General features: G+C 38.7%; 2 protein-coding genes across 5 annotated transcripts; one reads left to right on the forward strand and one right to left on the reverse strand.

Annotated features, from left to right (window-relative positions):
• Positions 1-11,104: 11,104 nt before the first annotated feature.
• Positions 11,105-15,960, reverse strand: LOC144334484 (uncharacterized). 3 transcript variants are annotated; one of them, XR_013404367.1, is made up of 3 exons: positions 15,897-15,960; positions 15,550-15,669; positions 11,105-12,462 (listed from the first exon to the last, which is right to left on the reverse strand). XR_013404367.1 is itself a non-coding variant. In XM_077964623.1 (2 exons), the coding sequence occupies exons 1-2, from the start codon at positions 12,760-12,762 to the stop codon at positions 12,191-12,193; spliced, it is 411 nt and encodes a 136-aa protein (XP_077820749.1). In that variant the 5' UTR covers positions 12,763-12,899; the 3' UTR covers positions 11,112-12,190. The 3 variants fall into 3 exon arrangements, 1 of the variants encoding a protein (XP_077820749.1); XR_013404366.1 differs by lacking the exons at positions 15,550-15,669; positions 15,897-15,960 and adding an exon at positions 14,263-15,388; XM_077964623.1 differs by lacking the exons at positions 15,550-15,669; positions 15,897-15,960 and adding an exon at positions 12,624-12,899 and having other exon boundaries at positions 11,112-12,462.
• Positions 15,961-16,117: 157 nt separating this feature from the next.
• CCDC15 (coiled-coil domain containing 15) lies at positions 16,118-114,575 on the forward strand. 2 transcript variants are annotated; one of them, XM_077964592.1, is made up of 17 exons: positions 16,118-16,287; positions 16,618-16,803; positions 21,025-21,174; positions 21,726-21,914; positions 38,840-38,953; positions 41,227-41,349; positions 50,462-50,608; positions 50,850-51,608; positions 54,484-54,603; positions 54,846-54,968; positions 55,993-56,100; positions 56,607-56,681; positions 67,586-67,678; positions 68,827-68,930; positions 111,536-111,712; positions 112,030-112,178; positions 113,672-114,575. In XM_077964592.1, exons 2-17 carry the CDS (start codon positions 16,627-16,629, stop codon positions 113,791-113,793), a joined length of 2,730 nt encoding a protein of 909 aa, XP_077820718.1. In that variant the 5' UTR covers positions 16,118-16,287; positions 16,618-16,626; the 3' UTR covers positions 113,794-114,575. The 2 variants fall into 2 exon arrangements, with proteins under 2 accessions (XP_077820718.1, XP_001107046.4); XM_001107046.5 differs by lacking the exon at positions 54,484-54,603.
• Positions 114,576-133,232: the final 18,657 nt, after the last annotated feature.

Genomic DNA, 133,232 nt, shown 5'->3' on the forward strand with positions numbered 1-133,232 from the left:
CTTAACAGGCAGTTGCCAAATATTGAATGGATAAGCCCTTGCCTTAGTTCTTTTACAGGGGCTTCTCAAGCAGCTGGACAACTGGGGGTTGGGGAGGGGGGTGAGCAAGGGAGTGAGGCTACAGTTTATGGACACATATGAGGCACCCCTTGGGAATTCCCAGAAATAACCGGGGCTCACTTTGAGTGGGGACACTGATCCAATAGGCAATTGACTTACAGAAACATAAAGTAACAACCTCACACATGACACAGAGTGTTTATCTCAGCTGTCTTGGCTCACCTTATGTTATCCTTCCTTGTGTTCTTTGAGTTTTTTCCTCTGAGTGTGTCTGTCTCATGTAATTGTTGATGATGCTGGCTGTTTTATTTTTTTAAAGGGATATTCTGACTATTAATGTCACATTTCTTTAATGTCAAAAATATATTTATATGTGTTAGTCCACATGTCCAATTTTTGGATCAGAAAGTGTGGTTATTGTGGCCATTTCCTCATGAGCCTGCAAGCCTTTCTGGAGCAGGGAACGTAATTCTTCATTCCTCTGGGTCTCCCCATGGGGCCCAATTCTGAGTTCTGCATAACGAGGCAGCTCCAACAATGGTGTCAGCAAACTGCTTGACTGATGGCAGTCATCCCTTGCTCAGCCAAGGCCCACGGCCCTGCCTTTCCTGAGCTCTCTGACAGATTCATTTCTGAGGGCACTGTCCTCTTCTGAGCAGCGTAGCCCAGTTCTCTTGGCCCCTTCGCTGCACACAGTTGCTTCAGAATACTCCTTATTTGGAAACCCCTCTGGGGCTCTGGAATCGACTTCTCTCCCCTGCAACAGCGGCAGCCCTGGCTGCTGGTCCTCACACCTCTGCACTGAGCACCCAGACAGAGCCCCTGCAGCTCAAGATGGAGCACCTCAACACAAATTCACCACCAGCAGAAACTCAGAAGTATCTGTCTCTAGAATGGGAGGAAGGAGGAAGAAGCTAGTGATTTTAACCGAATCACCATCCGATGCAAACCTCTGTGACAGCAGGCCAAAACAATAAATAAACAAACAAACGAAAAAGGAGGCTAAGAAATTGTAAAACTGAACTCTGTCTTCCAAGAACTGAAGGTCTTGTAACAGTCACAGAGCAGCGGACTCACTGTGCAGCAAGAGACACTTACGGTAACCTTGTCTCACTTCTCCATTTTTTCCGATGAGGAAACCAAGGAGTAGCAGGGTTAAGTAATTTGCCCAAAGGTAAACGGCTATCTACTGATGGACCCTGGACTCCCAATGTTACTTAAAAACAAATGAACAAGCAAAAATCATTTAAAAATTACTTAATAGTAAAGGCAAGAAAAAATAACACACACATGAATGACATGTGAATAAGTACCATTTTAAGTAATTCTACTATTAGAAGTAAGAGTGTCCCCACCCACCTGGCCTGTTCCTCTGTCTCCAGGGAATAATGATAATACTACAAGAGAGGTTTAGAAACCACGCTTACTAATAATATCCCATCAGTGGTGGCTTTTATGTTTAGCATGCCTCCTCCTCCCCTTCATTCACTTCCTGCTATTAATTGAGTCGTATCTGTCTCCTCCACTAAATCCTGAATCATTATTGGTAGCAGAACGAGAAAAAGCCTTCCAACTAATGGCACCAAAATTCCTATGAGTGAGGAAATTTTCTTTAGCGAGAAAGTTACCTTGATATGCCATATGAAGTAGAAGGTAAGATCTTGAGCATTAAGAGTCAAGGAACACAAAGATAAATTGCTCCTCGTTAGAAATAAAGAGGAATTTGGGGGCAAGGAAAGTACAAAGAGAAGAGAGATGAAGACAGGAAGAGGGGATGGTGGGGAATTGAAGAAAATTTAAGAGCAGCTTGCATTGTTACACTGTATACCTCCCCTCCTTTGTCTTCTTCAAAACTTCAACTTGAAGAAAACTTCTTCTTCAAAACTTTACTACACTCAAATGCAGTATGTGTGTGTGCTTCTAGCCAATAAAATATGGCAAAGGTGATGGGATAGGCACCCTCTTGATTAGGTTACAACATGGAAGACATAAACCAGAGAGAGATTGTCTAGTGTACTACCATGGCATGAGAGGCCCCTGTGGCAAGGAACTGCTGGCCTCCTCTAGGAGCTGAGAGCAACTGTCAGTCAACAGCCAGCAAAGGAAAAAAAACAAAAAACAAAACAAAAAAAGGAACCTCAGCGCTACAACCACAAGGAACTGAATTCTTCCAACAACCATATGAGCTTGGAAGAGGCCCCCCGCCACCAGGCTTCAGAAAGCAACTTGGACAGCTGACACCTTAATTGAAGTCTGGTGAGAGACCCTGAGCAGCAGACCTATCTAAGCTGTGCGTGAACTCCTGACCCAAAGAAACTGTAAGAAAATAAATGTATTCTGCCAGGCATGGTGGTTCATGCCTGTAATCCCAGCACTTTGAGAGGCTGAGGCAGGTAGATGGCTGGAGCCCAGGAGTTGGAGACCAGCCTGGGTAACATGCAAAACCCTGTCTCCACAAAAAATACAAAAAATTAGCTGGGCATGATGGTGTGTGCCTGTAGTCCCAGTGACTCTGGAGGCTGAGGTGAGAGGATCCTTTGTGCCCAGGAGGTTGAGGCTCCAGTGAGCTGAGATTGTACCACTGCACTCCAACCTGGGTGACAGAGCCAGAACCTGTCTCAAATAATAATAATACATGTATGCTGTTTTAAGCGGCTAAATGTGCAGTACTTGTTATGTAGCATAGAAAATGAATACAATTAGCATGTGTGCATTTATACTGACAAAGAGGACTGAGTTCTAGGTTTGGTACAACATGGTATGGAAAAAGGACGGCATATGTAGAACTGTGAAATGAGCTCTAAACTGACTAATTCAGCTGAAGCAGGAGAACGGAGTCAGGGATGATCTTGAAAACCTAGGCCTTCAAAAATTTGAAGAAATATTGGTATCTTAATTTGGGTTTCCTCAGAGGCAAATCCTAAGTCAAGAAGTCAAATAGTTTATCCAAAAGGTAATTGCAGCAGAACCAGGTAGTATATTGGGGGAATGAAACTGGAAGGAAAGGAAGCCAGTAAAGGCTGCATATAAAGTAAATCACTATTGTGGGCAGCTACAGCTTATTCTTCCTGCGAGCCCTGGGTGGTAGTAAAGAATATGCCTCCTAGGGGATAGGGAGCTGGGGTATTTATCCACCAACTGCCATCAGATATGAGGTAAGGGGCTGCTTCTGAGGGGTAAGGAGAGGTTAATTTCTGAGGCTTCTTACCTCCCTGTTCTGTTTCTCTCTTTCTCTCTCTCTCTCTCTCTGTGTGTGTGTGTGTGTGTGTGTGTGTGTGTGAGAGAGAGAGAGAGAGACAGAGAGAGTACTACTCTGCATTTGACACTGTTAACCACTATATATATATATATATATATATATATATATATATATATTTGCTTATTTATTTCTTCCAACCCTATCTTACAAACAAGAAAACAAACTTCTGAGAGGTCAGCAGCTTGTTGAGGTCACATAGCTGTTAAATGGCAGAATTTGGATTAGATCCCAGACTGATCACCAAAAAAGCTTTTGACCAACCCCTAATGCACCAGTAGGAAGTCCTCCTCCTGGTATAAGCTTTTACTGTCCAGGACCTACTCCCTGACTAAGCTCTGGATATGAATCAGCCCTCTCTCCCCACTCCTTGGACCTGCTGGTATTGGTGAAGGTATTTTCTTTTTCTTTTCTTTTTTTTTTTTTGAGATAGAGTCTTGCTCTGTCACCCAGGCTGGAATGAATGCAGTGGCATGATCTCTGCTCACTGTAGCCTCCGCCTCCCAGGTTCGAGCACTTATCTGCCTCAGCCTCCTGAGTAGCCGGGACTACAGGTGCCCGCCATCACGCCTGGCCAATTTTTTTCGTATTTTTAGTAGAGATGAGGTTTCACCATCTTGGCCAGGCTGGTCTTGAACTCCTGACCTCATGATCCACCCACCTGGGCCTCCCAAAGTGCTGGGATTATAGGTGTGAGCCACCACGCCTGGCCTAGTGATGAAGGTATTTTCATTTTTATTTTTTGTTGTATAAATCTATATGCAAATGGTACTGGTGTTGTCTCTACCATAAGTTTGATTTCTCCTAAAGGATAGAGGACTCGGGAGGCAAACACCAGTCAGAGAATTTGTAGAGCTGCAGCACATTGCCTGGGAAACAACGAGTTTGTATGAGGCTTTGTGTTGAGAGGAGGCAGGCCCCAGCTCCTACAGCAACCTCTGAATAAGAGACAGATTAGCCAGCTCCCTTCGGAACAAAACAAGCTTTCTGTATGCCTGGACAGTGAGGAATGGCCCCCCTCCAAGAACCTTTTTTTTCTATTCGTTTTCTTTCTAAAGTTCTCCTAGGTGGTCCTACTCTGGGGGCCTCTGAAAAATATCAAATAGAAAGTAGAAATGGAGTCAAAAGGCACCTTCATCCTGAACATTGGTTTTGCTGGCTGCAGATTTCTGTAAACATGAAGAGTTACTCAGATGAAAAGGGTTCTGCAGAGATATGGTGTCTCCACAAGATGTGGAGTTTGTTGGGAGAAATACATGATCCCGGGGGTGGCATGGGGTCCTGGGTAAATTTTGGAAGGGCAGCAAGGAGGTGCTCCCATTTCTCTACTGAAAACAGGAGAACATCAAAGTCTTTTATACTGAGAGTAAATATTTGATTTTTGAATAGAATTCCGGCCCCCTCAGAAACTGAGAGGGACTCAGGCTTGTGTCCATGGTTGCTAAACGTGCTCTATTCAGCCACTCTCCAGAGGAACAAAGAGGAGAAATTAATTGGCATTAAAGGGCTGGAAAGATCCAGCTTTTGCTGACCTACTTAAGATGCAGCAAGGACATTCTGGAGAATGTCTCTGGAGATCTGTTCTTGTAAAGCTTCAGTGCTCAAATACAAACAGGTTGAAAAATCATGGGGAAGCCACAAATTACACCCCAACTCATGAAAGGCTTCATTGTTTCCCTTCTCCTAGATCCTCAGATGGTGTCGACCCACCAACCGTGTCAGGGGAAGGATTCGCCACCCTCTGCCGTTGTTCACCCTCCTACCAAAGAGGCGGGCTCAGAAATGGGAATCAGCTGGCTAGCATCTGATAATTGCCTACTGTGTGAAGAACACTCTATGTTCCAAACATTAATAAGAGTGGTGGGATGTGGAAGAGGAGGAAGGCGGCACATTCAAAAGTAATAGACGACAGGATCCCTGGATCCCTGTCTAGGAGCTGAAATATATTATAGCCGGGAAGGCTGCGCCTACATCTATAAGCAAGTATAATTGATAAAATATTTGCATTGCTCTTTACAAATTATCTTTTAGAGTATTTTTTATTTAACCTTCTAACAACACTGTGCAGTGGGATTTTTTTTTTTTCTTCATTTTTTCCAGGAGGATCGTGAAGCTTAGAGAGGTTAAATAACCTGCTCCAAGTCACACATTTTACAAGTTGGCACAGCCTAGACTTAACTGTGCTTCCTGTCTAGTGTTCATAATGCTGTACGCCTGAAAGAGGTTGCCTTTACATTTTACAAGTTGGCACAGCCTAGACTGAGCTGTGCTTCCTATCTAGTGTTCATAATGCTGTACCCCTGAAAGAGGTTGCCTTCAGTCAGGCCCAGAAGTAAAAACTAAGTAGGGAAAGGAGAGTTCTGAAACAAGATGTGAGAAAAGGGATCAGGCAGGTGACAGGACCGTCAAAAACAAAGCTTAGTCAGCAAGGGAAACAGAGCCCCCACTGGTTAGGCCAGGGACACTAAGAAGATAGATTTGTGATACACAGGATTCAACATGGGGAGGAACCACATTTCTTCAAAGAAGGCCCTAGCTAAGTTGTTAGCAGAGGTGGCTTGAAGACAGCCCCCAATTTTTCCCCTTGTTGCAGTACTTACAGGATTTGGCTTTGTCTAGTTTAAAGATTCTTGCCAAAGTCAGGCCTCCAAGATTCTGCATCTGGTTTGTTGCCCAGCAAACTAAGGAATGTGATTTGTCAAGATCATCTGGTTGTAAGTGCCTGAAGTTCAACTGGAGCTATCTGAAACAAACAGGGAAGAATTTCTTGCATTATGTAAGAAAATTTTTCAGGGAGCAGGAATAATTGGAAATAAGGCAGTATGCTGTATCTGTACTGCCAAATATAGTAGCCATTAATTAGCCCATGTGGCTAGTGGGACTGAGGAAATACATTATAAATTCCATTTAATTGTAATTAAACTTAACACACATATCTAGTGGTTAACATATTGGACAGTGCAGCTTGTCATGCAGGCAGGAGAAGAAGACTCTTGATGGAGCTAGTTAAAAAATAATCTTGGCAAAAGGCTGTGGCTTATGTCACATGCACAGCTCTGGATCAATCACTGTAGCAAGGAGACTAGAACACTATCCCAGGCTGGGCCATGTACTTAACCCCACAGTCACAGGTGGGGCCATTGCTAGAAAAAGTGGGAGAAGAGATGCTGGGAAGACAAATCAAAATCTTCTAAGGTTTTATGACTTCTATCTTGCTTCCTAAAAGATATATTAGCAAGCATTTACTGAAAGTCTATGATGTCTGATATATTTTACATGTGTAACATTACTTCTCACAAAACACAAACAAACCCTGAAGGGTCAATTAATATTACATATGTTACATATCTAGAAATAAAGACTCAGATAATGTGACTTCACCACAGACAGTGAATTGCAGAACTGGAGCATAAGCCCAAGTTGGTCTTTAAAACCCCTTTCTCCACTGTAATATGCTATCCCCAAAGATTTGGGATATAGAAAATGTGACTCTTAATAGTAGATAATTTAAACAATTACAGCAGAACACACACAAATGAATAACCTGGCTTTCTCCAAATAGTTATCTAGAGAGCCTTACTGCTTTTTTTAAAAAATAAAATTCTATTTTCATTTATTTTTATTGTGGTAAAATATACAAAATATACAGTTTATCATTTTAACTTTTTAAGGTATACATTTTAGTGGGATTTAGTACGTTCACACTGCTGTGCAGCCATCACACTATCTTCTCCAGAACTTTTTCCTCTTATTTTCTCTTTTAAGGCCTCATGTCTTACACCTTTTAGGGGTTACATTTTTAAAATTCCTTTTCAAAAATTGCTGTTAGAGCCGGCAAGCTATTTTTTTTTTTTTTTTTTTTTTGACACGGAATCTCACTCTGGAATGCAGTGGCGCAGTCTCGGCTCACTGCAAGCTCCGCCTCCGGGTTCACGCCATTCTCCTGCCTCAGCCTCCTGAGTAGCTGGGTCTACAGGCGCCCGCCACCATGCCCAAGCTAATTTTTTGTATTTTTAGTAGAGACGGGGTTTCACCATGTTAGCCAGGATGATCTCAATCTCCTGACCTTGTGACCCGCCCGCCTTGGCCTCCCAAAGTGCTGGGATTACAGGCGTGAGCCACCATGCCCAGCCCTGCAACCTATTTTTAAAGTATCTTTAATGATTAGAACTTTTATACTTCAAGAGATTTTTTTTTTTTTTAAAGTCAAGCATAGAGTGAATAATGTAAGTAACAAGGATAGATAAAATAATGTTGGCTAAAACTAGCTTCAAAGGAAAAGTCTCTCCTGACCAACATGGCGAAACCCTGACTCTACTTAACACAAAAAATTAGCTGGGCATGATGGCACACACCTGTAATCCCAGCTACTCGGGAGGCTGAGGCGGGAGAATCTCTTGAAGTTGGAGGCAGAGGTTGCAGTAAGCCAAGGTTGCATCACTGCACTTCAACCTGGGCGACAGAGAATTTGTCTCAAAAAAAAAAAGGAAAAGTCTCCTACCTTAGTCAAGCTTCTTTGGCTTTTAAGAATAGATATCCCAGTGAAGTACCATCAGACAAGAGGCATATTGCATGAATACATAAGACCTGGATCTGGAATTGGAGGGCTCAGTTTTGAGGCCACTCCAGGAACCAGTTTTTGTAGGTAGCTCTGATTCATTCTGCTTGTCTCTTTTAGTCTCCAATATTTACCAATGGACTCATCTCAGAGCTAGTTTATGGTCTACGTTACAAATCATATAAAACCTAATGCAAATTTGCATTAATAATAAATAACTTTATTGGCTCATGTATTTAGAAAGACTAGAGATGGGGTAGCATTGAGGTAATTCAGAGGCTCAACAGTGTCAACAGGGAATAGAAAGAAGGATTTATTTATTTATTTATTTATTTATTTATTTATTTATTTATTTCTGATAGAGTCTTGCTCTGTCACAGAGGGAGCAGACAGCCAACAAGCCCTTCCTTGGAAGATCTGGATAGTGCATCTCTCAACTATCCTAGATGAATATTTGGCAATATAGAGAGATGCTGAAATCCCTGTTAATTTTCTTTTAATCACACACCAAGAGTAAGGAGAAAAAGACTTCTGCATCCGTGGTAAAATTAGAGAATCTTTTGCAAAAAGTATACAGCAGATGCTGTTGAGAAAACTGGGCTTAACTGGAGCAATCTGCTATTGGTGCCATTTACAGTGAAATGCTACTGCAGAGACCTGGTCTGCACAGGCAAGCAGAAGGACTCCTCTAGTTATCCTAGTTAAAAAGGTTATTTTGAGAGGTGAATAAGGAGGAGGAAGAAAAAGGACAGTGCTATGGTCCATTTTCAGGAAATAGCCCAGAATATCAGTTAGCCCTAGAACACCCTGCTGAAACTTGGGAGAGGGGCTGAAAGTGGGCATGACTCAGCTGCCTGAGGCTTCATTCCCCAAAATCCAGTTCCCCTGAGAGTAGAGATAGGCAGGTTTCTCACTTCTATAGATGTTCTCCTTAGGCTATGCCCTGAGAACTGACATGTGACCAAGTTTTCTAATTTGTTACAGGTGTGGGTCAGCCAGCAACAAATAGGAAAGTAGTGACCAAAAATGCAAACTGCTCCCTCATGCTCATGAAACAATTGGTTCTGTATGGGGTGGACCGCTGCCAAGGACCCAATGACTCAGGGCTTTGTGCGGACATGTCCAGGGATCCCCCAGACACAGAAAAGGGATTATATCCAACTCTGATGAGGAGTGCTCTGGAGCAGGGCCTCAACACTTGGGTGCCAGCAGCATCCATTCTTTTAAGTTCCTGAGGAAGACAGACATTTCTAAGCAAACAGTTTCCTTGATGAGAAACCAACTCTGGTTATATAGAATATAAGCATTCCTGAAGAGGTCAGAAAAGGGGAACAGGGCCTTAGATGTGAATTCTCTGGACATATCAAGAATGTAGATTTTTGACTGGGTGTGGTGTCTCACAGTTGTAATCCTAGCACTTTAGGAGGCCAAGGTAGGCAGATCACCTGAGGTCAGGAGTTCAAGACCAGCCTGGCCAACATGGTGAAACCCCCGTCTCTACTAAAAATACAAAAATTAGCTGGGCATGGTGGCGGGTGCCTGTAATCCCAGCTACTGGAGAGGCTGAGGCAGGAGAATCACTTGAACTCAGAAGGTGGAGGTTGCAGTGAGCCAAGATAGTGCCACTGCACTCCAGCCTGGGTGACAGAGCAAGACTCTGTCTCAAAAAAGAAGAATGTAGATTATGAAACCACTGGCCCAGTTGCTAGTGGGAGGCACAGACCTTGAGGTGGAGAGTTGAAGAAAGCAAGGAGATACCTAACAACACTTCTTCCCAAGTGTTGGTGTGCATGTATGTATCTGTGTATGGAGGTGTGCAATTCAACCTCTCTGTTGCCTTCTCAAGTATTAGGTTGGTGCAAAAGTAAGTGGGGTTTTGGTACTAGCCACTGCAAAAACATACCAAATTGTAAAGACCATAAACACTATGAAGAAACTGCATCAACTAACGGGCAAAATAACCAGCTAGCATCATAATGACAGGATCAAATTCACACATAACAATATTAACCTTAAATGTAAATGGGCTAAATGCCCCAATTGAAAGACACAGACTGGCAAATTGGATAAAGAGTCAAGACCCATCAGTGTGCTGTACTCAGGAGACCCATCTCATGTGCAAAGACACACATAGGCTCAAAATAAAGGAACAGGAGAATATTTACCAAGCAAATGGTAAAGCAAAAAAAAAAGCAGGAGTTGCAATCCTAGTCTCTGATAAAACAGACTTTAAACCAACAAAGATAAAAAGAGACAAAGGTATTACATAATGGTAAAGGGATCAATGCACCAAAAAGAGCTAACTATCCTAAATATATATGCACCCAATACAGGAGCACCTAGATTCATAAAGCAAGTTCTTAGAGACCTACAAAGAGACTTAGACTCCCACACAATAATAGTCGGAGACTTTAACACTCCACTATCAATATTAGATCAATGAGACAGAAAATTAACAAGGATATTCAGGACTTTAACTCAGCTCTGGATCAAGCACACTTAACAGATATCTACAGAACTCTCCACCCCAAATCAACAGAATATACCTTCTTCTTAGCACCACATTGCACTTACTCTAAAATTGACCACATAATTGGTAGTAAAACACTCCTCAGCAAATGCAAAAGAACGGACATTATAACAGTCTTTCAGACCACAGTGCAATCAAATTAGAACTCAGGATTAAGAAATTCACTCAAAACCACACAACTACATGGAAACTGAACAACCTGCTCCTGAATGACTACTGGGTAAACAATGAAATTAAGACAGAAATAAGTTATTTGAAACCAATGAGAACAAAGACACAATGTACCAGAATCTCTGGGACACAGCTAAAGCAGTGTTTAGAGGGAAATTTATAGCACTTAAATGCCCACAGGAGAAAGCGGGAAAGATGTAAAATCGACACCCTAACATCACAATGAAAAGAGCTAGAGAAGCAAGAGCAAATATCAGAAGACAAGAAATAACTAAGATCAGAGCCGAACTGAAGGGGATAGAGACACGAAAAACCCTTCAAAAAATCCATGAATCCAGGATCTGGTTTTTTGAAAAGATTAACAAAATAGACTGATGATGGGTTGATGGTTGCAGCAAACCACTGTGGCATGTGTATACCTATGTAACAAACCTGCATGTTCTGCACGTGTATCCCAGAACTTAAAGTATAATAATAAAAAAAAAAAAGTAATTGCGGTTTTGGACCATGAATTTTAAGTGATTATAACTAGGCTCAAACACATTTTTATTAATCAAAATAGAACCATTACAATCAGCACCTTTTTGCCAATAGGAAATAAGTTCGTTTATTCCTGTAGTGTAAGAAGCTGTGCTTCGGGATTCGCTGAACTCTTAAAAAGCATTTTCTGCATCCTGCTGGTTGTAGAAGTGTTTTCCCTGCAAAAAGTTGTTGAGATGCTTGAAGAAGTGGTAGCTGGTTTGGCCACAGGTCAGATGAATATGGCGGATGAGGCAAAATTTCATAGACCAATTTGTTCAACTTTTGAAGGGTTGGTTGTGTGACAAGTAGTCAGGCATTGTTGTTGTTGTGGAGAAGAACTGGGTCCTTTCTGTTGACCACTGTCAGCTGCAGGTGTTGCACTTTTCAGTGCCTCATTGATTTGCTAAGCATACTTCTCAGATGTGATGGTTTCACCAGGATTCAGAAAGCCACAATGGATCAGACAGGCCGCAGACCACCAAACGGTGACCATGACTTGTTTTGGTGCTCTGGGAAGTGCTGTGGAGCTTCTTCTGGGCCCAACCATTGAGCTGGATGTTGCCAGCTTTATATAAAATCTACTTTTCATAGCACGTCTCAATCCAAGTGGAGAAATGTTTCATTGTTGTGTAGAACAAGAGAAGACAACACTTCAAAATGATAATTTTTTGATTTTCAGTTGGCTCATGAGGCACCCGCTTATCGAGCTTTTTCACCTTTCCAATTTGCTTCAAATGCCAAGTGGCCATAGAATGGTCAATATTGAGTTCTTCGGCAACTTCTCCTGTAGCTAGGAGAGGATCAGCTTCAATGATTGCTCTCAATTGGTCATTGTCAACTTCCGATGGCCAGACACTACGCTCATGATCTTCAAGACTCTCATTTCCTTTGCAAAACTTTCTTTCTTTCTTTTAAAATTGAGACAGAGTCTTGTTCTGTCACTGGAGTACAGTGGCATGATCTCTGCTCACTGCAACCTCTGCCTCCCAGGTTCAAGCGATTCTCCCACCTCAGCCTCCTGAGTAGCTGGGATTACAGGTATGTGCCACCATGCCCAACTAATTTTTGTATTTTTAGTAGAGAAGGGGTTTCATCATGTTGGCCTGGCTGGTCTCAAACTCCTGACCTCAAGTGATATGGATGCCTTGGCCTCCCAAAGTGCTGGGATTGCAGGTGTGAGCTGCCACACCTGGCCATCCTTTGCAAAACTTCTTGAACCACCACTGCACTGTATGTTCGCTAGCAGTTCCTGGGCCAAATGCATTCTTGATGTTGCAAGTTGTCTCTGCTGCTTTACAGCCCATTTTGAACTCGAATAAGAAAACTGCTTGCATTTGTTTTTTTGTCTAACATAATTTCCATAGTCTAAAATAAACATAAACAGCAAGAAATAAGTTATTAGCAAAAAAAAGTGAGAAATGCCCATTAAACTGATGTATAACATAACCACATTTATTCAAGCATGTATTCCAACACGAAATGGCAAATTCCAACAATGCAAAAACCATAATTACTTTTGCACTCACCTAATAGTAGCTGTTTTTTGTTCCTTGCCCCTCTGGGTGGAGGTGGGATGGGTTTCCTTCTTGCTATGCAGTTACTCAGTGCTATTGCTAAACCACCTCCTCCCTTTTTCTTAACCTCACCTACAACTTTGAATCTCATGTCACCAGACTATACCATGCTTGGGTTTCCAAGTTATACTTATCCACCAATCTCCAAGCCTTTTCAAGATTGTTGCTTCTGGCTCTCTCCAACATCATTCTTGTTATATTTTTTGGTGATTTCGGTATCCTCATGGATCATCCAATCAATGCTCTGGTGCTCGGTTTCTATCCCTTCTCCAGTGATCTTGTTCTTTAACCTACCTTAGCTTTCCCTTGTTTGGTCATACCATAGACTTTGACAGCACCAATAAGCACAGCCTCTCCATACACTCAGCTCCAAGCATCCTACTCTCAGACCACAAGCATCCTACTCTCAGACCACCACCTCTTATCTTAGCACATTCTTTTGAGTATCCTGTTCTAACAAACCTTAGACCACCACAGGGACCTACAACTTCTTGACTCTACCAACTTTTCACTGTCCCTTACCTTCTACTTCTCATTGTATAACAAATGACCCTCAAATTTAGCATCTTAATACAACAAACATTATCTCACAAAGTTTCTGGTTGGGCGGTCTGGCTCAGGGTCTCTTATGAGGTTGCAGTCAATTGTTGGCTGAGAGCACAGTCTCTGAAGACTTGATTAGGGCTGGAGGGTCTACTTCCAAGTTCATTCACAGGGCTGCTGTCAGAATGTTTCAGTTTCTTGCCATGTGATCCTCTTTATAGAACTGCTAATTATTTACATGACTTCTCTCAGAGCAAGAGATCTGAGAGAGAGGGAGGGAGGGAGGAAAGGAGAGAGGGAGAGCAAGCAAGTGCATGTGAGCATGTCTCTTATAACCTAACCTCTGTAGTAATACACCACGCCTTCTGCCATATTCTGTTGGTCATGCAGACCAACCTAGGTACAATGTGGGAGGGGACTACACAAAGGTGGGGATCATTAGGGGCCATCTTGGAGGTTGGCTACAATACTATTTTACAGAGAAAACAGAGTAATCAGAAGAGAATTTCCATAAGCTCCTACCACCACATTACCTAATTATCCGTTTCCTGGGTATTCTAACTTTTCTGCTATTATTATAATTAACCATACCTCCTGCTATCTAAGGCCAATCCCTCCACTTGTTCACTAGGTTCCATTTCCTCTATGAGGTTTGTACAAAGACAAATCACCTAACATTTCTCAAAATGTATCCCCATCTTTAAGTGACACATGACTGTAGATCCCCAAATTCTCTCCTATCTCTCCTGCATCATTAGTTTTCTCCTGTCTACTGGTTAATTTCCATCAATAAAAAATATATGCTATGATCTTAAATAACTCTCCAATGATCCTACCTCTACGTTCAGCCACCTCTTTCGCTGTGTCCCTTCACAACAAAACTCATGGAAAGAATTGTCTAAAATTGCTGTCTCCAATTCCTTCTCCTACTCTTTCTTGCCTAGCCCATCAGGCTTTTGCTCTCCAACTGCTCTAAAGACACTGCTCTTTTAAAAGTTATCAATGACTTCCACATGGTCAAATCCAATAGTCAATTTTCAGTCCTTACCTTATTTGATCTGTCAGCAGGATTTAACACAGATGGTCTGCCCTCAATGGAACATTTCTTTTTCACCTGGCTTTCAAGGTATCACACCCTTGTGGTTTTCTTCCTTGGTTTACTGATTAATCCTTCTCAATCTCTTAGCATTCTCCTCCTCTTTTTCTCAGCCTCTGTAATACTGAAATACCCTGGGGCTGTTTTAGGATTTATTCTTTCATCTGTCTCTATTCAACCCCTTGATGAGTCCATCCAGTCTCATGGCTTTCAATCTACAGGCTAACAACTCTTAAATTTGTACTTGCAGCCCACCACTCTTCTCTCAGCTCCCGACACTTTTTCTCATACTATCTTCTTGGATGTTGATTAGATAAATAAAACTTAATCTGCCCCAAACTGAACTCGTGATCTTCCCCTTTCCAAATCTACTCCTTCCACCATCTTCACTATTTCAGTAAATAGTAATTTCATCCTGACAGCTGCTCGGGATGAAGCCCCTAGTTTTCCTTGACATCTCTCCCTCACACAATCCATATCCAAACCTTCACAGACCCTGAAAGTTTTGCCTCCCAAATACCTACAGAATTCAACCACTTATCATCATCTCCACCACCTCCTTGATCCAAGACATTATAATCCCTTATCTGAATTATTGCAATAGCCACCTAATTGGTCTTTACAGTCTATTCTCACTACAGCATTCGGAATTTTTTTTTTTTTTTTTTAAATTTTAAGTCACATTATGGTGTTCCTTTGCTCCAAACCTTGCTCCAGTGGCTCCCCATCTCAACACCTATGGTGGCTGACGATATTCGATTGGATTGCCTGCTTGACCTACTGTCTCAGCATTCTTCCCCTTTCCCTCTGCTCCAGTCACACTATCCTCCTGACTTTTTCTCAACGAGCCAATGCTCCCACCTTGGGGCGTTTGTACTTGCTGTTGTATCTGGAACGTGTTTATAAAGCCTCCGTTGAAGAGCACAGTGGCCTCTTCTATTATCTCATTTAAGTCTTTGCTGAAAAGTATCGCAGTGCAGCTTTCTCTGGACATTCTAATATTTCATCCTTCCCATTCCCACCCTGCCCGCCACACTCCCTCTCCGCGTTCTTTGCTTTTACTCCACATCACAGACATTTACTTACTCATTGTTTATTCGTTTATTTCCCCTCACTCTATTGTGAATTCCCTGAGCAGGGATATTTGTTTCGTTCATAGCTACGTATCTCCGGTGCTTGGAACAGCACTGGTATATAAAAAGCTCGTAGTAATGTATGTTAACTGAATGAATAAATTACCCTACAGAGATAGTCGAGTGTCTCTGGATTACAGCAGAGCTTGCAGCAGAGAGGGAGACCACTCAAGAGGCCGTGATGTCCAAATACAATAACACGTACGAAACAGCGTTGTAAAATGAGCTGCACAGAGGATGCGAAAAATTTGTTAGCTTAATTTGTCTCCCCAGGAAGCCGTGCCAGGCTCGCCTCCCTCTTTCATTCTTTTCCCGTGGTTCCCTCTACTGGGACCCCTGGCCCGCCCAGTCTGCCAGATCACAGGCCCAACGCATCCCTTTCCGGAGGGATTTAGGAGGTCTCGGCGGTGGTCCAGCAACTACATTCCCACCACGCCTCAGATGGCGCATTACCTAGCTACCGCGCATACCCAGACGTTCCCGCCCCCTCAGCCGGGCAGGAAGAGGAAGTGGAGATACCACGGACGCTCAAAACCCCACCTCTCACGCCTTCCCAGCTCCGGGAGGGGACGCGGAGTCCGGAAGGGGCGGGCATAAGGCTACGGAGGGGCGGGACGGAGCAGCCCGCCCCAAAGTGGCGGTTTACTTGAGGCGGTTACCTTAGTACACCGAGTAGACTGAGTCTGTGGCGAATTGCGGGCCGATTCCCGGCCAGTGCCATCTCAGCCGGAGTGGACCTCGGGGCCTCAGAAGCAGACTTTTATCTGGCCCGAGGCTCCCAGCCGTTCAGCGCGTCTTCCCATAACCGGATACCGATTATTGGGACTCTCAGCTGCAGACACAGGTCCCCGCCCCTCCCTCTTTCTCCGGTCTGCTGCTGTCATTCCTCCCTTCCCGCCTCGCTGCGCCCACAGCGGGGCACAGTCATCGTTCTGTCATTCCCATCCTTTCTCTTCCCTCTCATCGCCATTTCTTCTAGAAGGCAACTTAAAAACCTTTCCTTGCCTCTTTATGCTCATTTCTCTTCCCTTCTTTTCTTCCTTTTTCTCTAGAATACTTGTGTTTCCACTCCGTGCCAGGCTTCTGCCTCCAGGGCCTGTGGCTCATGTGTTAGGAGGTTGAACTTTTAATGCAGTCGTTTGAAGATTTTAAGCTTTTTCTTTCTCCTAACCAGGAGTCACAGATGCTGGGAAGTATGGCCCCAAAGAAACCTCGAAATACCACAAGGTTGCCCCTGGCTTTAAACCCCCTGAAGAGCAAGGACGTGTTGGCAGTGCTGGCTGAGAGGAACCAGGCTATAGTACCAGTTGGGGCATGGGTGGAACCTGCCTCACCAGGTAGCTCGGAAATCCCAGCATATGTGAGTGTCAGTTTGATCCAAATATGGTGGGGTTCCCCACCACCGTTTTTATTAGTCTTCTCTAATCCTGGGTGCTTAAAGATGAACAGTCCGAGGATGCTGTTTCTATTCTGCCATAAATAGTTTATGTTCTTGCATCAGGATTATAGAACAAACAAGTATTTGCCAAAACTTGACTGCAGCTTTAGTTGGCATAATCAAATGCTTATTACTCACCTACTATAATATATAGAACATAATCTACATGGAACAGGTTATATAGATATATATCTGTATATCAGTTTACGTCAGACTCTTGATTGCTTGCTCTGCCCAAGACATAGGCACTATCTACATCTTCCAGACACTGCAACTTAGTATGGATGATAGTTGGCATACTTTAAGTAACATTAATTGGTTGCTTAAGGTTTATGATAAATTTTCTAATGAGGATTCAGGCAAAATGGAGTAATAGAATAAAGGAGAAAGAGATGAACTTTGGTAATCTGAAAAAGTCTAACTAGAAATTCCACGGTTTCTGATGGTCTTTCACCAGACTGTGCCCCATAGCTATTTGTTCAAATTTAACTTGGCACTTACCACATTGTGTTATAGTAGATTGTTTATATATCTTTTCCTTATGCAGTGTGAGCTCCTTGAGCATAGAGAACAAATCTCATTTATCATCACATTCCCACTTTTATCTTAAATACTGCCTAATATAGACACTCATGAAATATTTATGAAAGGCACAAAATGTCATCTGTATGTGTAGACAAGGTGCTGAACATGGATGAAAAAAGGATAAGGTATGTTCCCTCAGTGTACTTGATCTCAGAGGAGAAATGAGACATGTTTAAATGTTAAAGCAATGCAATATACTATATTCATTCATTTTATTTATGTTTGCACATATGTGTGTATATTCATTGATTTATTTCTACCCTGCCTATTTCCAAAAAGGATTTTAAGAGTCTAGGTGGTATATCTATACAAGTTCTAAGAATATAATGCTTAATCAAGAAGCTATGACATTGGGTTGATGTGACCCAGGAAAGTGTAATGAATAATTTGATCGGAGAAGGGAAGGGAAAGATTCTCCTATTAAGGAGAATGAGGAGAGTAAAAAGTAAGCAAGGTTGAGGATTCTAAGGGTAGATTAGATCGATTGGAGTGGAAAGTTTAGTAGGGGAATGGTCATTGACAGGATTATGGAAAATAGGGATGGTGGAGTACCATAGGAAATTTTGGAGAAGGAATTGACTTTTTAAAATATTTACAGGTGAATGTCATGATCAACCAGTGTTTTGATTAGATTAATTGCTTCAAAGGTTTTGAAGGATAGGGAGTGATTGGATCCTGGGGATAAATTAGAATATAATTATAACAATTTACGCATGGAGTATAGCATCAAAACTTTGTTAGGGGTAAGAAATAGAGAAGAAAAGCCTTGAAAAAGGATGGTTGAAGTGCTTGAGCCACGAGTTTTAGGCTGCAGTGAGCTATGATCATGCTACTGCACTCTAGCCTGGGAAACAGAATGAGACCCCATCTCTGGAAAAAAAAAAGTGGAATGAGAAGGGATGAATGCAAGAAACACCCCACAAGTCTCGATAAGATTTGGTATAAAGATATTTTGGTATTTAAGTTGTTGACACCTTTTTAATTGCTCAAGTTATATCTGTATAATATCAGTAGTGTATCAAACTTTTTCTATGTTAAGAAGTATTGAATATCGTATTCACACACATTAACTCAAAATATTAAGGTCTTGGAACATGGATAAACACATCTCCTTATCTCCTTTTCCTGATTTAAAAATTTCTGATCAGTTCCAGCCAAAGGGAGTTTGATCAAGCATCTGATAGAACTCCTTATTGCTTTAGCATATCTAGTGTGGGTATCCACCCTTATTAATGGATATAGCTCTCTCAGCTCAAAATAAATGCTGAATAGTTACTTCTAAAGCTTGGCCCTTAGATCATGTCTGTTCTAAAGGGGAACTTCTACTCATTTTTCTCCCCAAAATTTCAGGAGGCCATCAGGATTCCTAAAAATGTCATAGCTTTAGACTACCTCCCCCCAATAATTATTAATAAATTAGCATCAAAAGACACTGCTGTTCTATCATCATATATGGGATTGCATTGTTTTATAATTTGTTCTGGTTAGCTTTTGCTGTGTAACCAGCCACCCCAGAACTTAGTGGTATAAAGCAAATAATACTATGTATCAGGAATTTGAGCAGGGTACAGTAGTAATGGCTTGTCTCTGCTCCATAGTGTCTGGGGCCTTAGCTGGGGCTCAAATAACTGGACATGTCTGAGTCACCTTGACTATTTTCTAGCTATTGGTTGGAGCTAGAAAATAATCAAGCTGTCCCAGTCATGTGGCATCTGCTGGGCTGTAATGTCCAAGATGGCTTTCTTATTCATATAGCTGACACTTGGGCTAGGATAACTAGAATGTCTGGGTGCTGGCTAGATACATTTCTCTTTTTGCATGGGCTTCTCTATTTGACTAACTTGGGCTTCCTCACAGCATGGTAATCTCAGGGTAGTATGAATTTTTATATGGTGCTGACTTCCTTCAGAATGAGCACTCTAAGAACCCAGGTGGAAGTTTCTTTATGACCTGACTTGTAATCTTGTGGAGTAAAAGAGGAGCAGAGAAAATGGAGGTAAAAGAAAGAGGCTGAATGGCTTAAACTTGTCTGGGCCTTGAGTTAAGCTGAGTCAGTTGTTCAGGCTTCATTATGTATATATCTCTCCACTGGAATTTTTCTACCTAATTGTTCTTTGACAGTTGTACACTCTACTAGAATAGTTTATGGGATAGACACCTTGAAAATTTTAACTTAAATTGAAATTTGAATGCATTTGATTTTGAGAATTTAATGACAGCCTGTAAAATGATCAGAGGCACCCTTCAGAGTTAGAAGTCAGAATCACTGAGTTAGAAGGAATAGGTAGGAGATATGATGATGATTTTATTTAATTTGAAAATTCCTAGTGAAAGAGAGACATATGCAGTCTAGAGTAAAGCAGTGTAGAGAGGAACATAATTGTTGGAGTCAGAAACTTCTAGTTCTGCTACTAGTTAGCTATATTAAAATTACTTTATCTTCCTGAACCCCAGTTTCCTCATCTGTAACATAAGGGATAAGAATACCTACTACCAAAGGTGGTTTTGAGAATAGAGTGCTACAATGTAGTTAAAATACTTGTCACGTAATAGATCCATAATAATGATAAGTGCTGTTATGATGATGACTATGATGATTATTATTCAAAGCACTTAGAGGAGATAAATGCAGATCAAGAACTCAAGTGGGATAAAGTGTTCCAGATTATTTAGAACAAGCTTGTCCAACATGCGGCCATGGGCCACATGTGGCCCAGGATGGCTTTGAATGCGACCCAACGTAAATTAATAAATTTTCTTAAAACACTATGCATTTTTTTGTGATTTTTAAAGTTTATTTGTATGTTTTAGTTCATCAGCTACTGTTAGTGTTAATGTATTTTGTGTGACAGTTCTTCGAACATGGCCCAGGGAAGCCAAAAGATTGGACACCCCTGGTTTAGAATATGTTTTGGAATTCAGCAATTATATAAATATATATTGATTACCCTTATAGTCAAGGCTCTCTACTACATGCCGTAGGGGAAATAAAGGAGAATTGAATACATATCCTGTCCTCAAAGAGTTCATAATCTAGTAGGGAAGTCAAGAAGTACTATACTCAGTTAACATTGGTGAAATGAGAAGTGTTATAGCATAAGAGGGTTTAGAGGAAGAAAGTATTGTGGAAGGTACTGGGGAGTGGGTATTAAATGGTTGTGAAAACTGAGTAAGCCTTTACTAGGTGGAGATGAAAGGAAGGGCATGCTAGGTTAAAAATGGAGCATAATGCCGAATATGAAGACATTTTACAACATGACATACTTGCTGAGTGGTAAGTAACCTGGTGTGTCTTGACTATTTACTCCATTTTAGAAAGTGTGTAACATATGGTAGGTTTTATTTGGTTCATTAAGATTTAATGAGACATCATTAGTTCCAGTTCAATAAAAAATTTAAGATTTGATTTGAGTACTCATACATTCCAATTTTTTTGTACAGAATGGAATTACTTTTTTTCAGGATTGTATCCTTATCCTGACTGTTCTGTGTTTAAAACAGCCCTAATGGACAAAACTGCTGACATTTAAGTTCATTTTCTATCTTTCGTCTTTAAAGACATCAGCATATTTGATTGAAAAAGAACTAAAGGAACAGCTAAGAAGAAAACAAGAAGCTTTGAAACATTTTCAGAAGCAAGTTAAATACCGAGTAAATCAACAAATTAGGTTGAGAAAAAAGCAGCAGCTTCAGAAGTCTCATGAAAGAGTAAGTTCAAAAGTGAGCCTGAGTAAAGACTGAATGGAAAATATGTATGTTATGAGATAAGCTATTAGGCAGTAACAGAATTACTTTCCTTTGATTACATGCCTAATATAATCTGATGAACTAGTGAGGACAATAGACTTTTTTTGTAGAGAAATAATGTTTTATTCCTGTGTTCTGACTCCATTTTTTACTTTTACCAAGTAGTTAAAAGCAATGTCAGAAGTTTGGGTTCAGACTTGAGTTTGAATTCTGGCTTTGCCACTTAATAGCTATTGACTTTCGGGTAATTACTTTACTTCACTGATTGTAGTTTCTTCATCCATAAAATAAGGATATGATACTTCTCTCATAGGACTGCGTGAGAGTTAGATGAGATAACCTAAATTATTAGCACATGGGAGGTGCCTGGTAAATGTTCATTCCTCTGCCAGCTAAAGCCTCTCCCCTACCCCCCACCCCAATTTAAAATCTCTTGAACTGCTTTAGAGGCATTATTTGATTGCCCTGGATTGGGGTAGAATGTTACTCTCCCCTTTTCTTCCTTTGTGTAGGCAGAAAAAGAAGGCTCTGTAGCCATGCAGTCTTCAGCAGCACGCTTAACTTCCAAAAGGACAAGTGTTTTTCCAAACAATTTGAATGCTGCTATTGGAAGTTCTAGGTTACCTCCTTCCCTGATGCCTGGGGATGGAATAGAGGATGAAGAGAATCAGAACGAATTATTCCAACAACAAGCCCAGGCTGTAAGTACCTGTTCATTTTATTTTATGTCTATGATATTTTCCCCATCCCCTAAACTATAAATACGACATCTGGGGTATGAGGTAGGGATTAAGAGTTAGCACACTCAGCTTCACTTTTTATAATCACCTCTTATTTTTTTTAGCTTTGTAAAGTGGGGAATAGTGGGATAATGCTTTTTAAAAATTTTAAATATACATCTATTTGTGTTTGGTAAGACACTCTAAAATTATCTAAAGAAAGGTGCCAAAGTGTTAGAATTCAAAACTTATTAGAAAGCACTTTAGGTCAAGAACATGGATTTTCCCAGTTATATTGAAATTACATTCTAGGTAAGCTACTATTTGTAGTATACAGAGAGAAATAATTCTTAGCTTTGTTGCAAAGAAATTCAGTACACATAGGTGGCATTTCATTTATTATTTCTTTTTGTCTCATTTTTCTTATTGTTTTTTAATCTGATTATCACAATAAATGAATCTATAGTTGTAGGTTAAAGAATAATATAGTAAATTCTTAACATATCCAGAGTTTTTGGAAAAATGTAATTTTTATTTAATGACTCATTTGATATACCCAATATTTAAAAATTAACCACTGTGAGTAGATTCATCCATTCAAATTGCTTGACTCTGTCCATTTAGCCCCCACTTTAGTATACCTGAGCTTTTGTCCAGTTGATACAGTCTTCAACTCTGCTTCAGTAATTGTTCTTCATCTTATTTAAGATGTATTCCTAGAAATAATGAGAGGAAGAGAGAAAATGTGGAAAATTATGAGTATGTGAAAATAAAAGCTGTGTTACTGCTTAACATATTTTGTCATAATTTAATTGCGCTATTAATATAAATAGGAAAAGCTTTAGAAGCACACATTATCATGTTGAAATACTGTTAACATTTTTTTCTTTGTCCACAACTATTTGACTCTTTCTTGTTATTGTTCAGTTTGTAATAATCATTTTTATTTGTTAGCAAATATTTATTGAGCCAGGCACTGCATAAAGTACAAGAAATAGAACATTGACTTAAGACAGACACAGTCCTTGCTTTCGTGGTGCTTGTAGCTATTAGTCCCACTGTAGTGATGATTTAACTTCACCTGTGTAATACATAAATAGAACTCATCAGTCAGCAGTATTTGCATATGCTATTTGTTATGGATTGTAGCGATACTAAGGAAATGTGAACTAGGACACTCCATGGGTTTATATTTTCAGGTAGAAATACAAAACTAATAGACCACTCGTTATATTATATAATAATATAGAGAAATTTTCTGTGTTTTGCAATAAAGTTGTGCTATGGGAGTTCAGAAAATTTTAAGAAAACAGTAGGGGAAGAATTCATGGGAGAGATAGAATTGAACTACACATTTTGAGTTGGTAAATTCAAGATAATTTGTTTTTCTTAGAGACAGAGTCTCACTCTGTTGCCTAGGCTGGAGTGCAGTGGTGCAGTCTTGGCTTACTGCAACCTCCTCCTCCTGGGTTCAAGAGAATATCCTGATTCTCCTGCCTCAGCCTCCCGAGTAGCTGGATTAGGTGCCTGCCATGCCTGCCACCATGCCTGGCTAATTTTTATATTTTTAGTAGAGATGGGGTTTCACCATGTTGGCCAGGCTGGTCTCGAATTCCTGAGCTCAAGGGATCCGCCTGCTTTGGCCTCTCAAAGTGCTGGGATTACAGGCATGAGCCACCGCACCTGGTCAAGATAATTTTTTCTTAAAAAACAAACAAACGAAAAGCCTAGAATCTGCAGTGAGCTTGGTGTATTTGGGAATAAGTGATGGAAACTTTCTAATTGATAGTTTGTAATGGAGAATAACCAAAAATGGGGTTGGATAGGGAGGAGGAAATCAGGTTATGAAAAACCTCAAATGTCACAAGATTTTTAAAAGTTTTTATAATACCCCTGCATTTTTTTTTTTTTTCTAGAAAGGATATGAACTACTGAAGAATGTTCAGTGACTTTGAGCCTGTAAACTTTGACCATATGACTCCATGACAATAGATGCTTTTTGATCTTACCACGTCTGTTGCAGTTTTAATCCACTAGATGTCACCATAAAACTAGGCAATGAGACAGTTCGGGCACGAACTCCCTTAGTTTATCTAGAACTGGTTGGGTAAATGGTACACATAATTCACTTTCTGAATGTTTAGTACACTGCTCAGTTTTCTTGTGTTGGTGTTATAGAAACATGGGATCTTGGAGTTGGAAGAGTTTTAAAAATTGATCTGACATATTGAAATATTTATGCATGAAACTGTTTGATGTCCGGAATATACTTAAATGATAAAAGAATGAGGTAAAGAAGGGAGTTACGGATGAAACAAGATTGGCTAGGATTTGATAATGCTAAAGTGAAGTATCCATATCTCTCCATGGTGGTTCATTGTAGTGTTCTGATTACTTCTTTGTGTGTTTGAAGTTTTCCATAGGTTTGAATTTATTTACACTTTTATTAAATGTTAGAAAAGGATATTATCTGGTCCTTTCTCTCTCCAAGGAATTCTATTCTTTTTTTTTTTTTTTTTTTTTACTTTAAGTTTTAGGGTACATGTGTACAACATACATGTTTGTTACATATGTATACATGTGCCATGTTGGTGTGCTGGACCCATTAACTTGTCATTTACCTTAGGTATTTCTCCTAATGCTATCCCTCCCCTGCCGCTGCAGCCCACGACAGGCCCCAATGTGTGATGTTCCCCGCCCTGTGTCCAAGTGTTCTCATTGTTCAGTTCCCAACTATGAGTGAGAATATGTGGTGTTTGGTTTTCTGTCCTTGAGATGATTCACTCAGAATATGGTTTCTAGCTTCATCCATGTCCCTACAAAGGACATGAACTTGTCCTTTTTTATGGCTACATAGTATTTCTTGGTGTATATGTGTCACATTTTCTTAATCCAGTCTATCATTGACAAACATTTGGGTTGGTTCCAAGTCTTTGCTATTGTGAATAGTGCCGCAATAAACATACGCATGCATGTGTCTTTATAGTAGCATGATTTATAATCCTTTTGGTATATATCCAGTAATGGGATCGCTGGGTCAAATGGTATTTCTAGTTCTAGATCCTTGAGGAATTGCCACACTGTCTTCCACAATGGTTGAACTAGTTTACAGTCCCACCAACAGTGTAAAAGTGTTCCTATTTCTCCACATCCTCTCCAGTACCTGTTGTTTCCTGACTTTTTAATGATCGCCATTCTAACTGGTGTGCGATGGTATCTCATTGTGGTTTTGATTTACATTTCTCTGATGGCGAGTGATGATGAGCATTTTTTCATGTGTCGGCTGCATAAATGTCTTCTTTTGAGAAGTGTCTGTTCATATCCTTTGCCCACTTTTTGATGGGGTTGTTTGATTTTTTTCTTGTGAAGTTGTTTAAGTTATTTGTAGATTCTGGATGTTAGCCCTTTGTCAGATGGGTAGATTGCAAAAATTTTCTCCCATTCTGTAGGCTGCCTGCTCACTCTGATGGTAGTTTCTTTTGCTGTGCAGAAGCTCTTTAGTTTAATTAGGTCCCATTTGTCAATTTTGGCTTTTGTTGCCATTGCTTTTGGTGTGTCAGTCATGAAGTCCTTGCCCATGCCTAAGTCCTGAATGGTATTGCCTAGGTTTTCTTCCAGGGTTTTTATGGTTTTAGGTCTAACATTTAAGTCTTTAGTCCATCTTGAATTAAATTTTGTATAAGGTGTAAAGAAGGGATCCAGTTTCAGCTTTCTACATATGGCTAGCCCATTTTCCCAGCAGCATTTATTAAGTAGGGAATCCTTTCCCCATTTCTTGTTTTTGTCAGATTTGTCAAAGATCAGATGGTTATAGATGTATGGTATTATTTCTGAGGCCTCTGTTCTGTTCCATTGATCTGTATATCTGTTTTGGTACCAGTACCATGCTGTTTTTGTTACTGTAACCTTGTAGTATAGTTTGAAGTCATGTAGCGTGATGTCTCCAGCTTTGTTCTTTTGGCTTAGGATTGTCTTGGCAATGCGGGCTCTTTTTTGGTTCCACATTAACTTTAAAGTAGTTTTTTCCAATTCTGTGAAGAAGGTCATTGGTAGCTTGATGGGGGTGGCATTGAATCTATAAATTACCTTGGGCAGTATGGCCATTTTCACGATATTGATTCTTCCTATCCATGAGCATGGAATGTTCTTCTATTTGTTTGTGTCCTCTTTTATTTTGTTGAGCAGTGGTTTGTAGTTCTCCTTGAAGAGGTCCTTCACATCCCTTGTAAGTTGGATTCTTAGGTATTTTATTCTCTTTGAAGCAATTGTGAATGGGAGTTCACTCATGATTTGGCTGTGTGTTTGTCTGTTATTGGTGTAGAGGAATGCTTGTGATTTTTGCACATTGATTTTGTATCCTGAGACTTTGCTGAAGTTGCTTATCAGCTTAAGGAGATTTTGGGCTGAGACGATAGGGTTTTCTAAATATACAGTCATGTCATCTGCAAACAGGGACAATTTGACTTCCTCTTTTCCTAATTGAATACTCTTTATTTCTTTCTCTTGCCTGATTGCCCTGGCCAGAACTTCCAACACTATGTTAAATAGGAGCGGTGAGAGAGGGCATTCCTGTCTTGTGCCAGTTTTCAAAGGGAATGCTTCCAGTTTTTGCCCATTTAGTATGATATTGGCTGTGGGTTTGTCATAAATAGCTCTTATTATTTTGAGATACATTCCATCAATACCTAGTTTATTGAGATTTTTTAGCAGGAAGGTCTGTTGAATTTTGTTGAAGGCCTTTTCTGCATCTATTGAGATAATCATGTGGTTTTTATTGTTGGTTCTGTTTATGTGATTGATTACTTTCATTGATTTGCGTATGTTGAACCAGCTAGCCTTGCATCCCAGGGAAGAAGCCACCTTGATCTTGGTGGATAAGCTTTTTGATGTGCTGCTGGTTTCTCTTTGGCAGTATTTTATTGAGGATTCTCACATCAATGTTCATCAGGGATATTGGTCTAAAATTACCTTTTTTTGTTGTGTTTCTGCCAGGCTTTGATATCAGGATGATGTTGGTCTCATAAAATGAGTTAGGGAGGATTCTCTCTTTTTCTATTGATTGGAATAGTTTCAGAAGGAATGGTACCAACTCCTCTTTGTACCTCTGGTAGAATTCGGCTGTGAATCCGTCTGGTCCTGGACTTTTTTTGTTTGATAGGCTATTAATTATTGCCTCAATTTCAGAACCTGTTACTGGTCTATTCAGGGATTCAGCTTCTTCCTGGTTTAGTCTTGGAAGAGTGTACGTGTCCAGGAAATTATCCATTTCTTCTAGATTTTCTAGTTTATTTGCGTAGAGGTGTTTATAGTATTCTCTGATGGTAGTTGGTATTTCTGTGGGATCGGTGGTGATAACCCCTGTATCATTTTTTATTGCGTCTATTTGATTGTTCTCTCTTTTCTTTATTAGTCTGGCTAGTAGTCTATCAATTTTGTTGATCTTTTTGCAAAACCAGCTCCTGGATTCATTGATTCTTTGAAGGGTTTTTTGTGTCTCTATCTCCTTCAATTCTACTCTGATCTTACTTATTTCTTGCCTTCTGCTAGCTTTTGAATTTGTTTGCTCTTGCTTCTCTGGTTCTTTTAATTGTGATGTTAGGGTGTAGATTTTAGATCTTTCCAGCTTTCTCTTTTGGGCCTTTAGTGTTACAAATTTCCCTCTACACACTGCTTTTAATGTGTCCCAGAGATTCTGGTACGTTGTGTCTTTGTTCTCATTGGTTTCAAAGAACATCTTTATTTCTGCCTTCATTTCGTTATTTGCCCAGTAGTCATTCAGAAGCAGAGTTGTTCAGTTTCCATGTAGTTGTGCAGTTTTGAGTGAGTTTCTTTTTTTTGTTGTTGTTGTTGTTGAGATGGAGTCTTGCTCTGTCGCCCAGGCTGGAGTGCTGTGGCTGGATCTCAGCTCACTGCAAGCTCCGCCTCCCGGGTTTACACCATTCTCCTGCCTCAGCCTTCCAAGCAGCTGGGACTACAGGTGCTCGCCACCTCGCCCGGCTAGTTTTTTTGTATTTTTTTTAGTAGAGACGGGGTTTCAATGTGTCTGCCAGGATGGTCTCGATCTCCTGACCTCATGATCCGCCCGTCTCGGCCTCCCAAAGTGCTGGGATTACAGGCTTGAGCCACCACGCCCGGCCATTGAGTGAGTTTCTTAATCCTGAGTTCTAATTTGATTGCACTGTGGTCTGAGAGAGAGTTTGTTGTGATTTCTGTTCTTTTACATTTGCTGAGGAGTGCTTTACTTCCAACTATGTGGTCAATTTTGGAATAAGTACAATGTGGTGCTGAGAAGAATGTATATTCTGTTGATTTGGGGTGGAGAGTTCTGTAGATGTCTATTAGGTCTGCTTGGTGCAGAGCTGAGTTCAAGTCCTGGATATCCTTGTTAACATTCTGTCACATCGATCTGTCTAATATTGACAGTGGGGTGTTAAAGTCTCCCACTAGTATTGTGTGGGAGTCTAAGTCTCTTTGTAGGTCTCGACTTGCTTTATGAATTTGGGTGCTCCTGTATTGGGTGCATATATATTTAGGATAGTTAGCTCTTCTTGTTGAATTGATCCCTTTACCATTATGTAATGGTCTTCTTTGTCTCTTTTGATCTTTGTTGATTTAAAGTTCTATTTTATCAGAGCCTAGGATTGCAACTCTTGCTTTTTTTTTGTTTTCCATTTGCTTGGTAGATCTTCCTCCATCCCTTTATTTTGAGCCTATGTGTGTCTCTGCACGTGAGATGGGTCTCCTGAATACATCACACTTAACTCTTTTTTCAGTTTGCCAGTCTGTGTCTTTTAATTGGGACATTTAGCCCGTTTACGTTTAAGGTTAGTATTGTTATATGTGAATTTGATCCTGTCATTATGATGTTAGCTGGTTGTTTTGCCCGTTAGTTGATGCAGTTTCTTTCTAGCATCGATGGTCTTTACAATTTGGCATGTTTTTGCAGTGGTTGGTACTAGTCGTTCCTTGCCATGTTTAGTGCTTCCTTCAGGAGCTCTTGTAAGGCAGGCCTGGTGGTGACAAAATCTCTTAGTATTTGCTTGTCTGTAAAGGATTTTATTTCTCCTTCACTTATGAAGCTTAGTTTGGCTGGATAGGAAATTCTGGGTTGAAAATTCTTTTCTATAAGAATGTTGAATATTGGTCCCCACCATCTTCTGGCTTGTAGAGTTTCTGCTGAGAGATCTGCTGTTAGTCTGATGGGCTTCCCTTTGTGGGTAATCTGACCTTTCCCTCTGGCTGCCCTTAACATTTTTTCCTTCATTTCAACCTTGGTGAATCTGTCAATTACATTTCTTGGGGTTGCTCTTCTTGAGGAATATCTTTGTGGTGCTCTCTGTGTTTCCTGAATTTGAATGTTGGCCTGCCTTGCTATGTTGGGAAGGTTCTCCAGGATGATATCCTGAAGAGTATTTTCCAACTTGGTTCCATTCTTCCAGTCACTTTCAGGTACACCAGTCAAACATAGATTTGGTGTTTTCATGTAGTCCCATATTTCTTGAAGGCTTTGTTTGTTCTTTTTACTCTTTTTTCTCTAAACTTTTCTTCTCACTTCGTTTCATTAATTTCACCTTCAATCACGGATACCCTTTCTTCCACTTGATCAAATCGGCTACTGAAGCTTGTGCATGTGTCACGTAGTTCTCGTGCCATGGTTTTCAGCTCCATCAGGTCATTTAAGGTTGTCTCTACACTGTCCATTCTAGTTAGCCATTCGTCTAATCTTTTTTCCAGGTTTTTAGCTTCCTTGCGATGGGTTCGAACATCATCCTTTAGCTCAGAGAAGTTCGTTATTACCGACCTTCTGAAGCCTACTTCTGTCAGCTTGTCAAAGTCTGTCTCCGTCCAGCTTTGTTCTGTTGCTGGCGAGGAGCGATCCTTTGGAGGAGAAGAGTCGCTCTGGTTTTTAGAATTTTCAGCTTTTCTGTTCTGGTTTCTCCCCATCTTTGTGGTTTTATGTACTTTTGGTCTTTGATGATGGTGACCTACAGATGGGGTTTTGGTGTGGATGTCCTTTTTTTTGATGTTGATGCTATTCCTTTCTGTTTGTTTTCCTTCTAACAGTCAGGTCCCTCAGCTGCAGGTATGTTGGAGTTTGCTGGAGGTCTACTCCAGACCCTGTTTGCCTGGGTATCACCAGTGGAGGCTGCAGAACAGCAAATATTGCAGAACAGCAAATATTGCAGAACAGCAATTATTGCTGCCTGATCCTTCCTCTGGAAGCTTTGTCTCAGAGGGGCATCTGGCTGTATGAGGTGTCAGTCGGCCCCTACTGAGAGGTGTCTTCCAGTTAGGCTACACAGGGGTCAGGGACCCACTTGAGGAGGCAGTCTTTCCATTCTCAGAGCTCAAACTCTGTGCTGGGAGAACCACTGCTCTCTTCAGAGCTGTGAGACTGGGACGTTTAAGTCTGCAGAAGTTTCTGCTGCCTTTTGTTTAGCTATACTCTGACCCCAGAGGTGGAGCCTACAGAGGCAGGCAGGCCTCGTTGAGCTGCAGTGGGCTCCACACAGTTCGAGCTTCCTGGACACTTTGTTTATCTACTCAAGCCTCAGCAATGGTGGATGCCCCTCCTCCAGCCAGGCTGCTGCCTCACAGTTCAATCTCAGACTGCTGTGCTAGCAGTGAGCAAGGCTCCATGGGTATGAGACCCACTGAGCCAGGCACGGGGTATAATCTCCTGGTGTGCTGTTTGCTAAGACCATTGGAAAAGTGCAGTATTAGGGCGGGCGGGAGTGTCCCGATTTTCCAGGTACCGTCTGTCATGGCTTCCCTTGGCTAGGAAAAGGAAATCCCCCGACCCCTTGCGCTTCCCGCCTCACCCTGCTTCAGCTCACCCTCTGTGGGCTGCATCCACTGTCTAACCAGTCCCAGTGAGATGAACCAGGTACCTCAGTTGGAAATGCAGAAATCACCCGTCTTCTGCTTGGATCACGCCGGGAGCTGCTAGACCAGAGCTGTTTCTATTTGGCCATCTTGGAACAGACCCCCCACAATTCTTTTTATGTTATCTCTATATATGGGCATCTAATTCCTGCCACAACACCTCCACTATTGGATAACTCACTACTTTTTCAGACTGGTCCTTTTATTTTTAGAAGACTTGAAATTATTACACCTGTTTTTTCAACATGTTGAGTCACAAATCTTCTTCCCTATAACTTTTATCCATTGGTCTTAATTTTGCCCTCTCAGGTAATAAAAAATAAAATACCATCTGAGAGCACTTCAAGTATTTGATTATAGTTATCATTTTTCTTTTTTGGGTTTCTATATTCCTAATGCCTTGTTGATTTCTTCTGAATACTATTTTGTTTTTCAATATTCTTCTGAAATAGGACCTCAAAAACAACACAATACAGTATTTCAAATATGATTTGGCCACTGTTGCTCTTAATCCATACCCCCACCTCACCCTCTACTTGATAGTACTTGGTATTACCTACTTGTTCAAAGGTCAATTAAGATTAGTTGCCTAAAGTTAGGAGCTAAAATTATAGACTGGAAGAAATTTCAAGTGCTCTTATAAAATAGAAGCAGTATTTTCTTTTCGTTAGGACTGATATTTATCTTTAGGGATTGAGTTTCTGTGATGTCCCTTGACAGCTGCATTTTGGTGAGGAATTAAAGAACAACTGATCATTGTTTTAGTCTTAGCATATGATAACTTTTTATTGATCTGTCCCTATTCGGTTTGCTACTGTTTTCTGGCATGGTTTATTCCACTTTTTGTTTCTCACTGAATCTTTTACTATCTTATTTCTATTTTTATTCTCTCTTTACAGTGCTAGTTTTCCAGCTTTTTAAATCATGGAAATAATTACTTTTTGTAGTAAAGCTTTAAGTAATGTGAAATAGCCTGCTAAATTCTTGTAATCTACCATTGAAAAAACCAGTATTTCAGTCAGGCACTTTTGGCTGCAAGAACTCAGGCTAACCCAAACAAGGGGAAGTTTATTTTAAGAATACACATGGGTTAATAAGGGAAGAATCAGAATCTTATACAAATCCAAACTCCCTTCAGGAATGCAACTGGAGAGTTTTTCTGGATGTGAGGTAGCTCCAGTAACCTCAAGAGCATGAAATCTTTGATCTTCACACTCATATTTAATCAGTAGCTTGATTGATTCAGTTCTTGTCATAGGGTGACCAACCTGCCCTATTAGTGTAAGATCGAGGGGTTTCCAGCACATGGTACTTTCAGTGCTAAAACTGAGACAGTTCTAGGTAAACTAGTATAGTTGGTCCCCTTGTTTCTACGTGTATGCTTCCCTCTTATTTTCTCATTTTTCTACCACTAACTGGTATTGTCATCTCTTCATCATAGCTTCATAACTTTGGTATCCTTGAGGACCTGTTAGCCTCTTTTTTCCAATTTAGGACCTTTTATGTTCAGGTCCTCTCTCTAACTTTTCTCTGGATATTTCCTAGTTTATTATCTGAGGTAATGAATATTTATTGGCCCAGCTTGCCTTTTTGCATTAGGTCTACATTACTGGCCATCTTATAGATTGATAGCAATTGTGACAAAAGAAAGATAATACAACTCGCTGCATTGCATTGGGATTCATGGGTTATAAAAAGTGGCTCATGTGAGTTCAACTTTTAATGTATAGTATTTTCTGGTCACTGAAAAGTCTCACACATTTAAAAATCAGTATGATATCATTTGCAAATAAACTACATCGTACTTGAATAAAATTCAACTTTGATTAGATTTTTATGGCATTAAGAATACACTTTAAATTGGTTTTGGTCTTCCATGACAATAAAGTAGGTGAAATTCTATAAATATTAGATCTCATCTATACTCTTTTCCCATGACCTACATAGTATTACTAATTGTCTCATTTATACATTACATATAAATTCTGTCCTATCCTTGATTGGCTAAAAAATTGCACAAACAAGTTAAAAAGAACTGAAGAATATATGAACAGTGTCATAGATATCCATATTTCTCAAATTTTATCCTTCATATTTGCTTGATGTTTTAAATTTTACTATCTAATCATTGTTTACTTTAGATTTTAAGATTTAAATCTTAAAATTTACATAGTACAATTTTTGTTTTGTTACAAAGAAGTGCTTTTGCTTATTGTTAAAGTTATGTTTCTGTGTGCAAAATAGACATTTTTTTTTGGTGTGCAGAAGGCATTGCATCAAGGCCTGTTTTTATTTGATATACTACTACACAACCCTTGCTCCAGTCAGCTAAGGCTAGGGAGGAAGTTGCCTAAGGCTACACCTTTAATAGGACTTGTGGGCCTGGCAGTATTCCTTAGAAGGTACTGTGATTTGGTTGTCTGGTATATCTGGGATATAGTCTCTAGGGGTCAGTGCAAGTGAAGTTTTGCTGTCATTGGTTTGTTAGGAGAACTAACAAACAGAAAGGAATAGCATCAACATCAACAAAAAGTACATCCACACCAAAACCCCATCTGTAGGTCACCATCATCAAAGACCAAAGGTAGATATAAACCACAAAGATGGGGAGAAACCAGAGCAGAAAAGCTGAAAATTCTAAAAACCAGAGTGCCTCTTCTCCAAAGGATCGCAGCTCCTCGCCAGCAACAGAACAAAGCTGGACGGAGAATGACTGATGAGTTGACAGAAGTAGGCTTCAGAAGGTCGGTAATAACAAACTTCTCCAAGCTAAAATGTAGGCTCATGTTCTCTAGGATATTCCTGAGGTCTGATATATGTACATATGTATTTATATGTGCAATATGAGAACAAAAAATGCATTTATATGTTTATGTTGTTCATGGAGAGGAAGCTTTTTGAGAGAGATTGTCTGGGATTTTTTTTTCTCATTTTTTACACTGAGTTTTATTAAAAGTATATATGTACGTAGTTTGAACAAGTAAACAGTTGTGTGCATTGTTATTAAAAAAGATAAGTACTTTGCCCATTTCCTCATTTCTTTTTTTCTTTTTTTTTTTTTAATTATACTTTTAAGATCTAGGGTACATGTGCACAACATGCAGGTTTGTTACATATGTATACATGTGCTATGTTGGTGTGCTGCACCCATCAACTCATCAGCACCTATCAACTCGTCATTTACATCAGGTATAACTCCCAATACCATCTCTCCTCACTCCCCGCTCCCCACAATAGGCCCCGGTGTGTGATGTTCCCCTTCCCATGTCCAAGTGATCTCATTGTTCAATTCCCACCTATGAGTGAGAACATGCGGTGTTTGGTTTTCTGTTCTTGCGATAGTTTGCTGAGAATGATGGTTTCCAGCTGCATCCCTGTCCCTACAAAGGGCACAAACTCATCCTTTTTTATGGCTGCATAGCATTCCATGGTCTATATGTGCCACATTTTCTTAATCCAGTCTGTCACTGATGGACATTTGGGTTGATTCCGAGTCTTTGCTATTGTGAATAGTGCCGCAATAAACATACGTGTGTGCATGTGTCTTTATAGCAGCATGATTTATAATCCTTTGGGTATATACCTGGTAATGGGATGGCTGGGTCATATGGTATTTCTAGTTCTAGATCCTTGAGGAATCACCATACTGTTTTCCACAATGGTTGAACTAGTTTACAATCCCACCAACAGTGTAAAAGTGTTCCTATTTCTCCACATCCTCTCCAGCACCTGTTGTTTCCTGACTTTTTAATGATTGCCATTCTAACTGGTGTGAGATGGTATCTCATTATGGTTTTGATTTGCATTTCTCTGATGGCCAGTGATGATGAGCATTTTTTCATGTGTCTGTTGGCTGTGTGAATGTCTTCTTTTGAGAAATGTCTGTTCATATCCTTTGCCCACTTTTTGATGGGATTGTTTTTTTCTTGTAAATTTGTTTGAGTTCTTTGTAGGTTCTGAATATTAGCCCTTTGTCAGATGAGTAGATTGCAAAAATTTTCTCCCATTCTGTAGGTTGCCTGTTCATTCTGATGGTAGTTTCATTTGCTGTGCAGAAGCTCTTTAGTTTAATTAGACCCCATTTGTCAATTTTGGCTTTTGTTGCCGTTGCTTTTGGTGTTTTAGACATGAAGTCCTTGTCCATGCCTATGTCCTGAATGGTATTACCTAGGTTTTCTTCTAGGGTTTTTATGGTTTTAGGTCTAACATTTAAGTCTCTAATCCATCTTGAGTTAATTTTCGTATAAAGAGTAAGGAAAGGATCCAGTTTCAGCTTTCTACTAATGGCTAGCCAATTTTCCCAGCACCACTTGTTAAATAGGGAATCCTTTCCCCATTTCTTGTTTTTGTCAGGTTTGTCAAAGATCAGATGGCTGTAGATGTGTGGTATTATTTCTGAGGGCTCTGTTCTGTTCCATTTGTCTATATCTCTGTTTTGGTACCAGTACCATGCTGTTTTGGTTACTGTAGCCTTGTAGTATAGTTTGAAGTCATGTAGCGTGATGCCTCCAGCTTTGTTCTTTTGACTTAGGATTGTCTTGGCAATGCGGGCTCTTTTTTGGTTCCATATGAACTTTAAAGCAGTTTTTTCCAATTCTGTGAAGAAAGTCATTGGTAGCTTGATGGGGGTGGCATTGAATCTATAAATTACCTTGGGCAGTATGGTCCATTTCCTCCTTTCTTCTTCCTCAAAAGCAACTATTTGAATTCTTTTATATTTTGGTGTTAATACTCATATTTCCAAGTAACATGCTAGTAGTATTCCTTCTTAATTAAAACAAAATTAGGCATTTTTATTGATTTTCCACTAGGAAGGATGAGGATTTATTCCTCTTGCTATCTGCTGCCACCACTACACATGCACTCTTTCCACCCCGTCCTCTCTTTATAGTTTTATTATAATTTTGCTGAGATCTATGTTAAGCATTTATGTTGTTATGACTATATAAACATTAATCACAACTGATCCATGAGTAAACTATGATTACTTTTCCTTCTATGTATGGCTTTTTGTTTTATCTGGAGTTATATTGATTTTTCATTTGCTAGGTATTCTATTTATCTAATTATGAGTAATTCATCTCCATCAGGGAATCTAAGCCTTAGTCAGAGATTTAATGGTAGTCTTTGTTAATAACAGTTAACAACTACAAAAGAATCAATAGTGTGCCTAAGGTTCTAGATAGAAAAGACTTTTGGTCAAATTTTATGTTTTGAATGTTGACATACATATAACATATGCACATATGCATATGTACATTTAAACATATATATGTAAGTATACATAAAAATGTGTATATGTATACCACAAACATTCACACAGTTACACATATATGTAATGACCACCATCATCTTGAAGAGAAATGTGCTTGTCTACTTGTTCATTTTAATTATTACGTAATTTAATTTATAATATCCCTCTGGGTTCTATGTTTTTGTTAAATTGCTTGTTAACATTAACTTTAGTCTTTGTATTAGTTTCTGGTGACTGCTGCACATTAGTTCAAAGTTAATGACTTAAAAAATTACAGAAATTTATTATCTCTCCGTTCTGGAGGCCAGAAGTCCAGAATCAGCTTCACTAAACCAAAATGAAGGTGTCATCAGGGCTGTGCTCCATCCTCAGGTTCTAGGGGAAAGTTTGTTTTTTGACAATTCCAGCTTTTGGTGTCTGCTGGCATTCCTTTTCTTATGGTTACATCACATAAATCTCTGCATGCAATTTTCACATCACCTTCTCTTCTGTATGTTGAATCTCCCTCTACTTCTCTCATAAGGACACTTTTGATGGCATTTAGGACCCATATGGATAATCCAGGATTATCTTCTCAACGTCCTTAAGATCTCAAGATCCTTAACTTAATCACATTTGCAAAGGCCATTTTTTCTTATAAAGTAATATTTACAGGTTCTAGGGATTAACACCTGGTATCTTTGGGTGGCCATTATTCACCCTATGACAGTCCTCAAAGCATGTCATGGAAAAAGCCTTTCCAAGATTGAGGCTTGGTGAAGGGTTATGGTAACTGTAGAGAAACGGAAGAAAAATAGTGTATATTCTAGCTGCTGAACCAGTTGAAATATCCTGCTTAAGGGCCTATAATCAATGTGACTCTAATAGAGGTTTGGATTTGATGGGAAATGAAAATTCCGAACCCCTATTTCAAATTTATTACAATGGGGATTTTTGAATCCTTGGTCACATGGTGCAGGGCAATAACACCTACCTTAAGTGGCAATGAATAAAACAGACATAGTCATGGGGCTATTTTTTTTTTTATAATTTCAGCTACACATATCTCTTTTTGCATTGTGAACAACTCTATCTTGATTCTCTTTGGCCACTCGGCAGCTGACCAAATCTATAAGCCTTCCTCTTGGCAAAACAAAGAGTAGTATATTTCAAGCTGATTTCTCTGGGTAGAGGTATAGGCCCCTAGAAACAAGTATAAATAGAGGTGATGTGCTGTAAAAAATCCGGGCTGGTAGAGTGTTTTCATCCTTAGGTAATTATTAGCAAAAGCCATAAAGTTCATTTTATTTTTTTTTTAGACAGAGTCTTGCTCTGTCATCCAGGTTAGAGTGTAATGGTGCAATCTCGGCTCACTTCTGCCTTGATCTCCAGGCTCGAGCAATCCTCCCATCTCTCGCACCTCAGCCTCTTGAGTTACAGACTACAGGCGTGTCTGTAACCACGGCAGTTTTTTTTTTTTGTATTTTCTGTGGAGAAGTCATAGTCATCATTTCTCTTCAAGGGAGAATTGATATTATTAAACTTTCAGTGAATGGGTTAGTAGTGGTCTTGGCTTTGCCATAATTTTACTGACTGGTACAAGATATACTTTTCCTCCACGTGATACAGTGCTTATCTTTATTTTTTTATTTGTATTTTTATTTATTTATTTTTGAGATGGACTCTCTCTCTGTTGCTCAGGCTGGAGTACAGTGGCATGATCTCGTCTCACTGCAGCCTCTGCCTCTTGGGTTCAAGCAATTCTCTTTCCTCAGCCTCCTGAGTAGCTGGGATTACAGGTGCATGCCACCACGCCTGGCTAATTTTTGTATTTTTAGTAGAGATGGGGTTTCACCGCATTGGCCAGGCTGGTCTCGGTCTCAAACTCCTGACCTCAGGTGATCCGCCCGCCTCGGCCTCCCAAAGTGCTGGGATTACAGGTGTGAGCCACTGTGCCTGGCCTACAGTGCTTATCTTAAAAATGATATATATTTTATTTCTTTGTTTCCCTAATGAGATATTCTTTGCAAATTTGTGAGATATAAAATAGGCTGTGCCTCTCTGAAAAATAAATAAAAATAGCTGCATACTGAAATTACTAGAGATAAGGAATGAACACGAAATCAACATTTAATATTAGTAGTCATTTATTAGGTGTTACTTAAAGTAGTTGAAACAAATTGGTTCTTTTGAGATGTTTGAATTTGTGTTCTAAGTTAATTTAGGAAGGCTTCTTGGAGGAAGAGGAAGGGAGATTCAAGAAAAGACTTTAAGTAGCTATATATAGTCTTCAAATGTTGAGGGTGGAGAAGGGAGTCATGTAAATTGGGGATAAAAGGACTTTAAGGAAACTAGGAATAGAGTCTCCTAGCAAGCAGTGATGAAAACAATTAAGCGTATATGGAGCACTTGAAGAAGTAACTCCTTATTGAAAAAGGTGGATAGAAGGTAAGGAATGTGTCTGGTCAGTGATCTTCAAGTGTATTAATTCAGACTTTAAGTTCTCATATTTTTGTGTACATGCTTTATATAAAGTATACATAATTTCTTAAAGAACTGTTTGAGTAACCACCCTTAAACCAAGTTACGAAGTACAATCTCTAGAATAATGACAATAATATTGTACCACACTATCAGCAGATCAAAGTCTCCTTTGCAAGTAGTCTTGTTGTCTTAGATCTGACATTTTTTAAATAATAGGGACCTGTTTTCCTGTTGGCATACTTGGCGCATTTGGTATTAAAACTTACCCTGCTTTTGTTTGCTTTTTTCCCCCTTTCCCTGGCAGCTTAGTCAAACTATGAAACAGGCACGTCACCGGCTAGCATCCTTTAAAACTGTGAGTGAAAAAAAGGGATCAGTGTTTCCAGATGATGGAAGGAAAAGCTTTCCCACCCGAGAGGTAAATTAATTTCTAATACATGATTTAAAAAAAAATACAGGTAAAAAATACAGATAAAGATTTACTTATATCTCAGCATAATTTAGAACTGTAAAATAATTGGAAATAGCCTTAAATACCCAATAGTAGGGGATGCTTGAGTAAATTTTGACATATCCATATGCAGTCTTTCTAAAAATATAATTTTCAAAGAATATCTGAAGATAAGGGACAGTGTCTGTGATATAAAGTTAAGAAAACAGTTGGATACGAAATTAAGAATGAGATGATCTTAATGAAAATATATGTATATATATTCAACAAATACTTATGGAATGTCTGTGATTGCAGCATTGTTCTAGAAACAGGACTAATAGTGGTGAAAAGATAGACAAAGATCCCTTAAGGAGCTTCTGTGCTAGTAGGGAAGCATATAATCAACAAGCAAATAAATATAGAATATAATTTCAAGTGATAAGTGCTATGAAGAGAAATGCAGCAAAATAAAAAGATGAAAAGACTTCCATGTGCATAGACAAAAGCCTAGGTAGAAATGGCACAAGAGGTTAATACTGATTATTTCTGGGTAGTAGTATTACAGGTGATTTTCTTCTATTTTTTATTTTTAAAAGTTGTCATAAAGTATGTTACTTTCTAATCAGGAAAAAAATTGATACTATTAATTTTTAAAAAGAAAAATTCTTTTGGTTCAAAACTTAAGTGAGAGTGTAGAGGTAGGCTTAGGAGGATATTTAAGTCTACACTTATAAAATGACATTGTTTTGGTGCCTACCTCAGAATTCACAAATTTGGATCCTAAATTTATGTGTTTTCCTGTGTGTACTTAGTTTTGGCATTAATTTCAATGTTTGATAGGCAGCATCTAGTAAAATAGACCATTAATTTATTTTTTAATTTTTTTTTGCCATCATCAACTGCCTCATTTAGTTCTTTCCCAGTTTTACTTCCTAATTAGTATACTCTTATATTTTCCTGGAATATACATATAATATATAAATATACTTATGTGACATATGTATTTTTTATATATATAATTTTTGTATTTATTTGTGTATCTTGACACAACCATCAAAAATGTTTGTCTCATATGTGTTGGCAGTTGGTTGAATACTAAACTGTAATGTTTTTCTCTTATTATAACTAAGAAATTTATAGTTAAATTTAAAAAACAAGTGGACATAGATATGTGTCCACATATGGCAACGTATCCCACATGCCTTCAGTATGGTTGTCTTTTTCTGGCTTTGCCTCATGGCTCCCCAGATAGAGTTTCTTTTGTACCTCAATTATTTTCAGATGTTGGTTTTGTGACAGTTTTCATACCTCTTGTGGTTTGGCAGTACAATGGTTTGGGCCATTAGACTGACTCCAGGGTTCTGTTAGATGAGGTGATTAGACACTTTCTACTAAATCAAAAAAAAAAAAAAAACAGACAGTTACAAGATCTTAGAGATGGTCATTTATATTGTTTGGAAACATGCTCAGACCTTTCAACTGGTGTTTTTCCAGAAGGTGTACTATATTCACAGTTCTGACTGAAATAATTATCCAGTAGACAGGAGGATTAAGTCTGAGATAACATCTTTGTATAAACCAGTTTTATACGTCAGAGGTGCCATATAAGTGTAATTCTTTATTGTTATGGTGATAATGATGAATTCAGGCTACCTACTTGCTTCCAAGGAATGCATATATGTTTTTCAGGTAAAAATATGAAAAACAAATCTACTCAATACAATTGGGAATGATCTAAGAAATTGGGGAAATTTTTCTTATTACTTGTATCAAGTCTTTCCCTCAAATCTCAACAATTTTCTACCCTCTTAGTTGTGTGAAGTGGGAATTTGCAAGTCAGAAAGAACAATCTATGATTGGGTTGAACCCTGGTTTTATTTCCTTGTTAGTTTTAGTGACATTAGAACCTGTCTGGTTGTTATTGATTCGGATTTGGAGATACAAGTAGAACACATACTTGCTTGTACTCTGTCAGGTCGCCAAGACTAAAATCATGAGTCTTCTGAAATTGTTACTGGCTAGAATAGGTGCCAGTTGTCATTTATAAAGTTATTATATTCTCCTGTTTCATTCCATATGTTTTTATATGTGACTGCTTTGTTTGTACAGATGAAGTAGAACTCATGTTTTTTCCCTTTGTTGACTACCAAAACCTAGTAAGATAATTTTAGATCTTTCACAGAAACTCAACTTAGTCTCATGAATATGTTGCTTCCTCTAGACCTATTTATATTTGTAGTAATTTTTTTTTTTTCCAGAAAGTGCTTTCTAGGAAACCAGCATCCACTGGGGTAAATACAGGAATAAGAGGAGAGTTGCCCATTAAGGTTCATCAAGGTCTTTTAGCTGCTGTACCTTACCAGAATTATATGGAAAATCAGGTAGGGAAATATAAAAAGTAGAGGGGAAAGATACTGGCTTATTAGAACTATCCACAGCTAACTAAGGATAGGATAAAGGGTTAAGATGTCCAATATTTTTTTTAATGGACTTTATTGAGATATAATTCATATACCATACAATTCACCCATTTAAAGCAATTGATTTTCAGTACACACAGTTTGCACAGGGTTGTGCAGCTGTACCACAATCTAATTTAGAGCATTTTATTTTTAATTTTTAAATTAATTTTTAAAAATAACTTTTATTTTAGGTTGAAAGGTACATGTGTAGATTTGTTATATGGGTACATTGCATGTTGCAGGGGTTTGGTGTACAGATTACTTTGTCACGTGACATTACCTAATAGGTAGTTTTCCCATCCTCACCCTCCTTTCACCCTCCACCCTCAAGTACGCCCTGATGTCTGTTGTTTCCTTCTTTGTGTTCATATGTACTGAATGTTTAGCTCCCACTTATAAGTTAGAACATGTGGTATTTTGGTGTTCTGTACATGAATTAGTTTGCTTAGGATAATGGCCTCTAGTTTCATCCATGTTGCTGCAAAAGACATGATCTCATTCATTTTTATGGCTGCATAGTATTCCATGGTGTATATGTACCACATTTTCTTTATCCAATATACCATTGATGGGCATTTAGGTTAATTCTGTGTCTTTGCTATTGTTAATAGTGCTGCAGTGAACATATGTGTGCATGTATCTTTAAGGCAGAGCGATTTATTTTCCTCTGGATATATACCAGATAATGGGATTGTTGGGTTGAATGCTAATTCTGTTTTAAGTTCTTTGAAAAATCACCAAACTGCTTTCCACAGTGGCTGAACTAATTTACATTCCCCTTAGTGGTGTATAAGCTTTCCTTTTTGTCCACAACCTTGCCAGCATCTGTAATCTTTTGGCTTTTTCTGACTGGTGTGAGATGTTATCTTGTGATTTTGATTTGCATTTCTCTAATGATTAGTGGTGATAAGCGTTTTTTCACACGCATTGGCCATGTGTATGTCTTCTTTTGAAGTGTCTGTTAATATCCTTTGCCCTCTTGTATGGAGTTGTTTTTTGCTTGTAAATTTGTTTAATTCCATGTAGATTCTGGATATCAGACCTTTCTTTGATGCATATTTTCTCCCATTCTGTAGGTTGTCTGTTTACTCTGTTGATGGTTGCTTTTGCTGTGCAGAAGCTTTAGTTTAATTAGATCCCATGTGTCATTTTTTTTTTTATTGCAGTTGCTTTTGGCATCTTCATCATGAAATCTTTGCCTGTTTCTATGTCCAGATTGATATTTCCTATGTTATCTTCTAGTGTTTTGTACGCTTTTACGTTTTACGTTTAAGTCTTTAATTCATCCTGAGTTGATTTTTATATATGGCATAAGGAATGAGTCCAGTTTCAATCTTCTGCATATAGCTAGCCAAATATATCCCAGCACCACTGAATTGGGAGTCCTTTCCCCATTGCTTGTTTTTGTCAGTTTTGTTGACGATCAGATTGTTGTAGGTGTGCAGCATTATTTCTGGGCTCTCTATCTGTCCCATTGGTCCATGTATCTGTTTTTGTACTGATACCATGTTGTTTTGGTTACTGTGGCCTTGTAGTGTAGTTTGAAGTAGGGTAATGTGATTCCTCCAGGTTTGTTCTTTTTCTTAGAATTGCCTTGGCAATTCAGGCTCTTTTTTGTTTTCATATGAATTTTTAAATAGTTTTTTTCTAATTCTGTGAAGAATGTCATTGGTAGTTTGATAGGAATAGCATTGAATCTGTATGCTGCTTTGGGCAGTATGGCCATTTTAACGATATTGATTCTTTTTATCCATGAGCATGGAATGTTTTTCCATTTGTGTCATCTCTGATTTCTTTTAGCATTGTTTTAAAATTGTTATTATAGAGGTCTTTCACCTCCTTAGTTAGCTGTATTCCTAGGTATTTTATTCTTTTGTGGCTATTGTGAATGGGATTGCATACTTGATTTGGCTCTTAGCTTGGATATTGTTGGTGTATAGGAATGCTACTGATTTTGTATCCTGAAACTTTGCTGAAGTTGTTTGTCAGATCAAGGAGCTTTGGGCAGAGACTATGGGGATTTCTAGGTATAGAATCATATCTTCTGCGAACAGGGATAGTTTGACTTCCTCTCTTCCTACTTGGATGTCATTTTTTTCTTTCTCTTGCCTGATTGCTCTGGCTTATGTTGAATAGGAATGGTGAGTGAGGACATCTTTGTCTTGTTCTGGTTTTCAAGGGGAATGCTTCCAGTTTTGCCTATTCAGTATGATGTTGGCTCTGGGTTTTTGTTACAGATGGCTATTATTATTTTGAAGTATATTCCTTTGGTGCCTTATTTGTTGAGGGCTTTTAACATGAAAGGCTGTTGAATTTTGTGAAAGCCTTTTCTGCATCTGTTGAGATCATTCTGTGGTTTTTGTTTTTAGTTCTGTTTATGTGGTGAATCACAATTAATGATTTGTGTATGTTGAACCAACCTTGCATCCCAGGGATAGCTTTATTATGGTGGATTAGCTTTTTGATGCACTGCTGGATTTGGTTTGCTAGTATTTTGTTGAGGATTTTTGCATCTATGTTTATCAAGAATATTGGCCTGAAGTTTTTTTTTGTTGTTGTTGTTGTTGTGTCTCTGCCAGGTTTTGGTATCAGGATGATGCTGGCCTTGTAGAATAAGTTAGGGAGGAGTTCCTCCTCCTCAATCTTTTGGAATAGTTTCAGTAGAAATGGTACCAGCTCTTCTTTATAACATCTGGTAGAATTCAGCTATGAATGTGTCCGGTCCTAGGCTTTTTCTGGTTGGTAGGCTTTTTATTACTAATTCATTTTAAAAACTTGTCATTGGTCTAGTCAGGGATTCAGTGTTTTCCTGGTTCAATCTTGGGAGGTTGTGTGTTTCCAGATATTTAGCCATTTCTCCCAGATTTTCTAGCTTGTGTGTATAGAGGTGTTCATCATAGTCTCCGAGGGGTTTTTTTGTATTTCTGTGGGGCCAGTGGTAATCTCCCCTGTGTCATTTCTGATTGTGTTTATTTGGATATTCTCTCTCTTTTTGATTAGTATAGCTAGTGCTCTATCTTATTACTTCTTTCAAAGGACCATTTCCTGGATTAATTGATTTCTTGTGTGTTTTTTGTTTCTCAGTTTTTATCAGTTCAGCTCTGATTTTGGTTATTTCATGTCTTCTACTAGCTTTGGAGTTGGTTTGCTCTTGTTTCTCTAGTTCTAGTTTGATGTTAGGTTGTTAATTTGAGACCTTTCTAACTTTTTGATATGGATGTTTAAAACTATGAACTTCCCTCTTAACACTGCCTTGGCTGTGTCCCACAGATTCTGGTATGTTGTATCTTTTTCCTCATTAGTTTCAAAGAATTTCTTGATTTCTGCCTTAATTTCATTATTTACCTGGAAGCCATTCAGGATCTGGTTGTTTAATTTCCATATAACTGTATGGTTTTGAGTGATTTTCTTAGCACTGATTCCTATTTTTATTGCATTGTGATCTGAAAGTGTGGTTGATTTTTGTTTTTTTTTTAATTTGCCGAGGATTGTTTTATGGCTGATTGTGTAGTTGATTTTAGAGTATGTGCCATGTGCAGATAAGAATGTATATTCTGTTACTTTGGGGTGGAGAGTTTTGTAGATATCTATAAGGTCCATTTGGTCAAGTGTTGAGCTCAGGTCCTGAATATCTTTGTTAGTTTTCTGCCTCAACGATCTCTTTTTCTTTTGGAGATGGAGTCTTGCTTTGTCACCCAGGTTGGAGTGTAGTGGCATGATCTTGGCTCACTGAAACCTCCGCCTCCTGGGTTCAAGCGATTCTCCTGCCTCAGCCTCCTGAGTAGTTGGGACTACAGGCACCCACTACCATGCCTGGCTAATTTTTGTATTTTTAGTAGAGATGGGGTTTTACCATATTGGTCAGGCTGGCCTTGAACTCAGTGATCTCTTTAATACTGTCAGGGAGCTGTTGAAATCTCCCACTGTTATTGTGTGGTTATCTCAGTCTCTCTCTCTTTTTTTTTTTTTTTTGAGACAGGGTCTCACTCTGTCGTCCAGGCAGGAGTGCAGTGGCATGATCTCAGCTCACTGCAGTCTCCGCCTCCTGGGTTCAAGTGATACTCCCACGTCAGCCGCCTGAATAACTGGGACTACAGGTGCACACCATCATGCCTGGCTAATTTTGTATTCTTTGGTAGAGATGGGGTTTCTCCATGTTGACCAGGCTGGTTTTGAACTCCTCATCTCAGACAATCTGCCCACCTCGGCTTGCCAGAGTGCTGGGATTACAGGCGTGAGCCTTCGCACCTGGCCTGAGTCTCTTCATAGGTTTCTAAGAACTTGCTTTATGAATCTGGTTGTGCTTGTGTTGGGTGCATATGTATCTAGGATAGTTAAGTCTTCTTGTTCAATTGAGCTTTTTACTGTTATGTAATACCCTTCTTTGTCTTTTTTAAAATTGTTATTTGTTCAAAGTCTGTTTTGTCTGAAATTAGAATAGCAACCCCTACTTTTTGATGGTTTCCATTTGCTTGGTAGATTTTTCTCCATCCCTTTACTTTGAGCCTATCTGTGTCTTTTCATGTGAGATGAGTCTCTTGAAGACAGCATACCATTGGGGTTTGCTTCTTTACCCAACTTGCCACTCTGTGCCTTTTAATGGGGCATTTAGTCCATTTATATTCAAAGTTAGTATTTGGTGTGTGCAGATTTGATCCTGTCATCATGTTGTTAGCTGGTTATACAGACTCGTTTATGTGGTTGCTTTTTAGTATCACCGGTCTATGTACTTAAGTGTGTTTTTGTAGTGGCCAGTAATAGTCTTTCCTTTCCATGTTTAGCACTCTCTGCAGCACCTCTTGTAAGGCAGGTCTGATGGTAATGAATTCCCGTAGCATTTGGTTGTCTGAAAAAGATCTTATTTCTTCTTCACTTATGAAGCTTAGTTTGGCTGGATGTGAAATTCTTAGTTGTAAATTCTCTTCTTCAAGAATGCTGAATATAGGCCCCCAATCTCTTCTGGCTTTTAGGGTTTCTTTCTGCCAACAGACTTGCTATTAACCTGATGGGATTCTCTTTTTAGATGACCTGCCTCTTCTCCCTGGCTGCCTTTAACATTTTTTCTTTTATTTCAACCTTGGAGAATCTCATAACTGGGTGTTTGGGGGATGGTCTTCTTCTTGTGTAGTATTTCGCAGGGGTTCTCTGCATTTCCTGGATTTGAATGTTAGCCTCTTTAACCAGGTTGGACAAATTTTCATGGATGATATGAAAATATGAATACATTTTGCAAGTTGCTTGGTTTCTTTCCCTCTCAGGGATGCCAATGAGTCATAGATTTTGTCTTTTTATATACTTCCATATATCTTGGAGGTTTTATTTATTCTTCTTTATTCTTTTTTCTGTATTTTTGTCTCACTGAGTTATTTTGGAGAGCCAGTCTTTGAGCTCTGAGGTTCTTTCCTCAGCTTGGTAATTCTGTAATTAATACTTACGACTGCATTATGAAATTCTCGCAGTGTGGTTTTTCAGCTCTATCAGATAAGTTTGCTTCTTAAAATGGCTGTTTTGTCTATCAGCTTCTGTATCGTTTTATTGTAATACTTAGATTCCTTGGACTGGGTTTTGACTTTCTCCTGAATGTTGATATTTTTGTTCCTATCCATGTTCTGAATTCTATTCCTGTTATTTCATCCATTTCAGACTAGTTAAGAATTATTGTTGGGGAACTAGTGCAGTCATTTGGAGGTAAGAAGACATTCTGGCTTTTTGAGTTCTTGCACTGGTTCTTATGTTTGTGGACTGTATTCCTTCAGTCTCTGAAGTTGCTGTCCTTTGGATTTTTTTAAAAATCCTGTTTGATGTCCTTGGGGGTTTGATTCTGGTATAAGGTGGAGTCAGTTGACTGGCTTCATTTCTGGAAGATTTTAGGGGCCAGGACTCAGCTCATGACTCTTGGACTGTGTGCTCTAACTCTGGGGGACTGGTATTGGCCCTGGCTTTGTTCTCTGGCCCCTTAAGTTTAGGAACCTGCCACAATGGAGGAGCTAAGGTGTTCCCAGGCTGCTGGTCACAACACACTGATGGATGGTGCCAGCCAAAACACTTTTTTGGGTGGTGGCAGTGGGATTCATGCTTGTTTTTATGTGCCAGCAGCAGTGGCAGCATGGCAGGGTGCATGCCATGGTGGGATGCTGGCAGGTGCAGGGGTACTGGCCTCATTGTAGGCATTTGCAGTCGTGGTGGTTGCAGTGCTGCACCAGAGGATGGAGCAGTGGGGGTGGGGCCTACTGGCATCATTGTGCATGTTCACTCTGGTGGCAGTGTCAGCATGTCATGGGCTGCTCGCAGGCATGGGGCTGGTGCCCTCCATGTAGGCACTCATGTGCAGCAATGGCTGTGCAGGGCAGGGGGTGGGGCTACTCGTCTCCTTGCATGCCTTTGCATTGGCAGTAGTGGCACACTATTGCAGGCAGGGTGCACTCACATTGGCAGCAGTGGCATGTGGAGTGTATGCACACTGGTGGGGAAGGGGAGGCGAGGTCTGCCTGCACACACACGTGAGCAAAATGATGTTGGGGTTGCTGTGGGTGAGTGCATGCTGGAAAAGTGGCATGAGGGAGGATGCAGTGGGGGAAGGGCATAGGCAGGCTCATGCTGGTTGGTGTGGTTCGCTGTGATGGTAAGGCATGGTCTGCCAGCACAGGAGCTATTATGTGGGACTCTGGGAGGCACCCCGGTGGGCATCTGAGGTTGTACTGCAAGCAAGTGCAGCCAGGCTGGTGCCCTGGGAGAGGCTGGTAGATGGGTGCACTCATGTAAAACTGGCCCTGTCTCACGGACAAGATTGCCCTGCACTGTTCACGTCCAACAGTTCCTCTATGGCTAATGTCTCCTAGGGGAGCAAAGTGGGCCTTGGGGGATGGGCAGCCTGACCATGCCCCACTACAGATACTCCTGTACCAAAACCTCTAGGCTTTGCACTGGCTGGAATTCTACCCCACCACCTCTCTAAGCAGCTCTCCCTGATAACACAAGTGTCGGTGGGGGTTGTGGCGTCTCCTGCTGCCAGGATTCCAGAGGTCTGTGGAGTAAGCAGGTCGCTCCTTACTTGTTCAATTCATCCCTTCCTCAGGAGCCATTGGGGGCCAGGGACGAGTCCTGGTGCACGGTAGCCCCATTCAAGGTTCCCAGCTTCCTCCCCTTTTGGCCCAGTGTCTGTGTCTTCCCTCTGTTCACTCTTAATGCCTTCCCTCCAAAGATCTGCTAGGAGTGTACCATCTTCCTAATGTTCCAGTGTCTCGGTAGCAGATGTTCCTCTGGGCTGCTTCTAGCCAGCTATCTTGTCTTTGGGATTTGCTCTAGAGCATTTTCTTCTCTCCTTAGAGAAACCCTGTACCTCATTCTCTCCTTGCCCTTAACCTCAGTCCTGGGCAACTACTGATCTACTTTTTGTCTGTATAGGTTTGCCTATTCTGGACATTTCATATGAAAGCTATTATATGATATATTGTCTTTTGTGACTGTTTTTTTCTCTTTGCATAATATTTTAAAGTTCATCCACATTGTAGTGGATGTATCAGTACTTCATTCTTTTTATTGATGAATAATTTATTGTATAGATGTACCACATTTGGTTTATCTGTTTATCAGTTGGTAGACTTTGGGGTTTTTTGGTGTTTGTGAATTATGAATGATTGTGTATGAGCAGTTGTGTACACATTTTTGTGTGGACATTCACTTCTTTTAGGACATTCATTTCTAGGAGTGAAATTGCTGGATCATATAGTAATTCCATGTTTAACATTTCAAAGAACTACTAAACAGTTTTCCACCAGCAATATGTGAGGGTTCCCATTTCTCTGTATCCTCTCCAACACTTATTATTGTCCTTCTCTTCTGTTATATCTATCCTAGTAGGTGTGAGTTGGTATCTCACTGTACTTTTGATTTGTAGTATATTTTCCTGATGACTCATGATCTTCAGTATCTCTTCATGTGCTTGTTGCCCAGTTGTATAACTCTTGTGGATAAAACGTCTATGCATGTGCTTTGCCCATTTTTAAAATTGAGTTGTCTTTTTGTTATCAAATTGTTAAGTGTTTATATATAAATTTATACATAAAATATATATATTCTGGATACAAGTTCCTTATCAGATAGTTGATTTGCAAGTATTTTCTCCCATTCTATAGACTGTTGTCTTACTTGATTAATAGTATTGTTTATGGCACAACATTTTTAAATTAGTCACTTCTTTTTTTCTTATGTTGCTTGTGCTTTTGATGAATTATCTAATAATAATTGTTTATCTTAAGATCATGAAGATTTACTCCTATGTGTTCTTTTAAGAATTTTATAATTTTTAGCTCTTGATTTTAGGTCTGTGATCCATTTTGAGTTAATTTTTCTGTATGCTGTAAATAAGTGGTTCATCTTCATTCTTTTGAATATAGGTATCTAGTTGTCTCAGCATCATGTGTTGAAAAGACTATTCTTTCCTCATTGAATTTTCTTGGTACTCTTGTCAAAAATCAATTGACTATAAATTTGAGGGTTTATTTCTGAACTTTCAGTTCTGTTGCATTGTTCTGTATGTGTCAGTATTACAATGTCTTGATTCCTTTAACTTTTGTGGTAACTTTTGAAATTGGGAGGAGTGAGACCCTTATCTTTGTTCTTCTTTTTCAAGAAGGCGTTTTGCTACTGTGCGTCCCTTGCATTTCCATGTGAATTTTATGATTAACTTATTAATTTCTGCCAAGGAAAAGCCAAGTGGCATTTTGATAGGGAGTGTTATAAATTTGAGAAATATTACCATCTTACCAATCTTTACTCTTGATCCATAAACATGTTATGTCTTTCCATTTATTTTGATCATCTGTCATTTCTTTCATTTATCTTTTTAGTTTTCATTATACAATCCTATACTGTAAACATTTTATAACATTTGAACATTTGACTATGCTGACCTACTAAAATTATAATAGCAGTGACCTGAAGCCTAGAATTTTATTGCAATCACATTATGTCTGTAATAGCTACATTGTGTGTGTGTGTGTGTGTACGTTTTCATTGTTTTTTTCTTTAGGAACTTGACTATGAGGAACCTGACTATGAGAAATCTTCATCTCTTGTAACTGATGAGAAAGCGAAAGAAGATTTATTTGGGAGAGACCAGCAGGACCAGCAGGATATCCTTTCTGAAGATAAGAACGAACCTTTCAGCAGAGTTCAGGTAAAGCAACAAGAAATTAAATTAACTGTGATTTGGACTAGGTATTGCCAGTAATGTTGTATTGATTTAGGATTGTAGATTTAGCTTTTGTTAAGTTGGACAAAGATTATAATTTCACATTTTATTCTAGTAATTTGCTTCACTGCCATATCATTTTGAGATTATTTTAGGAATCTTTTGGAAAACCTAGAGTATTGCTACTAACTCACATTCTGTATTTGGTGTTTATGTTCACTTTTAGAAAGTAAAATTCAAAAATCCATTATTTGTTCTGATGGAAGAAGAACAACAAAAGCAGATACATTTTGAGGGCCTTCAGGATATTCTGCCAGAAGCTCAGGATTATCTTCCAGAAGCCCAAGGTGATTTGCTGGAAACCCAGGGTGATTTGACAGGAATCCAGAGTGTTGAGCCAGATACCCAGGCTGTTGAGCTGAAGGTTCAGATTACTGAGCCAGAAGGCCAGGCCACTGAGCCAGAAGGCCAGCCTATTAAGACAGAAACTCAGGGTATTATGCTGAAAGCCCAGAGTATTGAGCTAGAAGAAAGGAGTATTGTGTTGGAAACTCAGGATTTTCTACCCCCAAATCAGGCTTTTCTAACTAAAAACCAGGATGTTTTACTCAAAGACCACTGTGTTCTCCCTAAAGACCAGAATATTCTACTCAAATATCAGGACCAGGATTTCCTACCCAGAGACCAACATGTTCTCCCCAAAGACCAAGATATTCTACCTAAATATCAAGACCAGGATTTTCTACCTAAAGACCAGGATTTTATATGTAGAGACCAGCATGTTCTCCCTAAAGACTGGAATATTCTACCCAAACGTCAGGACCAGGATTTTCTACCCAGAGACCGAGGTTATCTTCCCAAAGACCAAAATATTCTACTCATATGTCAGGACCGGGATTTTCTCCCCAGAGACCTGCATGTTCTCTCCAGCGACCAGAATATTCTATCCAAATGTCAGGACCAAGATTTTCTACCAAAATATCAGGTAAAATAGAGTGGAAAGGAGACACAAGAAGAAGAAATAAGTTACTTAGGGTTTTGAGGAGGGATTTGTAAGGACTACAAGTATACCTTGGAGATATTGTGGGTTCAGTTCCAGGCCATTGCAATAAAGCAAATATTGGAATAAAGTAAGTCACACAAATTTCTTGGCTTCCCATTACGTATAAAAGTTATGTTTATATTATACTGTAGTCTATTAGTGTGCAATAGCATAATGCCTAAAAAAAATACATACCTTAATTTAAAAATACTTTATTGCTAAAAAAAAAAGCTTACGATTATCTGAGTCTTCGGCAAGCCATAATCTTTTTGCTGGTGAAGGGTCTTGGCTCAATGTTGATATCTGCTGACTAATCAGGGTGGTGTTTACTGATGTTTGGGGTGGCTGTGGAAGTTACCTAAGACAATAATGAAGTTTGCCACATCATTTGACTCTTCCTTTCATGAAATATTTCTCTGTAGCATGTGATAATGTTTGATAGCATTTGATCCACAGCAGAACTTCTTTCAGAATTGGAATCAATTCCCTCAAACCCTGCCACTACTTTATTAACTAAGTCTGTGTAACATTCTAAACCCTTTGTTATCATTTTAACAATGTTCACAGTAGATTCCATCTTAAGAAAACACTTTCTTTCCTCATCATAAGAAGTAACTCCTCATCCATTTAAGTTTGAACATGAGATTGCAGCAATTCATTCACATCTTCAGGCTCCACTTCTAATTCTAGTTCTCTTGCTGTTTCTACTACATTACTATTACTTCCTTCACTGAAGTCTTGAATGCCTCAAAGTTCATGAGTTCAAATCAGCTTCTTCCAAACTCCTGTTAAAGTTGATATTTTGACTTCCTCCCATGATTCATGAATATTCTTAATGGCATTAAGAATGGTGGACCCTTTCCAAAGGGTATCAACTTACGTTGTCCATATCTATCAGAGGAATCGCTGTCTATGACAGATAGGCCTTAAGAAATATATTTTATAAAAAGCAAGACTTGAAAGTCAAAATTATTTCTTGATCCACAAGCTACAGAATGGATGTTGTGTTAGCAGGCATGAAAAAACAACATTAATCTCCTTGTAGATCTTCATCAGAGCTCTTGGGTGACTAGGTGCATTGTCAATGAGCCGTTTAAAAGGCATCTTTTTTTTTTTTTTTTTTTTTGGAACAGTTGGTTTCAACAGTAAGTGTAAAATAGTCTGTAAAACATGTAAACAGACGTATTGTCGTCTTGGCTTTGTTATTCCCTTCACAAAGCACAAGAAAAGTAGATTTAGTACCATTCTTAAGGGCCCTAGGACTTTTGGAATGGTAAATGAGCATTGGCTTCAACTTAAAGTCACCAGCTGCATTAGCCAATAACAAGAGAGTCAGCCTGTCCTTTGAAACTTTGAAGCCAGACATTGATTTTTTCTCTCTAGCTGTGAAGCTCCTAGTCATCTTTTTCCACTATAAGGCTGTTTTGTCCACACTGAAAATCTGTTGTCCAGTGTAGCCACCTTCATCAGTGATCTTAGCTATTATCTTCTGGATAACTTGCTGCAGCCTCTCATCAGCACTTGTTGCTTCACCTTGTGCTTTCATGTTATAGAGACACCTTATTTCCTTAAACCTCATGAACCAACCTCTGCTAACTTCCAACTTTTCTTCTGTAGTTTTTTCACTTCTCTCAACCTTCATAATGTTGAAGAGAGTTAGGGCCTTGCTCTGGATCAGACTTTGACTTAAGGAGATGTTGTGGCTGGTTTGATCTATCCATACCGCTAAAACATTTTCCATATCAGCAATAAGGCTTTCTTACTTACCATGTATTCACTGGAGTAGATTTTAATTTCATTCAAGAACTTTTCCCTTGCATTCAAAACAAGGCTGTTTGGTACAAGAGGTCTAGCCTTTGGACTGTCTTGGCTTTCAACAGGCCTACTTCACGAAGCTTAATAATTTCTAGCTGTTGCTTTAAAGTGGGAGACATGTGGTTCTTTCTTTCACTTGAACACTTAGAGGCCATTGTAGGGTTATTAATTGGCCTAGTTTCAATATTGTTCTGTCTCAGTGAATAGGGAGGCCTAAGGAGAGGTGGGGGGTGGCCAGGTGGCAGAACAGTGAGAACACACACAACATTTATCAGTTAGGTTTGCTGTCTTATATGAGTGTGGTTATGGCGCCCCAAAACAATTAGGATAGTAACATCAAAGATCACTGATCACAGATCACCATACCAGATACAATAATAATGGAAAAGTCTGAAATATTGTGAGAATTTCCAAAATGTGACACAGAGACATTACGTGAGCACATGCTATTGGAAAAGTGACGCCAGTGGATTGACTTGACATATGATTGCCACAGACCTTCAGTCTGTAAAAAACACAGTATCTGCAAAGCATAATAAAACCAGGTATGCTGTATATTGTACCTGATTTGGAGATCCATACTTGGAAAAAATAGTTTCTTGATTGGTTTCTCAAAACTCCAAATCTCTTACTGAGTGTTATAGTATTACCAGCAGCATATTACTCCAAATAAACAATTTGCTGTTTCTTTTCTTTTTCTATCTTTAGTTTTTTAAATCAACACTCTACCCAGATTTTATGAACAATTTAACTTTTTATTTTTAATCTTCTTCATTAGGAAAAAATTTCTGGCAACAAGGAAGAAGAAAGAGAGCAACAGGAATTAGATTACTTAGGGTTGTGGTTGGACTTTTGTGCAATGGAGTGTAGTTTTTTGTTTTATTCCGTAAGGTGCTCAGTTATATTCTGATCTTAGTTAACTCCAGAATTCTCACTAAAACCTAAAGTCTTAACCTGTCATTCTTAACTGAACAATTGGTATGTTGTGTTTATTCTTTTTTAGAAAGCAGATCTGAAGCAGCCAACATCCATTTTGATAGATAGGAGAGGGAGAGAGGCGCTTCCTCTGGATGTCCATCAGGATCTTCTATGCAGGCATCATCAGGCCTCCATCAGAGGCAAGGTAGAAAAGAAAAAAGAGACCAACAGGAACTGAATTATTTAGAGTGTAGTTTGAAGTTTTCAAAGGTTGTTCTTAGCTAAACTTTGGAATTGACAAAAAGTATGGGTTTCTCTTTTATTCCATAATGTCTTAAATTATCCTGAAAAAAACTACCCTTTGGCCTTCAATGAAGCCTAGAATATTATTGCTATCATGTTAGCCTTACTAGACAATTTATAGTTTATGATTATTTTCTCTTTTAGAAAGTACACTTTAAGGAGCCATACTCTGATATGACAGATGAGAAAGGGAGAGAAGACTTGTCTCTGGCAGATTATCAGTGTTTGCCTCCCAAATCCCAGGACCAGGATGACATCAGAAACCAGGTAGAGCAGAATGAAAAAGATATAAACAGGAAGAAAGTACCCGGGTTTTATACATCCCAACAACTGGTAATTTAGAATGAGGGACTTTGGAGCTAACCTAAGAAAATAGTGGCTTTTTTTTTTTTTTTTTTTTTTTGATGGAGTCTTGCTCTGTCGCCCAGGCTGGAGTGCAGTGGCATAATCTCGACTCATTGCAACCTCTGCCTCCTGGATTCAAACGATTCTCCTGCCTCAGCCTCCCGAGTAGCTGGGATTACAGGCACATGCCAGCATGACCGGCTAATTTTTGTTTTTTTAGTAGGGACAGGGTTTTGACATGTTGGTCAGGCGGGTCTCGAACTCCTGACCTCAGGTGATCTGTCTGCCTCTTCCTCCCAAAGTGCTGTGATTACAGGCGTGAGCCACTGTCCCTGGCCAGAATATAGTATTTTTTATTCCTTCCCACATTAGTGGGAAGATTATCTTAAGTCCTATTAGAACAGAGGAACTGCTCTTCAGGAGCATAGAGTGTTAAACCCTAAACAATTCAGTTTCTCCTGGTTTCCTCTTTTTTTTTAAATTTTTTTTATTTTTCTCTTCTACTTTGTACTTCAGTGGTACAAAAGACCCTGGTCTAGGGAACTATATGAGTCAAAATCAGTTCTGTGCTTTCTGAGGCTGATGTATCATGTTCATATCTTATTCCAGAATCAGTTGACTATTTTAATTTAACAAGATAATTATTCAGCTCTTACCAAAGCCAATAGTATTGCTGCAAGTATATGCCCCTACATGAACAATGTAGGATCTAGAAGATACTTAGGATTTGGTGAGTTCATCAGACTGTTCTGTCCATGATGGGATTAAGAATTAAGGTCTACATAGTTGAGCTAAAAGTGTAACATCTCCCTCATATCAAAATATATCAGAATATTTTTACCTAGTTTCATTTCTCTGGAGTTTTCACTGATGCTTATGATATTATGATTAGCATTACACAATTTTTTTTCTATTGTTGTTTTTCCTTTAAAACATGTTTCTCAAGCAACCTGCATCTTTTATGAGAGAAGAGAGAGTGAGAGAAGAATTGCCTCTGGACTGTCATCAATATGTTGTACCTAAAATCCAGGACCAAGACTCTCCTAGAGAACAGGTAGAACCGAATACAGTAGGAGGACTGTGTACTTTCTAAAAGAGGAACAAGGCTAAATTATATAACATTGAGGCCGAAGCCTGTCAAACCAGCTTGTTTGTGGGATACATAGAATTAAGGCCTCCAGAATTAAGCTAAGAGTATAATGTTTTTGGTTATTTCAAAATGTGCCAGAGTAATCTGGAATTTGCTTTAAAATACTCCAGGAGAAACGTTGGAGAAGAGATAGATTAAAAAGCAAAATGTTGCTAATTGTTGAATCTGTGTAATTGTTGAATCTTGAGATTCATTATACTTTTTTTTTCCTACTTTGAGGCATGTTTGGAAATTTTTATGTTGAAAAACACACACACACACACACACACACACACACACACAGCTTTAACTGTGTTCTGTTATCCTCATCTAGTGTCGTTACTCTGGGATTGTCACTGAAGTCTATAATATTGTCACTAGCCCATCATTTCTGCTTAGACAATCAGTTTTGTATTTTGTTGTTCCTTTAGAACAAGCATTTCAAACCACCCTCATCTTTTGAGAAATGGGAGATTGCAAGAGGAAATACTCCTGGAGTGCCATCGGTATGTTTCACACAATATTCAAGATCTAGTCTCTCCTAGAGAAGTAGAGCAGAATATATTGAGTAAGTAGCAGAGTGTAAATTGCTTTTTTTTTGGCTGAAGATTGACAGGGCAGTGTAACTGCTTCAGGAATTTAGCATTAAGGTCAGTAATAATGGGCAAAGAATATAACATTCTTTTGTTCTGTGATGTATCACACCATTCTGACCTATTGAAACTACTTCACTCGTCTTCACTGAAGCTTTTACTATTGTCACAGGAAGGATGATCCTGCTTGGATAATTTATGTTCAGTGTTTATGTTGTCTTTTAGCACAGGAACTATGAGCAGACCTCACATGATATGACAGATGAGAGATGGAGAAAGGAGTTACTTCCAGAGCGCCATGGATATATTTTACATGAAATCCGAGATCCAGGCTCTGCCAGAGAGCAGGTAGAGCAGGGTATATTAAAGAGTAAGCAGCAGAAAGCAAATTAGTTAGAGTTGGAGTTGGGCTTATCATAGATTCATTACCAAAAAAGATCATGATGATCGTGTTATTTGTTTTTAATATTAGCAATAGTATTATTAATATTATGAATAACAGCTTACATTGATTGAACACTTACCACAGCCAAAATGGTTTTAGAATTTTATATGAAGTATCTTGATTTTCATAATAACCATAGAAGATAGATACTGTTATTATCATTGGTTTATAGATGACATTTAAGATTGCTTTGCAGGTAGAGTTAAGATCCAGAATGGTGACAAGAAGTATAATGTCTACTTCTATGCCATAATATATCAGACTATTCTGACTTACTTAGATTACTTCAGGGCTATCATTGAAGCCTACAGTATTATCACTACTGTGATACCACTGCTCACACAATTTGGGAAGTGTTTTTGTATCTTTTAGAACTTAGACTTTAGGCAGCAGCCATCTGTTTGGTCGGTCAGCTGAAAGATGGCCAGAGGATTTGCTTCTGGGTGGCCATTACCACCTTTCACCCATGCACCAGAGAGATACTTCCGGCAGACGACAGGTAGAGCACACCATAGGGTATGAGCAGTGGAATTTAAACAAGATTGTAGGTACCTACTAAACTGGGAGTGGTCAGGCTGATCAAGAAGCACATTCCTGTTTTATTTCATACAGTGCAAAATGTGTCCTGAGATTATTATCCTAATCCTAAGATTATTTGAGGTCTCTCATTGAAACCTAGGGTATTTTGGGGAGCATTTATTGCCCATTTGAAAAACTATAATTTTATATGTATTTTTATAAAAGGCATATTTCTGATGGCCATTGTCCTTTACAGTGTGAGAGGGGAAGAAATGAGCCGTTCTGAGGGCGGGGATTATGAGGATCTTCCACCCCATGGCCAGGGCTAGATCGCCATCAGTAAGCTGGTAGAGCATAAGGCAGGAGCATCAAGAAATAAACTAATCAGGTTTGGGCTGGAGCTTGTTAGGTTCCTCTTGCCTAAGGTTTGGGGGCATTGAGTTAAGATCTGTAGTTTTTCAAGAAAATGTTACAATGTCCTGGCCTACTAAGATTTTTCTGTGGCTTAACTGAAGTTTGGTTTTTATCACTGGAATTTTACCCCTTTCTGCATAATTTTTATTTTCCAGTTTTATGTTTTGAAAAACAAAGGCTTACGGCAACCAGCAGTGTTAGGCTGTATGAAAGAGCCTGGAGGGACATTTTCTCTCGGCCTCTTTACGAGAGCAGAATTCTAAGGAGGCGAAGAAGCAGAAAAGAGAGTTTGGGCTGAGGTTTTCAGGACTGAACTGCAACTCTTGGTGATTTGTAGTTTGGGTCTATAAGGTTGGCCTAAGGGTATGCTGCTGTGTTTTAGTCTACATTGTCATTTATACATCCTGAGCCCTGCCAGGCTCTTTCCTACCTCCGGTCTTTTGCATATGTTTTTTCCTCTTGTCTGGGTAGTCTTCCCTTTTTCCTTCATAAAGTCGGTCCCTTCTTATCCTTCAGGTTTCAGCTTAAATGTCACCTCCTTGGAAAAGACCGTCCTTACCACCTTATCAAAAATAGATCTCCTCTTTTCTGTTTTTCTCTATCCTTGCATTCTGTTTTTCTTTATCCTTGCATTCTGTTTGTTTCCTTTTCAGTGCAAAACAATTTGTAGTTAGTTACTAGTTTACTTGTTTTCTTATTGTCTAGAGATTTCCCACTAGCCCATAAGCTTTGTGAGAGAGGTACCATACCTGTTTTATTTACCATTATATGAACAGCACTTGGCACAGTGGCTGGTACCTAGTAGTCACTCGGTAGATATGTTTTGAACGGATTAGCCAATCAATCAAACATCTATTGAGCACCTTTTAGGTTTTAGCCATCGTTTAAATACTAAATATCAAAGATACAGTTGTGAGCAAGACACAACACTCAAATTTCAGGCAATCTAAAGAAGAGAGACTGATACATAAACATAATTATGAAGCAGCGTAATTAGCAATAGAGGACATATAGGGCATTCACAAAGCACACAAGAGGGGTACTTACTCCAGACTATTCAGTTCAGGTTACAGCTTTGGTGGTCTGAGTCTCTTGTCCTTCTGCTGTTACTGTCCCTGGAAATTTTCAACCCTGGAATAGCCTTTTCTCCTTTTTTTTTTTTTTGAGACAGAGTCTCACTTTATCACCTAGGCTGGAGTGCAGTTGTGCAATCTCAGCTCACTGCAACCTCTGCCTCCCAGGCTCAAGTGATTCTTGTGCCTCAGTCTCCTGAGTAGCTGGGACTACAGGCATGTCCTACCATACCTGGCTAATTTTTGTATTTTTAGTAGAGATGGGATTTCGTCGTGTTTGCCATGCTGGTCTCAAACTCCTGACCTCAGGTGACCCTTCCGCCTGAGCCTTCCAAAGGTGCTGGGATTACAGGTGTAAGCCACTGCGCCTGGCCATCTTTTCTCCTTCTACGCTGCCAAATAATCTAGCCTTTTTGAACAAAACACTTTAATAGTATAGATTTATACCATATTCATACTTAGGGTTTCCAGTCACAGCTAGGTTCCCAGGGCTGCTTAGTATTTTTTCTTGCCTATTCCCTACCACCTTGCTCTCCAGTGCTCTACACTGACTATTCTAAATCTTAAACACTCCTTAAACTTCTTGCTGCACCTGCATATTCTCAACTTTCATACAGAAAATAAAAGCTATCACACAATAACTGCCTTAACCATTTACTTTCTTTTTGTTGCTGTTATTACTTATTCTTACTATCTCGGAGGAAAAGTTTTCTCTTCAAGCCCCACCTGCTATATTCTCTGCTCTTCAAAGTTAATCACTGTCAAGAGTTGTATGCATCCTTTGAGTCCTCTTTATAAGCATTTATACACATGTAAATGTAGACACATTAAAAAATTGTGATAAAATATACATATAAAATTTCCCATTTTAATCCTTTTTAAGTATACAGTTCAGTGGTGTTAGGTACACTCACATTGTTGTGCAACCATCACCACAATCCATCTCCAGAGTTTTTTTCCATCTTGTAAAACTGAGACCGTATACACGTTAAACAGTAATTTCTCAGTCTCTTCTCCCCATGTCCCTGGCAACCACTATTCTACTTTCTGTCTTCATGAATTTGATTACTCTCGGTACCTCATGTAAGTGAAATCATACAGTATTTGTCCTTTTATGCCTGCCTTATTTCACTTAGCATAATGCTATGGCATATTATAGGAGTTACTTCCTTTTTAAGGCTGAATAGCATTCCACTGAATGTATATACTACGTTTTGTTTACCCATATATCCATTGACTCTTCACAATCCGTTTTCTTTGTTCTAGACCTTCCTATACAGTATGAATCCTGTTGTGTAAGGTTCCTTTTACTCAGCATAATGTTTCTGAGATTCATTCATGTTGCTGCATCAATAATGTGTTCTTTGCATTGTTGTGTAGCATTCCATTATTTGAATATATCACAGTTTGTTTATTCAATCTCCTATTGATGGACATCTGGGTTGTTTCCTGTTTGTAGCTATTTGGTACTGGGAATGGGGTGCTGCTACAACAAATATTGAAAAAATGTGGAAATGGCTAAAAAAATGGGTAATGGATAGAGGTGAAGAATTTTGAGGCCCCTGACAGAGAAAGCCTTTATCATTTTTAAAATTATTGTTGTATTTTGAAACAGACTCTCACTCAGTTGCCCAGGCTGGATTGCAGTGGCATAATCATAGCTCATTGAAGCGCAAATGGGTGGCTCAAGTGATCCTTCTGCCTCCGCCTCCTAAGTAGCTAGGACTACAGGTTGTGCTACCCATGCTTGGCTAATGTTTATATTTTTGTGGAGACGGGGTCTTGCTGTGTTGCCTACTCTGGTCTTGAGCTCCTGGCCTCAAGTGATCCTCCTGCCTGAGGAGGCTGAGGAGGATCCCAAAGTGTTAGGATTGCAGGTGTGAGCCACTGCTCCTGGCCGTCATTTTAGAGAATATCTTCATTTTTAGAAGCAAAATATTGGTGGAAATGTGTACATTAAAGATACTGCCAGCTGGGCATGGTGGCTCATGCCTATAATCCCAGCACTTTGGGAGGCCGAGGTGAATGGATCACTTGAGACCAGGAGTGTGAGACCAGACTGGCCAACATGGTGAAGCCCTGTCTACTAAAAATATAAAAGTTAGCCAGGCATGGTGGCATGCACCTGTAATCGCAGCTGCAAGGGTGGGTGGCTGAGGCACAAGAATCACTTGAACCCAGGAGGCGGAGGTTGCGGTGAGCCAAGATCGCACCACCGCACTCCAGCCAGGGCGACAAGAGCAAAACCCTGTCTCAAAAATAAATAAATAAATAAATAAATAAATAAATAAAATAAAAAATAAAAATACTGCCAGTGAAGCTCAAGGAAATGAGGAACATGTTATTGGAAACTGGGGGAAAGGTAATCCTTGTTATTTAGTGGTAGGAAGCTTAGCTAAATTGTGTCCTACAGTTGTATGGAAGGCATAACTTGCAAGCAATGAACTTGGAAATTTAGCTGAGATTTGCAAGCAAAATGCTAAAGGTACAGTGTGGTTTCTTCTTGTTATTCCCCAGAGAGGCTGCCAAGGTCTGTCTGGAATCCCTCTCTCCATGTCGTGTACTAGAAATTATTGAGGCGGTAAGCTGGGACAATTGTAGTGCTGACCACATTTGTTTCCTGTCTATGAGAAATAATTATCCTGTGCTTCCTTATAGCCAGTGTTTAAAAACCATTGTCTTATAGATTTTTGTTTGTTTTTTGTTTCTTCAGTCTTCAGGAGGAAGGTAAATTCTGTTCTATTATTGTACTGTGGCTTCAAGCAGAAGTCTCTTTATTTGAATATTACTTAATTTCATTCTAATTGACCTATTATCTTTTTGGCTCTATCTCTTCATATTATCTTATAATGGTTGCTCTGAGGATTACAGTATACATACTAAACCTTTCACAGTCTACTTTGAGTTAATAGTTTACCACATTAAGTAAATGTAGAAGCTTTATAATCAGACAGGTCATTTTACCCTTTCCCCTTTATGTTAAAATTGTCATAGGTGTTCCATCTGCCTACACTGAAAACGCCGTTTTTTTTTTTGCCTTCAATAATCATACATGTTTTTGTGAAAAACTTGAGAGAGTCTCTACCTTTTTTTTTTTTGAGACAGAGTCTCTGTTGCCTAGGCGGGAGTGCAGTAGTGTGATCTCGGCTCAGCAACCTCTGCCTCCCGGGTTCAAGCTATTCTCCTGCCTCAGCCTCCTGAGTACCTGGGATAATAGGTGCATGCCACCATGCCTGGCTAATTTTTGAATTTTTAGCAGAGATGGGGTTTCGCCATGTTAGTCAGGCTGGTCTCCAACTCCTGCCTGGTGATCCACCCGCCTCCGCCTCTCAAAGTGCTGGGATTACAGGTGTAAACCACTGCGCCCGGCCGAGAGTCTCTACTTACTGACTCTTTTTGTTGCTTGTCTTTCATTCCTGAAGTTTCAAGTTCCTCCCTGGTATCATTTTCCAGCTAACTTTCTTTACCTTTTCTTGTGGTGCAGGTCTTGTAGCAATGCATTTGCTTAATTTTCTTTCATCTGAGAATATCTCTTTTGTCATCAGTCCTAAAATTTATTTTTACTGGATATGGATTTCTGGATTGACAGTTCTTTTCTTTCAGCACATTAAAAATACTGTTACACTGTCTTCTGGTTTCCAGTCTTTGATAGCAAATTTATAATTATTTGAGTCATTGTTCTTCTATATGTAATATGTCTATTTTTTCTGGCTACTTTCAAAACTCTTGTTATTTTTTGGTTTCCAGCAGTTTAATTATGATGTGTCTAGGCTTAATGTTTTTTAGTTTATCCCATCTCAGGTATGATGAACATTTTCAATCTGTAAATCTGTATCTTTGACCAAATTTGGGAAGTTTTTTGCCATTATGTCTTCAAATGTTTTTTATGTACCAATTATTTTCTCCTTTCCTTCTGCAACTCCATTGACACAAATGTTAGACCTTTTGATATTGTCCCACAGATGCATCATCGACATGCTGTTCGGTTTTTTTCCAGTCTTGTTTTTTCTCTTTGTTCTTCACATTGGATCATTTATATTGATCCAGTAGATTCAAGTTCGCTGACTTTTTTTTCATTCTTCTATTGAGTCTATCCAGTGAAATTTTGATTTCACGTATTGTGTTTTTCTGTCTCTAAAATTTGGATCTGTATTTTTAAATAATTTTTATTTTTGTGCTGAGAACTTCTGTATTTTCTTTCACTTCAATTGGGTTTGCCTTTTCCTCATAGATATAGTATTAATCACTGCTTTAAAGGTTTTGTCTGTTAATTCAACATCTGGGTCACCCTGGAGTTGGAATCTGTTTATTATCTTCACCCCTCAAAGTTGGTCACATCTTCCTGCTTTTTTCTATGTCAACTAACTTTAAGTTGTATCCTAGACTTTTTTTTTTTTGAGATGGAGTCTTGCTCTGTCATCCAGGCTGGAGTGCAGTGGCGTGATCGCGGCTCACTGCAACCTCTGCTTCCTGAGTTCAAGTGATTCTCGTGTTTCAGCCTCCCTAGTAGCTGGCATTACAGGCGTGTGCTACCACTCCTGGCTAATTTTTTTTTTTTTTATTTTTAGTGGAGACAGGGTTTTGCCATGTTGGCCAGGCTGGTCTTGAACTCCTGACCTCAAGTAATCCACCTGCCTTGCCCTCCCAAAGTGCTGGGATTACAGGCATGAGACACCATGTTAGCCACCAGGCTAACATTTTTAATATTATATTTTGAGACTCTGGTTTCTGTTAAAATCCTCTGAAGAATATTGTCTCTTTTGTTGTTTATTCTAGCAGGCAGTCAACCTGGTTAAATTCCAACTGTAAGTGATCTCTCCTGTGCACAGTGGCTCCAATGTTTAGTTAGTTTTCAAAGCTTTTAATATATTCCTATAGGTCTGTCCCATGCACGCACAGTTCAGGGGTGATTCTGAGATATGTGCGAGTTCACACACAGAATTAAGGGGTCCACTTTCTAGCTCACTTCTCTCTAGGTTACCCCCTACGCTCTCCAGATCCCAGGAGCTACATTTCCTAGAAGTCTTAGTTACAATCAATGAGAGCAAGAGAGAGAGCCCAAAGTGTGCTTCATCGTTGGCGAGTACTGGGAGTCCAGTTTTCTTTATTGAAAACAGAAAGTAATTTCATTTTTATTATAGAGAAGATAAGCACAAATGAAAAAGATAACCAAAATTTTAGAGATACTTCTCATTAACATTTTGCTGTATAGATTTTCAGACTTTTAGAGTCACAAAACAAGTAACTTTTAAAATAATAATAGCTTTATTGATGTAAACAATTTATTCTTGTTATTCATAGTAGTTGTGTTATATAAAGTTGTTACAAACACTGAATCAGGAAATACTGAATTTTTGCTCCTAGGGGAGATAACTGGGTTAGATTCCTGCAAGCCTCTGGTCATACAATTTTTGTTAGCTAATCACTACATAACCTTATTTTATATATATTTCTCTTTAAAACACCTTATTTAATATACATGGTTGATCTGTTAACATGAACTCACAGCCAACAGCACTGTAACTCATGCTGGAATGAAGCTTATCTAACACGCATATTTTTTCCATAAGATACACCACTGCCTTTTTGTGCTTAGTAATAATAGATAGTACTTCAGCTATGCATGGGGACCATTTTAACAGTGAAATCACCAACATAGAACACAAACATGCAAACACGTGGCACCAAATAGACTGCAAAAAGGACACTTGTTTACAGCATGACAGCTGAAACAAAAAGGCAGAGTATCACCTTGGTCAGCCTCAGTTGGCAACATGCATGTTGGGTGACTCACATTTTTCACAGCTCTGTGCATGTCTGCAAAGGCCTGCAAAAACACCTTGAGTACTGGGATTACACACAAATTTTAGTGAATAGGCAAATTTGCAAATATATAATATGCAAATAATGAATGATTGTAATTCACATACCATACAATTGACCTATTTAAAGTATACAGTGTTTTTAGTATTTACAGGGTTGTGCAAAAATCACAGGTTGTGTTTGTGGCATTAACCACAATCAGTCTCAGAACATTTTCATCACCCGCTAAAAGTCCTGTACCACTCCCCTTTTCCCTTTAGCCCCACCTCCAGTCCTAGGCAACCACTAAGCTATTTTCTGTCTTTACAGATTTGCCTGTTCTGGATAGTCTGTGCAAAGGAGACCATGAAAGATATGACCTTTTGTGACTGGCTTCTTTCACTTAGCAGATGTTTTCAAAATCCACTGATGTAGCATATAGCAGTACTTCGTTCCTATTCACTGCTGAGAAATATTCTATTTTGTGCATATAGCACATTTTATTCATCAAATGATGGAAGTTTGGCTTATTTCTTGGCTGTTAGGAATAATACTGCTGTGAACATTTGTGTACAATTTTTTTTTGTGGGCATATTTTTCACTTCTCTTGGGCGTATACCTCATAGTGGAGTTGGTGGAATGTATGATAACTGTGCTTGACCTTCTGAGGACCTGCCAAACTGATTTTTCCAAAGTGGCTGCACCATTTTTCACTCCCACCAGCAGTATGCGAGGGCTCAAATTTCTTTACATCCTCATCAACACTTGGTATTATCTGTATTTTTAATTATTGCCATCCAAGTGGGTGTGAAGTAGCACCTCACTATACTTTTGATTTGTATTTTCCTGATAGCTAATGATGTTGAACACCTTTTCATGTGCTTACTGACCATTTGTATATCTTGCTTGGAGAACTGTTAGATGCTTTGCCCATTTTGTAATTGGGTTATTTGTGTTGTGATTATTGAGTGTGAGAATTCATAATATGTTCCACATACAAGTCCCTTATCAGATACATATGATTTGCAGATGTTCTCCTGTCTGTGTGTTGCCTTTCACTTTCTTGGTGGTTTCCTCTGCAGCACAAAAGTTTTTAGTTTTGACAAAGTCTAATTTGTCCACTTTTTCTTTCATGGTTTGTGCTTTTATTGTCATATCTAAGAACCCATTCCCTAAGCCAAAATCATGAAGATGTACTCCTATGCATTCTTCTAAGTCTTATAGTATTAGCTGTTATATTTAGGCCTATGATCAATTTTGAGTAAATTTTTGTGTATAGTGTTAGGGAGAGGTCCAACTTCATTCTTTTGCATGTGCATAACCTGTGTCCCAGAATCATCTGTTAAAAAGACGTTTATTTTTCAATTGAATTGTCTTGGCACTCTTATTGAAAATCAATGCATTATAAATGTAAGAGTTTATTTCTGAACTCTCACTTTTATTCTATTGATCTATAGCATATCTATCCTTGAATTAGTACAGTTTATCTTGATTATTGTATCTTTGTAGTAAGTTTTGATGTTAGGAAGAGTCCCCTAACTTTGTTCTTTTTCAAGACTGTCTTAGCTATTCTGGGTCCCTTGCATTTTCATAAGAATTTTAGGATCATCTTGTCAATTTCTGCCAAGAATCAACTGACATTTTGATGGAGGTTTATTAAATTTGTTGATCGATTTGGGGAATGCTGCCAATATTAGGTCTTCCAGTCCATAAGCGTGGGATGTCTTTCCATTATATAGGTCATCTTTCATTTTTTTTAAACAATGTTTTGTGTGTTTCAGAGTGTAAAATTCACACTTCCTCTGTTAAATTTCTCAGTGTTTTATTCTTTTTTAAGATATTGTAATTGTAAATTTTTTCTTAATTTACTTTCTAGATTTTTCTTTACAAGTATAGAAATACAATTGATTTTTGTATATTGATCTTGTATCCTGCAACCTTGTTGAAAGATAAATAACTTTTAAACTTTAGAGATTAAATAATTTTAAACTTTTTATTTCTAAAAGTTGGAGATCATCATTTGACCTATATAATGTCCAAGTAGATATACCAAGTTATAAGGCTTTCCCAGTAAACATGGGTGGAAATTAGCCTGTTTCCTCCATGCCATTCCAGTTGTTGATATCATATTTTCTCTCAACTCATGCACACTAAGAGGGTTTTATAAATTCAAAGTGATCATATGTAGAATTGAAATATTAAGGAATCTGGCTATTTATCCTAGATTCTATTCCAAGTACACTCATGACAGTGATTTCAAGTGACCACTTTAAAAGAATTTTCATTCTGAACATTTTAATTTTTTGTTTATTCATATTTTTGACCTGAACCCTTTTCTTCGATTTATTATTTTGTGTTTGGTTAATTCCTTCTGAAATGGCTTCCTTTCATTCTTTTTTGATTTTATTCTTTATATCCCCCTTTTTATTTGTTTATTTATTTTTTGCTTCTTTATCCAATTGAGCCCAAGTTTGCAAAAGAAAAGACTAGATAAAAATATCAAAATGGCTCATGAGGTAGTTTTTGGTAATTTTGTCACTTTGTGTGACTGGACCTTCTAACAGGCTTATGATGGATATCGATCAGGATTGAGCACTGAATTCCAAGCTCCACTCGCATTTCAGTCTGGCGTAGATAAAGAAGAAGATAAGAAAGAGGTATGTAATGATACTGCTTTTGGACACCAATATTTCTACTATGATAGTATTAATATATGAGAAATTGGAAACAATTTGTTGTGTCCTAACACATAAAAGAGCTAATACCACAAATTTCATAAATAAAATAAAAGTTGCTTCACTCGTTATAATGTGTTGAATTTCTTTTCCAAGCTCCTATGAGTTAGGGTACATTGATATGAAACCAATTATTTGATACTAATAAATTTCTCCAGCTAATGTATATTTGCCACTATAACTTATTTAAAGGAAGATAATTACTTTATGGCTTTCTTTTTTTTCTCTCTCTCTTTTCAATCTAAAGTTAGTTTAAACCAATAGTTCTTAAACCTGGCCATGCACCAGAATCAGATGGGAAGTTTTTTTCAAAATACAAATATGCCTAGATCTAAACCAGATACACCAGATCAATATCTGAAAACGGAGGTTTAGGGCATTTTTGTTTTTTAAAAATACCACTGGTGATTCTGATGCATCCTCAGTATTGAGTATAGACCTTCAATAATTTTTAGCAAAAAGCCCTGTACTACTCTGGTATATACATAGACATGCTTTTTGCTCATTGAATAGCTTGTGTATTTAAAAGAGTGTATATAAATCCAGAGGTACGAACAGATCACATACAGTCTAGTAGGACTTGCTTTTATTCTACTCATGTTGTTTATGAGTCTGAGGCTTTATTATACCTCAGCCCTTCTACCCTCCTCTGTGCCATATTAGGCTAGGCTTAGAGTATGCTTTTGTGATACTGTTTTAATTTTGAAAAGTTAAAGTAACTATTGTTCTGTTACAAAATATCTTCTACATTCTTTCTGTGGCCCTGCTTTTATGGTACTTACTACTTGGGAACACAGAATAAATATTTCAGAGTAACACAGAGTAAATACTTTCTCTGGTTTGCCTATTAACATATAATAGCTATGTGCTTGAAAATATAAAATTCTTGTGTATGTGACATCCTGAGTGACCACAGACAGAAGGAAATTAAAGACTTAATCCCATGTAACTTCTATATCATCTATTTTTGTTTGCTCGCTGTTTGTTTTTGTCTATGGTATAAGAATATTTTTCTTCCTTGGAAATTCCTCTGAAAGCAGAATCTTAGTAATTTTAACTTCTTTCCTTAGCGTCAAAAGCAGTACCTGAGACATAGACGACTTTTCATGGATATTGAGAGAGAACAAGTAAAAGAACAACAAAGGCAAAAAGAACAAAAGAAGAAAATTGAAAAGTAAGTTATTTGATCTGCCCTGTGAGCCTTAAATTGCCAGTTAAGATGTTTTTGGAAGATGAAGTTTAGAAAAAGGTAATGGTTTTGCCCTCTGATCCATGTTGAAAACAGCTGTTTTTAACGATCTGGGGGAAGTATTGGAAGATGGTGAAGAGCTATGGTTTGGTTTTTTGGTTCGATTTTCTATTAGACTTGATTTTTTAAGGGCAGTTGTAGGCTCACAGCAAAATTGAGCAGAAAGTACAGAGAGTATACCCTCTGCCCCACAAACGCGTAGCCTCTCCTACTGTCACTATCCTGCACCATAGTGTTACAATTTATTAGAACTGATGAACCTACATTAACACATTATTATTACCCAAAGTCCATAGTTTACGTTAGGGTTCACCTTTAGTTTTAGGCATTCTATAGGTTTTGACAAATACATAATGTCATGTGTCTACCATTATGGTATTACAGAGAGTACTTCCACTTCCCTAAAATCCTCTGTGCTTTGCCTATTCCTCCCTCTTTATACCCTATCCTGTGGTAACCACTGAACTCTCTACTGTCTCCGTGGTTTTGCCGTTTCCAGAATGTCATATAGTTGGAATCATACAGTACGTATGTAACCTTTTCAGATTGGCTTTTTATACTTAGAAATATGCATGTGCGTTTCCTCTAGTGCTTTTTTTATGACTTGATAGCTCATTTATTTTTAGTACTGAATAATATCCCATTATCTGAATGTATCACAGTTTAGTTGTTCACCTACTGAAGGACATATTGTTTACTACCAATATTAGCAAATATGAACAAAGCTACTTTAAAATCTATGTACAAGTTTTTGTGGGGGCATACTTTTTAGCTCATTTGAGTAAATAACAAGGAGTATGGTTGCTGAGGGAGTATGATTGCTGGATCATATGGTAAAAATATATTTAGCTTTATAAGACAATACCAAACTATCTTCCAAAGTGGCTATACCCATTTTGCATTCCCACCAGCAAGGAATGAGAGTTCTTGTTGCTCGACATCCTTGCTAGCATTTGATATTGTCAGTATTTTGGATTTTGGCCATTCTAGTAGGTATTTAGTCGTATCTCATTGTTTTAATTTTCACTTCTCTAATGACATATAATATGGAACACCTTTTCACATGCTTATTTGTCATCTGTATATCTTCTTTGATGATGTGTCTGTTCAGATCTTTTTCCAATTTTTTGAGTCATTTGTTTTTCTTATTGTTGAATTTTAAGAGTTCTTTGTATATTTTGAATAACAGTGCTTTATCAGTCTTTCGTAAACATTTTTTCCCCGGTCTGTAGCATGTCTTCTCGTCTGTTGACAGTATCTTTTGCAGAGCAAAATGAAGTCCGCCTTATCAGTTCCTTCTTTCATGGATTGTGCCTTTGGTGTTATATATATAAAAAAAGTCACTGCCATACCCAAAGTCACTTAGATTTTCTCCTGTGTTACCTTCTAGTTTTGTAGCTTTGCATTTTGCATTTTTCTCTGTGATCCATTTTGTTAATTTTTGTGAGAGGTGTAAGATCTGTGTTTAGAGTCATTTTTTTTTGCATGTGGATGTCCAGTTGTTCCAGCAGCATTTGTTGAAAAGACCATCTTTTATTAATCGTATTGCCTTTGCTCTTTTGTTAAAAATCAGTTGACTGCATTTATGTGGTTCTGTTTTTTGGACTCGGTTCTCTGTTCTGTTCCATTGATCTCTTTGTTCTACTCCATCGATCTATTTGTCTTTTGCCGTACCACACTATCTTGATTATTATAGCTTTACTTACATATTTTTATTGATACATAATAATTGTACATATTTATGGGATACATGTAATATTTTGATACCATGCAATGTATATGATCAAATGTGTGATGTGTAATGATCAAATCAGAGTAATTAGGATATCTGTCATCTCAAACACTATGATTTCTTTGTGTTGGAAACATTTCAAATCTTCTAGCTGTTTTGAAATATACAATAAATTATTGTTAACTAGAGTCACCCTACTGTGCTACCAATAAGTAGAATTTATTCTGCCTATCTAACTGTATGTTTATACCCATTAACCATTAACCCATTCTTCATCCCCTCCTCACTTCCCACTCTCTGGTTAACTCTCATTCTACTTTCTACCTCTACGGGATCAGCGTTTTTAGCTCCCACATGTGAGTGAGAACTTGCGATGTTTGCCTTTCTGTGCCTGGCTTGTTTGATTTAACATAATGACTTCCAGTTCCATCTGTGTTGCAGCAAATGACAGGATTTCATTCTTTTTTATGGCCGAATAGTATTCCATCGTGTATATATACCACATTTTCTTTGTGTCCCTCTGTTGAGGACACTTAGGTTGATTCAGTATCTTGACAATTGTGAATGGTGCCGCAGTAAACATGGGGGGAGGTACAGGTAGCCCTTTGATACACTGATTTCTTTTCCTTTGAATAGATACCCAATAGTGGAGTTGCTGGATCATCTGGAAGTTCTGTTTTTAAGTTTTTTTTTAAGAAATCTCCATACTGTTTTCCATAGTTTCTGTACTAATTTACATTCCCACCAACAGAGTATAAGAGTTTCCTTTTCTCTATATCCTCACCAGCTTTTGTTACTTTTTGTTGTTTTGATAATTACCATTCTAACTGTGGTGAGATGGTATCTCATTGTGGATAAGATAAGTGGTTGATCCCCAGGCACCCAGATGACAAACATGAGTGCCTGCATTGGCAGTAGTGGGTGAGGCAGTCCTGTCCTCAGGCCCTTTGGTTCTCTACCTGGGTGCTGGCGTAAGTGGGTGTGGCGTGTAGCTTTATAATAAGTCTTGAAGTCGGGTAATTTCAGTCTTTCAATTTTGTTTTTCTTCTTTAATGTTGTGTTGGCTTTACCTCTCTACATAAACTTTAAATAAGTTTGTCAATATCCTCAAAATAACTTGTTAAGATTTTTACTGAGATTGCAGTTAATGTATATATCAAGTTGGGGAGAACTGACATCTTGACAATATTGAGTCTATCCATGACCATAGATTATCTCGCCATTTTATTTAGTTGTCCTTTGATTTCTTTCTTCAGTGTTTTGTTGTTTTTGCTCCTATAGATCTTACATATATTTTGTTAGACTTATTCCTAGGTCTTCCATTTTGGAAATCATATAAATGGTATTGTGCTTTTAGTTTTAAACTCTACCTGTTCATTGCTGGTATATAGGAAAGTTCATTGCTGGTATATTTATATGGTATTATGCTTTTAATTTTAAACTCCACCTGTTCATTGCTGGTATATAGGAAAGTGATTGACTTTTGTATGTTAAACTTGTATCCTTCAACCCTGCTGTAATCACTTAGTAGTTCCAGTAGCTTGTTCAGTGACTTTTTTGTTATTATATGATCATATCACCTGTGAACAAAGATAGTTTTATTTCTTCTTCCCTGATCTGTATGCCTTTTATTTCCTTTCGTTGCCTTATTTCATTAGCACGGACTTTCAGTATGATGTTAATGAGAGGGTACATCTTTGCCTTGTTTCTTATCCAGTGGGTAAACTTAAAATTTATTACCATCAAGTATGATGTTAGCTGTAAATTTTTTGTAGATGTGCTTTATCAAGTTGAAGAAGTTCTTCTCTATCAGTTGCATTTCTTTTCTTTCTTTTCTTTTTTTTTTTTTTTTTTTTTTTTTTGAGATGGAGTCTCTCTCTGTTGCCAAACTGGAGTGCAGTGGCGCAATCTCAGCTCACTGCAACCTCTGCCTCCCTGGTTCAAGCGATTCTCCTGCCTCAGCCTCTTGAGTAGCTAGGACTACAGGCTATGGGTTTTTACTGTGTTCCTTAGAGCTCAACCCCATTGTCTTGACAAACTTCATTGTGCCTACTGACTTATAAACAATGCATAAAAAGTTATAATGGGCCAGGCACGGTGGCTCACGTCTGTAATCCTAGCACTTTGGGAGGCTGAGGTGGGCAGATCACCTGAGGTCAGGAGTTTGAGACCAGCCTGGCCAACATGGAGAAACCCCATCTCTACTAAAAATATAAAATTAGCTGGGTGTGGTGGCTCATGATTGTAATCCCAGCTACTTGGGAGGCTGAGGCAGGGGAATTGCTTGAACCCAGGAGGCAGAGATTGCAGTGAGCGGAGATTATGCCATTACACTCCAGCCTGGGCAACAAGAGCGAAACTCCGTCTCAAAAAAAAAAAAAGTTATAATGAAATCTAATATGAGGATTTACTTCATCAGATGTTATTGACATACTATGCATAACGCACTAAACAAAGTGCTAATATGTGTAATAGTTTGAAATTTGTGAAGTGCTATAAAGTATGAGGCAATAACACTTTTATTTTGAAATACTCTATATAATACTATAACAAAATCGCTATAGGTTACTGTAAAGTGCTAGAAATGTGTTCAAATAGCATAATGAATAGTTTTTGGGGTCTTTTTGGTTTTGTTTTTTATAATTTCAACTTCTATTTTAGATTCAGGGGGTACAGGTGCTGGTTTGTTATATGGGTATATTGCATGATGCTGAAGTTTCTGGTACAAATGATTCTGTCACTCAGATAGTGAGTATAGTACCCAATAGGTAATTTTCAGCCCTTGCTTCTCCCCTCTCCCTCCCTCTAGTAGTCTTCAGTGTTTATTGTTTTCATTTTTGTGTCTATGTGTACCCAAAGTTTAGCTTCCACTTATAAGTAAGAACATGCAGTATTTGGTTTTCTGTTTCTGTGTTAATTTGCTTAGGATAATGGCCTCCAGCTACATCCATGTTGCTGTAAAGGACATGATTTAATTCGTTTATATGGTTGCATAGTATTCCATGGTGTATACATACCACATTTTCTTTATCCAGTTCACCATTGATGGGCACCTAGGTTGATTCTGTGTCTTTGCTGTTGTGAATAGTGGTGCGACGAACATATGAATGCATGTGTCTTTTTGGTAGAAGGATTCATTGTACCAAATAATAGGATTGCTGGGTCAAATGGTAGTTCTAAGTTCTTTGAAAAGTCTCCAAACTGCTTTCCACAGTGGCTGAACTAATTTACATTTCCACCAACAATGAATAAGCATTCCCTTTTCTGTGCAGCCTTGCAATTATCTGTTATTTTTAGACTTTTTAGTAATACCTGTTTTGACTGGTGTTAGATGGTATCTCATTTTGGTTTTGATTTGCATTTCTCTGATGATTAGTGATGTGGAACATTTTTTCTTCTTTATTGGCCACTTGTATGTCTTCTTTTGAGAAGTATTTGTTCATGTCTTTTGCCCACTTTTTAAATGGGGTTGTTTTTTGGTTTGCTTGGTGTTTTTTTGTTTTTTTTTTTTTTTTTGAGATGGAGTCTCACTCTGTCCAGCAGCACATTCTCAGCTCACTGCAGCGTCTGCCTTTCGGGTTCAAGTGATTCTCGTGCCTGTCTCTCGAGTAGCTGGGACTACAGGCATGTGCCACCGCGCCTGGCTAATTTTTGTATTTTTAGTAGAGACAGGGTTTTGCCATGTGGGCCAGGCTGGTCTTGAACTCCTGACCTCAGGTGATCCACTCGCCTTAGCCTCCTAAATTGGGGGAATTACAGGTGTGAGCCACCACGCCTGGCCAAATTGTTAAATTCCTTACAGATACTGGATATCAGACCTTTGTCGGGTACATAGTTTGTAAATATCTTCTACCATTCTGTAGGTTGTCTGTTTATGCCCTTGATAGTTTCTCTTGCTGTGAGGAAGCTCTTTAGTTTGAGTCCAATTTGTCAGTTTTTGCTTTTGTTGCAGTTGCTTTTGAGGATTTAGTCATAAAGTTTTTGCCAAAGCTGATGTCCAGAATGGTACTTCCTGGGTTTTCTTCTAGGATTTTTATAGTTTGAGGTCTTACATTTAAATATTTAATCCATCTTGAGTTAATGTTTGTGTATAGTAAAGGTAGGAGTCCAGTTTCATTCTTCTGCATTTGCCTAGCCAGTTACCCCAGCAACATTTATTTAATAAAGAGTCCTTTCCCTAATAGGTCGTCATTGGACCTAAAAGTTTCCTAGTTCCTTTTCAATGCTATTTCATCTCAGTGAAAAAAAAAAAAAAAAAAACCTTTTAATTAGTAATCCATTTCTTCTCTTGTATTACTAATAAGTTTTCCTTCATCTTAATGGGCAGCTGTTTCTGTAATAGAAGTATTCTTTATTTAGAACAATTCATTTAAAAAAACAGTGACTGCTGGTATAGAAGCCATGTCAAAGGAAATATTTATTGTGTTATTTTAAGTGCTTTCACATGTATTTTCATTTATGTATAGTTTATTCATGGAATAATTGATTTAAACCTGCCTCTAATATTTGCGGTACTGGGCTCACGTTACAAATACAAGTTTATGTACCTTACATCTAAGTATTTAAATGTTATAAGCTGAGCTAAAAAAAACTGTTAAATGACAGATATTCTATTGTCCTACCTTGACAAATATGATTTCATAGTGACTAGAAGGTCAGACTCAAATTTGTAATTCTTGAACTCCCCTGAGTTACTTGAAGTAACATGAGTGGCAGTTTGGGGAGAGTCAGCCTCCAGTCCACCTGCTTTCTATTCTTACTCATGCCTCTATTTTGTACTCAAAGAATTTTGGATACATGCTATGGTTCAACTCAGCCCAGATTTCCAAGTTCTAAGTATATGCCTTGTAAGTAGTCACCCCTTAATGTCCCATTGAGCCTAGATGCACACGAGAGTTGCAGTCTGCTCTGAGGAAGACAAAGGTGGGGAACAGAACTGTGTATACCCTAAAAATGGCCTTGGAAAGTTTGAGTAAAGAATTCCAGGGGCCTGGGTACTTGGAGCAGAGTATAGATGGGCAGTCATAGGCTTCAGGTGCATACCTTCCCCTAGTCGCTTAGTCTCTGAGGACTATGGGAAGAGATATGGTCAGAGACAGGCCAAAGTGGCACTATTAAAAATGTGGGTCTCGTGATAAGCTCTCCCCTCTTACCCAGGTCTAAGAGGGATTCTGCATTTATTCAGAAAACATTTATTTTTTATCTTCCATATCATAGGCACTGTCCTAGACTCAGATGATACAAAGATAAATAAAATTCATTCCTTTTCTTGAAGAACTCATAATCTTAAGTTGGGGAGGGAGGATGAGAAACAAATTATTCAAATTAGTAATATAATTAGTGCAGTTGCAGAGATAGGTACAGAGTCCATGTGAGCACAGAAGAAGGGGTTAATGATTTTATCTGGAGAGTTAGAGAAAATATTATACTTCAGTTGGGTGTGGGTGGATAAATACATGTTTTGCAGGGAAGGGGATAAGGATGGTGAATTAGGAAAACATACATAAACAGAGTCAAGGTGAGAGGAAATAATAGTAGTATTCATGCAGAATTTTGTAATTGACAAGGAGTATCATATATTATCTTGTTTAGTACTTTTCAACAACAAAGCAAACATTTATTGAAAACTTACAACATGCCAGGGACTGTCCTATATGCTAAGAATATAAAACTAGAATATATGACAGGATAGTACATATTTACAAATGGACTTAAGTTTGAATGTATCCCATATGAACTTCGTAAACTTAAGCAAGTAACTTCATCTCTGAGCGTCAATATCCTTAATTATATAATGGAGATTATAATATTGATATTCTAGTTTGTTGATAGCATTAAATGGAGAAATGTATGTAAAGTACTTAACATTGTATCTGACATTTAATAAGATCTCAATAAAAAGTACCTGTTACTACCATGATGATGTAGTGGTGGTAGTAGTGATGATGATGAAGATTAATAGGATGAGCACCAAGAGAGGACAGACAGTAGGAGAAAAAGAGATAATAATTATAATGCTTAAAGTGAGGCAGGGATAGTCTAGGGAGGTCAAGAAATGCTTTATAGATGAGTTAATACTTAAGCTACATCTTAAGGATGTAGGATCTTAAGGATCCTTAAGGATCGTAAAGGATCTTAAAGGATGAATTGAAGTTTGTCAGATGGTCAAGGAGCTTCGTATGAAGCATAAGGTATGTCTGGGAAATAAAAATTTGGGGTGGCTAAACCCCAAGTGAAGTGAAGTGGCAGAGAATCTATAAAGAAGTTGTTGAAAGATTTTAAGGCAAAAGTCCTATAATCTGACTAGAATCTTAGAAAGATCAGTCTGGCAGCTGCATATAGAATAATCTAAAAAAGAAAACTAAGGCAGAGTCCAGTTAAGAAGTTATTGTAGTAGTTGTGGGGGATGATGAGGGCACTGGGAACAGAGAGTGACATATTTAATAATATTTAAGAAGTAGAATCCATAGATTTTTGATAACCAAATTCTTAGTCTTGATGGCTTTGGTGTTGAGAGAGGGGTCAAGGGTGGTTTCTAACTTTTTTCTTAGATAATTGAATGAATGGTTAGTACCATTAACATAAATAGGGAATGTTCAAAGAACAGGTTTTTCGGGAAGCTAGTGAGTTCAGTTTGTGACCATGAGCTTAAGGAGCATGTGAAATATTAAGGGAGGTCTGATTTATATGCATGTGAAAATAACTAAAGTTCTGGGAACAATAGGAACTAAATATTTCTTAAGGAGTTTTCAAAATATGTTTCAGCATGACATTGGATAAGGTACAGGGCTGCTGCTGGATGACAGAAACAAGCAGAGATTTTGGTGGTCTTAAGGAGCTGCAGTAACAAAATTGGAGACTCGAGGGTCTCAAACATTTTATCAGTTTTCTCCCCAAGACATTTGTCAAAGTCTAAGAAAACATGAAGGCTAAATGGAAAATATGTGGAAAACAGACTAAGAATCTATTAGTCTGTGATGACAAGGAGATGTAGAGTTCAGGACCCACTGGGTTAGGGGAGGGGAGAAAGGGCTCAATGTACATACCAGGCTTTCAGGTGAGCTAGGGAGAGCATACACTAAGAACATAGTCTAGCTGGCAATAGAATAAATTGTACCTAAATTACAAAGCAGCCTTGATTCTGCTGATGTCTGGACTAGATTAAGATGATGAACTGTGTACTTTGTGCCTAGCTGAGAAAAGTATGAACTTTCTCTGGTTATGGATAATATCATTTAGAGCCTCTAAAAAATTAAAACAATATTCAGTGTTCAATCAAAAGTTTCTAAGTACATACTTGGAACTAGATGTCCAAAAGCCAAGAGAAAGAAAAGACAACAGAAGCAGACTCCAGTGACACAAGATACTAGTATTAGTAGACTTTAAAATAATTGATGAATGTGCTCAGGTAACTAGAGGAAGAGATGGAGAAAATTGATGAAAATATGGAGAATTTCACCAAAGAACTGGAATCTATAAAATAGAATCAAATACAAAAATATAATCTTTTTTTTTTTTTTTTTTTTTTTGAGACGGAGTCTCGCTCTGTCGCCCAGGCTGGAGTGCAGTGGCCGGATCTCAGCTCACTGCAAGCTCCGCCTCCTGGGTTCACGCCATTCTCCTGCCTCAGCCTCCCGAGTAGCTGGGACTACAGGCGCCCGCCACCTCGCCCGGCTAGTTTTTCGTATTTTTAGTAGAGACGGGGTTTCACCATGTTAGCCAGGATGGTCTCGATCTCCTGACCTCGTGATCCACCCGTCTCGGCCTCCCAAAGTGCTGGGATTACAGGCTTGAGCCACCGCGCCCACCCAAAAATATAATCTTAAAATAAGAACTCACTATATACACAATGAGGTACTACTTCAGACTCACTAGATTAGCTTAGGGAGGGAAAGGCAACAAACTTAACAGTACCCGATAGTGGCAAGGATGAAGAACAGCTGTAACTCATGTATTAGTATCATATGTAGAAAAGAGCACAACCACTTTGGAAAACTGTTTAATATCTTATACAGTTAAATATAGACCTACTATATGACCCAACCAATTTGTGCCTAGAAATTTAAGAAAAGTGGAAACATTTGTAAAAACACTGAATCGTGACAGAATGTATTCCTATCAAGTGCCCATGGAACATTTTCCAAAGTTGATCTTACTTTGGGTTATTTTTCAGTCTGTTCTGTAACTTTAGTGATATTACACTAGAAATCAATAAGCAGTGTATTTCTAAAGGATCATGGATCAAAGAAAAAGTTATAATGGCAATTAGGAAATACTTTTGAGAAAATAATAATGAAGATAAATCATATTAAAACTTTTTAGATGTCGCTGAAGCAGTCCTTAAAGGGAATGTCAGAGCCTTGATTACAATTAATATAAAATAAAAAAGGCTACAAGTCAATGTTTTAACCTTCCATCTTAAGCTTGGGAAAAACTGCCAATTACATCAGAAAAAAAGAAGCCATAGGAATAAGTGCAGAAATCAGTGAAATTTAAAACAAATCCATAACAGAGGAAATCAAAGACAAAAGTTGGTTCTTTTAAAGATTTTGTTTTGCCAAGGATATATCACTTTTACTAATCAGTAAAAAGAAAAAACACAATTTACCAGTATTAGGAATAGAAAAGGAGCCATTACTACAGAGCCTACAGACATTAAATCACAATAAGAGAACATTATAAACAACTTTACATTTTAAAAATTTGAAAATTTTAATAAAATAAACTCCTATGGAGATAAAACAGCTAAAATGGACACAAGAAGAAATTGAATATTTGAGTAATCCCATATCACTGAAAGGAATAAAATCAGTTATTAAAAATCCTGAAAGAAAAATCCAGGTTCAGATTCAAGCTCATATATCTTCACTGGGGAATTCTTTTTAAATATATAAGGGAAAAAATAACAAAGTTTTACATAAATTCTTCCAGAGAATGGAAAGTAGAATATTTCTCAAATAATTATAGAGACCAGCATAACCTTAATACCAACGTGACAGGGACATTACAAGAAAGCAGCATTACAGACTAATTTTTCTTGTGAGCATAAATGAAAAAAGCCTCAAGTGAAATATTGGCAGTGATCTTTGAGGGGCACTGCTGCAGGCCCCTGTACTTGCAGCTTTTGCCTGAGCCTCCGCCTCTAGCCCCGGGGCAGCTTCTTAACCGCCCCTGAACTTCTCCCAAGCTGTGGACCAGATGGAAACAAAGCTTTTTGCAACAACAACAATCATACAGTGAATAACATACTGAAATAAAATATTTGAAGATGTTAAAGAATTGTCTGTGGATGATAAATCATTTTTTCCTATCTTTCCTGTATTTCTTAATTTCTCAAATATTTTATCACTAGTTTGTTTGACATTGGAAGACTAAGCAGTATCTGCATGATTGAGGGCCTCTTGCCGCTGAATATCCTGTTTATTGTGTATAAGAGGGTACAAGGATTCCTGAAATATTAATGTGGCATCCCACTAGTGAAAACAGATTTCCTGTGAGGTGTTTAGTATTCCCTTTGTGTATGTTTTTTTCCTCACATGCTTTTTTCCCCCTTGAAATATAATACTGCTGTTCTAAAAGCAACCTGACAAAAACTGTTGCAATACTAATGTAAATGACGAGTTAATAGGTGCAGCACACAAACATAGCACGTGTATACATATGTAACAAACCTGCACGTTGTACACATGTACCCTAGAACTTAAAAAAATAAGTAAATAAAATATAAAAATAAACTGAGGTCATAGAAAGATTTGCGTATGCAAACTAGTTTGAATTAGACAGAAGACATTGTAATTGTACTTTATATAAAGAATAAATGGCCAATGCAAAAAGACAGTGGGAGAACTGCAAACCCACTGACCATGCTATTCATGTTATTTAATTAAAATGTCCATTAATAACTTCAGATATGGCATGAAAACAAACAAAATCCATGCTGTAGGGCGCGCCCAAGATGGCCGCATAGGAACAGCTCCAGCCTCCAGCTCCCAGCGTGAGCAACACAGAAGACGGGTGATTTTTGCATTTTCAACTGAGGTACTGGGTTCATCTCACTGGGGCGTATCGGACAGTTGAAGCTGGTCCGCGGGTGCAGCCCGACCAGCGAGAGCTGAAGCAGGGTGAGGCATCGCCTCACCTGCGATGCGCAAGGGGGAAGGAAATTCCTTTTCCTAACCAAAGGAAATTGAGACACACAACACCTGGAAAATCGGGTAACTCCCACCCTGATACTGCGCTTTACCAAGGGTCTTAGCAAATGGCACACCAGGAGGTTATATCCCACACCTGGCCCAGAGGGTCCCCCGCCCATTGCTAGCACAGCAGTCTGAGATCTAACTGCAAGGTGGCAGCGAGGCTGGGGGAGGGGTGCCCACCATTGCTGAGGCTTAAGTAGGTAAACAAAGCTGCCGGGAAGCTCGAATTGGGTGGAGCCCACCACAGCTCAAGGAGGCTGGCCTGCCTCTGTAGACTCCTCCTCTGGGGACAGGGCATAGCTAAACAAAAAGCAGCAGAAACCTCGGCAGAGGTAAATGCCCCTGTCTGGCAGCTTTGAAGAGAGCAGTGGATCTCCCAGCACGGAGGTGGAGATCTGAGAATGGATAGACTGCCTGCTCAAGTGGGTCCCTGACCCCCGAGTAGCCTAACTGGGAGATATCCCCTACTAGATGCAGACTGACACCTCGCACCTCACATAGTGGGGTACACCCCTGAGACGAAGCTTCCAGAGCAAGAATCAGACAGCAACACTCGCTGTTCAGCAATATTCTATCTTCTGCAGCCTCTGCTGCTGATATCCAGGCAAACAGGGTCTGGAGTGGACCTCAAGAAAACTCCAACAGACCTACAGCTGAAGGTCCTGACTGTTAGAAGGAAAACTAACAAACAGAAAGGACACCCACACCAAAACCCCATCAGTATGTTACCATCATCAAAGACCAAAGGCAGATAAAACCACAAAGATGGGGAAAAAGCAGTGCAGAAAAGCTGGAAATTTAAAAAAATCAGAGTGCATCTCCCCCTCCAAAGGAACGCAGCTCATCGCCAGCAATGGAACAAAGCTCGATGGAGAATGACTTTGATGAGTTGAGAGAAGAAGGCTTCAGTCGATCAAACTTCTCAGAGCTAAAGGAGGAACTACATAACCAGTGCAAAGAAACTAAAAACCTTGAAAAAAGAATGTATGAATGGATAACTAGAATAATCAATGCAGAGAAGACCTTAAAAGAACTGATAGAGATGAAAACCATGACACGAGAACTACGTGACAAATGCACAAACTTCAGTAATCGACTCGATCAACTGGAAGAAAGAGTATCAGCTATTGAAGATCAAATGAATGAAATGAAGCAAGAAGAGAAGTGTAGAGAAAAGAGAGTAAAAAGAAATGAACAAAGCCTCCAAGAAATATGGGATTATGTGAAAAGACAAAATCTGCGTCTGATTGGTGTGCCTGAAAGTGACAAGGAAAATGGAACCAAGTTGGAAAACACTCTGCAAGATATCATCCAGGAGAACTTCCCCAACCTAGTAAGACAGGCCAACATTCAAATTCAGGAAATACAGAGAACACCACAAAGATACTCCTTGAGAAGAGCAACTCCAAGACACATAATTGTCAGATTCACCAAAGTTGAAATGAAGGAAAAAATGTTAAGGGCAGCCAGAGAGAAAGGTTGGGTTATACACAAAGGGAAGCCCATCAGACTAACAGCAGATCTCTTGGCAGAAACTCTCCAAGCCCGAAGAGAGTGGGGCCCAATATTCAACATTCTTAAAGAAAAGAATTTTCAACCTAGAATTTCATATCCAGCCAAACTGAGTTTCATAAGTGAAGGAGAAATAAAATCCTTTACAGACAAGCAAATGCTTATTTTGTCACCACCAGGTCTGCTCTACAAGAGATCCTGAAGGAAGCACTAAACATGGAAAGGAACAACAGCCATTGCAAAAACATGTCAAAATGTAAAGTCCATCGATACTAGGAAGAAACTGCATCAACTAGTGAGCAAAATAACCAGCTAATATCATAATGACAGGATGAAGTTCACACATAACAATATTAACCTTAAAGGTAAATGGACTAAATGGTCCAACTAAAAGACACAGACTGGCAAATTGGATAAAGAGTCAAGACCCATCAGTTTGCTGTATTCAGGAGACCCATCTCACATGCAGAGAAACATAGGCTCAAAATAAAGGGGTGGAGGAAGATCTACCAAGCAAATGGAAAACAAAAGAAAGCACGGTTTGCAATCCTAGTCTCTGATAAAACAGACTTTAAACCATCAAAGATCAAAAGAGACAAGGCCATTACATAATGGTAAAGGGATCAATTCATCAGGAAGAGCTAACTGTCCTAAATATATATGCACCCAATACAGGAGCACCCAGATTTATAAAGCAGGTCCTTAGAGACTTACAGAGAGACTTAGACTCCCATACAATAATAATGGGAGACTTTAACACCCCACTGTCAATATTAGACAGATCAACGAGACAGAAAGTTAACAAGGATATCCAGGAATTGAACTCAACTCTGCACCAAGTGGACCTAATAGACATCTACAGAACTCTCCACCCCAAATCAACAGAATGTATATTCTTCTCAGCACCACATCGCACTTATTCCAAAATTGACCACATAGTTGGAAGTAAAGCACTCCTCAGCAAATGTAAAAGAACAGAAATTATAACAAACTGTCTCTCAGACCACAGTGCAATCAGACTAGAACTCAGGACTAAGAAACTCACTCAAAACCACTCAACTACATGGAAACTGAACAACATGCTCCTGAATGACTACCGGGTACATAACGAAATGAAGGCAGAAATAAAGATGTTCTTTGAAACCAATGAGAACAAAGATACAACATACCAGAATCTCTGGGACACATTTAAAGCAGTGTGTAGAGGGACATTTATAGCACTAAATGCCCACAAGAGAAAGCAGGAAAGATCTAAAATCTATACCCTAACATCACAATTACAAGAACTAGAGAAGCAAGAGCAAACACATTAAAAAGCTAGCAGAAGGCAAGAAATAACTAAGATCAGAGCAGAACTGAAGGAGATAGAGACACAAAAAACCCTCCAAAAAAATCAGTGAATCCAGGAGCTGGTTTTTTGAAAAGATCAACAAAATTGATAGACCACTAGCAAGACTAATAAAGAAGAAAAGAGAGAAGAATCAGGTAGACGCAATAAAAGATGATAAGGGGGATATCACCACCAACCCCACAGAAATACAAACTACCATCAGAGAATACTATAAACACCTCTACGCAAATAAACTAGAAAACCTAGAAGAAATGGATAATTTCCTGGACACATACACTCTCCCAAGACTAAACCAGGAAGAAGTTGAATCCCTGAATAGACCAATAACAGGCTCTGAAATTGAGGCAATAATTAATAGCTTACCAACGAAAAAAAGTCCAGGATCAGATGGATTCACAGCTGAATTCTACCAGAGATACAAGGAGGAGTTAGTACCATTCCTTCTGAAACTATTCCAATCAATAGAAAAAGAGGGAATCCTCACTAACTCATTTTACGAGGCCAACATCATCCTGATACCAAAGCCTGACAGAGATACAACATAAAACGAGAATTTTAGACCAATATCCCTGATGAACATCGATGTAAAAATCCTCAATAAAATACTGGCAAACCAAATCCAGCAGCACATCAAAAAGCTTATCCACCATGATCAAGTGGGCTTCATCCCTGGGATGCAAGGCTGGTTGAACATATGCAAATCAATAAATGTAATCCAGCATATAAACAGAACCAAAGATAAAAACCACAGGATTATCTCAGTAGATGCAGAAAAGGCCTTTGACAAAATTCAACAGCCCTTCATGCTAAAAACTCAATAAATTCGGTATTGATGGAATGTATCTCCAAATAATAGCTATTTATGACAAACCCACAACCAATATCATACTGAATGGGCAAAAACTGGAAGCATTCCCTTTGAAAACTGGCACAAGACAGGGATGCCCTCTCTCACCACTCCTGTACAACAGTGTTGGAAATTCTGGCTAGAGCAATCAGGCAAGAGAAAGAAATAAAGGGTATTCAGTTAGGAAAGGAAGAAGTCAAATTGTCCCTGTTTGCAGATGACACGATTGTATATTTAGAAAACCCCATTGTCTCAGCCCAAAATCTCCTTAAGCTGATAAGCAACTTCAGCAAAGTCTCAGGATACAAAATCAATGTGCAAAAATCACAAGCATTCTTAAACATCAGTAACAGACAAACAGAGAGCCAAATCATGAGTGAACTCCCATTCACAATAGCTTCAAAGAGAATAAAATACCTAGGAATCCAACTTGCAAGGGATGTAAAGGACCTCTTCAAGGAGAACTACAAACCACTACTCAGTGAAATAAAAGAGGACACAAACAAATGGAAGAACATACCATGCTCAATGATAGGAAGAATCAATATTTTGAAAATGGCCATACTGCCCAAGGTAATTTATAGATTCAATGCCATCCCCATTAAGCTACCAATGAGTTTCTTCACAGAATTGGAAAAAACTACTTTAAAGTTAATATGGAACCAAAAAAGAGCCTGCATTGCCAAGACAATCCTAAGCCAAAAGAACAAAGCTGGAGGCATCACGCTACCTGACTTCAAACTATACTACAAGGCTACAGTAACCAAAACAGCATGGTACTGGTACCAAAACAGAGATATAGACCAATGGAACAGAACAGAGCCCTCAGAAATAATACCACGCATCTACAACCATCTGATCTTTGACAAACCTGAAAAAAACAAGAAATGGGGAAAGGATTCCCTATTCAATAAATGGTGCTGGGAAAATTGGCTAGCCATAAGTAGAAAGCTGAAACTGGATCCTTTCCTTACTCCTTATACGAAAATTAATTCAAGATGTATTAGAGACTCAAATGTTAGACCTAAAACCATAAAAACCCTAGAAGAAAACCTAGGTAATACCATTCAGGACATAGGCATGGGCAAGGACTTCATGTCTAAAACACCAAAAGCAACGGCAACAAAAGCCAAAATTGACAAATGGGGTCTAATTAAACTAAAGAGCTTCTGCACAGCAAATGAAACTACCATCAGAGTGAACAGGCAACCTACAGAATGGGAGAAAATTTTTGCAATCTACTCATCTGACAAAGGGCTAATATCCAGAACCTATAAAGAACTCAATCAAATTTACAAGAAAAGAACCAAGAACCCCATCAAAAAGTGGGCAAAGGATATGAACAGACATTTCTCAAAAGAAGACATTCATACAGCCAGCAGACACATGAAAAAATGCTCATCATCACTCACCATCAGAGAAATGCAAATCAAAACCACAGTGAGATACCATCTCACACCAGTTAGAATGGCGATCATTAAAAAGTCAGGAAACAACAGGTGCTGGAGAGGATGTGGAGAAATAGGAACACTTTTACACTGTTGGTGGGACTGTAAACTAGTTCAACCATTGTGGAAAACAGTGTGGTGATTACTCAAGGATCTAGAACTAGAAATACCATTTGAGCCAGCCATCCCATTACTGGGGATATACCCAAAGAATTATAAATCATGCTACTATAAAGACACATGCACACATATGTTTATTGCAGCACTATTCACAATAGCAAAGACTCGGAATCAACCCAAATGTCCATCAGTGACAGACTGGATTAAGAAAATGTGGCACATATACACCATGGAATACTATGCAGCCATAAAAAAGGATGAATTCGTGTCCTTTGTAGGGACATGGATATAACTGGAAACCATCATTCTCAGCAAACAATCGCAAGAACAGAAAACCAAACACTGCATGTTCTCACTCATAGGTGGGAATTGAACAATAAGATCACTTGGACACAGGAAGGGGAACATCACATACCGGGTCCTATTGTGGGGAGGGGGGAGGGGGGAGGGATAGCATTAGGAGATACACCTAATGTAAATGACGAGTTAATGGTTGCAGCACACCAACATGGCACATGTATACATATGTAACAAACCTGCACGTTGTGCACATGTACCCTAGAACTTAAAGTATTTAAAAAAAAAAAACTGTGCTGCCGTAAAATTAGGAAAAGGTTTGTACTGTAAAGATTTGAAATTCACTTGATAATGAGGCCTGAGGGGAAAGAGTATAAAGCACTAGTACAAATAAAAGCAGCTCTTAGAGCTATCAAACATAAAATGTAGACTGAAGTGTAATAGCAGGAAGCCTATTTATTTTAAGAGTCCTTTTTGAGCTTACTGCTAAAACAACAACAACAAAAATCAAAACAAAACAAAGGATTCAATTGGATACCTAGTCAGTTTCTTATATTATACAGCTTTTCTACATGGGGGTAGATTAAATTAAAAAATAAAACTATAACAAAACTATGCCACAAAATATTTAATTCATTATTACTATATTGTAATATTGAGAGCACAAGGCATACAGGTATTTTACAAAGAGGCAGGACCCATTTGACTTGGGAAAGGACAACAGCCCTGGCATTACTTATGCCCCACCCTCTACCCATTCACTCGGAGGAGGGTGCAATTAGAAAATCAAAATGAGTGACTATTCTTAATATTGTTGGGCATCAAATTAATTTAATGAGACTTTAGACTATAATCCAAAATAGGGAAGGATTTAGATTTTCTTTTAGAATAATAAAGACATAATTTAGTGCATGATGGAGGTGATCTAATGGGAAAATATATCATATATAAAACATCTGGGAACCCTTGGTAATTTGGTCAGTCAGTTCCCAAATTGCCACAAGACATCAAAGAGCAAAGTTAGCTGAACTTGGGAAAATAACACCTGTTGGATGTACGAGTGTAGGTCTGTATGTGAGACTGTTTAAATGGTCTGTGTGTTTTTCCTTCAACTTTTCTTCTCCTGTATGGTCTCAATATAATAATAAATTTTAAGTAAATAAAAAAAAGTATGTGAAATGGGGTTGGGATGCTTGGAAAAAGAAATCTTCATCAAGTTGTCTAGTGTGACTTTTAAGCAGAATTCTCTTTAAATATTTCAAAGAACTTTTCTATTTTTAATGTTCTTTAGAGCTGTAGTATAACAATTTCAGCATCTAAGCATGTTGATGCTCAGCTCAGGAAGTTCACTCTCTCACCTAGGCCAGATTTGTCTTATGATAGCCTAATCTTTTAGCTGTAATTGTGATCTGATCTGCATCAAAAGATCTTTTCAGTTCTGTATTGCTCATATGTAAGCATTTTACAGGCTAACAGGTAAAAGACAAAATGGAAATTTAGTCCAGTTCATTTAACTGAAGCCAACACACCCCTGCTGTGGGTGTTTGATGTCTAACCTAAATCTTCTCATGACATGCCTACCACATGGCATAGTCAGTGGGAGACTTTTCTTGAGCAATACTTCTGACCTTCTTTGAAAGCTTTTCTGCTAAAGGCTTTTGTTTTATCTCCATTTCCTACTGGATAATCTTTTTCTTCTTGGGTTTATACTCTTGACCTCAGAAAAAATATGAAGGACTGATTGCTTTACAGATGGTATCAGAAGACTTAATCTTGTATTGCTAGTTGGCAAATAATTAAAAATTAATTTTGCCTTTTACTTATTGTTGAAACTAAATCATTTATGCCTTCTTTGCATGGAAGTTATATAATTTAACTTGAAGACAGAACCACCTTAGCAGCATTCTAAAATAATCATACATCTGTTTTATAAACAGTAATACTTTACCTCACTTAGTGGTTATAAGAATGAAATGATATGGTTTCATTCATTGATTTAGCAGCTATTTATTGAGCATCTGTTAATTGGTAGGGATGGTGCTAGACATAGGGTATGCAAGAAATGAAAAGACATAATCCCTATCTTCAAGAATCTAGCTAGATAAGTTTGACTAACCAATGGGGAAGTAGATAAATACTGTCATGCCCCACATAAAGATGTTTTGGTTAGTGATGGACTGCACATACACTGTTGGTCCCATAAGATAATAGTGGAGCTGAAAAATTCCTGTCACCTAGTCATGTAGCCATTGTAATGCATTCCTCCTGTGTTTATGGTGATGCTTGTGTAAACCTACTGTGCTTCCAGTTGTGTAAAAGTATAGCACATACAGTTAGGTACAATGCATAATAGTTGATGACGATAATAAACACCTATATTACTAGTTTATATATTTACTGTCATATTCCAAAAGAAAAGTTAACTGTAAGGCCGGGCGCGGTGGCTCAAGCCTGTAATCCCAGCACTTTGGGAGGCCGAGGCGGGCGGATCACAAGGTCAGGAGATCGAGACCACAGTGAAACCCCGTCTCTACTAAAAATACAAAAAATTAGCCGGGCGCGGTGGCGGGCGCCTGTAGTCCCAGCTACTCAGGAGGCTGAGGCAGGAGAATGGCGTGAACCCAGGAGGCGGAGCTTGCAGTGAGCCGAGATCGCGCCACTGCACTCCAGCCTGGGCAACAGCGTGAGACTCCGTCTCAAAAAAAAAAAAAAAAAAAAAAAAAAAAAGTTAACTGTAAACCAGCCTCAGCCAGGTCGTCCTTCAGGAGGTATTCTAGAAGAAGGCATTATCATAGGAGAATACAACTCCATAAGTGTTATTGCCTCTGAAAACCGTCCAGTGGGACAGGATGTGGTGGCAGAAGACAATAATATTGATGATCCTGACCCTCTGTAGGCCTAGGCTAACATGTATTTATGTCTTAGTTTTTAACAAAATAGTTTAAAAAGTTTAAAAAAATTTAATAGAAAAAGCACATAGGACAAGGATACAAAGAAAGAAAATATTTTTGTACAGCTGTACAACATGCTTGTGTTTTAAGCTAAGAGTTATAAAATAAGAGTCAAGTAAAAAAATTCAGTTTATAAAGTTAAAAAGTTACAGTAAACCGAGGTTAATTTATTATTGAAGAAAGAAAATTAATTTTTGTAACTTTAGTCTAAGTGTACAGTGTTTATAAAGTCTACAGTACTGTATCATCATGTCCTAGACCTTCACATTCACTCACTACGTGCTCAGTGACTCACCCAGAGCATCTTCCAGTCGTGCACGCTCCATTCATAGTAAGTGCCTTATTTAAGTATACTGTTTTTAATCTTTTATACTGTATTTTTGCTGTACTTTTTCTATGTTTAGATACACAAACACTTACCATTGTGTTACAGTTGCCTACAGGATCCAGTCCAGTAATGTGTTGTACAGGTTTGTAGCTAAGGAGCAATAAGGCTATACCATAAAAACAAGAGTTTTTAAGTTGTTGAAATTGTAAGAAAATATATTTTAAATCCAGTTTCCCTTTGATGTCACCTTATTTTCATTCTCTTCGAAATGTAAATATTGACATATTTTTTAGTCTAGGTTTGTGGAAGGACACTCTATGATGTTTTCATGACAAAGATGCATTTTTTTTAAGAATGTTATCTCCATAATTGGGTGACACATGACTGGAAATAGATCATTATAATACCATATATTTAGTATTATAAGACAATACAGCACATGGTTAAGAACATAGGGAGATATGTTTCCAAGTCCCAGCTCTGCCACCTACCGGCTGTGTGACTTTGAGAGTTACTTCTGTAATCCTCAGTTTCCTCTATATACAATGAGGATAATAATGATATATACCTCATAAAGTTCCTGCAAGGATTAAATGCGATAACATGTAAATGTGCTTAGTACAGAATCACAAGTATAGTATGTGCTCAATAAATGTTAGCTGCTGCTTATCATTAGAAGGAAAAAAGCACAAGAATATGTGGTAGCACAGAGACTGTTTTAAAGCCAAAGTTGGGGATATGGGGTGGCGGACTTCCTGAGCTGAGTTTTGAAGAATTTGTGGGAATAGTATAAGACAAAATGGGAATTTGAGAGGGGAAAGGCTGGACAGGAATTCCAGAAAAAAGGAATAGCATTGCAAAAGCAGTGCTTCATGAAAGAATGTGACACCTCTGAATCTGATGTGATTGGAGCTAAAGGAATGGCAATAGGTGAGCCTGAAGAAATAAGGATAGACATGACTGTAAAGACCTTAGTATGTCATGAGAAGAAAATTTGACTTTATCTTAAAAACAGGGAGCTCAGTGGCATCGTGGGGATAAGATGAAATGACTGTTAGGAGGTTATTGAAATAATATATGTAGAGAAGAGAGGTGAAATTAATTTTTTAAAAGATCGTTATGTAGTAAGTCCTTCCTGTGTGTCAAGCACTTCGCATAGATTATCTCCTCTTAATGGACACAGTAATCCTGCAAGGTAGCAGCAGTTAGCATTCACTGAGTGCTTACAATGTGGTAGGCGTAGTGTTGAGTGCTTTAGAGGCACTAGGTTATTTACTTGTTTCAATAACCTTTTAAGGTAGATTTTATTACGCATTTCATTTTACAGATGAGAAAATGAGCCCTAGAGAGGTTAGGTAATTTGCCTAGGATTAAGGGTACATTTAGCAAGTGGCAGAACTGGGATTCAACCCCAGATTTATTTGACTTTATCACCTAACGTCTTTGAAGTTTATAACATGGCCTGCCACATAAGACAAGGCCAGGGAGGCAAAGAGGAGGAGGTAGTTTTAAGAGTGGTTAAGAGACTTGATAGGATTTTGTCAGAGGAGAATTCAAGGATAACTACCAGATTTATGGCATAGGCCACTGGGTACATGTTGTACTATAAAACAGATTTGCCAGGAAGGTGGTAGAGGTGACGAGGATAAGTTTAGTTTGGAGCATATTGTGCTTGAAGTGCTAAAAGGAAATCTAAGTAGAGAGTACCGGTAGGAAATGTTAAATTATTCCTATTAGTGATTTCTCTCTTTTTTGATACATTATATTTGTACATATTAGTACATATTATGTGAAATTTTGTTATATACATAGGATACGTAATGATCAAATCAGGGTATTTGTCATTTCTATGTGGGGGGTACATTTCAAGTCCTCTCTTCTAGCTATTTTGAAAGATACAATATATTGTTGCTAACAGTAGTCACCCTGCTCTGCTATGAAACATTAGAATTTGTTCCATTTGAAGTCATAAGGAAGAATACTGTCAGAATCATGGAACTGGGAGACAAGAGAAAGGTTGAACAGAAAAAACAGGAACAGCAGGAAAAAAAGTTAGACTTCTAAGTTAGACCTTCATCCTGTTATATCAAAGAGGCAGATTTCTTCCACTTCCTTGGGAAGTTATTTTTCCAACAGGGCACCTCTTTCACTCCTGAAGTAAATAAGCTTGTTTCTTAATCTTAGAAGCAGAAATCCTTTTATTTGAAAGTATTGATGTTGGCAGATTTCTGTGATTGCTTTGGAAATAGTCCTTGCTTTTGGTTCTAGGTCTCTATTTCAACTTGGATTGAAGGATTAGTGCTGTGGCATTATATGAAAGACAACTAACAAGAGTTTTTAAGTTGTTGAAATTGTAAGAAAATATATTTTAAATCCAGTTTCCCTTTGATATCACCTATTTTCATTCTCTTTGAAACGTAAATATTGACATATTTTTTAGTTGTGCAAACACCCAGTATAGCACTTTATAAACCTGTTTGCAGTCTTTTATATTCTTAACCTCTCTTTTACTGAAAGCCTGATGCTGGTTTCAGAATACCTTTTGGCATGGCCAGAGAATCACTATAATTGTATTCACACCATTGCTCTAGGAGAAACAGATAAATTGACATATTGATTTCTGATCTAGTCTAGTTTCTATTGTGTATCAACTAAAACATGTATTTACAACAGAGGCTTTGAAGACATTGGAGAATAGAAACTTGTTTATGGAATAATTGTTTTTTAAATCAAACAAAGCAGTGGTTCTTAACCTGTGAATCTGACCAAAGCTGTGAATTTTTTTTCCTAAGAGAATACCTGTGAGACATCAAGTGGAGATGTCCAATTCGCAGGTAGATAAATAGGCTTGACTCTCAGAGGAATGATCTGTGATGGTGCTATAGCTTTGTGAGTTATAGATGGTAGTGTATAGTAACTGAAGCAGAGGGCATACATAAAATCACCTGGGGGGAAGGTATTGAGTAAGAAAAGGAGAAGGCCTGAAATTGAGCTTTGAGGAACACCTAGTGTAGAGCAGATGAGCTTGCGAAGAACAGAGAAGGATGGTCTAAGGAAGTATATGAGGAAATTCAGGGAAAGTATTGTGTCACAGAGGCTAAAGAACAGAACAGTCTCCGGAAGGAGGGAGTGGTTAGCAATAGTAAATGTGTCTGAGAGGGCAAGTAAAATTCGGACTGAAAAAATGTTCCATCAGTGTTTCTCAACTTTTTCTTAATTATGGTCCCCCTATTGAACCTTTTTAGACATTTTTTTCTAACTGCCCCCGCAATATAATTTTAATACACAGATATAACTCTGTTTATGTACTGTGAGTTTTTGGAGAGCCACAGATTAATATCTAAGGGTTTTTTTTTGCCTCTTTGGGGACAATATTGCACCTAATAAAAATGCATGTACTGGATGGATTAAGTGACCTAGTGACTGGTGATTAAGGTCACCAGTTGTTTTGGTGGAGTGATGGTTCTTAAGGCCATATTGGAGCAGATGGATCTTAAGGCCATATTGGAGCAGATGAAGAAGTGAGGAAATAGAGACAGAAAATCTACTCACTCCTGAGATGTTTGTGAAGAGAGGAATATCTGTGAGGAGAGGAATAGCTACAAGGAGAGGGATGGGGCTGACTCCATCGTTTCTAGTAACCATTCTGTTACCAAGACCTATGGTGTTGACACTTGAAAAACAATGGTGACATGTTCCCTTAGCCCTTAGTTTACTGGTATAGAGAATAATTCATATAGAGAATTATACCAGTAACTAAACTTTTCTGTCATCATTGACTTGGCTCTGCTTAAATTCCATCATTGAAAACTTCAATTTGATTCATTATTTACAGGAAAATCTTTTATCATTTACTTTTTTCCACAAGGTTGGAGTTACCAAACTTAACAAATATAAATGTCTTCAAAATGCTTACTCTTCTTTACTGGCTCTTATTGGAATAAGATCTCTATATATGCAGATCCCTAGCCAAGAGCACCTGTGATCTTAGGCTCGTCTTTTAACTTTTGTACTCTTAATAGTTTTCTTTCATTCTTTAACTTATTTTACACATGATCTTTTAAGAGAGCAAGATGACATATATTTTAAAGTCAAGTGTGATATGTTTATATGTCTGTTTTGGCCTTTTTCTATATTGCCTTCCTCACATTCCTAGTACACTGCTTTATATGCCTTTAAATCTTTATCTTCACTAGTATAAAAGCATCTCCCTCTGCCCAAGCTGCAATAATATTTTTCACGTCTCCCCTATTACAACTTTATGTTGCTTTTGAGTTTGAATCATACCATAAAAATGATGTTTATGTCCTGTACTATTTGAGGAATAGTCAATTAGGTTTACAGTTGTTGCTCAGGAAAGACTGGTAAATATGGTAGAGTAGTTGTAAGAAAATCTTTGTTTAAAGTGGCTTTGTCACTTTGCTAGAGATGGCCAGTGATTAGCTGTCAGAATCTGGACAGACTTGGTTTCACAAATACCACTTATTGTGTGTTTTTCCAATGCCTGATCTTTCAGCCTTCGTAGGATGTCTTCCTGGTTTTTAACTTATACCTGTGTTAATCTAACAAAATGGAAGGCTGTAATTCCCCTGGAGTCAATAGCCTGCCACAAATGGATAGAGGCCCAGAATTTTCACCAGCACATAACTCAGTTATGAGTTCTAGTCTTGAGTCAGTCATATTTCTTAACAAAAGTTCTTTACGTACTTTTTTGATGATTTTCTCACTGAGCTGCTTATTTCCTCTCTACATGTTAGTAGGAATTTTTAAATAGGTATACTTGACGTACAATACACTGTACATATTTAAAGGATTTGATATGTTTTTATGAATTTCTGTTTTTCAGTTTGTTCTTTTATGGATTGTGCTTTTGATGACTTATTTAACAAGTCTTTGCCTAACCCAAGGTCACAAAGATTTTCTTCTGTTTTCTTCTAGAAAGATTATAATTTTAAGTGTTACATTTACTCTGTGATCCAGTTTGAGTTAATTGTCATGTATGGTGTGAGGCTTATTTTTTGTATGTGGATACCCATTTGTTGAAAAGGCTATATTTTCTTCATTGCATTGCCTTTGTGTGTTTGTCACAAATCGGTTGTCCAACAAACAATAAAGGAGAAGATTGATAAGTTGGACTTCATCAAAATTAAAAACTATCAGGAAAGTGAAAAGACAGCTACAGAATGGGAGAAAATATTTATAAATCATATATCCAATAAGGGACTTATATCTAGAATATATAAATAACTCTTACAACTCAATAATAAAAAGACAATTAATCCAATGTAAAAGTGGACAAGGATTTAAATTAACATTTCTCCCAGGAAAGTATACAAGTGGCTAATAAGCACATGAAAAAATGCTCAAATCATAGTTATTGGGAAATGCACATCAAAACCATGAAATACCTGCTCATACTCACTAGATTGGCTATAATTTAAAAAAAGACAGATAGCAGTAAGTTTTGGTGAGTATGTGGAGAAATTAGAATTCCCAAATGTTCCTAGTGAGGAATGTAAAATGGTACAGCCACTTTGGAAACTTGCACCCCAGATGTCCAATAGCTGATGAATGGAAAAATAACGTGTGGCATATCTGTACAAAAGAATGTGGGCATAAAAAGGAAAGAAGTATGGCTATAATTTGGGTAGACTTTGAAACTCTTCTGCCAAATGAAAAGCGAATCCAAAAAGACCACATATTGTGTGATCCCATTTATATAAAATGTCTAAACTAGGAAAATCTATAGAGATGGAAAAATTAGTGGTTGCTAGGGCTACAGATGAGAGTGTGAGAGTGACTGCTAATAAGTATAAGCTTTCTTTATGGCATAATAAAAATGTTCTCAAATCACATTATGGTGGTGGGGAACTTTATGATATGAAAATTACATCTCAATAACATTAAAAATGAGTCATCCATATATATGCATATTTATATATACATACGTACATTCATCTCTCTATATGCATTTATTCCCAACTTTCTCTTCTTTCATTGATATATTTGTCTATCTTTATGTTAATACTATGAGGTTCTGATTAGTCCAGTTCTATAATAAAGCTTGAAATCAGATAGTCTTAGCCCTCCAATTTTTGCTTTCAGAGTTTTCTTGACTATTCTAGGCCTTTTGCATTTTTGTGTGAATTTAAAAATTAGTGATTCCATTTCTACAAATAGCATTTTTAGATTTTGATTGGGATTATGTTCAATCTAGAAATAATTTGGGAAAATTTAGAATTGAAATCTTAGCAATGTTGAGTCTGCTGACCCATTAACATTTATATAGTCCTTCTTTAATTTTTCTCAGCCGTATGTTGTCGTTTTCAGTGCATGGGTCACTCATGTCTTTTGTCAAATCTATCCCCAAGTGTTTTATATTTTCCGTGCTATTATAAATAGTGCTGTTTTTTAAATTCCCATTTCTGGGAATTTTGCAGCCATTGAGAATGACATGCTCTGTAAATAGGTATTAGGTCCATTTGGTCTGTAGTGAAGATTAAGTCTAATGTTTCCTCGTTTTCTTCTGAGTAATCTCTCTAATGCTGAAAGCGGGGTGTTAAAGTCTCCAGCTAGTATTCTTTCTCTCTCTAGTTGTAATTATATTTGCTTTATATACCTGTGTGCTCCAGTGTTGGGTGTATACATATTTACAATTGTTATATCCTCTTCCTGAATTGACTCATTTATCATTATATAGTGACCTACTTTGTCTCTTTTTATAGTTTTTGTCTTGAAATGCATTTTGTCTGATATAAGTGTAGTTACTCTTGCTCTCTTTTGGTTTTCATTTGGATAGAATATCTTTTTCCATCCCTTTAGTTTCAGACTATGTGTGTCTATAGGTGAAGTTTGTTTCTTGTAGGCAACAAATTGTTGGGTCTTGTTTTTTAATTTGTTCAGCCACTCTACATGTTTTGATTGGAGATTTTACTCCATTTTCATTCAATGTTATTATTAACAAATGTGGGCTTACTCCTGCCGTGTTGTTATTTGTTTTCTGTTTTTATTTTTTTGGTAGTGGTCTTCTCTTCTTTCTTTCCTTCCTTCCTGACTTTTTTTTTTTTTTTTTTTATTGATAGTATGTTTTAATTTCTTTCTGTTTTGTGTGTGTGTATCTGTTGTATGGTTTTAGATTTGAGGTTACCATGAGACTTGCAAATAGTATAACCTATTATTCTAAACTGATGACAACTTGACATTGATTTCATAAACAAACTAACAAAAAAGCAAAAAGAAAACTAGTAAAAACTCTACCCTTTAACTTTGTCTGCCTGCATTTTAACTTTTTGTTGTTTCTATTTATATCTTATTATGTTGTCTGTGTCTTGAAAAGTTATTATTTTTGATTGGTTTATCTTTTCATTTTTCTACTTAAGATGTAAGTTTACACAGCACAATCACAATATTATAATATTCTGTGTTTTTCTGCATACTTACTACTATCAGTGAGTTTTATACCTTCAGATGATTTCTTATGGCTCATTAACATCCTTTTCTTAATGTCAAATTGAGGACGACCTCCCTTTGGCATTTCTTATAGGACAAGTCTAGTGTTGATGAAATCCCTCTGCTTTTTTTTTTTTCTGAAAAAGTATTTCTTCTTCATGTTTGAAGGATGTTTTTGTGGATCTAGTATTCTAGGGTAAAGGTTTTGTTTTCCTTCTGCGCTTTAAATCTATGTTCTGCCACTTGGCCTTGGCCTGAAAGATTTCCACTGAAAATTCTGCTGTCAGATGTATTAGAGCTCCATTGTATGTTACTTGTTTCCTTTCTCTTGCTGCTTTTAGAATCCTTTTAAAATATGTTATTTGTTTCTTTTCTGTTGCGGCTTTTAGGATCCTTTTAAAATATTTGACCTTTGGGAGTTCAATTATTAAATGCCTTGAGGTAGTATTATTTGTGTTAAATCTTCTTGGTGTTTTATAACTTTCTTGTACTTGAATATTGATGTCTTCTAGGTTTGGAAAGTTCTCTGTTATTACCCTTTTGAATAAACTTTCCACCTCCTCCCTCTGCCTCCTGTTTAAGATCAATAACTCTTAGATTTGCCCTTTCGAGGCTATTAGTTTTTAGATTTTGTAGGTATGCTTCATTCTTTTCTGTTCTTTTTTTCTTTTGTCTCCTGTGACTGTGTATTTTCAAATAGCCTTTCTTCAGGCTCACTAATTCTGTCTTCTGCTTCATCATTTCTGCTACTAAGAGATTCTGATGCATTCTTCAGTATGTCAGTTGCAGTTTTTAAGTTTAGAATTTCTGGTGTTTTTTTGTTTTGTTTTGTTTTGTGTGTGTGTGTGTTTTTTTGTTTTTGAGATGGAGTTTCACTGTTATCACCCAGGCTGGAGTGCAATGGCGTGATCTTGGCTCACTGCAACTTCCACCTCCCGGATTCAAGCTATTCTTCTGCCTCAGCCTCCCGAGTAGCTGGGATTACAGGTGCCCACTACCACGCCCGGCTAATTTTTGTGTTTTTTTAAGTAGAGACGGAGTTTCACCATGTTGATCAGGCTGGTCTTGAACTCCTGACCCCAGGTGATCCACCTGCCTCGGCCTCCCGAAGTGCTGGGATTACAGGCATGAGCCGTTGTGCCTGGTTGATTCTTTTTAATTATTTCAATTTTTGTTGAATTTATCTGATAGGATACTGAATTCCTTCTCTGTGTTATTTTGAATTTCCTTGAGTTCCTCAAAACAGCTATTTTGAATTCTGTGTCTGAGAGGTCACATATCTCTATCTCTCTGTGATTGGTTCCTGGTGCCTTATTTAGTTCATCTGGTGCTGTCATCTTTTTCTGGATGGTCTTGATGATTGTGGATGTTTATCAGCGTCTGGCTATTGAAGAATTAAGTATTTATTGTAGTCTTTGCAATTTGGACTTGTTTGTACTCATCCTTTTTGGGAACGCTTTCCAGGTGTTCAGTGATACTTGCGTGTTATAATCTAAGTTTTTGGTCACAGTAGCCATATCTGCATTAGGAGGTATCTGAAGCGCACTCACGCTGTGGTTCTTGCAGACTTGTGTAGGTGCAACCTTGGTGGTCTTGGATAAGATCTGGAACAATTCTGTGGACTACCAGGTAGAGACTCTGTTGTTTTTTCTTAGACTCTCAAATAAATGGAGTTTGTCTCTGTGCTGAGCTGCCTGGAGCTGGGAGAGGGGTAACACAAACACCCTTGTGGCCACCACCACTGGGATTACTCTGAGTCTGACCTGAAAGCAGTATCGCACTGGGTCTTTCCCAAGGCCAGCTATAACTACTATCTGGCTACTGCCTGTGTTTCCTCAAGATCCTAGGGCTCTACAGTCAGCAGGTGGTGAAGCTAGTGAGTCTTGTGTTCTTCCCTTAAGGGTCGTGAGTTCCCCCTGGCCCTGGGTGGGTCCAGAGATGCTGTCTGGGAGCCAGGACCTGGAGATGGGAACCTTAGAAATCTACCTGGTGCTCTATTCTGTTATGGCTTGAGCTAGTGCCAAAACTACTGGATAAAGACCTTCCCACTCTGTCCTCCCCTTTTTCCCAGGCAGAGGAGTCTTTCCATGTTTACCATCACCATGGGCTCATGGGGAGTACTGCCACAGTACTGCAGTGTTCACTTAAGGCCCATGGGCTCTTGAGTCAGCTTGTGGTGAATGCTACTGGACCTGGGACTCATCTTTCAGAGCAATGGGCTCCCCTCTGGCCCAGGGTAGGTCCACAGATCTTGTCTAAGGGCCAAGGCCTAGAATCGGGAACCCCAAGAGTCGATTTAAGGCTCTTCCCCACTGTGGCTGAGCTGGTACCTGAGCTCAAGATAAAGTCCTTTTACCTCTTTCCTCTTCTTTTCTCATATAGAAGGGGATCGCTCCTTGTAGCCACCACAGTTGTGAATGTGTGCTGGGTCACGCCTGATTATTCAGGGCCCAAGGGCTCTTTAGTCAGCAGGTGATGAATCCTGCTAGTACTGGGTTCTTCTCTTCAAGGCTGTATGTTACCTTCTGGTCTAGAGTCTGTCTAGAAATATCATCCAGGAGTTATGTCAGGCCTGGAATGGAGGCCTGACAATGCCCAGTGCCCTATCCTATTGTGGCTTAGCTGGTATCCAAGTTGCAAGACAAAGTCTTCTTTACTCTTTTCTCTTCTCTCCTCAAGCAAAGATAGGGTTCTATTTTGGAGCTGTGAGCTATGCTGCCTGGGGTTGGGGGAGGGGTGGCACCTGGACTCCCTTAGCTACCCCAGCTGGCATCTCACTACCTGGCTTTGAGCCCTGAACAGCAATAGTACTTGCCCAAGAATTGTAGTTTTTGTGACCTACACAGCCTTTCAAGTTTGTTTAGGACCCCAGAGCACTTTAGCCTGTGGTGGTGAGGTGTGCTGAAACTGAAATTCCAACCACCTGGATGGACAATTCCTCTCTGGCTGAGGCTGGTCTAAATGCACCTTCTTTGGCCACCAGCTGCGTTCTGCCTGGTGTTAGCAGCACTGTGTTCCATTACAGAGTCCCACAAATGCTCTACCTCCCGACCCCCAAGTGCATAGATTCTCCCTCTACGCCATGTGGTGTCTGTCGGGGAATGAGGAAGGAGTAGTGTAGGTAATTCAAGACTGTCTTTCCTACCCTCTTCAGTGCTTCTTTCGGCAATATGAAGTTAAAACCAGGTTCTGTGATTGCTCACCCGATTTTTGGTCCTTTGGAAGATGCTTTTTATGTAGATAGTTTTAAAATTTGGTGTTCCTTTGGGGAGGATGATTGGTGGAGGCTTCTATTTGGCTATCTTGCCCTGCTTCCTCCACATCTGAAATTCTGTACCTATTAAGCAACTCTTCTTACCTCCAGCTCCTGGTAACTACTGTTTTATGTTGTTTGTTTGTATTTATTTATTCTTTAAATTTTATTTTATTTCAGTAGCTGTTGGGGAACAGATGACTTTTGGTTACATGGATAAGTTCTTTAGTGATGATTTCTGAGATTTTGGTGCACCCATCACCCGAGCAATGTACACTGTACCCAATATGTAGTCTTTTATTTCTCACCCCTTCCCACTCTTCCCCCAAAGCCCCAGAAGTCCATTCTATTATTCTTACGTCTTTGCATCCTCATAGCTTAGCTCCCACTTATAAGCGAGAACACACAATATTTGGTTTTCCATTCCTGAGTTACTTCACTTAGAATAATAACCTCCAACTCCATCCAAGTTGCTGCAAAAGCCATTATTTTATTTCATTTTATGGCTGAATAGTATTACATGGTATATATAAACACCACATTTTCTTTATCCACTCATTGGTTGATGGACATTTATGTTGGTTCCATATTTTTGCAGTTGCAAATTGTGCTTCTATAAATATGCCTGTACTGGTGTCTTTTTCATATAATGACTTCTTTTCCTTTGGGTAGATACCCAGTAGTGGGATTGCTGGATTGAATGGCATTTCTACTTTTAGTTCTTTAAGGAATCTTCATGATGTTTTCCATAGTGGTTGTACTAGTTTACATTCCTACTAGCAGAGTAAGTGTTCCCTTTTCACCACATCCATGCCACATCTATTTTGTTTTATTTTTAAAGTATGACCATTCTTGCAGGAGTAAGGTGATATCTCATTGTGGTTTTAATATGCATTTCCCTGATAAGTAATGATGCTGAGCATTTTTTCATATGTTTGATGGCTGTTTGAATATCTTCTTTTGAGAATTTCAAATTCATGTCCTTTGCCCACTTTTCAATGGGATTATTTGTTTTTTTTCTTACTGATTTGAGTTCTTTGTAGATTCTGGATATTAGTCCTTTGTTGGATGCACAGTTTGCAATTATTTTCTCCCACTCTGTGGGTTGTCTGTTTGCTCTGCTAATTATTTCTTTTGCTGTGTAGAATCTTTTTAGTTTAATTAGGTACTGTATATTTATTTTTGTTTTTGCTGCATTTGCTTTTGGGTTCTTAGCCATGAATTCTTTGCCTAAGCCAATGTCTAGAACAGTTCTTTTGATGTTATCTTTTAAAATTTTTATAGTTTCAGGTCTTAGGTTTAAGTCTTTGGTCCATCTTGAGTTGATTTTTTATAAGCTGAGAGATGAGGATCCAGTTTTATTCTTCTACATGTGGCTTGCCAGTTATTCCAATGCCATTTACTGAATAGGGTGTCCTTACCCTATTCAGTTGGCTGTAAGTATTCAACTTTATTTCTAGGTTCTCTAATTTGTTCCATTGGTCTATGTGCCTGTACCATGTATGTACTACAGGTACTAAGTATGTACGCATACTATGCTGCTTTGGTATCTATAGTCTTGTATAGTTTGAAATTGAATAATGTGATGCCTCCAGGTTTGTTCTCTTTTCTTAGTATTGCTTGGTCTATGTGGGCCCCTTTTTTGTTTTCGTATGAATGTCAGCATTCTTTTTTTCTATTTCTGTGAAGAATGATGGTGGTATTTTGATGGGAATTGCATTGAATCTGTAGGTGGCTTTTGGCAGTATCATCATTTTAACAATGTTGATTCTACCTATCCATGAGGATGGGATGTGTTTCCATTTGTTCATGTCATCTATGATTTCTTTCAGCAGTGTTTTATAGTTTTTCTTGTAGAGATCTTTCACCCCTTTAGTTAAGTATATTCCTAAGGTTGGTGTTTGTTTGTTTGTTTGTTTGCCGCTGTTGTGAAAGGGATGGAGTTCTTGATTTGATTCTCAGCTTGGTCATTGTCGGTGTATAGCACTACATTGATTTTATATCCTGAAACTTTACTGAGTTCATTTATCAGTTCTAGGAGCTTTTTGGATGAGTCTTTAGGGTTTTCTAGATATATGATCATATAATCAGCAAACAGTGACAGTTTGACTTCTTCAAGTTTAGATGTTATTTCTTTCTCTTGCCCGATTGCTCTGGCTAGGACCCATTTCATTTTCTAATTCTATGAATTTGACTACTGTGTTAGGGTTCTCTAGAGGGACGGAACTGATGGAATAGATAAATATATATAAGGGGGAGTTTATTAAGTATTAACTCACATGATCACAAGGTCCCACAATAGGCCATCTGCAGGCTGAGGAGCAAGAACAACCACTCTGAGTCCCAAAACAAAAGAACCTGGAGTCCGATGTTTGAAGGCAGGAAGCATTCAGCACACAAGAAAGATACAGTCTGGAAGGCTAGGCTGGTCTTTCTTTTTATGTTTTTCTGTCTGCTTATATTCTAGCCTTGCTGGCAGCTGATGAGATTTTTGCCAACCCGGAGTAAGAGTGGCTCTGCCTTTCCCAGCCCACTGACTCAAATGTTAATCTCCTTTGGCAACACCCTCACAGACAGACCCAGGATCAATACTTTGTATCCTTCAATCCAAGCAAGCTGACACTCAGTATTGACCATCACAAGTCTACCCCTTGTCAACTTGAGCCCATACACATCTCCTGAGATCATACATAATCTTCAAATAAAGACAAAAATAAGATCCTAATTATGCCTAGCTTCAACTATTCTTCATACAACCGGAAGCACACAAATCCCCAACCAAAATACTATTACATAAAGTTAACAATACTTAAATACTGATGTGAAATCAATAAATCTATGTCACATGATAAAGGAGAGAGGAAATAAAATGAAGATATTTTATTAGTACAGGTGTATACTTGCACAAACATGTTTTTAACAAAAGAAGGAGGAAATACTCATGACAGTTGCAGTCCTTGTTTCTGCACTGGTCACATGATTGTAGCTGGTATGATGACCACCTTCTTCTACTTGCCTTCAGCAAGCACCTCAGAGGGTCTTGGTTTTTTCCTGGTGGAGTGACCCAAACCTTCACTCCTGAAGGGTCTGGGTCATTTGTAGTCCTGCCTGGATTGGGCTGTTGTAGTTTCCCATTGACCTTAATCACAGGGCATGGTAATACTAAGAGACGCCCTAATAGACCTCCTGTATTCCATGCATACTCCTTACCTCTGTTGAGGAGTAGTAGACTGATTTCATCTCGAAAGTCCAGGTCGGTCACCCCAGCCAACACTGTATCTCCCTTTTTAGCCTATTGACTTAAAGGCAGGAGGAGCCCAAAGTGTCCAGGTAGCCAGGTTAACTTCCAGTTGATTGTGTCTCCTGATGGCAGCATTCCTCTGGAACTAAGACCTCTAGGCCAGCAGAATGTAATATCGTGGGAACAGGAAGCAAAAATTTTGCTAGTGGATCACTAGGGGTGATGGTGAGTGGTGCCACCTCCACCCCTTGATTCCTGGACCCATTAATCCTGGCTATGGGAGGAACAGTACCATATATTGGAAGCTGATTCAGAGCATACACAGCCTTCTGGAGAACTTTGCCCCAGCCCTGCAAAGTATTGTCACCTAGTTGGCATTGTAATTGTGACTTCAAAAGGACATCCCATCATTCTATCAATCCAGCTGCTTCAGGATGATGGGAACTGATAAAACCAGTAAATTCCATGAGCAGAAGCCCACTGCTGCACTTCTTCAGCCGTAAAGTCAGAGGTAATGCTGTGTAGAATACCATGACGGTGGATAAGGCATTCTGTGAGTACACAGATGGTAGTCTTGGCAGAAGCATTGCGTGCAGAATAGGCAAACCCATATCTGGAGTCAGTGTCTATTCCAGTGAAGACAAACCTCTGCCCTTTACATGATGGAAGAGGTCCAGTATAATCAACCTGCCACCAGATAGCTGGCTGATCACCCTGAGGAATGGTGCCATATTGAGGGCTCAGTGTTTCTCTCTTCTGCTGGCAAAGTGGACGCTCAGCAGTGGCTGTAGCCAAGTCAGCCTTGGTGAATGGCAGTCCATGTTGCTGAGCCCATGTGTAACCTCCATCCCTGCCACCATGGCTACTTTGTTCATGGGCCCATTGGGTGATGATGGGTGGCTGGGGAAAGAGGGTGAGTGATGTCCACAGAATGGGTCATCCTATCCACTTCATTATTAAAATCCTTCTCTACTGAGTTCACAGGTTGGTGAGCACTCTCATGGGATACAAATATCTTCACAGTTTTTTACCCCTCAGAGAGGTCCATTCACATAACTCTTCCCCAGATTTCTTTGTCACCAGTTTTTCAATCATGCTTCTTTCAAGTCCCTGACCATCCAGTCAAACCATTGGCTACAGCCGATGAGTCAGTATATAATGGCACATCTGGCCATTTCTCCTTCCATGCAAAGTGCACAACCAGGTGCACTACTCGAAGTTCTGCCCACTGGGAAGATTTCCCTTCACTGCTGTCCTTCAGGGATGTCCTGGAAAGGGACTGAGGTTCTGCAGCTGTCCACTTTCGGGTGATGCCTGCATATTGCGCGGAACCATCTGTGAACCAGGCCCTAGTCTTCTTTTCCTCTGCCAGTTGATCATAGGGAACTCCCCAAGAGGCCATTGGTGCAGGCTGGGGGAGAGAAGGCAGGGTGGCAGGAATGGAGACCATGGGCATTTGAGCCACTTCCTCATGCAACTTACTTGTGCCTTCAGGACCTGCCCAAGCCTGATCACGTATATACCACTTCCATTTGATGATGGACTGCTGCTTTGTATGACCTGCTTTATGGCAGATGGGTCATAAAGCACCCACTTCATGATAGGTAGTTCAGGTCACATGGTAACTTGATGATCCTTCAGTTTTCACCAAAGCCCAGTAACAGGCTAGGAGCTGTCTCTCAAAAGGAGAGTAGTTATCTGCAGAAGATGGCAGGGCCTTGCTCCAAAATCCTAGAGGCCTGTGCTGTGTTTCACCTATGGGGGCCTGCCAAAGGCTCCAAACAGCATCCTTATCTGCCTCTGACGCCTCAGGCACCATTGGATCTGCTGAGTCATATGCCCCAAGTGGCAGAGCAGCTTGCCCAGCAGCCTGGACCTGTTGTAGAGCCTTCTGTTCTGGATCCCACTCTAAACTGGCAGCCTTTCAGGTCACTTGAAAGTAAGTATTAACTCACATGATCACAAGGTCCCACAGTAGGCCATCTGCAGGCTGAGGAGCAAGGAGAGCCAGTCTGGGTTAACACACCTAAATGAGGAATGTGTCGACACCAAAATCCAAATCGGCCCACTAGGCATTGTGTCTCTTTTGTGATTGTAGGAAGGAATATCTTGACAGGCCCCACACCACTGGACCCCTAGACATTTTACTGAGGTAGAAGTTCCCTGAATTTTAGTCAGATTTATTTCCCATCCTCTGGCATGTAAATGTCTCACCAATAAATTCAGTGTGTTTGCTACTTCTCGCTCACTGGATCTAATCAGCGTAATGTCATCAATGTAGTGGACCAGCGTGGTATCTTGTGGAAGTAGAAAGTGATCAAGATCTCTCTGAATAAGATTATGACAAAGCCAGAGAGCTAATACACCCCTGAGGTAGGACAGTAAAGGTATATTGCTGGCCTTGCCAGCTGAAGGCAAGTTGCTTCTGATGGACCTTACGGACAGGAATGGAGAAAAAGGCATTTGCCAAGTCAATGGCTGCATACCAGGTACCAGGAGATGTGTTAATTTGCTCAAGCAATGAAACCACGTCTGGTGCAGCAGCTGCAATTGGGGTCACCACTTGGTTAAACTTATGATAATCCACTGTCATTCTCCAGGATCCATTGTCTTCTGCACAGGACAAATGGGAGAGTTGAATGAGGATGTGGCGGGAATCACCAACCCTGCATCTTTCGAGTCCTTGATCATGGCACGAATTGCTGCAATCCCTCCAGGGATGCAATATTGTTTTTGATATACTATTTTTCTAGGTAGAGGCAGCTCTAATGGCTTCCGTTTGGCCTTTCCCACTATAATAGCCCTTACCCTACCAATCAGCCAATGTGGGGGTTCTGCCTGCTGCTGAGTATGTCTGTGCCAATTATACATTCTGGCACTGGGAAAATGACCACAGGATGAGTCTGGGGACTCACTAGACCCACTGTAAGTCAGACCTGAGCTAAAACTCCATTGATTACCTGACCTCCATAAGCCCCTTCTTTAACTGGAGGACCACAATGACGTTTTGGGTCCCCTGGATTCAGTGTCAGCTCAGAGCCAATGTCCAGTAGTCCCCGGAACGTCTGATCATTTCCCTTTCCCCAGTGCACAGTTACCCCGGTGAAAGGCCAGAGGTCTCCTTGGGAAAGGATGGGAGAAAGATTCACTGCATAAATTGTCGGTAATGTAGTGGGGTCCTTCCTCAAGGGGACCGGCCTCCCCTTTATTCAAGGGACTCTGGGTCTGTAAACTGGCTCAAGTCTGGAAATTGATTGAGGGGCCATGATTCTCTGTTTTTATACTTCAAATTAATCTTTTGTCCATTTGACATAGAAGTTTTCTGCTTATATAAATTAAGTAGGAATGCAGTAGGCTTCCTGTCAGTTTCACTTCTAGGAACACCATGAGTAATTAGCCAATGCCAGAGCTCTACATAAGTCAGACTATTCTAATTGCCACTTTGCCTCTGCTGTCTGTTACAGTAGCTACACCCACGTTGCCTTTGATGATTGAGTGCTGCCACTTGGCCCCTGCCACTTTGGAATCCAATTATTCCCATTGTATTTAAATTTTGTAGTTAAGTGACTGTGGTTCCCACTGTTAGATCTGACATACAGAGAAGAGCAATTACAGGACTCTTCAAAGATGTAGGTGCTGCCCTTACAAATCTGTTTCGCAAGACATTGGTCAAGGTTATATCTTCTGGACCCTCCCAGTTGGGATGAGTAGGTCTAAAGTGACTAATCCACTCCATCATCTCAATCTCCCTAAGCCTTTGGATCCCTTCCTGTACGTTAAACCAAGGGAGATCAGGCGTTTCCAGCTCACTCACAGTGGGCCATCTTTTACTCCATATTTCAGCCAACCAAGCAAATAAGCTATTAGAACCTTTTTTAACTCTCTGAGCTGCAACATTAAACGCAGAGTCCCTACTTAGTGGGTGAGCCCAAATCAATAAATTCAGCCTGATGCAACTCTATGTTTCTTCCGCCATTATCCCACACCCTTAATATCCATTCCCGTGCCTGCTCTCCAGATTTCTGTTTACATAAATTAGAAAACTCAAGCAGTTCTTTTCGAGTGTAGCACACTTCTTCATGGGTCACACTCTCAACCTGACCTCTAAGGGCCCACCGGGACTTTAATCCAGTTATAGGTCTAGAAACAAACACGATTTTGGGGGTGGCTTCTGAGGAGAATCAACATTATCTTGCCTGGCAACTGCCTCAGGGGAGGCCATCACTGTTGCCTCATGCATCACAGGGTTTATCTCCTCAGACAAAGGTGGAAATGCTGATGGCAGCATGGGTTGGGGAGGGGATGTTGCCACTATCCTTGGGGATGGGGAAGCTGTTTCTTCTGGCAAAAAAGGTTCATCAGAGTTTACAGGCTCAGTGTCCCCAGTGTCATCAGGGTCCTCCCACACGTCCCCATTCTGAGTTGCAGGGTCCCATTCTTTTCCAATCAATGCCTTCACTTTAACAGTAGACACCTGTCAAGGCTGTGCATGCAACTTTCATTGCAGGTCAGCCACTTGCATGATAAGAGCTTATGTCTGATTTTCCACAATTTCAGGTCTTTCTCTACAGGTGATAAGACTCTTACTCAGGGCAATCTTAGAAGATTTGAGGCTCAGTATCTGCTTCTGAAGTCAGGAGTTAGAATCCGTGAGTTCATCATTTTCTTTCATCACTTTGTCCAGTGAACTTAGGAGTAGCCAACCAACTTCATTATGTTCCTTGATGCTCCACATATGGTCAAAGGTATTTTATATAGAGTCACTAAACTCCTTGCCTCTCACGAGCGATGAATTGCGAATGTCAAATGGATTTATTTGACATAACTCTTTACACAGTTCACGCCAAGGACTATCAGTGTTCTTCATACTATTAGAAGTAGAGTCCTTAGCATTTTTGGGTTTCATCATATTAAGTAGCCAACTGCAGAAACCCCCAAACCAACAAAAGAACTCCATCTTTAATACTCTGTTCCTCTGGAACCATTCCTGGTACCAAAATCTATATTAGTCAGGGTTCTTTAGAGGGACAGAACTAATGGAGTGTGTGTGTGTGTGTGTGCGCGCGCGCGCGTGCATGCGCACACGCGCGCAAAAGGAGTTTATTAAGTATTAACTCACATGACCACAAGGTCCCACAATAGGCCATCTGCAGGCTGAGGAGCAAGGAGAGCCAGTCCCAGTTCCAAAACTAAAGAACTTGGAGTCCAATGTTCAAGAGCAGGAAGCATCCAACATGGGAGAAAGATGTAGGCTGGGAGGCTAGGCCAGTCTCTCTTTTCACATTTTTCTGCTTGCTTGTATTCTAGCCTTGCTGGCAGCTGATTAGATTGTGCCCACTGAGGTTAAGGTGAGTCTGCCTTTCCTAGCCCACTGACTCAAATGGTAATCTCCTTTGGCAATGCCCTCACAGACACACCCAGGATCAATACTTTGTATCCTTCAATCCAGTCAAGCTGACACTCAGTATTAACCATCACAGCTACTTTAGACCTTCATGTGAGTAGAATTATACATTATTTGTCTTTTTGTAACTGGCTTATTTCACTTAGTATTGTGTCCTTAAGGCTCATCCATGTTGTTTAATGTGACACAGTTTTATTTTTAAGGCTAAATAATATTCCATTTTATGTATAGAATATATTTTGTTTATTCATCCATCAGTGGACATTTGGACTGATTCTGCCTCTTACCTATTAAGAATTAGCACTGTTAGGAACATGTGTGTACAGACATCTCTTGGAGACTCTTGCTTTCTTTTGAATATGTACCCAGAAGTAAGATTATATGGTGGCTGTGTTTATAGTTTTTTACGGAACGTCTATGCTATTTTCCATAGGGGTTATACCATTTTATAGCTCCAACAACAGTGTACAAGGCTTTCAATTTCTCACATCCTCACCAACACCTGTTATTTTTTATTTTTTTGATAGTAAGTATCCTATTGGGTGTGAGGTGATCATTTCATTGTGGTTTCAGTTTGCCTTTTTCTGATGATTAGTGATGTTGAGCATCTTTTCGTATGCATGTTAGCCAATTTGTATATCATCTTTGGAGAAATGTTTATTCAAGTCCTTTGTCCATTTTTAATATGATTAGTTTGGTGTTATTTTGTACTCTTTTTGTCATTTCAGATTTTTTTGTGTGTTTCACTTTGGATGGTTTCTATTGTTATGTTTTCAGATTTACTTCTGCAATATCTATGCTGGTAGTATTCCCATCCACTGTTTTTTAAATCTTGAATCATAGTCTTAAAATTGTAGTTTTCATCTTTAGAAGTTTGATTTGTCTTTTTTATATCCTAACATTTGGAACATATAAAATATATTTGTAGTAACTACTTTAGTGTTTTTCTCTGCTAATTCTAACAACTGTCAGTTCTAGGTCGTTTTGATTGATTATTCTCCTGATTGTGAGTTGTGTTTTTCTGCCTCTTTGTGTTCTTAGTAATCTTTGGTTGGATCCCCAATGTTGTGAGTTTTACCATGTTAGTTGCTGGATGTCTTTACATTCTTGAACCTGGTTTTGGCATACAGTCAAGTTCCTTTGAGGACTTGCTTTTATAACTTGTCAGGTGAGTCTGGTGCAGTACTCAGTCTAGGATTAGTTTTTATTCCCTACTGCTCAGATAAGATCATTCTGAATACTCTACCTAATGTTCTGTGAAATACAAGTTTTTCAAGTTTGATTGGTGGAAATAAGGACCAATTATTCCTGGAGCTATGTGGACTCTAGTCACTGTTCTCTTTTATTTTGGATGGTTCTCTCCCTAGCCTCAGGTTATTTCACCGCATACATACACCAATCAGTGCTCTGCTGTGTACCAGGAGACTCTCTGTTCATCTCTGGGATGCTGTCTCTGGGCAACTTTCTTCTCTCTGGTACTTTGTCCTGTGAACTCTAATTGCCTTTGTCTCCCTGCACTCTTAACTCCATCTCTTCAATTCATAGAGCCCATCAGACTTCACTTCAATTTCCCTGCCCTGCGCCACTGCCTGGAACCTTCCAAGGCAGTAATCTCTGGCAGTTATAGGGTTTACTTCACTTGTTTCCCGTCTGTCAAAGAGCAGTGTCATTTGTTACCTGGTGTCCAATGTCTTGAAAACCATCATTTCTTGTATTTGTTTGATTTGTGTACTTTTTAAAACTTTTAAAATTTTTTTTGGTGGCTTAAGATTGGAGGGCAAATGTGATTCCTGTTACTCTGTTTTGGTCAGAAGCAGATTTGGTCAGAAGCAGAAGCCCTGTTTACTTGTAGTTTTAATCTGAAAAGACTGTTGTGCTACATTCTTACAGAAAAACTTTTTTTTTTGAGAATAGAAGTCTTGCTCTGTCGCTCAGGCTGGAGTGCAGTGGTGCAATTTCAGCTCACTGCAACCTCTGCCTGCTGGGTTCAAGTGATCCTCCAGCCTCAGCCTCCTGAGTAGCTGGGATTACAGGCTCGTGCCACCACTGCCTGGCTAATTTTTGTATTTTTAGTAGAGATGGGTTTTCACCATGTTGGCCAGGCTGATCTGGAATTCCTGGCCTCATGTTATCCATCTGCCTTGGCCTCTCAAAGTGCTGGGATTACAGGCATGAGCCACCACACCTAGCCTGGAAAAACTCTTCTAATAGTAGCTATTGCTCATTTCTCTTTGAGAGGAGATAAAGCAGCCAGCAGAAATTTTTGAAGATATCCTTGGGATATTAAACTGATTTCCTGACTCCTTAGTTTCTGGGAATTTCTTGAGTTATTTGGATAAAGAAGCTAATTTTAAATAATAATTTTAGGAAATTCCTAACCATGTTATGATTTTATTCTCAGAATTAAGAAAAAGAGAGAGCAAGAACGTTATGCTGAAGAGCAGAGGATCCTAAGAATGAACTTTCATGAAGATCCATATTCAGGAGAGAAAATGAGTGAGATATTAGCCCAGTTACAACTTGAAGAAATAAAAGGAGCCAGAGAAAAACAACAACAGAGAGAAAAAGAATACCTGAGGTAATTTGAAAAAGTCTTCATGATATTCTGGCTCTAGAGGAGACTTGGTAGAAAGTCATTGTTCTCATTTTCCTTAGAAGAGAATTGATTGTGTCTTTTCATACTTTTCCTCATTTAGGAGTTCATAACTTAACCAAATTTTTTGATTGCCTAATACTTCTTGGGTGTAGCCCTGCATTTTTCCCAGTACAAAGAGGAAATATCAAGGCTCAGAGATATGAAATAGATTTAACAGTTAAAGCTGGCTGTAAAGTCAGGATTCATGCTCACTTTCTTTCTAGTAGTTCACTTTGCCTGATCATACTTTATTTTTACAGATATGTAGAAGCTTTACGAGCCCAAATCCAGGAGAAAATGCAGCTGTATAATATTACTTTACCTCCACTATGTTGTTGTGGTCCTGATTTTTGGGATGCTCATCCTGATACCTGTGCCAACAACTGTATTTTCTATAAAAACCACAGGGGTAAGTTTCTTGAAGGAATAGTCAGGGCCTAATGGCAATAAGAAAAATCAATAAGAGTAGTGGTAGTAGTAATTTACCATTTATTGAGTGCTTACTATGTGTCAGAGACTGTTATAAACCCTTTTTAAAATAACTATATGAGGCAATGAAAAAATTATAATGAGTTATATTTCTCTTGGAGATCTGTTATCTTCTTGTCTCCATTTATGCTGGGGAAATATTTTCAGCTCATTCTACTGTAGAAGGACTTCAGTTCCAGGTCCTTTAACTGAAGACTATTAGAATTTGCCTTTTATGTAAGTTAGGACTCTATCCAGTTGAATTCCCTATTACCCAAATACTTTAATGGTATGTAACATGGATGTATTACCATGTATATCCACATTAGATTGCTGGTTCTGCCAGGAGGGACTGAGGAAAATAAGAAACAGTATAAACTCTATCAGGAGCATCCCAGGTAGAGAAAACTTAGTCCTTCATATTGTCTTTAATATTTCTATTTCCTATGCATCCTTAAATACATTGATTTATATAGTGTAAAGATTATGTAGCCCTCATGTATACACTAGGAATACTGCCAGTATATATATTCCTAGTGCTTCATCTGTATGATATGAGTTTCTTACCAGCTTTATTTTAAAAAACACAAATCTAATTATGCCATTTCCCTATTCTAAAACCTCTAGGGCTCCCCATTGCGGTATAAGATGCATGGCATATTTGGTGTATTTTCTCTCTGGCTCTGGGCCCTACTCCAGCCTTATCAAAGTTGCTATTCCCAGTATGTGCCATATTGTTCACTCCTTTTGCACCTGACACACTCAGTTCTCTGTGTTCTTTCCTTTACTCTTGTTATTTCTTCAAAACTCATCTTAAGTGTTACCACTTCTGGGAGTCTTCCATCCTGTCCTAGGTAGTTGTACATTCATTCCCAGCTTCATTCTATGATGACATTTTTTTTTTTTTTTTCGAGACAGTCTTGCTCTGTCATCCAGGCCAGAGTGCAGTGGCACGATCTCAGCTCACTGCAACCTCTGCCTCCTGGTTCAAGTGCCTTAGCCTACCAAATATCTGGGATTACAGGTTTGCGCCACCACATCCAGCTAGTTTTTGTATTTTTAGTAGATATGAGGTTTTGCCATGTTGGCCAGGCTGATCTCGAACTCCTGACCTCAAGTGATTCGCCTGCCTCAGCCTCCCAAAGTGCTGGAATTACAGGTGTGAGCCACTGTGCCTGGCCTATGATAACATTTTGTATATACCTCTGGTTTGGAAGTATTACATGGCAACTTAATTATTTTTGTGTCCATACTCTTTATTATCTTTTCTGTCCTCACAGAGTGCTTGTCATATAGTAAGTACTCAATAAATATTTATTCGATAGATAGTTACTTGTAAGACTCTTGGTAGAGAAGCAGTACTAATAAGATGGAGGCTGGTAGAGTTGTTTAGAATTTGACTTTATTCATTGCTGTGCAAACCTTTTTTTGCAGCATATACTCGGGCACTACATTCATTCATCAATTCCTGTGATGTCCCTGGGGGTAATTCAGCTCTTCGAGTCGCAATTCATAATTTTGCTTCTGCACACAGGCGGACTTTGAAAAATCTATAATAAGAATCTGAAATTAACTGGTATTATTTTGGCTTTTACTTAAAATCAGCCCTGAGAGATTATTTAAGAAAAGCTGTTCAAGTTATAAAATATATACTCTGGAAAGAAATACTGTCTCATGTAATAACTGTCTTTATAATTAGATTGTAATCATTGTTTTAATCTGCCTTGGAACCAAGATTGAAAGCTGACTTACTCGTCTCTTCTTTCTTGTGAACCATATGGAGCCTATTATTTTAAAATATGATCAGACAAGTAAGGCTTCTCTTACTTTGCTCTGCTCTGATCAGAGAGCTCATGTGAAATCTTTGAGATTCTCTCATTTATCATCTTTCTAAAACTGTGTTTTTGAGCTTGACAATACTGAAAATGTCTGGATGAAGCAGAAAAGAAAGTGATGAAATGTGTTTCTGAACATCAGTGGCCATCTATATTGCCATTACCTTTTCTAGATGTATATAAGAATTCAAGATTATAAGAATTTAAATTTGTTGCACTTTTTTTTCTCAAAATTTTTTCTCTTGTTTTTAAAAATATATTGCCTCTTTCCCCATTCAGTGACACTAGACATAGGAATTTTTAATTGTGTAATTTTCTGTTGCAGAAAAGGTAAATAAATCCTTTGTCTTTTGAATATCCTCTATGTGAAATAATTGTGAGTGACATTTGAAAAAGTGAATCTCAAGTCAAAGTGAGTAAATTCTTTATTTCCCTATTTTTAAAATCCTGGTGAATGACATGGCTACAGGGCAAATAAAATAAAAATTGCCGTAATTTTTTGTTATTTCCTTGCAATTTTTCCTGATACAAAATATGAAAAGGTTTAATATTATGATTGAATATACATACTGACAGTTTCTTTTTTCTGCTTTCTCTGATGTACAGTGCTGAAGAAGCACTTAGGCTTGTGCTCAAAATAAATAAATAAAAGCCTAAACATCTAGCCAAGGCTTTGAAAATAATTAGAATTACATGAACAAGATTGAATAGTTATGTAACCAGATTATCTAGTTCAGCCAAAATCCTTGAAGTAATTATAACTTGATTCAGCCTTTAAGCATTGTATTTTTTAACAGCTCTATTGAGATATATCATTCACATATTATATATAATTGACACATTTAATGTGTATAATTCAGTGGTTTTTAGTATATTCACTGGTTGTGCAACCATAACCACTATAAAATTTTCACTCTAAAATAAGAAGCCCCCATGATCCAGCAATCTCATTTCAAGGTATATCTCCAAAAGAATTGAAAGTAGAATCTCAAACAGGTATTTGCACACCCATGTTTATAGTGGCATTATTAATAATAGCCAAGGTGGAAGCAACTCAAATGTCCATCAGTGGATAAATAGTAAATAATATATGATATATTCAATAAAATATTCAGTCTTAAAAAGGAAGGAAACCCTGTCACACACTGCAACACTATGCTAAGTGAAAAAAGCAGTCACAGAAGGACAAATACTGTCATATGCAGTACTTTAGGTAGTCAAATTAGTAGAGACAGAAAGTAAAATAGTGGTTGCCAGGAGCTGGAAGTAGGAGGATATGGAGAGCTTTGTTTAAGGAGTATACAGTTGCAGTTTTGCAGGATGAAATGGCTCTGGAGATCTGTTTCACAACAATGTAAGTACACTTAACACTACTGAACTGTACACTTAAAAAATGGTTATGATGTTAAATTTTAGGTTATGTGTTTTTACCACAATTAAAAATTTTTTAAATAGAAAATAAAGGAATCCCTCATACCCATTGGTAGTCATTCCCCGTTTTCTCTCCCAAAATGCCCCTCCAACCATAGACAATCACTAATTACTTTCTGCCCTATAGATTGGCCTATTGTGGACTTTTCATGTAAATGGAATATATCAGATGTGATCTTTTGTGATAGATTTTTTCATTTAACATGTTTTCAAACATATCTGTCTTGTAGCATGTATCAGTATTTCATTGCTTTTCATTGCTGAATAGTGCTTTATTCTATGGATATACCACATTTTATTTATCCATTTATCAGTTGATAGACATTTGAATTGTTTCTACCTCTTGGCTATTACAAACACTGGTATGACCATTTGTTTGCAAGTTTTTCTGTCGACATGTATTTTCATTTCTTTTGGATATATACCTGGGAGTGGAATTACTGGGTCTTCTGGCAGCTCTGTTTAACCTTTTGAGAAACCGCAAACTTTTCAAAATGACTGCAGCATTTTACATTTCCACCAACAATATATAAGGGTTCAGATTTCTTCACATGTTCACCAACACTTGTCATTATCTGTGTCTTTGCTTATAGCCATCCCAGTGGGTGTAAAGTGATATTTCACTGTATTTTTAATTTCCATTTCCTCATGGCTGTTAATGTTGAGCATCTTTTCATATACTTTAAGTCTTTCAGAGAACTGGCTTTTCAGATCCTCTGTTCACGATGTAGTTGGGTTACTTGTCTTTTTATTATTGAGTTGTAAGTGTTCTCAGTGTATTCTACGTATAAGTTTCTTATCATATGTATGATTTGCAAATATTTTCTCCCATTCTGGGGATTGTTTTTTCACTTTCTCTGTGATTTTCTTTGCAGCACAAAAATTTTAAATTTTGACAAAGTCTATTTTATCTACTTTTTGTTTTGTGGTTTGTGCTTCTGTTGTCTTGTGTAAGAAACCATTACCTAATTCAGGGTCACAAATATTTACTCCTAAGTGTTCCTCTAAAAGTCGTATAGTTTTAGCTCTTATATTTAGGTCTGTAGGCCATTTTGAGTAAGTTTTTGCATATGGTGTTAGGTAGTATTCCAGCTTCATTGTTTTGTATATAACCAGGATCCCAACACTATTTGTTGAAAAAGACTATTATTTGCCCCAGTAGATTGAAAATACACATGAACTTCTATTTCTGAACTCTCAGTTGTGTTCCATTGATTTATATGTTTTACTTCACGCCAGTGCAATCTGTCTTGATTACTGTAGCTCTGTGGTGAGTTTTGAAGTTTGGAAGTGTGAGGCTTCCAACTTTGTTCTTTTTCAAGATTGTTTTGCTCCTCTGAGTCCCTTGCATTTTCATATGAATTTTAAGATCACCTTCCTACAAAAAGCTGGCTGGGATTCTGATAAGGATTACATTAAATCTATTGATGAATCTGGGGACTGTTGCCATCTGACTTATGAACATAGAGTGTCTGCCCATTCATTTAGATTTTCTTTCATTTCCTTCAACAATGTTTTATAGTTTTCAAAGCATAACATTTGCATTTATTTTCTTAGGTTTATTTCTAAGTATTTTATTCTTTGATGCTCTTGTAAATTGAATTGTTTTCTTGCAGATTGTTTATCACAGGTATAAAGAAATACAGTTTACTTTTTTGCACTTACTAGTTTTTTAGAGAAAACCTTAGGATTGTTTATATATAAGATCTTGTCATCTATAAATAGCCTTTTATTTATTTTCCTTGCCTAATTGCCCTGGCTAGAATATCCAATACAATGTTTTATAGAAATGGCAAACTGGACATCCTTGTCCTGTTTCTGATTTTAAGTGGAAAGCATTTAGTCCTTCACCACTATATAGGATGTTAACAGTGGATGTTCTTTTTCAAGTTGAGGAAGTTTCTTTCTATTACTAGTTTGTTGAGTGTTTTTATTATGGAAAGGTGTTGAATTTTGTCAAATACTCTTTCTGCATTTATTATTATCATGTATTCTTTGTCCTTTTTTCTGTTAATATGCTTTATTACATTGTTTTCAGGTGCTAAATTACTTTGCATTACCAGGATAAGTTGTATTGGTTTTTATTTCTTTCTTTGGTCTTATACAACAATTTTATTTTGCTTGTTTGATTATACTATTTTTTTTTTTTTTGGTTTGGTAATCTGAAACAGGTGAATTGATTTGTTTGACATCAAGTTAGTAGTAGAATTATGATGGGATTAGATCTTGCATTAGATTAGGAGTCTTTCAAGTCTTCTTTTAGCCTATGAATATAAATTTCATCTGAGAATATGTGTGCTTTTGCATTATAATTTGGTTATATGTAGACAATGTCTAATGATTTATGTTTGTGAAGTTAGAGAATGCTGAGTAGCAGCTACCAACGAGGAAACCTGAGTCTCATGACCCTTTGTGATGGTAATATGGTGAATCCTGTTTGGATTGGATCAGTGTACTTTGGAAAGGAGCCTGGAATCTTAAGTGGTTTTTTTTTGTTTGTTCTGTTCTGTTTTGTTTTTTAGTTTACAAGTGTGTGAAATCAGAGTTGTATGGAAATATTCTACCAATTTTCTAGATTAGCAGGGGCCTATAAGAAAGAAGAGGTAAAGATAAAGAACTGAGCCAAAATGAGTAGATTTTGATTTGGGCAGTAGGAGTGCAAGGGGGACAGGATTAAATTTGAGTCCCGAATTTCAAACAGGGCAAATGGCAGGCATTTCAATTGAAAAATGATTAAGTAAGAATGAACATTTCCTAGATGACTGTTTCATCTTACTCAAACTTTCCTCAAACTTCCTATAGGTTTTTCCTTACCTTCACTACCAGTTGGTGACAGTGCTTCCTGTGTCACTGAAAAAATAAGCAATCAAAAGGAAACATCACAAGTTTCCACCATCATACCTACCCACCTACTTGCATCTGTTAATTCCTGTTAATGTGGATGAACTGTTCGTTCTCCTATCTTAGGCCTACCCTGACATGTGGCTAGATCCAATTCCCTCCCATCTACTCAAGGACATTTCTTCAGCATTTCTTCCCTCTCTCTTCTACATCATCAGTTTTTCTTCTGACTACTAGAGTATTACTATCAGTTTATAAGCATATTTAATTTGGCCCATCTTAAAAACCAACCAACTAAAAAAAAAAAAAAAAGGAGAGAGGAAGGAAAAAAAAAACCTTTCTTTATCCCACATCTTCCTTCAGCTGCCACTGAACTTCCCTGCTTCCTTTCATAACAAAAATCCTTGAGTTGTGCGTATTTGCTGCTCCTGTTCCTCTCCTCACATTGTCTCTCAGGTGCATTTTAGTGAGACTATTTGCCTTTACCTCTTAATAAAAGTACCCTTATTAAAGTCACCCAAAACTTCCACACTGCTAAATCCAATGGTCATTCTCAGACTCCATCTTATTGTCTTACTTACTTACCTGTCAACAGAATTAAACATAATTAATCAATCTTTTTTTTTTTTTTTGAAGTACCTTATTACCTGGTTCCTACAACACTAGAGCTTTTTATTTTTCTTCCAACTTCAACTGGCTATAGCTTCTTAGGTTTTTTGTTTTTGTTTTTGTTGTTGTTGTTTTGCTGTTTCTCCCCCATCTTCAGTCCCTTAATATTGGAGTATCCTGGGGCTCAATCCTTGGACTTCTTTTCTGTCTTGCTTTTCACTTGATCTTTTGGTGATCTCTTCTTATCTCATGGTTTTAAATATTATCTATATACTGATAGCTCTCAAACTTATATATCTGGTCTGCAGCTGTTCTCTAACCTCCGGACTCATCTAACCCTGACTGCCTACTTGACATTTAGTTTTTCACAGATTTGCTCCTCCCACAGTCTTCCTCATATCAGTTAATAGCAGTTGCATCTTTCTAGTTATTGAGGCCAAAATCCTCATGAAAATCATTGACTCCCTCCTCCGCTGCTCATCTTTCATCACTCCATCAGCAAATCATTTCAGTTCTACCTTCATAATAGATCTGCAGTTCTCATGGCTCCCTTTGCCATATGCCTGATCCACCTACCATTCTCTCTCTCATGGATTTTTGTAAGAGTTTCCCAAGTAATCTTCCTGTTTGCACCTTATGTATTTTCTCAATACAGCTGCCATACTTAATATTAATATATCCCAAAACCAACCTTCTGATCTCTATCATTGCACACACTCACCAATAAAACGAACCAACAAAAAAATGTTTTCCTTACTATAGTCTTCCCCATCTCAGAAAACAACAACTCCATCCTCTGTTTCTTGTGGCCAAAAAAAAAAGTGTGGAGTCAACCTTCATTCTTTTCTTAAACAACCCATATCCAATCCTTATTGGCTCCACCTTGAAAATATACTCAAAATGTAATTATTTTTCAGTGCCTTCCCCACTACAACCCTGGTCCAAGTCATCATGATATCTCATCTGAGTTCTTGCAGTAGCTCCCAAGTTGGTTTCTTGCTTCCATACTTGCCTCCTATAAACTGCTCTTAGCACAGCAGCCAAAACAGTGAAAATAATTAAGATCATGCCATTTCTCTGCTCAAAGCCTCCTTTGGCTATGCATTTTGCTCAGGGAAAACTGGAGCCCTTACAATGTCATACAGGCCCTACACAATCTGATGCCTGTTACTTCTGAGGCTTTATCTCCAACTGCCCTTCTCCTCATTCACTCTACTCAGCCACATTGACTTTATTCTTCTTTGGACATTCTAGGGACACTTTTACTTCAGGGCTTTTTCATTTGTTGTTTGCCTGGAGACATGTCTTCCTTAGAAAATTTTTGGCCACCTCCTTACCTCCTTCAAATCTTTGCTCAAATATGGCTTATCAGAGGGCCTTCCTTGACCATGCTATTTTTAAATGCAGTCTTCCCCCTGGCCCCCAAACGCAGGTACTCTATATCCCCTTTCCTTTCTTTTTCTTCATGACACTTACAGCTGTATGACATACTATATATTTTGCTAATGTTTATTTTCTCTCTGTCCCCACTAATTTGTGTACTTCATGAGGACAGAGATTCTTGTCTCTTTTTGTTTAATGCTGCAGCCTCAGTTCTTAAGGCTATGCCTGCTGTGTAATAGGCTCTCGATCAATACTTGTTAAATGAATCAATAAATTTGTCTTTAAAACATTCCAAATATTTCTACATGATTAGTACTTTTACCTAATATGCTGTTTACTAAAAAGGTTATTAGGAATCATTTTACTTTGTTTTCCAGGTTTTCATTGCCATAGTGATTTGGAGCAAATAATTTGGTTTCTCTGGGCAGCACTTTCCTCTTTTGTAAAATAAGAGGGTTATACTAAGTGGCCTCCATCTACCCTATAGTTCTAACTTTCTAGGGATTTATTATTTGTTTTATAGTTTTGACCTCACTGTTTCTCATTTTTCAGTTCATTCGTTCTTCATGCTGATATGTGGAGTGATGGTAGGTTTTACTTGTGGACAGTGAGATAAGGGTGGAACAAGTTTATTCTCCTCTACTGTAACTCCAGGATTGTGTTGTCTGAGTAGATGCAATTTCTGTAGGTCACAGTGGAATAGAAGGGCAGAACAGACGGCTACAGGATCATGTGGACATGAGCCCACCAAGAGAGGCACAACCCCATGAAAGCTTAGCTTTAGCTCTTACCTAGAAGGGAACTTTATTAATTTCCAGAACCCATAGCAAGAGGTGAAAATGTATATGTGATAGAGTTAATTTCAGGATTATGGTAGTAGCAGGGGATATATATGCTGTACTTTTCCTATAACAACAATCAGAAAGCACGTATGACATGTTTTCCTAGGCATGCAATGTGAAACAGCTTGCTCCAGTTGCTTTGACTTAGTAAACTTCTGTGTCCTCTCCCTTCCATTGTTCCTGGATATTACTTAATTGTCCAGGCCTCACCCTTACCTATTTAACACTTTTATGATGGACAGTCAACAACTTTATTGATGACCCACTGGGTACAGAGGCTAGAAACTCTTGCTTTTATATCTTCTAGACATTTAAGGTTTGATAAAGGAGGCAGCAGGTATTATTTTTCTGTGTTTATTTACTTAGATTCTGTTTTTAGAAGTAAAATATGTCCTTCAGTTTCTCTCTGAGTGTGGTGAGCATAATTTACTTGTGCCCTATCTTAAACATTTTTTCATGCTTCTTAGAAAAAAAAACATTTGGGAGATTGCAGCTGTTATAGAGGAAGAGAAAAGCAAATAGCCTCCTGGCATGCTGGACCCACTCTGTTGGGTGAAAGAGTTTAAATATGTTGGTTCAGATTTTTATAGTTCTCTTAAGGTGGAAATGAATGGTCCATCTCTGGTCTTGTTCTCTGTATTACTGACCACTGTTTGAGGTGAGCTGTATGGAAGCTCTCTAACATAGCTCACACCCTGCCAAGGAGAAGCCAAAGTGATTCCTTTTGATTAAAACAACGTGGTGTTGTACCACATGAGTTATCTTATATAGGCACCAAGATGAGCCTACTCCTGGTAGAAGTTACCACTCAATTCTTGTCATAGATTCTCCCCATGCTCAGATGACTACAACAATAATTAATGGATGAACTTGTTAAATATGGCCATCTGATGTAATGCAGTATGAATCTTGCAGTGCCTTCTATAAAGTATTTTTGCCAAATAAAATGTCGAAACTAAATACAATCAAGCTTGTCAGTCGTTCTCACTTGGTTTTTGGAAGAAAAGCCCTAATGTTCTAAGGAATCCATTGTATATAATAAATTAACTTCTCTCCTGTTGATCTAGAATGGTACTAGTTATTTATGAACCATCCTTGAGGGAATTAAGAACATAATCACTCAACTATTTTGTGGTTTAGATGATGATAATATGTAACGAGAAAAGCCGTGAGGATTCCATTTATAGGAAATACAAGGAAACAAGTTAGATTATGCCACGAAAAAGCAGAAATCCAGAATATGGGAAATTCTCTAGGAAAATTAAGCCAATTTGTTTGGCAAGTTAAGGGCTTGAATTTTAAAAATGAGGGGATGGCTCTAGACAAATGTATAGAGTTAGCAACCACTAAATATAATGTATGGACCTTGTTTGGATCCTGATGTGAAGAAACAGTCTGAAAAAAATAACTTTGAAGCAATCAGAGGAATTTGAATAGAATCTAAGTGATTCATTTTGTTAGGTACGTTGATGGCATTGTGGTTATATACAAGAAATATACAGAGATGGCTTCTGAAGTATATAGGGATGAAATTATGTTTGAGATTTACTTTAAAATAATTCAGTAAAATGGGCCAAAAAGATAGATGAAGTAAATGTGGCCACAGCTTGATGATTGTGAATCTAGGTGACAGGTTTGTGGAGTTTCATCATGCTATTCTCTATTTTTGTGTATGTTTGAGTTTTTTAAAGTTATTTACTTCAAAAAACTTAAATCTGAAATAATTTTATTGACTGTATAATTGTCTTCCTTTTCACTCTCCCAAATATTAGGAGATTTGGATGGGAAAGTAGTATCCCTTAGTTCTGGGACTTCTAACATAGTTATTATTAGGTGGTGACTAGAACCTAGAGGCTACAGTGATTTTTGACCTTTCTATAAGAAAGACTGATTAAATAGAATTGAGGTTTATTCAAGAGACCAGAAGCTCCCTCGCATAGCTCACATCCTAAGTAATTAGATAGGCACATAGCTACCTGGTTTTATAAACTATAACTAGTGAATTCCAAGGCATATAAAAGTTGAGAAATCAGGGATGAAAGACCATGGAGAACATTAATGACAGAAAGAATGAAATGGTAATTTTGTAAAAGCAGTTTTGAAACCTTAGGGTGAGTTGGGGGTAAGAGAGAATATGTGATTCAATTCAGAGATGGTAAAAGTCCTTTGTATTTCTCTCTTCCCTCTGAATAGAGTCTGTAGAGATTGAAAAATTGCTCTTTCTTGTCAGCTTTTTCTTGCTGTCTTCAAAGGCCCTGTTTCTATGGGATAGTTTGTAGTGGTTAGGATTGTGTTCACAGTTTAAATTCTGGTTTTATCATATATCAGCCATGTGACCTTAAGCCAGTTATTAATATTTAGGTCTGAGCCTCAGTTTTATCATCTGCAAATTGAGAATAGTAATAGTACTTACCTCATAGAGTTGTGGTGAGGATTACATGAGAAAGTAGTTAGCATAGTGCCTGGCACATGGTAAGTACAGGAAGTGTTGGAAACTAATAATCAGAATTAGTATCTTTATTATCATAATTACTACCACTATTACATGTCCTCTGTCCTGCATATGTGAATATTACTACTCATTTCTCATAGTTCTTGCTTAACAGTTCAAGAGGGGAGGCCTTCTTCCCTTACATTGGCTACATGTGGAATCCTTGATGTTTCAGATATTTTAGCCAGAATAAGCTAGTTAGGCATAGGAACACAGGGACATCCGATTTGGCTTTTTCAGTTATTGCCTAAGAGAGGTTTTCTATGTTCCTAGGTTATGATGACATTAACATTTGATTTGCATTTGGCTATTTGATCTTATTCAGTGCTCCATCCTACACTGAGCCTACTTACCACTAAAACCAGATTTTTGTTTTGAAGGTAGAGGAGCAAAGGAAGAGTTTGCCCAATGGATGGGTGTGCCATTTAGATTGCAAATTAGCATGCCTTCTTTATTGCTAAACCTGATGGTTAGATGATGCCTGTGTTTAAATCCTTCCTGGTTCAAAGCTGTAGGTACCCTCATCTGACAAGTTACACCCATCTTATCACATTGCGAGAATTGAGTTATGGTTCAGCTGGAGGAGGAGGACATGTCTGTCCTTTTTTGCCAGGTGGGCACAGTGTTTTCTCTAATGAGTTCAAAGCATTCGCCATACACATGATCAATACCACTTTTTCTTTCACACATGAAGACGTTACATCCTACACATAAACCTTGACTCTGATATAGCTCTGTCTTTTAGGGCTTAGAGTGTTTTCTCACATGGCTGTAACTCCTTGTTCTTACCTTATAAGTAACTTGGGTCAGGGATGGTAGATAAGGGGGGATCCGAAACAGAGCTAAGACTAAGAGGGGGATAACACAGATACAAGGCAAGGACCAGGACTGAGCTAAGATTAACAATGAAAAACAGAGTTTGAAGTGGAGCAAGATTGGAACTTAAGCCAACACAATAGGAATCAGTAGTTTAGCTAGACATGGGTCTCTGAAAACTGTACAGTGGCTCACGTTGGAAAAATCCATTCATCAAGGAATGTAATCTGATGCAGGTAAACCATGATAGCTGGAGACTGAGTTAATGCTTTGTGAATATGTATTTTTATATGTATTACATTTTCTGAACCCCTGACCTACCTCTTCCTTTTCACCATTAGCAAAATAGAAAGGTAGAGATGAATAGCTGTTAATACAGCTTAGTTTGACTCCAGAAGTAGGATATAATTGGATCCATATCACTACTACCTGGCCCACTGAGGCAGCAGGGATAGGGAATTTATTCAGGTTGTGGTATAGCGTGTGGTATATAGTTCTGCTATAGGACACACAGGAAGTGGGTTGTGATGCTTATTTCAAGACACATTGCTTTGGATCCATGAGCCGTTTATCCCGGTTACCATTACACGTCATGCTTCTGTGTTTCCCAGGAGCCTTTCTTCAATTGAATAGTTGGGACTGTAAGCCTTGCCAGGTAGGATGATAGATTCACTGGGATTGGTTACAAGTTGGGTATTGCCCCTGCGTGAATCACATGGGACTGAGTCCGGCCTCTCCTTGGGGACTCTAGAAGCTGGCTAGGTCCATTACCAGGAGAGTCCCTTAGGATTAACAGGCCTTTTGTTTGCCTGAAATGTTCTTCAAATTCTCAGTCTTAAAATTCTAATAACTCTTAAGGCAAAGTACTAGTACCATCGTAACTATTTAGCATAGAAGTTTTCTGAATTATATGATAATGTTTATATATCTTAAAAGATAATTTTCATAAAAAGGTAAAATAATGACTCATACAGATATAAAGGTGAACATGCATTAAACATTTAATTCATGAGGGAAATAAGTAGATGTTTCAACTGGGTCCAAGAAAAAAGGAAAAAAATGCACAAATTTATATAGATAAAGGAATGTTGGATTGAATGTGCAAATGGAGGCAAAACTGATCTTTTTCACATTTATCTACAGTTTGCAGAATTGGTAAACCAAAGAGAACTTTAGGCTAAAATCAGATCACTTTAGAGGAGTGTCCTCTAGTTAATACATTATTTTCCACTGAAACATAAATTTATTTCTACATCCTCTCCCATTTTGATCAAAATAGTCTCAAAGAAAGACTATGCTTGATCACAAAATAAGGCTAGTCTCATTAGAGTGGATCTCATTATAAGTACGGTAAGCATGTTAATTTACCATATAAGTCTTCTTCAGTTTACATTGCTGGAAGTTTTCATAAGGAATTTCAGATTTAACTTTTAAAATACTTGTTAACTGGACTGTGTATTTGTTCATAGTGCATCTGTTTTCAACGTGATTCGATTGTTAAATTTTGAGGGGGGTGTGTGTGTGTGCGCATGCGCCTTAAATTTCATTCTGTGCAGTAGACAAGGACTTGATAAGACAAGAACTTGAAAGAAACTGAAGTGTTTTCTGGCTTTTCTAGAGATATCTGGGCATGTCCGTTTCTCTCTAGCTGAAACTCTGTCATCATAAACTAGGAAGTACTTGTTTCAATTCATTACTAAGAAGGGGGAGAAAAGGTTTAGTAACAGTGATCAGAAAATACCAGACACGCTGGACATGGTGGCTCTCACCTGTCATCCCAAGGCTGAAGGGGGAGGATCACTTGAGGCCAGGAGTAGAGACCAGCCTGGGCAACATAGTGAGACCCTTATCTCTAAAAAAGCAAAAATTAAAAAAATAAATTAATTGGGCATGATGGTACATGCCTGTAGTTCCAGCTACCCAGGAGGCTGAGATGAGAGGATCACTTGAGCCCAGGAGTTCGAGGCTGCAGTGAGCTATGGTAGCACCACTACACTCCAGCCTAGGTGGCAGAGAAAGATCCTGTCTCTAAAACAAATTATTTTAATTAAAAAAAAAAGAAAGAAAATAGAAATTAGTAGAGCATGCTTTGGCATACAGTGAACATTTGGATGTTACTTAATTCTGAAGAAAGAAACATTTGGGCTTGAGAATGAGTTTCTAAGAAGGTAGAGTGGATCAGCACTCTTTTCCCAGAAATTTCCATCTTGATCTTGATTCCTGAGTCTTGTAGCCTGTCCTTCATATATTTTACAATAAGGAATGCCAACCGTGTACTAGGAGCCAGGGCTCTCAGGCCAATGTTGAAGAGTTGTAGGGAAATTCTAGGATGAAGCTTTTGCTGGGACAAAGCAGATGGAAGAGTCAAGTTTTTCCAGATCTGGGGCCTACCTGTTGGGGCTGCTGTAGACATCTAGAGGCAGCAAGGATATCTTCAGGCTTTATTGTGTAGTGCTGTTTTGTTTATTCAGACCTTCTTTAATCTGACTAATAAAACTCTTCCCTTGAAGACCTTTCAGTCCTTGCCTGTGAAAAGCATCATAGTTCTTGAAGTCACATGCTTTTGATTTCTAAACCCATTTCCATTTTCATTTGTTCAACCTGTTCTCCCTGTTTCATTCCTCTTGCTTCATGATGTTACAATGAGAATACATTCCTAGTTGTAGACCTGAGGAGCAGTGTAAGGCAGGGAGGCATTCCCACAACTTCCTTGAGCCTATCTTAGGCCTAATGAAGCCTATCATAGGCTTAATTGGTCACAGAAACAGAGGTTAGTCCCACATGATAAGAAGGAATCTGCTCCTACAAATGGAGTGGCCCTTGGGGAGAGCTTCTATCTCATCTTTCCACCAACATCACTGTGTGAACCAGGCATGTCTGTTCTCTGCAAGTTAAATTTGTTTGTCTGAGTAATAGGAAGGAGTATTCTAGAGGTGCCGATGAAGCTGTTCGATAAAAGCGGAGTTACACCTTTAAAAAAAATAGCTCAACATCACTGATCACTAAAGAAATGCAAATCAAAACCACAGTGAGATACCATCTCATGCCAGTCCGAATGGCTATTATTAAAATGTCAAAAAACAGATGCTGGCAAGATTGCAGAGAAAAAAGAACCCTTTTACACTGCTGATGGGAGTATGAATTCGTTCAACCATTGTGGAAGACAGTGTGGCAATTCCTCAAAGACCTACAGACAGAAATACCATTTGACCCAGCAATCCCATTACTAGGTATATACCCAACGGAATATAAATCATTCTGTTATGAAGATATATGCACAGATATGTTCATTGCAGCACTATTCACAACAGCAAAGGCATGGAATCAACCCAAATGCCCATCAGTGATAGACTGGATAAAGAAAATCTGGTACATATGTGCCATGGAATACTATGCAGCCATAAAAAGGAACAAGATCTTGTCCTTTGCAGGAACATGGATGGAACTGGAGGCCATTATCCTCAGCAAACTAATGCAGGAACAGAAAACCAAACACTGCATGTTCTCACTTATATGTGGGAGCTGAATGATGAGAACACACAGACACATGGAGAGAACAACACACTGGGGCCTGTCAGAGGCGGGGCAGGGGTGGGGGTGGCACTGGCAGGGAGCGGAGGGAGAAAACCAGGAAGAATAGCTGGGCTTAATCCCTAGGTGAGGGGATGATCTGTACAGCAAACCATCATGGCACATATTTACCTATGTAACGACCCTGCACATCCTGCACATGTACCCCTGAGCTTAAAAGTTGAAGAAAAAAAACAAGTATTACAACTTGGAATCTAAGGCACAGTACTGAAATCTGTATTGCTAGTGAGGTACTTGAGTTACTATGGGCAGCTGACCATGCTGCTCCATAGCATATTCTCCAAAGGAAAGATTTCTACTTAAAAGGTGAATTTCTCCCATCCTGTTTCTGGAATTAGAAAACTGAGAACTACTAAAAGGAAATTAAAGTTGACATAGAGCTTTCTCTTTCAACTTTGTAAGACTTTTATAAACTAAGGATAGATTCACAGGGAGTTACAGAAACAGGTCAAAGAGTTTGTGGTTCCTTTACAGTTTTCCCCAGTGATTACATTTGACATAACCATAGTACAGTATGTCTGTGTCTGCTGTTTTATCACATGCATTGATTTGCGTAAACACCAATGCAAACAAAACAGAATTATTCCATCACCACAAAGACCTCCCTTGTGTTACCCCTATAAAGTTACACCCCTCTCAGCCACCACCTTCCTTAACTCCTGTCCATCTCTAATCCCTTTTCCATTTTTATGATTTTGTCATGTTGAGATTGTTATGAAATCATACAGTATGTGACCTTTTGAGATGGATTTTTTTTCACTTGGCATAATGCCATTGTGTCAATAGTTCATTTCTTTTTATTGTTGAGTAGTATTTCATGGTATGAATGTACCACAATTAGTTTAACTTTATTGAGGGGCATATTTGTTATTTCCAGGTTTTTGTTATTATAGATAAAGCTGCTATGGACAATTCATGTACAGGTTTTTGTATGGATGGAAATTTTCAGTTATCTGGGATAAATGCCCAGAAGTGCAGTAAATGTATGGTAAGTGTATTTTAGTTTCTTAGAAAAGTGACAGCATATATTTGGGTAATGTTTTTTATCTCCTCTGCCAGGGGTGGGGGGGTGAAAGTCCAGGTTTCCTATTTGGCCTCTGTTAACATCCCTGGTGGAGGGAGGCAGGGCAGGGCACCTCATTACTGCTTGAAAAGGTGGGAGTTCTGGCTCTCCCCTAGGCCTCCATTGATATTGCCCTGTATGGGCTCCTTACTGCTCCCCATGTGACCTCCAATGACACCTTGGTGGTTGGGGTGGGGTGCTCTTTACCATTGGAAAGTGGTGAAAGTCCTGCTTTCCCATTGGAGTTCTCTGATACCAGCCAGGCGGTGGGCGGGGGGGCGCCCCTCATTACAGCCAGGTGCAAGTGGAAGTCTAGGTTCCCCACTGGCCTTTGCTGATAAGGTGGGGTGGGGCTGCAGTGTTTTCTGTGAGGTTTAGTTGGAGCAGGGTGGTTATTGCTAGGCTGCCCCTTCCTTGGTCCCGTGGCTAGACAGAGCCAGCATTTCTTTGAGCTTTGGTGTTCTGTCTGTGTCATTGGTGCTTCTGGATGTCCTGGCTTCTTCAGCACCCAGTCTGAGATATATGAAGCCAAAATCAAACCCAGATAACTCACCACCGTGTCTTTCCTTAGATCTCAAGGTCCCTCACTGATCTGTCTTGTCTCCACTTTTCAGAGTTTTCTTATGCTTGCTTTATATATAATGTCCATGGTTTTTAATGGTACTTAGCAAGAAGAATAGAGAGAAGTGTATCTCTTCTGTCTTCATCCAGAACTGGAAGTCTGACAAAGCCCCGTTAAATGGCCGTTTCTCCTCTGAAAACATAAATCTGATCCTGTCTTTACCCTTCTAAAGCTGTCTTATAGCAACCAACTCTCTAAAGAATACAGTTCCAACCCCTTATTGTTGACATTGAAGGTTCTTCACTGTCTCACCACATGTAATAAGTCATATCTTCTGCAGCTCCCCACCTTGCACACGTACTCACCAGCTACAAAGAATGTCTCATGCACCGTTTCTTCAATGTACCGTGCTTTTTCATGATTCCTTGTTTTGCACATGCAATTTTCCGGTTCAACCTTTTTCCTCTTCGCTTGGTATGCACTTAGCTATTCTTCAAACCTAGTTCTTATATTATCTACAGTAAGCCTTCTGAGAGTCTCCCGGAGTTATTTGATCAGTGCCACCATATGAACATTTTCTTCTTTATATAACGTATTTCTTGTTTGAGTTGATCTCTTCTGCCAAGTTGTTTGAAGTGGGATTATCTCTATACATCTCTGTCCCATTTGACTGTAAATTCTTTGGGATTAGGGACTATGTCTGACTTTTTTTTTGAGACGGAGTCTCGCTCTGTTGCCCAGGCTGGAGTGCAGTGGCTCGATCTTGGCGCACTGCAAGCTCCGCCCCTCCGGCTTCACGCCATTCTCCTGCCTCAGCCTCCTGAGTAGCTGGGACTACAGGTGCCCACCACCACGCCCAGCTAATTTTATTTTTTGTATTTTTTTTTTTTTTAGTAGAGACGGGGTTTCACAGTGTTAGTCAGGATGGTCTCGATCTGTTGACCTGGTGATCCGCCCGCCTCGACCTCCCAAAGTCCTGGGATTACAGGCGTGAGCCACTGTGCCCGGCCTGTCTTTTTCATTAATGTATCCTCAGCACATAGCACTGTGCTTGGCACATAGTTGTCACTTAACAAATGCTATTTACTTATTTATTTATTGAGACGGACTCTTGCTGTGTCTCCCAGGCTGGAGCCCAGTGGCACGATCTCAGCTCATTGAAACCTCTGCCTCCTGGATTCAAGTGACTCGGCTGCCTCAGCCTCTTGAGTAGCTGGGATTACAGGCGCGTGCCAGCACACCTGGCTAATTTTTGTATTTTCAGAAGAGACGGGGTTTCATCTTGTTGGCCAGGCTGGTTTTGAACTCCTGACCTCAGGTGATCCTCCCACCTTGGCCTCCCAAAGTGCTGGGATTACAGACAACAAATGTTTATTAAGCAAGTAAGTGAATGGTTACTTTCAGATACTAGAACAACTAAAAACTGTCCCCAGCTGTGTGACCAGGCTGAGACTACCTCACTTTTGTCATTACCATATATTCCTTTTAATTTTTCCTCTAAACAAGGTGACTTTGGGAAATTTTAATAATTTAACAATTTCTCCATCCTTCTCTTCTCTTCCTAAAGACTACTGGCTGTCAGGCTGTCTTTGTATATACCTGCTGTCACTACTGGTATCCTAAGGGGGTTGACCATTTGAAAGCAGGGCTGCCCTGTCAGTGGACTGATAGGTCTCCAAAGCCCATTCTTCAGGCCATTATGAACCATCAATCTAGTCTTCAGTACATTGAAGCCCCTACTTTTGGCCAGTTATATAAGGGCTGGAATGTTCTTTGCTAAGCATTCCAGAAGTTTGACTTCTATTGAGAAATAAAATATTTTTGAATACCTTTGGTCACCTTGCTTATCTATCTTTTGACTGTGTTAGCCGGGAAGAATTTAGTAGTAATTCTTAGTGAGATTTCAGCATCCAACATATTTAAGACAATAACTTCTTTCATTTTTATGACACTCTACTCAAGCCATACACACATCCTTGTCAACCCCAAATTAGTCAACATGTATTACCACAAAGCTTACAATAACTCAGTGGGTTAAGTTGTATATATATACATACATACACAGATACACACACAAGCACACGATATTAAGGATTTTGCAGGTCAAAAATTTATTTTGTTATACCCATTGGTCCTTTTTAAGAATTTTGATCCTTTAACCCCTGTATTTTGTTCTCATTTATGACAGTCATTGGTTTCTGTCAGCTGCAGTCAATATCTGACCCTAATACCAATATATTAGCTCCTGCACACGTAATTGCTCCATTTGCCAAACCTACTTAATATGGCCAGGCACTGTTACACTTTTTATATGCACGAATGTTTGATTCTTACAGCACTCTGTAAGGTAGGTGCTGTTACACACATTTTACAGAGGAGGGAACTGAGGCTTAGTGAAGTAGTAAGTATCTTGAACAGACTTGGTTCTAACTCCAAGCCAATGTTCTTTTTACTGCACCACTCTGCCTCTCAATAAAAGGGCCTAATATGAAATTGAATATTTAAAAGATTGAATAATTACAATTTATCCTAATATCCCAATTCTTACCCCCTTGATCAAGACTCTGGGTCTTGATTGTATTACAAAAAAATATGCTTTTCTCTGTTTAGTAAGACAGAAGTGGAAGGAGGCAAATATGTTCAAAAACTGATGCTTGTGGATGGGATAAAATTTTGGAGTTCTGTTACCTAGTGGCCTATTCTCATGGCATTTGTCCTCATAGACTTAAGCATTTGGATCCTTCTGTCTCTTTGAAAAAACAGGGAAGACACTTGTTGTTGTGTCTTAAAGGTCATAAAACACCAATTGGCTACCCCAACAGTCCTGTGGGTGGTCATGGAACTTGCTAGCAGTAGGGACTGTTATTTGATGGGTAAAATGGCTTCTTTCTCACCAGTGTCTCATACTGAACCATAGGAAGCATTTTTGACAGAGTATAAGGCTATCCATATAAGAACTGAGGATCTTTTCCTTTAGCGTTTGATTCAGTAGCTCCTCCCCTCCCTCTTTATTTCCTTCAGATCCTGTCCACATTCTGCAGGGTTTGAGGAGGTGGTTGTGGGAGGGGGACCTGATAATAACAAGAAGGTGAGTTGAGAGTGGTGAGGTTGTGTAGGTGAGTGAAGGCACTCCCTGAGGCACAATATCCCTCTTTGCCACTCCCCCAAGCAGTAGGAAACAAAGAGATCGGCCAGCTCACCAACAGGAGCGAGCAGGAAAGAGTTCCATCATTGGTAGGAGTGTTCCCACTGCCACCCTGGCCCCTGAACAGGGATACTTGGCTGGAATTCACAGGAAGTAACTGTGACAAGGCAAAGTCTGTTTCAGGACCGGCCCTGCTCCCAGCTACTTGGTGCACTGTGAACAATAGCCGTACTACCATGAGGCCATATTCCTAATGCCTTTCTGAGAGTCCAGCCTCAGACAAGCATGGTCTCCTGTGAGGCAGGAACACAGCTTCCTGACAAATGAGCAGGAGTGACCCTTATTCTTGGCTTCTGTCTGTCTCAAATGGAAAGACAGATGTTCCA

Source organism: Macaca mulatta, chromosome 14 (genome assembly GCF_049350105.2).
Source record: "Macaca mulatta isolate MMU2019108-1 chromosome 14, T2T-MMU8v2.0, whole genome shotgun sequence".
In the NCBI taxonomy this organism is placed as follows: Eukaryota; Metazoa; Chordata; class Mammalia; order Primates; family Cercopithecidae; genus Macaca; species Macaca mulatta.

What these genes read in the sequence shown, in the direction of transcription:
- CCDC15 (XM_077964592.1), top strand. Translation starts at nt 16,627, where the DNA reads ATGCTGGGAAGTATGGCCCCAAAGAAACCTCGAAATACCACAAGGTTG. An exon ending in AGGATGACATCAGAAACCAG is followed by an intron (nt 54,969 to 55,992) that starts GTAGAGCAGAAT and finishes ATGTTTCTCAAG; the next exon opens with CAACCTGCATCTTTTATGAG. An exon ending in TTTCTATAAAAACCACAGGG is followed by an intron (nt 112,179 to 113,671) that starts GTAAGTTTCTTG and finishes CTTTTTTTGCAG; the next exon opens with CATATACTCGGGCACTACAT.
- LOC144334484 (XM_077964623.1), bottom strand. Translation starts at nt 12,762, where the DNA reads ATGAGATTCAAAGTTGTAGGTGAGGTTAAGAAAAAGGGAGGAGGTGGT. An exon ending in CAAAAAACAGCTACTATTAG is followed by an intron (nt 12,463 to 12,623) that starts GTGAGTGCAAAA and finishes TGTTTATTTTAG; the next exon opens with ACTATGGAAATTATGTTAGA.